At 39.1% G+C, this 143,035-nt stretch overlaps 10 protein-coding genes across 12 annotated transcripts; 7 read left to right on the forward strand and 3 right to left on the reverse strand.

The window, feature by feature from the left end:
* Positions 1–234: 234 nt before the first annotated feature.
* Positions 235–11,489, reverse strand: LOC101484021 (plexin-C1). Of its 2 annotated transcripts, none has more exons than XM_014412525.3 (15): positions 10,372–11,489; positions 9,710–9,832; positions 8,681–8,815; positions 8,506–8,606; positions 8,326–8,431; positions 8,082–8,247; positions 7,744–7,846; positions 6,788–6,893; positions 6,400–6,441; positions 6,162–6,295; positions 5,465–5,644; positions 4,467–4,575; positions 1,290–1,469; positions 1,033–1,200; positions 235–637 (listed from the first exon to the last, which is right to left on the reverse strand). In XM_014412525.3, exons 1-15 carry the CDS (start codon positions 11,365–11,367, stop codon positions 527–529), a joined length of 2,760 nt encoding a protein of 919 aa, XP_014268011.3. In that variant the 5' UTR covers positions 11,368–11,489; the 3' UTR covers positions 235–526. The 2 variants fall into 2 exon arrangements, with proteins under 2 accessions (XP_014268011.3, XP_014268010.3); XM_014412524.3 differs by having other exon boundaries at positions 6,818–6,893; positions 10,372–11,486.
* A 4,866-nt stretch (positions 11,490–16,355) lies between these two features.
* LOC143413251 (C-C motif chemokine 20-like) lies at positions 16,356–18,415 on the forward strand. The gene is made up of 4 exons (XM_076876018.1): positions 16,356–16,490; positions 17,555–17,666; positions 17,801–17,889; positions 17,977–18,415. Exons 1-4 carry the CDS (start codon positions 16,427–16,429, stop codon positions 17,982–17,984), a joined length of 273 nt encoding a protein of 90 aa, XP_076732133.1. The 5' UTR covers positions 16,356–16,426; the 3' UTR covers positions 17,985–18,415.
* A 4,816-nt stretch (positions 18,416–23,231) lies between these two features.
* LOC143413158 (uncharacterized) lies at positions 23,232–29,338 on the forward strand. The gene is made up of 3 exons (XM_076875757.1): positions 23,232–23,715; positions 25,910–28,286; positions 29,157–29,338. Exons 2-3 carry the CDS (start codon positions 26,030–26,032, stop codon positions 29,336–29,338), a joined length of 2,439 nt encoding a protein of 812 aa, XP_076731872.1. The 5' UTR covers positions 23,232–23,715; positions 25,910–26,029.
* A 103-nt stretch (positions 29,339–29,441) lies between these two features.
* Positions 29,442–40,823, reverse strand: LOC143413250 (plexin-C1-like). Of its 2 annotated transcripts, none has more exons than XM_076876015.1 (13): positions 39,629–40,823; positions 38,967–39,089; positions 37,937–38,071; positions 37,762–37,862; positions 37,582–37,687; positions 37,338–37,503; positions 37,000–37,102; positions 36,044–36,149; positions 35,656–35,697; positions 35,418–35,551; positions 34,721–34,900; positions 33,716–33,824; positions 29,442–31,059 (listed from the first exon to the last, which is right to left on the reverse strand). In XM_076876015.1, exons 1-13 carry the CDS (start codon positions 40,631–40,633, stop codon positions 30,778–30,780), a joined length of 2,592 nt encoding a protein of 863 aa, XP_076732130.1. In that variant the 5' UTR covers positions 40,634–40,823; the 3' UTR covers positions 29,442–30,777. The 2 variants fall into 2 exon arrangements, with proteins under 2 accessions (XP_076732130.1, XP_076732132.1); XM_076876017.1 differs by having other exon boundaries at positions 36,074–36,149; positions 39,629–40,822.
* A 7,432-nt stretch (positions 40,824–48,255) lies between these two features.
* On the forward strand, positions 48,256–50,337 carry LOC106676255 (C-C motif chemokine 25). Its single transcript, XM_014412526.3, has 4 exons — positions 48,256–48,390; positions 49,477–49,588; positions 49,723–49,811; positions 49,899–50,337. Exons 1-4 carry the CDS (start codon positions 48,327–48,329, stop codon positions 49,904–49,906), a joined length of 273 nt encoding a protein of 90 aa, XP_014268012.3. The 5' UTR covers positions 48,256–48,326; the 3' UTR covers positions 49,907–50,337.
* A 10,043-nt stretch (positions 50,338–60,380) lies between these two features.
* LOC112436289 (C-type mannose receptor 2-like) lies at positions 60,381–63,329 on the forward strand. Its single transcript, XM_076875858.1, has 3 exons — positions 60,381–60,711; positions 61,182–61,541; positions 62,460–63,329. Exons 1-3 carry the CDS (start codon positions 60,447–60,449, stop codon positions 62,804–62,806), a joined length of 972 nt encoding a protein of 323 aa, XP_076731973.1. The 5' UTR covers positions 60,381–60,446; the 3' UTR covers positions 62,807–63,329.
* A 961-nt stretch (positions 63,330–64,290) lies between these two features.
* LOC143413324 (macrophage mannose receptor 1-like) lies at positions 64,291–67,971 on the forward strand. The gene is made up of 5 exons (XM_076876146.1): positions 64,291–64,336; positions 64,641–64,755; positions 64,990–65,376; positions 65,847–65,966; positions 66,792–67,971. Exons 2-5 carry the CDS (start codon positions 64,722–64,724, stop codon positions 67,136–67,138), a joined length of 888 nt encoding a protein of 295 aa, XP_076732261.1. The 5' UTR covers positions 64,291–64,336; positions 64,641–64,721; the 3' UTR covers positions 67,139–67,971.
* A 4,506-nt stretch (positions 67,972–72,477) lies between these two features.
* Positions 72,478–84,496, forward strand: LOC112436288 (macrophage mannose receptor 1-like). Its single transcript, XM_076876147.1, has 3 exons — positions 72,478–72,736; positions 82,223–82,609; positions 84,025–84,496. Exons 1-3 carry the CDS (start codon positions 72,478–72,480, stop codon positions 84,369–84,371), a joined length of 993 nt encoding a protein of 330 aa, XP_076732262.1. The 3' UTR covers positions 84,372–84,496.
* An 18,950-nt stretch (positions 84,497–103,446) lies between these two features.
* On the reverse strand, positions 103,447–109,443 carry ttc22 (tetratricopeptide repeat domain 22). The gene is made up of 8 exons (XM_012924003.3): positions 109,060–109,443; positions 107,304–107,604; positions 106,921–106,976; positions 106,733–106,848; positions 105,880–105,998; positions 104,993–105,154; positions 104,710–104,862; positions 103,447–104,627 (listed from the first exon to the last, which is right to left on the reverse strand). Exons 1-8 carry the CDS (start codon positions 109,329–109,331, stop codon positions 104,088–104,090), a joined length of 1,719 nt encoding a protein of 572 aa, XP_012779457.3. The 5' UTR covers positions 109,332–109,443; the 3' UTR covers positions 103,447–104,087.
* A 4,801-nt stretch (positions 109,444–114,244) lies between these two features.
* Positions 114,245–132,851, forward strand: lurap1 (leucine rich adaptor protein 1). The gene is made up of 2 exons (XM_004568897.5): positions 114,245–114,974; positions 125,666–132,851. The coding sequence occupies exons 1-2, from the start codon at positions 114,756–114,758 to the stop codon at positions 126,536–126,538; spliced, it is 1,092 nt and encodes a 363-aa protein (XP_004568954.1). The 5' UTR covers positions 114,245–114,755; the 3' UTR covers positions 126,539–132,851.
* The last annotated feature ends 10,184 nt before the right edge of the window (positions 132,852–143,035 follow it).

A 143,035-nucleotide genomic window follows, 5' to 3' on the forward strand; every position in this document is an offset into this window, starting at 1 on the left:
TATATATACCAATACCAATCATATGTATATATGATTGGTATTTAATTATGTCTTCCCAGAAAATTCTCTTGAAATTTGAGTTATTTGTGGGATGTTGTGCACAAGCATACTCCAAAGCTATAATGAGATTCTGGTGTATATTATTATATTTGGTGTTTTGTTTTTGTTTTTTTATAATTTTTATTAATAAAAGACATCAAGAGGTCATAAACAGAGGGAGAACACACCATGGCACATTTTTAAACAAGGAAGATTTATTCATCAAAGTGATTTATTAATCAAACAGACATAACATGAAAACACTTGAACAGAGAGAGGGGCATCATTGGTCAAAATCCATTCATCTCCCTGGGCGTCTCCTCCACCATAGACAGATAGCCACCAATACAAAAAGCCAAACAGTAACCAATTTAACCTGAGCAGAAAAACTAGAACGCTGTCAAGATGGAGTAGAAAAGGTCTCCAGAAATTGTACTACATAATTGAAATTGAAATTTGTTCAGGGTTTATAGAAAAAGCCAATATGTCAACACAACTTACTGGCAATATGTCCAATTATCAGCAGGGAAAGCAGTATTGAAGAGACATGGTGTGATGAAGAATCACTGAGGCTTATTGTCTTGTCACCATACTTTATCTAGAAAATACAAAAAGCATTTCACAGGGTGAAGTCTCACCAGAGCAGCAGAACTATTCTTAAGGAAATATCACAATTTGAACATAACTGTTTAAAAAATGATGTTTTAATAGATGTTTTTGGACTTGATACAAGTTTAAAGATTCTACTCAAAACTTTTGCTATTCTCACCACAGACTCATTTGATCAGTTTTGTTTTGTTTTATGTTGATTGTGTATTGAAGTTCAATATCACGTATTTATAGAATTATTTTAGAAAACAGTCATTTAAAATGATATCAGAAATATATTTTGTGTACTTTGTATGGTAACACGATTGCTATAATGTTGGACCTACTGTCACAACAAATGTATCTCTATGAAAGTGTTGCCTATAGCTTAAAAGAAAGATTTACCTTTAACTTTTGGAATCGTGTGTTGGGTAGCCCTTTAATCTCACAGCTGAAGGAGTCAGTCTCTTTACTGGTTTCTTTGGCCACCAGGATACAGCCGTATTCCTGTGTGTCTTGAACGCCCCACACTGATAACTCGTCTTTTGACATCTCCAGTTTGTCTGACTTTTTCTAAAATAACAGAAACAAAGTTTGACCTTTAATGAACTCCTGTTTGTACATGCGATAAATAAAAAAAAAAGCAAAAGTAACAATGTTACCTTTAAGGTGATGCGGACATTGTTTCCTGTCCTTATGGCTGTGAAGCTGGTAAACTCAGGCTCTGGATGGTAGGTGATGTTTAAAGAGCAGGCTAAAGTTTCATTGGCTGCTTTTAGAAACACAGTGCTGCTAGAAATCATCAAAGTGCTTTCAGCTTCAGGTGTGTCATAGCTGAGACTCTGCAAGGAGTTTAAATACATTCTGTGTTATAAAGTCAATGTCTGGATGAGATGCTTAAGTGATGTTATTTTTTAAATATAGTTGAGCACTAATTCTTTAGCACAGGAGCTACCATGACCTGAAAAGCACACACACACACACACACACACACACACACACACACACACACACACACAGAGACCTAAATTCAACAGAACGTTCAAAACTTCCTTTTAACAGGGAGAAAATTCTAGCAGAACCAAGCTCAGGGAGGGGCAGCCATCTGACATGTTGGTCTGGTTGGGGGTGAGAGAAGGAAGACAGGACACAGACACACTGTGGAAGAGGGCATGAGACTAATAATAACTAATGATTAAATGCAGAGTGGTTTATAAACATATATAGAGTGAAAATGCAAACACTCACAGTGAATCATGGGAATCCCCCAGCAGCCTGCGCCTATTACAGCATAACTAAAGAAGGATTTGGGGTCACCTCATCCAGCCCTAACTATACAGGGAGTGCAGAATTATTAGGCAAATGAGTATTTTGTCCACATCATCCTCTTCATGCATGTTGTCTTACTCCAAGCTGTATAGGCTCGAAAGCCTACTACCAATTAAGCATATTAGGTGATGTGCATCTCTGTAATGAGAAGGGGTGTGGTCTAATGACATCAACCCCCTATATCAGGTGTGCATAATTATTAGGCAACGTCCTTTCCTTTGGCAAAATGGGTCAAAAGAAGGACTTGACAGGCTCAGAATAGTCAAAAATGGTGAGATATCTTACAGAGGGATGCAGCAGTCTCAAAATTGCAAAGCTTCTGAAGCGTGATCATCGAACAATCAAGCGTTTCATTCAAAATAGTCAACAGGGTCGCAAGAAGCGTGTGGAAAAACCAAGGCGCAAAATAACTGCCCATGAACTGAGAAAAGTCAAGCGTGCAGCTGCCAAGATGCCACTTGCCACCAGTTTGGCCATATTTCAGAGCTGCAACATCACTGGAGTGCCCAAAAGCACAAGGTGTGCAATACTCAGAGACATGGCCAAGGTAAGAAAGGCTGAAAGACGACCACCACTGAACAAGACACACAAGCTGAAACGTCAAGACTGGGCCAAGAAATATCTCAAGACTGGTTTTTCTAAGGTTTTATGGACTGATGAAATGAGAGTGAGTCTTGATGGGCCAGATGGATGGGCCTGTGGCTGGATTGGTAAAGGGCAGAGAGCTCCAGTCCGACTCAGACGCCAGCAAGGTGGAGGTGGAGTACTGGTTTGGGCTGGTATCATCAAAGATGAGCTTGTGGGGCCTTTTCGGGTTGAGGATGGAGTCAAGCTCAACTCCCAGTCCTACTGCCAGTTTCTGGAAGACACCTTCTTCAAGCAGTGGTACAGGAAGAAGTCTGCATCCTTCAAGAAAAACATGATTTTCATGCAGGACAAGAAAGGGTATAAAAGAAGAAAAACTAATGACATGGCCACCTTGTTCACCTGATCTGAACCCCATTGAGAACCTGTGGTCCATCATCAAATGTGAGATTTACAAGGAGGGGAAACAGTACACCTCTCTGAACAGTGTCTGGGAGGCTGTGGTTGCTGCTGCATGCAATGTTGATGGTGAACAGATCAAAACACTGACAGAATCCATGGATGGCAGGCTTTTGAGTGTCCTTGCAAAGAAAGGTGGCTATATTGGTCGCTGATTTGTTTTTGTTTTGTTTTTGAATGTCAGAAATGTATATTTGTGAATGTGGAGATGTTATATTGGTTTCACTGGTAAAAATAAATAATTGAAATGGGTATATATTTGTTTTTTGAGTTGCCTAATAATTATGCACAGTAATAGTCACCTGCACACACAGATATCCCCCTAAAATAGCTAAAACTAAAAACAAACTAAAAACTACTTCCAAAAACATTCAGCTTTGATATTAATGAGTTTTTTGGGTTCATTGAGAACATGGTTGTTGTTCAATAATAAAATTATTCCTCAAAAATACAACTTGCCTAATAATTCTGCACTCCCTGTAAGCTTCATCAAAAAGGAAAGATTTAAGCCTAATCATAAAAATAGAGAGGGTGTCTGTCTCCTGAATACAAACTTCGAGCTGGTTCTACAGAGAAGGAGCTGAAAGCTGAAGGCTCTGCTTCCCATTCTACTTTTAAATACCCAATGAATCAATAGTCTGAGCGCAAAGTGCTCTATTGGGGTGATATGATACGATGCTGTCTTTAAGATAAGATGGGGTCTAATTATTTCCATTAAAAAATCTGTGGGATGAGCAGAAGATGCCTGTGCACATGCTCTCACATTTTACACATTTGGTGCAAGTAAGAATAGGCAGGTCAGATATGCCATGCTGAGAGACCCAATCCTCTGATTAATCAAAAGGCACTTCCACAAAGTATTGGGCTAACTAAGTTTGTGCACACGTATGCAACCAACTAATTGGATGTTTTATTATTATTTTTAAATATATTTAAAAAAATATAATTTTTAAAAACATAGTTGGTTAGTTGGTTTTGAAATTATATTGTACAGGTTAGAGTTAAAGATGAGAACAGTTTTGAAATTATTTGATCTCATTTTTTAAGTTGACTAAAACCCGGGTGTGCACACGTTTCATACACATGCACAATGAATAGAAAACCTGGTAGTGGAGCAGATTAATTTGTCTTCTCAAACACTGAAGCTTGCTTTAATGTTAGTTCATTGTTTATTTGTTTGTTCATTTAACATGAGTGCTTTTGTAATCATCGTTCACTAGTGTTCATCCTATTATCTTTTAAAATGATGAACAAACGTTTGTTTGAACGGCATTTAAGAACACATCTAGTCTGAATGTGTTCTGCTTTCATGTTGAAATCAGCCAACATTTTGAACATTTTAAAACTTGAAAGTTTGAACCATGACATCTTTACCTCTGTAAATCAACCAGAGAAAGACATATTATGTAAAATGATATATTTGATGTGTAACAACAATCCCATTTACACTGTGTGTGTCTGCAGACCTGATAGCTGCTGTCGATGGGAAGCTTGACGTCGTGCTTGGCGTGGCTGTGTACGACCCCTTCAACAAGGTCCAGGTGAGACCCCATGAGTGTGAGCTTCCTCTTCCCACTACCAAACACAGAGCAGCATTTATGCAGAGCAGAGAGTATGAAAGACTCTTGATCACAGAGAATAATTCTTATAATGACACCTCAATGTAATGGTAAAACTGTACTGCAGTGGCTCCCATTGCAGGTTTAAGAGATTTCTATACACTAGAGTATAATGAGTCATCATCTGAGGATGACCTATGTTCTGATGCAGACCAAAGTGTCTGATGGACTAAAACAACAAATTTAGCTTTGTAGCTATAAAGGCCAAAGCATGAAAGGATCACCGTGGGGTTCTTTAAGAGTTTACTTGAGAATAAAAATGATGCTGCATCACTTCTTAATGGAAGAAAGATCTACAGCATTATAGCAGAAAACCAGCAGAGCTCAATAAAGGTGTAACAATAAGCTTATTGCTTGATGGAGCAGAAAAATATCCATGTCTCTATTCTTTCCCACTAACATGTTATATTTGTAATAAATAAATAAGACTAAAGTAGTTTTAGATTTGGATCATTAACACCACCTTTACTATCGGCCTTTATTGCCTCAGGAAGACTCCCTGTTAAAATGAACTGCAGATGATTATTATTTTGATTTATCAGGTTTTTTTATTGCACTTCTCAGAAGATAATTTCTTAGAGACAGTGCTCTCCATATGTCACATTAAATGTGTTGCAGATATTGTATGGTTGTTAATTTGGTTCTATTTGATTTGATTTGTCTAAAAACTAAACTGAATTTAGTCAGAGGTGACCACCTCCTCAAAATCAGTTATCAGCACTAGTTCCTTTTAGTCATCCAGTTTAAAAGCTTCAGTTTAAACTCTTTCTGTGACATTAGCTGCTGGAAGTTCTGGATCCACCATCAGCAGCTGTCGCTAACGCTTTGTGCAAAACTAATCTTACCTCATCCAGCTGCTGCTTGGAGTAACGTTGCCACAGGATGGCGATGAGCGGTAAGTGATGTTAGCCTCACCATGGCAACTACCATCTGGGAGGAGAACGCAGACGCTGGCCACACCTTTAAGTTCTGTGGTGGGAATGTGGAACGTCAGACTGATACCAGTGTTGCCCCAAACAGGAGACCTGGGCAAAGACACACACTCAATGACATCACCACGATATGCAGAAAACCTGAAAACAGACAAAACTTGTTGTTTTATTTTTACTAATTTCTTCTTTTGCACCTTAATTTTGAATCCTTGTATTGTTTCTTTATTTAATATTTTATTGTTGTTTTGTGTGAAGGGTGACTCTTATTGTACATATTCTGGATTTGTTAGTATTTTATGAAACACACTGTTAACTATTTTAGAATTGACCTGTCAAAGTTAACCCTCTCAGGCTCAAATTAAACTTTTTGTTGCTAATGCACAACCAAGTCCTGCAGTGGTACTTCTGAGTAAAAAAAACTCATAAAATATGTATGTGGGGTAATCAGGTTGTTAGTTTTTAACTGTTGCAAATCGGCAACACCTGCTTTGAGAGGGTTAAATTATAGAATATGTAGGTTTGTAATATGGGTGGTGTTCCCCTGTATTAAAATCTGCTCTTTAATTTGTCATTTCCCAGCATCGTCTTAGTTATGTGTACAGTGGCTCACTCTTTTGGAGTACAGTCAGCGTGTGTCTGGATCCTCACTCGTTTCACATCACCAAGGTTACGACCTAATAACACTGCATGGTTTGTCCCATAGAAAGACACCACACTGGGAGTGATGGAGGAGATCTCTGGGATCTGACAGTGAAACAAACAAAAAAAACAGATAATTTAATTTCTTTCTGCTGACATTATACTGGATGTGGATTAGGTGTCAGAGGAACAATGAGGATCAGACTCACGGAGAAGTTCTTCCCAGACTCCAACTCTTGGCAAACTCTGTCCTGCAGGAGGGGATTCAGCACTTAGCATGTGCGTAGCACTGTAATCTATCAGAACTGATCTAGGACCTGTTGTGGCTAACATTATCTTAGTTCAAAAAGAGGAAAACTGCTAATAAAAGCATTTTTATTTTTTATAAACTAAACATGGAAATCATTGTATTGATGAAGCAATAAATACTTGAAAATGTCATCCTCAAAATAAGTTAATCAGTAGGAAATTTGCTCAGTAATTGTGTTTTTCTTAGCATGTCTGGCCTTTACTAAAAATGTTGTTTTCTACCATTAAGCCCACGTTTCTTGCTGAATGTTAAAAAGTGATGAATTTAAAATAATGTAGCACACAGACTGATAAATCCATAAAATCAGTCACTAGTACACCAGTCTCTCCTTGGTTAGCCCAGGAACAGCTGTTTTTGTTCCATCCACAACCAGCTTTGATACACTGCCGACACCTGAGCAGAAAACAGAGGAGTGAGATGAGCACAAAAAAGCACCATAGGGAAAAAAGGAGTGCATGAATGAGAGAAGGACAAAGCTGTTTTGTTTTTCCTACTCATAACCACCTGGACCTCCGAACACACAAGCTGACCCCACCTGCCTGCTCTCCACCCACTTCCTGAGGAAAACTGCGTGTCGCCTCAGTCAATCCAATCTGCACTGAAGCAGTTCTTATTCCTCAGCCACAGTCGCTAAAGTTCTTTATGGTTCATTTATGTCTTAACTGACAGAATGTCTTATTTTGTTAAATATCTCTCTTCCTCATTTCCTCTGCTGCCACAGCTGGTAGGAGGGACCAAGATGCCGAGGAAAGGATTCAAGAAGAGGAATCAACTACGTGTACTTTTGGGAATGAAAAGAGACTGCCATACTTTTCATGCAGAAACAGAAACACCCAGTCCGCGTCATCCTGAATGAATAACAGGAAGAGAGCAGATGTTCAGCCAAGAAGTTCTACTGAACAAAGCTCAGCTGAACTGAGGACGCTGTATGAGTTTACTGCCGAGAACATTTAATAATGAAAATATGTTTTCAAGTACGCTCCGGGCCATGAGCAAGCTCATGGCTTTGCTGAAATAAACCAGTATAAAGACTTCCCACAACAAGACCACTCGTCTCTGGTCCATCCTGTCCGTACAGTTTCATTCAATTGTTCAACTTTTCCAGCTTTCATCAGTAAGGTTTCGTTCTCTTTGATTTCTAACTGCGACTTGATTGTCTGATCTTTCTGTTAATCACATCAGGACCACTTTAGTCTGTCCACAGTCTGAGTCGTTGAATCATTTCTAGTATTAATGGACTTACAACATGAAACTTGGTGGTCCACTCATGTTAGAGCAGTCGTTTAACCTCAGTTGTTCTGACAGCTGTGATGTCCCAAGTCTGAATTTTATTGTGACATGCAGACCTGTACATTAAAAAAAACAAAAAAACTTAAGTGTCAAAGTCTCTACTATTAGTAGTATATATGTTTGAGCTGTACCACTATAATAATAAACAGTTAGAATATTTCATCTGTCAGAGTAGCTCTGTCATTAATATTTCTGATTTAATTTTCTTATTTTGGCAAATACTACAAATCAATAAATAACTTTTGTTGTGAAGCATTTTATTCCTGGAATTATTTCTGAAAAGTCACTGACCATCAGCAGGAAGCGTACGATCAGACAGGATGCAGGTGCATTGTGGGAAATGTGGAGGAGGGTTATTCGAAGCACAAATCGAGCCGGACCTTCCAACGAACTGACAGGCAAAGTTAGACGGCCCTTCCTGGCCCACAGTCAGGTGTGTGTGGATTTTTAGTAAAATCTGAAAATGAAGAACATAAGTGAGAAACACCTGAAAGCCAGAAATGATCACAGTCCCAAGTGTGTTTGTAAGCTGTACCTGTCCGTTTGTGTCCTTTTCAACTTTGTGGGAAATCATTTTGTGTTGGGACTCATCAGGAATGGACAGCCAGTCTGAATCTGTGCAGTCATCTTCAAATGTGCAGCTGGGAGAAGAAGGAGAAATGATCACCAAGTTCAGAATAGTTTGGAGACATCAGCTGCATGTTCTTTCTCTCACCTGCTTTTAGAGCCACACCAACCACAGTATGGATCCTGTGCAGACCAACACTCCTGCACATTTGTGTACGTGCTGCACTTTGACACAGGAACTCGCTTCACCTAGAACAACAAACACTTTAAAATGCAGCACAGGTACATGTGACGTTAAGATAATCAGTAAATAATATAAGTACCTGGTTTGTAAATGGCACATACAGATGTTTACGACCCACTGGATCCAGATGTAATTTGGGAAACACTTTGCGGTCATCACTGGTCCTGTAGAGCACCGTGGGACAGGCAGCGTGATAGTTCTTGTCCACAGACAGCTGACAACAAGAAGGAGAGACTGTACTATTGTTTCTGTACTCAGTGGGGGGGTTTGTATTGTTTGGTTGTTTATGTCAAATCAGAAGCAGTGTGAGTGATCAATCTAGTTACAACCTTGCTTTGAATAAATGGGACTCTAGGAAGAATGTAAAAAATAAATAAAGCTGATAATCATATAATTAAGATCACAAGTGTTAATGTTAGAATTTACACTAAAAACAAAACTATACAGCTTTTACACTTTTCTTCCCCCCGTTAACCATCATCCAGTAAATCTTTGTTTCTGTCCAAATATTTATTTTTAGGCATCTTTGAGATGTTTTCAGCCAGGTCTAATCTGGTCTTCCTGTGCCCGAGTGTAAACAATGGTTTCCGTATATACATTCCTGAAGGTGTCTCTTTAACTCAAAGTTTGATAAAGGACGACAAAACTACTTCTCCAAGGGTTTTCTTGGGATTCCATGATGCTCTGTAGCTGTAAACTAATGAAACACTGCTGCAAACATCCACATCGGTTGTCTTCTGTACTTGTTCAGACTCGTTGGATGTCCTTGATCTGGAATGTTGATTTGGCTTCTCCTACAGGCTCTGCCGTCTGTCTGCTTTCTTTTGCTTGTTCAGCCTTGTTTACTTGCACTGACACTTCTTTGGGCCTAATACGTTGACTTCCAGCGAAATGTTGTGACATAACGAAATTAGGCCTCAACTGACTGTGAAAATGGCAGCCTGTGTATAAAAATGGCTGTAATTCCTAAACAGTTAATGCATTAAATTTGTTTAGTTAACAGTTTCTCAATAGACACCCTACTGCTACTAGATGGCCTCTGAAATACTGAACATTAGCTTTATTTCTTTCTGTTAATAATAACTGATATATGATAATTTATACAAACCTTAATGAGCTGTCCATCTCCTGTCCCAATATAGAAAACCATCCAGCCTCTCTGCCTCACTGCCAGCACTGAGGTCATGTAGCTCTGCCTGAAAATCACTGCCTTCGGTTTGAGGATCTTTGGCTGAGAAACAGAAAAACATCAGAAATAACTGACCTGAAGAACTGAACATCAGAAGTACTGAAAGTCCTGAAGCCTCACTGAAGCATGTCTGTTGCTGCATTGTCACCAAAGTCAGTTGAATTTCTTGATTTTGTCATTTTAGTTTGAAATATGAGGTTCAGACATGAAGTGTGGCCATTAGGACATCCCACAGTTGGCTTAATAGTTAAACTGGTTCATAGATAACATTTTTTTTTGTTATAGTATGTGTGGAGAAACAAATATATGGATTATTTTATCACCAATTGTACAAAAGTCTTAAACTGCTCTCTCATCTTTCTTCAGTCTATGATGCTCAAACATGACAAGATTTTTCCAGCAGCTGAAATGATATTACAAAAATAACTCTATTAAGACGCACAAAAGAACAAAACTTTCTTTTTGTTGTAGTTAAAATGTATATTTTAGTTATTTTATTCTTTTTTAAAGGGACATTTATCCAGAGGATACTGGAGCCATTAAATTAAGAACCATTAAATCAGAGTTTGAAAAGCTCTCACCGTCACTTCTGATGGCACAGAGGTGTAGAAGTCTGGATCTCTGTCGGCATCACTGCTGTAATCAGGGCTGATGTCAAACACCATTAGCTGAGTGTTGGTGTCTCCTCCATCCACACTGAACACGCCGCTCCAAAGCTCCCCCGGGATGACCGAGGAGACCACGAGTCTGCTGCTTTGACTGTCAGAGACACTGAGAGTCGCGCCCCGCAGAGACTTGAGTGTATCAGTTTTGCTCTTTTCGCCTTCAAGCCAAATGAGACGGACTCTGTTTGTTTGAGCTGAGAGCGCGTTGGAGAACAGATAGATGGTTGAATTGATCTGAAACCCGTCAACAAACTCCACATCACCTTTACTTTTGATCCCAGGTGTGCCTGAAGCTCCATCAGTTAGAGAAAATATACCTCCACCTTGTTTGTTATCTGTATTATGAAGTATGATAGTCTTCTGATTAATACCACACTTATTGTTTTCGGGCTTTTCTGTGTTTTGTTGGATCGCGGTCAGAATGTAAGTGTCAGCCTGAGTTTTCTTCTTCACATCCACCAGAAAGCTGACTGACCTGCTGCTGCGCTTCAGAGGTCCCACCTGGATGTGTTCTCTGTGCAGAAGCTTGGAGATGTTCTTCAGGTCCAGAATCTCGCAGTGGCCGCAGTCATCGTCAGTCACACCGCAGCTGATCAGCGAGTCATTCTTTGTGAAAGGCAACAACACGTTGATGCTGAAAGTTGCGTTCCACTCAGCTGTGTCAGAAACCCGGTGAAACTGCACATCATCCTGCTGGTTTCCGGTCTTTATTATTCCCCTCTGGGTCAGACTGTTGATCAAAGTCAAGTCGTGGCTCAGCTGGTACAGCCTCTCCTCTGTGGCGATGTAAAGCATGTTGGGGGTCACGGCGAATTGGCGGATGTCTCCATCAAAGTTGAAGCCTTCATCCTCCTTCCGGCACAGACCCAGTTCTCCAGAGAGAACAGAAAGCAGAGCGAGCAGCAGGATCATCTTATAATAACGATAATTCTACCTGGGACATGCTCACACAGCGATGCTCTGCGTGGCTCTCTGCTCTCTGTGTCTCTAAAGTTTTGTGTGAAGCGCAGCGCGAGCAGCGCGCGCAGCTGAAAAGAGAACCGCTGGAAGGAGGAGGGCTGGAGCGTGCCAAGCGAAAGTGAAAATATTTGAACATTTTCACTCAGCAGCTTCCGTCTCATTTCCACCCCGTACCTCTGTACAGGTCAATGTTACAAAAAAAAAAAAAAGCCTGATATAGTGCGTCCCTAAGCAAAATCACCGCAATTACAGCCCTCAGCTGTATTCTTTAAACCTTCCATAAATGTTAGTGTAAAGTCAGATTTGGCTTAAATCAATGGAAAGATATGACCTCAGAAATGATTCTGAAACAAAAGCCATTCACACCAGGTTCCCCCAATCTTATAAACAGTACATTTGCATAAGATTGGGGAAACCTGCAGTCAGCTGAGACTGAAGATGTCACTTGGATGAGTGACGAAACGTTTCTCCCACAAAACGCTACGTCCAAATGAACAGAATCAACTTTTGGAGATTTACTTTCCTGGATGATTGAGAAAGCATCATGACATCTTAAAAGGTGCTGTATAAATAAAATTTTACCTTTACTTTACTACTGTATGGAAGAAGGACAAAGAAAAGTCACTGTGCTTGACCCTGAAACCAGAACCACAGGTTATTCATTCTAAACAAAGACCTAAAGACAAATTAATGAAGTGCTATCATGTTTTTTTTTTTAAAACAATACCCCAAAATAAATATGCATAGTTAAGTTCAGCTTTGACTTAGAATTATCAGAATGACATTGCTCATGTTATCCAAAATGACTTCACTTCTTGTTGGGCCAGCAGGATCTAATGACTGACCATCCTTCAAGAAATATCTCTAACTGATGCAGAGTCACTTTAATAAATGCATTTCATACTTCCATCCATCTCACCAATGCCAGATCCCTCGGTAAACAAACCAGATGAGCTGCAATCAGAGATTTACTACAACTGCTTTTTCTGTGAGTGTTGTTTGTAGCTGAATCCTTCGTCCAAACATCCCCAATGCATCAGTCGAGGTACCGGGCCAGACATTACACTGCCATGACGGCAACAAAGACTCTAAGGGAAGGGGCCTAGAGCTCTGTGCTCATGTGCTTCAGGGTTGGTGCCATAACAGTAGAATTATAGACAGTCACTGCTCACCAGTCTTAGAGGCCAATGTGGAGGGCGTCCATATTGTTCCTGAGGACTTTAATCAGGTATGTTTGAAATCTGTACTCCCCAAATTCTACCAACATTGTAGTGTCCTACCAGAGGAAACAGGTCACTGGACCATTTGTACAGTAACATCAAGTATAGGCAAATTTGACGTTATCTGTTGCCCAGTTGGGCATCTCTCACCTCTCTCTGCTCCCCATTCTTCCTCCTCAGGAACCACACACTGTAAAATGTAATTCTAGATGTTTGTTATTGTAACATATTATTCTATATCAGTTTGATGATAGATGACTGAAGTTGTTGTTATAACATAGAATTACAAGTTAAAAATGTCCCAATTACATAAAAAAAAAGCTAACTTGAAAACTCATGTCCAGCTAAATCAGCAACTTATGTGAACTTGACAATGTGGGGAAGTTGAGCACAGCAGGATTCAAAACTGTCCCACGTGATTGCTATCAACAATATAATGGTGGACTCTGCAGATGCTTATCTCATGCAAGTCAGTAGTTTTTCCTTTGTTTTGCAATTGAGCAGAGTCAAACCAATGTTTCTGAAATATTCATATTATGAAATGTTTCAGAAGCAGGCAGCATTTCAGAGAAATTGGTTCTGTGGAATTTGTTGCAATTGTAATTGAAGACAAATACAAGAGTTTGATGTCTTAGTTGTTGTAAACTGATCTTTACTGTCACTTATCAAAGGTTTTGTACTATTTTAATATTTCAAGTTTTATGCGAACAGGTGTGACTGAGCACAATGAAGTTTAAAAATATTGCAAATGTAAAGAATAACTTTTCTAAAATGGCAAGTGTCCCGTTGATACATTACATTAATGCAGACTTTATGTTGTTACTTTTAACACAGCAGTTTTTTATCTCATCCTGTTGAAAGTCTGATAAGCTCATGCCATGGTGAGGGTTCGGTTGACCAGCTGTCCGCAATTCACAAGAATCACTACTGCTCCTAAAGTATTGGTCAGAATTTAATCAAACTTGTGCAAAATAATCACCCAATCTGTCTTCACCCAAACTGGGCTCAAGACCCAGTTCAAATTTATTGCTTCACAGGGAGCAACCTATGAGTTTTGATGGATTGTGAGCCTGATGAGCTACGTCACAGATTTTTCTGTTTCTCAGATGACTAAGATGGCACAATAAATGGTGAATGTTGGGTGCTCATGAGTAATTGTCTTGTCATGTTCTTGAAACAAACTTTCTGCCTGCAATGATCAGATACACTTTAATGGAATCTGTGGGGTTTCATTTTTTTCTGTAAACAACAGAAAATTTATTTAAAGGAATGTAGATATTTAAACCTGAGATAAACCTAACAGGTAGTTTTGCTGAAATGGACGAAATTGGAAAGCTAAAAAAAAAAAATACTTAAGATGTTCAATACACATTTTCTTTACATCCAGTCAATCAACCCTGATAATTAAAATGAAACTGATTTATGAGTTCACACAGCTACCTTAAAGAGCTCAGTTAATTAATAAACTTAAATCAACTTAGCTAACAAATAATTTTAGTTAAGCTAAAATAGATTCCTAAGTTAAAAGAACTACTAAAGTATTTGAATTAACTAAAAAACCCAAGTCAACTGAACTATGACAAGAGTTTAAACAATAGATTATTTTAATTTAGCTGAAAGGGTTTTCCCAATTTTTCCCAACTTTAATGACAATTAAAGGAGTTGAACTGACTAACAAATCGCAGTCAACTAAACTAAGACAAAAGTTTAGACAACATGTGATTTTTCATCAACATAACATTTAGTTGTGTTACAAGAACAAACTCTATTTCTTGAATTAACTTAAAATTTTAAGGCAGCCCTTTACATCATATTTTTAAGTTGAAACAACAAGTTATATTTTACAGTGCACCCTTTTCTTGTACTTTTTAGTTTTTCTTCTTTATTTTGTATAATTTTAAAAACCTTTTTATGTTTGGAATTACATACATCTATTGGCATGCATTTAAATTACGACATTATTATGTTCTTGTTTTTGCCTTGTTACTCTTCTATTACCGCTTTATTACCGAGCTGTAGTAGAAAGTGCTACCTCCAGTCAACAGTCAAAATTATTAAGTAGCTTATAAGATAAAACTACATCTATGTTAAACAATTCAGAAATTGCTCGCAGATGCAACAAAAGCCAAATTTTGAAAGAAATCCTAATATACCAGGGTTGTCCAACTCCAGGCCTCAAGGGCCTGTGTCATGCAGGTTTTAGATGTGTCCTTGATCCAACACAAAAAATTTAGATGGAGCTCAAAATGGAGCTCAGTTTATGTGGGACAAGCCACAGATTTCCACAGCCACAGTTACTGTATGTTCTGTCTTTTTATGTAGTATAATCTGTGACTCTAAATGTTTGTCCAAGTATTAAAGTTAATAGTGTTAACGGTTGTTCTGGTGCTACTGGCTCTTCTCTGAATCCCCAAAGATTGCAGCTCAAAGGCTTCCCCAAATTTACACTGATGTCTTTTGATTAATGGCTGGATGTCATGTTGGCTTCCTCCCACACTCCAAATGCATGTTGGGTTAATTGGCAGCCGTGTAAATGTGAACAAGAATGTTTGTGTCTCTACGTTAGCCCGACCTTTCCAGGGTCCACCTAAGCTTCGGTCCCTTTGTGTGCCTGAAATAGATACGCTATTACAAAAATGGATGGAAAAATAAATAAATAAATAAAATACAATATTTTACATTTAAAAAATGCCCCTCAATTTAGTTCATCATCCTTGCACGACTCCAGTATCATGTTTATGACCTTTGATGAACTGGGTCATATTTCTTCTTTCAAAACAATTGAGCTAGCCTTTCACATGAAAGCTAGATTATCCTCAGTTTTTAAAGGGGACACTTGCTGATATAAATATTTTTTATTATTTATTTTTTTTAGCTAATAACTCTTTCTTTATGTATGTCAAACTGTGTTATCTTTGGGGTTTTTTGTGTTGATTCAGCTAAAGAAACAAAAAGTAATTGAAGGAAAAAAATGTCCATCCCGGTTTTCCCTCCAAGGCACGAGCGATAAGCAGAGTTCTGTCCTTTCCTTCTAAGATTCCTAATTATTTAAAGTAACACTCAGGTATGCCATTCAGCGTGTTAGTACGAGCTCGGGAGCAGCTTGGGAGAACAAGAAAACAGAGACTGCTTTAGGTTGCCTTCCCAATCGACTCAAAGGTTTATTTAGTACATAACAGCTTATATAGAGGAAAAAAAGGTTCGTGTGTCAGCTTTCCCAGTTCAAACCGGTACAGACCAAATAAGGAAACGTCTTCCTGCCTTGTGAGCAAAGAAGTATCCTGTGTGTAGTTTATCAGTTCAGCTACAATTTATGATCATCCCAGCAAAATACACTCCTAGACATAGAATACAGAGTTCTTTCATTAATGAATTCTGAAACGAACCACCTGGCCTTTAACGAGCCTTTTTCTAAGAGATAAAGAAAAAGGGAGGATGGGAGTAAGGAAGTGGTCTCGTCTCTGTGGTATTTTCGACCTTGGGGTACCAGCCTGTGAGTCTTACACATCAATTCTTGGGTCAGAGAGAAAGAGAAAAACAACTAGTAAATGGGCCTTATTGAGTAACTCTTTTCTGTATAATATCACAATAAAACAATATCCTGTAAATGCTACCATGGTATCAAAATATCACAACAGTAATCCCTCCCTCTGTGCTCTTTCATAATAGCTCTGAGGGAGGGATTTGAGAAAAAACTATATATTTGCCCAACATTTTCAAGACAGTGGGGGTGATAGATTCTGCCTCTAACTTTCTGTGCAGTCTGCAACACAAGAACAGCAGCAGCAACCATGAAGTTTCATGCTTTTGTTTTCATGCTGCTCTTCCTCTGCACGTACCTGAGTCTGGCACAAGGTAAGTGAAACAGAATTGTCTGGTTTCAAATCACTACTTTAACATTTCCACTTAAAAATGTATTTTTAAGAGAATTCACAAAAGTTTAACCATGCAGCTCTTCATGGTATCTCAAAAGCATTTTCTGGACAAAGCAAATTACTGAAAATATGCACCTGAGTGTCTCTTTTTATGACCTGTTCTGGTTTAACCACAGCTCCTGAAGCCACATCTCTTTGAAACTGTGAGGACAATTTTTCAGTGAATGAGATTCTGTTCAAAGCCATTTATCACAACTCTTTAAATGCACATGATCACTTGAATGTGGCAATCTGCAGAATTTTAAAAAGGACATAAGGACAGCTGTCACATGTACAGAGGACTTAAATAATAAATGAAGTTCTAAAAAAATTCTTAAACAATTGAATAATAAAAGAAAAGTAAAGTTGGACTAAAACAAAATCATTTTTATTAAGTACTGTATGTTTATGTCTAAAATAATTGTTTCTTTGATGCAGCTGCAACATTCAAGGGAGGGACACAGACATTAATCATGAACCAGTAATGTGGGTATGATTTTGAAATGAGTACTACTTATCTGATTAAATACTATTGATACCTTTATACTGTAGTATTGCTACTTTGATTAAAGTAAAGATTCCTAAAGGATCCAAATACTTTTCATGTAAAACCAGCCCTTTCATGTTCAAGTGCTTTCACTTTTTTTCTGTGCATACTGTGAAATTATTTGCAGCTGCTGCCAAGTGCAACAGGTCTACAGACATCGTATTTTCTCAGCATTTGTGCAAGCTGGCTTTGTTCAGAGGAATTCTCAATCAGCAGCATCAGTTCAGGCAGAGATGTTGAGGTTAAGGTAAAGTCAGCTAAAAACAACAATAAAACTAAGGAGAGGGGTGAGCGGTGAATTTGCTGAAATAGATCCTGAAAAAGATCCCCAAGTAAGGGGATGTGGGAATCTTCCTGGGCTGCTCTGGCAGACGTTCAGATCTGTTCAAATCATCAAAACGGTCAAATTCCAGTGGGCTGGTTTATTTGATCATAATTCTCTTTAACTTTCTCTCCAGGCTCGTATGCCAACTGCTGCCTCGGCTACGTTCGTGAGATAAAAAAGAAGAGAAACCTTGTCAGTTACACTATGCAGGAAACAGATGTGGACTGCAACATCAGAGCTGTTTTGTGAGTATCAACTGTGAAGTCCTTCACTTTTGGCACATTTTGTCAAATTCCATCATAATGACTTGGGACAGACCGAGGAAGTGACTGATCCCCATTTATCCACAGATTTTTAATAACGATACTCATATGTGTAGGTTTAAGAAGAAGAAGAGGAAACAACCCGTGTGTGCCAATCCAAATGATCACTGGGTGCAGAGGGAGATGAGGAGGCTGGATTTAATGCGTAAGAAGTTACACAACATGCTCTTAAAATGGCATACACTTTCACAGGTTATGCACATGAATCATCATAACTCCTGCCTCTTTACAGATGGCTAAGCGAGAAAAGGAAGACCAGAGAGGACAGCGGACGCTTCAACGAACTGTCAGACATCGTATATCATCCTTTGGTCATGTGCACAGTTCACCAATACAGAAAAATACTGTATCCTAATCCTTTTAAAGGCTGAACCATAAATAACTGTCAGAAAATTCTAATTATTTTTTGACACCCATGTATATATCAGATAAGATACATTTGGCATTAAGACGTTAATGTTAGAATGGTTGTGGGGAAAATGAATGTATATAAAACATATATGATATTGTACTATTCAGCTTTGAATCGTGAGTGAATACAAAGTGCATCTCTGAGAGAAACATACACTTTATTTTTTCATTATATACAACAGGTTTGCTAATTTTTGTATCAGCACTATAATTGTACTTTGTGTTTTTCTATTGCCAATAAAAAGCAAAACCATACAAAACCTCTGTTGTCCTACAAAAGTTTGTAATTAATCAGAAAAGCCTGGATCTGTTTTAAATATCTAATCCCTGTTCTGGTGTTTTCTAGAAGGCCCAGATGAGGTAAAGCAACCAGCCTTTGATTCAGTAATCTCTGATATATTCTTTTGGCAGCGATTTGAGCTGTTAATTGTCTATGTGCTACAACTGTAAAATACATTAAACAAGGTATTTGTTCTACTGTACACTTAATCCAACACTCAGAGTTGAGATAAAAGTGAATGCGTTGCCTTAACCAATCAATCCAGTCGGGATTAAAGGACAGATTCAACATATTTCACATCTGTCTTAAAGCAACAGTCACATGCACACATTAAAACTGGTTCTGTTAGCTGTCAGTGCTCCATTGTAAGTGTGTTTCCAACATTAGTCATGTCTCCATATTACTCACAGTACTCCCACGAAAATGTATTTATTACATTTTATATTACATTCCTACATACTTGGTACATTTTCCACATAATGCGGCATATGTATTTCAGAAACTTTTGACCTGTTGGGATTTTCCACACTATACAGAAAGTGAAAAACAGAAAATATCTGTTGATGTCAGAGGTCAGAGGAGAATGGCCAGACTTCTCCAAGCTCATGAAAGCAACTGTAGCTCATATAAACACTCACTACAACCAACTTGTGCAGAAAAGGCTTTCTACATGCACCAAATATGGAACTTTAAAGCAGATGAGCAACAGCAGCAAAAAACCACACTGTGTGCAGCTGGGTGTCCTGTCAGCTAAGAACAGAAAACTGAGGCTACAGTTCACACAGTCTCACCAAAATTGGAGAGTAGTAGACTGGGTAAACATTGTCTGGTCAATTTCTGCTGCAAAATTCAAAAGTAGGGTCAGAATTTGGGATAAAAAAAAATGACAGCATGGATCCATGCTTCCTGATGGTGGTGGGGATGCAATGGTATATCAGAATCAGAATCAGAATACTTTATTGATCCCTGGGGGAAATTATTTTTTGTTACAGTGCTCCATTTTAAACCAACATTAAGACAAGACAGACAATACGCTAACTAAGAATAGTACAATAGGGCAGCGGTCTCCAACCCCCGGAGTCGTTTGGCACTGGGCTGCAAGAGTTGATGTTCTGGTGTGAAATTTATGGTTTTCTGGGTTTTTATTGGTTTTTACCGTTATTTTATTTTTTATTATTTTTATCGTTAACTCGTTTTCCCTGAGTCTTTTCCTGTCTGTTATGAATAAATCTTCTTTTTTTGGTACCAGTACTGGTTTTATTTTGTTGTATTTATCCACAACACCTTTAAAACATTGTTATAATATATTGGCATAAACCGTTCCGTGGCGCAAAAAAGGTTGGGGACTGCTGGTGTAGGGGATATCTCAGATTATACCAAATTGGTTTCCAGAACAATGGTCTCCACAGTCATCAGATTCCAGTCCAACAGAGCACCTTGAGGATTTACTGAAACAAAAGATTCACATCATGGATGTGCAACCCACAACTCTCCACCAACTGTGCAATAACAGAATGTCTGAGGATTGTTTCCAGCACCTTGTTGAGTCTGTGCCATGGCCAAATGTGTGCCAAATGAGCACTGCACCTGGCCAGGTGAATCTGGAAGTTCGGATGTTCATCCCTCACACATCACAATGCCACTCATTTATTAGAACATGACTAATGTACCGTGAAAAGCCCTCAGACGTCAGCAACAACTACAGGGTATACTGGTAGTCTAAGGGCAAAGACATGGCCAATCAAAACAGCATGTCCCTGATTGATAATGCAGCCAAGAACCTTTTCATCAGCTTCTTAATCCTCCCAAGCCCGCACCCTTAACTGGCTGGTTTTTTAATGTGCAAAAGAATTTGTGGTGCAGTGTGTGTGCAGCCATGTTTTAGGTAGATTTACAACAAAACAGGACAAAAAGAAAAGCTCTGATTAAACTATTACAGTAAGCAGCAGCATTTTTCTCCAAAACCATCATACTGATTTCCCCTCTGCCTGGTCTCTGTGTATTTCTTGAGGGCTGATGCGTACAAGTAACAGTTTAGATAGTTTAATTTCTTCCAGCTGGGTGAAACTCCCCCACCTCCTCGTTTCAGTCCAGTGCAGGATACAAAGGAGCCAGTGTGTGCACACGGACACTGCCAGGTTGTGTCACACACAACACTGACTCCTGGTTCAGAAAGACTTTTGTATCCTAAATGCAAGTGACGGGAAACTAAAGGCCCATCACTTGCACGTTTTGGTGTGAAATGACATGTTACAGTCACAAATACACAAACACAATTAAAGTTTTCATCATTTTCATGAAAGTGTTTGATTTGATTCCAAAATCAGTTCCCCAGAACTGACTCAAGATTCACTAATTTATCAAATTTCAAGGATTACAAATAATTCATCATAAATAAAATTTTACACCCCAGCAGAATCCTTGTTGGAAACTGTAAAAATCTGGAGTCTTGCACATGCTGCAGAAAAAGACAGTCGTATCATCCTTGGGGGAAGATGCCGAAACTGCTGAAAGAAAAGAACCAGAATTGTCCAGACGTAGAGATTGGAGGGGAAATAGTTCAAAACCGGTGTGAAAAAATATCTATTCTGTTCAGTAAATCTGGCTTTACTCTTTGTAATACAGTGGCTTGCAAAAGTATTTGGCCCCCTTGAACTTAAAATCATACATGATTCCAAACATTTTTTTACAAATAAATAACTGCAAAGTGGGGTGTGCGTAATTATTCAGCCCCCTTTGGTCTGAGTGCAGTCAGTTGCACATAGACATTGCCTGATGAGTGCTAATGACTAAATAGCATGCACCTGTGTGTAATCTAATGTCAGTACAAATACAGCTGCTCTGTGACGGCCTCAGAGGTTGTCTAAGAGAATATTGGGAGCAACAACACCATGAAGTCCAAAGAACACACCAGACAGGTCAAGGATAAAGTTATTGAGAAATTTAAAGCAGGCTTAGGCTACAAAAAGATTTCCCAAGCCTTGAACATCCCACGGAGCACTGTTCAAGCCATCATTCAGAAATGGAAGGAGTATGGTAGTGATGGGCAGATGAAGCCCCATGAAGCACTGAAGCTTTTCATCCAATTGGTTCACCCCAACGCGAAGCTTCATGAAGCTTCATTTGCTCTAGCAGGACACCTACTGGACGTAAAAATAATAGCTGGCATGAATTTGAAGAGTGTGGCATTTTGCACACAGCCTGTAAATGTCAACAACAAAAGGAGTGTGTAAAACATGTATATTGTAGTGATGGCAGTATACTGTGTATATTTATAGTGGCAGTATGGGAAATGATTATTTGGAAATGCTTGAAATGGAAATGATCATTTACTGTGAGGTGAGGTGTGGTTGGGGTGTGGACAGTAGTTGTGCTTTTGTAACGTTGAGGTATGGACAGCTACACACTGAGGCTTTGAGCCTCAGTCCTGCCCGTTCACATTTTATTCTGTAAAAACTAAATTTTCACTGCTTTTATGGCCTTTTTAGTGGGGAGAACATAGCTAGGATTTAATGATTTAACAAATCTTTTGAATCCTTTGTCCTCCACAATGCTAAATGGCTGGGAGTCCTCAATCACCATGCTGACCAGGTCTTCATCTATTTGAGATTGTTCTCCTGAGGAAAGACAGCAAAGATAAAGCACAAATATAAATATCACACACGTAACTTATAACAGTTGTATAATATTGTTATATCATTTAGTAACATTACTGCATGCTATATTATCATTGCATTTGATGGCTCACCTGGTCTTGCTCCACAATCGGTGTCCCCCTTATTCTCATGCAAAGCTCTGTAGTGCCTAAGCATGGATGAGGTGTTGTTGTTGTTAGGTATTTTAGTACCATGGGAGCATTTACTGGATATTGTTTTATAGTGACATTATACAGGAAAACTCTGTCATTCAATAAGGCCCCTTTGTTTTAGTTATTTTTCTCTTTGACCCAAGAATTGATGTGTGAGAATCACAGGCTGGTACAAGGTTGAAATACCACAGAGATCACTCCCTCAGCTACATTAGTTTCTTAATCTTTTAGACGCCTGTTGAAGGCCAAATGGTTTGTTTCAGATTTCACTAATGTAAGAACTCTTCGTTTTGTGCCTTGAAAATATGTCGCTGAGATAATCACAATTGTAGCTGAACTAATAAACTACACAAAGGATGCTTCTTCACCCAAGGGCAGGAAGACGCTCCCTTATCTTGGTCTGTACTGGTTTAAACTGATAAATCTGCTGTCTCATGAATTTTACCCTCTATATAAACTGTTGTACTTGTGAATAAAGTTGAGTCACTTTGGGAAGACAATCTAAAGCAGTCTCTGTTTTCTTGTTCTCCCAAGCTGCTCCCGAGCTGCTCGTACTAACACGCTGAATGGCATGCTTGAATATTACTTGAGAATATATTTGACTGTGTTACAGACTAAGGGACATTCTCTGCTGATAGGTGAAGGTACATTCTCTGCTGATAGACGTCCACGCCTCGGAGGAAGCCGATCCACGGAGTAGGCCCTGGAAACAGTTTCCTTCAATTTTGGTGTCGAGAAGTGGGATCCTGACGAAGGTAGGCACTCGTCTTTTATTTTATAAGACTGTGTTATGCCTTTCTCAGTGATCCACATAGAAACGGGATACGCTGACGAGGCCTTCTTCAGTGGCCCACATAGTAACAAGTGGGATACGCTGAGGAGCCTTCTTTAGTGGCCCACATAGAAACACAGGAAGTTGCCTGTTGTTTTGTAAATAAAAGCAGAAAGGACACAGGAAGTTGCCTGCTGTCATAAACTAAGACGTTGCTCACCAGCAGAAAGGACACAGGAAGTTGCCTGGGGTCATAAAACGAGAAGTTGCTCGTTAAAAAGTGAGAAGTTGCTCACTAAAAAGATAAAATTGCTAGCAAAAAAATCAAGTAACCTCAGGTGTGCCACAGCAAAAATAAAAACTAACTTAAATCCTTCAAAGCGTCTAAACCCCTCTGGAAATCACTGACCATGGGTCAGAATAATTCAAAGACCTTAGACGGGTCCGATAAAAAATCAAAATTAACTGTAAAACCGAAAAAAATAAAATATAAAATCACAAATAGCGGCTCAGTACGACTCCCACTTCCGGTTACGTTTAACCCACGCTCGCGAATCAATGAAGACTTCCATGATTACGTATCCAGAACATGCGGAAGTGCTTACGTGACTGATTTCGTCTCGAACTTAAGAACTATAACTTTAATGCATCCTAATGTATTTCCGGAGCCCTATCCCGAACGATTATCGCCAGAAAACAGGTCAGTAGAAATGTTAAATACTATTTGTGATAAGGAAAGTAGGCTGATTAAAAAGTCCTGTAAAAAATATATGATAGAATGTCGTGATGTGACCAATCGCATGCTACCACTATGGAAAAAAGGACCCGAGCCAGACGTAAATGCTTTAAATCAAGCCAGTGTAGGCTCTAGTAAATCCACTGCAGAAAAAACTAGCCTTATATGCCCATCCGTTCAACCTACGGCTCCGCCGCCTTATGATGAAAAAACAGAATTAATAGCTGCTGCGGCGGCTGCACGTCATCAGCGCGTATATCCTGATATAACAGCAAAATCCCAAAGGAGTGAGGAAGGCACTGAAATGACACCTAAATCAGAAGAAGATGACTGGTTTAACCTAGATCAAAGACAGGAACGAGAATACACTGAACGAGAAAGAGAGTTACAGGAACATAAAAAGCAAACAAAACAGTTAATGGCAGAGTGTGAGGAAATCATGAAAGATCCTTTAACTGAACGTACGGAAGCTGAACTGCAGCAAGCCGTTTCCGTCATAGATAATCATGTTCAGCGCCACACTAGAGTAGCGAATGGTTTAACTGTGCCAAAAGCAATAACTAACACCAGAAATTTAATAAGGAACTACTTAAAGCAGAAAAAAGAGGAAAAAACTCAAGAGGGCCCCCACAAAAACACCCGTTATAAAGAAAAGCAGGGATCACAATTTAATGACGTCAGCACCTCCCTCCCGTTCATGATAATAGGGGACATGTGTTGCATTCAACCCCCTAAAATTTCAGAGTTAGCAGCAACCATTAAAGAACTTCCCGATCCTCTACAAAATCCTACAGCCTTTGTTTCTGCATTACAGAGAAGTACCAGATACCACCACTTGGGTGGGCCTGACTATAGATATATATTATGTCAACGAATCCCAGGTGTGACTGAATCTCAGCTTATTGAAGAAGTAGAGGAACTAGACCCTAAAAATGACCAAGCAGCCAACACCACCTCGTTTTTGTGGATAAATGATGACAAAATCACAGCCTTTTTTCAAAATCTAAAGAAATTTCTGCTCACAATGTCTAGAGATAAAATTGATTTAAATGCAGTAACCATGTGTAAGCAAAAGCCAGATGAATCCATTCTAGTGTTTATGAAACGTTTCACACACTGCTGGACTAATGAGGCATGCATGCCTGAAGGAGGAAATGATCAGATTTTCATAACAACATTCTTAAACAATATTCATCCAGAATGTTCACAACTATTGAAGCTGACTGCCACTGATAATCTCTATGACATGAAAATAAAGAACTTTATCACACTTGTCAAAACAAAAGCTGGTGCAGATCTTTTCCCCAACAGCACGAAGGCTAAAACTGTTAAGATGTTGTTGAACTTTGATGTTGAAGGCTCAGAGGAAAGTGAAAAAATGATGTATGCAGGGGCCCCGTCCCCTCAACAAGCGCAGCAGGGAGATTTCAGAAGGAGAGATAGGAGTGGAGACGTATGTTTTTATTGCGGAAAAATAGGACACTGGAGGAGGGAATGCAAATCAGCAGCACATAGGTCTCAACCACAAAACACAGGACCAGCTCCTGCCACTAGGCGTCAGCAGAGCTCTTACAGACAAGGTAACTGGCAACGCAGACAGGAATCACATCAAAATAATGGCCCCTTTGCACTTAGGCAGCAACCTTATAATCCACATTTTAATCCCCATCCATATGATAACGAAAGACTGGACCGACAATAGGGAGGCCCAGGTGATGATGAGGGACAGTGTGAAGCACTACACACGATGCTGCATTTGCAATTGTCCCGTAACACAGAAAGCTTGCCCATGTTAGATATAGAGATAGGTGAAAAGACTTATTCCTTTTTAGTTGACAGTGGAGCCACTAAAAGTTCACTGTCTGGAAAATTCTATAGTGGGCCTGTTTCCTCTGTGTGCATCAACACCATGGGAATAAACGGAACTCTAGTGCAATGCCCCAAAACTCATTCTCTAAAAACACGCTGGGGCCCAAAACCAGATGAAATTACATATCATCCATTCATAATTATTCCAAACTCGCCTGTGAATCTATTAGGCAGAGATTTAATGGCAAAAATGAACTTGTGTATTTCATTTAACACAAAGGGTGAAATGTTTGCAGATACTGATAACAGCTATGTTTTCTCTGCCCTATGCACCGACACCATGGAGAAGGAACAGCCTCTGTGTCAGCTGGACGCCTCAGCGGAGAATGAACTCAATATCCATCTGACTGGTATCCCACGTCACACTCTGTGTCAAAAACATGTGCAAACACCGTTACCAGGTAGCCCCATGCCTGGAAGCCACATATTTGTTTCTCTCACACTGTTCAACAACATGATAACTGCTCACACCAGTGAAGGCCAAACAGTGGTTTTGTCACATAACTCAGACATAGGCTATGACATCACTGCACCATGTCGACACACAGATCTAACCTACCCCATACACTGTACTATCTCTGCTGTCACATTGCCAGCTGAATATCAAAACATGACATTATGGTCAAGAGGTGAGAATGATGTAGGATTTATTGACTGTACACCTTATCATGCTCAGCTGAAAAACAACAAGCCGGTATATGTCAAGCAATATCCCATTTCCGCTGAAAAAGCCGCAGCCTTAGACATCATCATAGGAGATTTATTGACAGCTGGAGTAATAAAGCCCACAGTATCTCCATATAACACTCCTGTCAATCCTGTGCCAAAGCCTAACAAACCTGGCGTATGGCGTTTCACACAAGACTTAAGGCAAGTTAATGCAGTCATCATGCCTCTGCCACCTCTGGTTCCAGATGTCCCCAGCATACTGACATCTATTCCAGCAACAGCCACACATTTTACTGTGGTGGATTTGTGCTCCGCCTTTTTCTCAGTACCTGTGCATGAAGACACACAGCCGATATTTGCTTTTACACATAGAGATAAGCAGTACACATGGACTCGCTTACCCCAAGGCATGGTAGACAGCCCTGCGGCTTTCTCAATGGTGGTACGTGCTACCCTAGACGGCTTCACTCCTCCAGAGGGCTGTACTCTGATCCAGTATGTAGATGATCTCCTCCTCTGTGCTGAAAGTGAAAAACTATGTCAAACTGCCACACACATGCTACTCCAGCACCTCCAACAGACTGGCCACAAAGCATCAGCAAAGAAAATGCAGTACTGTCAGACTTCTGTTCAATATTTGGGATTTACACTGTCTCACGGACAACGTTCTATGACTACAGACAGGGTCAAAGCTGTGACCTCTGTCCCTAAGCCCACTACACAGAAAGAAATGCTGTCTTTCCTAGGCATGGTGAACTATTGCAGACAGTGGATACCAGACTGTTCTTTTCATGACCACATTCTGCGTGAATGCTGCAAAAAAGACAAGCCTCCTCGAATACTGTGGTCCACAGAAATGACTGCCTCTTTCAATGCATTACAGGGAGCGCTGACCTCCGCCCCTTGTTTGGGTCTGCCTGACTACCACTTACCGTTCCACCTGTACGTCACAGAGAACGGCACAACCTGTGCAGGTGTATTGGCCCAAGAGCATGGCTGTGGCTACCGTCCAGTAGCCTTCTACTCAAAGGTGCTGCCAGCAGTAGTTCAGGGGATGCCGGCCTGCCTGAGAGCAGTAGCAGCTTGCTCTATCATGATAAGGGACTGCGAGAAGCTCACACTCTCACATGACACTATTCTACACACCAATCACCAGGTCACGACCATTCTAGCAAACATAACTACACAACACATGACCGCACAACGTCGCTCAGGTTATGAAGCTACACTGACTTCAACAGCAAATCTCACTATAAAAGCAAGCAGCACACCCAATTCGCCAGCACACTTACTTATTCGTATGCTGTGTTCCTCTGACCGACAGGATGGTTCAGACGACCCTGACGATCATGATTGTATGACACGTATACAGGAATCCACAGCACCACGCCCAGACTTAGAGCAGACACCAATCCCAGACTCAGTCATTGTTTATGTGGACGGGTCCTGTTCAAAACCAAATGACAACTTATTTCTTTGTGGCTATTCGGTGGTGACATTGCCTGACATCATACTAGAGGCTCACTCATTACCATTTCACTCAGCACAAAAAGCAGAGCTCATGGCTTTAATACGCGCCTGTGAGTTACATGTGGATAAGCGGGTAACAATTTACACTGATAGCCGTTATGCATTCGGTGTCGTGCATGACTTTGGCACATTGTGGAGACAAAGAGGATTTAGATCTGCTGATGGAAAATCGATCGCTAATTCTGACCTTGTTCAAAGACTTTTGCAGGCTATACAGCTGCCATCGGCAATTGCAGTTGTTAAAACGAAGGGGCACAGCACGGCTGACACAGACGAAGCAGTGGGAAATGCTCTTGCAGACGTAACCGCGAAAGCAGCTGCTGCCTCACAGCAACCACCCAGAAGGGAAGTATTATCTTTGCCTTTACAGCTGCCACTTGTCACACTCCCAGACTATTTAGAAACAAATGTTGATCTAAAATTCATACAAGAGCAAGCCTCTGCCTTAGATTACACTTACTGGGAAAGTAATGATTGTACCTTAGATAACAGAGACGGCTTATACAAAAACCTTGAGGGTTTGATTGCCCTCCCATCTTCACTACTGCCAATCCTTGTCCGCCATTTTCACGGTGTGAGTCATGTCGGACAAAGAGGGGTAATAGGAGCAATAAAATCAAGATTTGTAATCGAGAAAACATCACACGCAGTAAAACGCATATTAGCAACCTGTCTAACATGTGCACGAACTAATGTAGGAAAACCAAAAGCAAAACATCAGCATTTACCACAACCAGATTTCCCATTTCATACATTACAAATTGATTTTACACACATGCCAGCACAAGGAAGCATCAAGTACTTACTGGTAATAGTGGACCAATTTAGTAAATGGGTAGAAGCTTACCCAACATCAAAAGAAACTGCAGAAGTAGTCTGTCAAAAGTTGTGCAATGAAATAATACCCAGATTTGGAATACCTCACCAAATTAACAGTGATAGAGGACCTTCATTTACATCAGAAGTAATTCAAAAGTGTGCTAAAACTCTAGCAATAGACTGGAAATATCATGTGCCATACCATCCTCAGAGTTCAGGAGTTGTAGAAAGAATGAATAGGACCATAAAAAAATCGCCTGACTAAAGCAATGATAGAAACAGGAATGACCTGGATCAAACTACTTCCTCAAATCCTCTGCGAGATTAGAATGACTCCATCCGCAGCAACCAAATTATCTCCATTTGAAATAATCATGGGAAGACCGTTTCCAACACCATGGTCAGCCTCCAGAGGGGCACTGCTATTGGAAGGGGACATAGACACTGCATTGTCTGACTATGTTCATAACCTGGTAGAAACACTGAATAATAACTATCAGAAAGTTTGTCTCTCTCAGCCTCTCCCTTCCATAGATCCAACCCATCCGTGGAAACCAGGAGATGCGGTATTGGTAAAGTTGCTAAAACCAAGGGCACTCGGGGAGGCCGCGTGTTCCAGCCCCCAGACTGTACTTGCAGTGACGAGAACCAGCATCCTAACAGACGGACAACCTCAGTGGATTCATGCCAGCAGGGTTAAGACCAGCCCCACCAAACCACCTAAGGCGTCGGATCAAGTAGATGACGTCTCTGGCGAGCCAGCGCCCGGATTCAATACACCTACAGATGACGACTCAGGCGAGCCAACGCCCGGATCCAATACACCTACACACACACAATCACTGATTAACACACAACGCCTGAAAGAGCCAAGACTCAGAAAGCCCTTTGATCCCCCGCCTGAACAACAACAAGGTACTCGAACATCCAGCAGGAACAGAAAGCCTAGAGTACCACACAATGTCTAACCTGATAAAGATAGACTCGTTTCATCCTGATAATGGAGAAAATGAAATGCCCATTGTCATCACACGACGCTTATACGGGGTCTCTCGAACCTGGGACCAGGCCAGGAGACGACTAAAGAACTGTCTTTTTTATATATTTAGGTTATTAATCATATCTACTGCATTAACCTTAGGATTTTTATTTACTATTTCGTATTGTAAAGTGCAACCCTGTTCACATTTCTGCAAGCCACATTTTGCTGACAATACCTCATGCTCCACTTGGCAAGACACCCACCTAGTACACTCATCACGTTCTCTAAAATCAGTAGAAAGCAACACAGACACCACCAATAAACCATGATACCCTGTGTACGCTCAATGATAACCCGTATAGCTACTAGTACAGCTACTTCAATGTATTTGCAATTAGCACAAATTGATCCTGAGGATGTGCCAGATGTTACCAATGATGTTCCTGATGTGTATATTGAACATTAGGTTGTGAACTATTACATTTTATGATTTGCTTTTTATATTATGTTATTACATTTGTGATTTTTCCTTTCTATTTGAGTTATTATTTTAAAAAATAATAAAAGAGGGGAACTGTTAGGTATTTTAGTACCATGGTAGCATTTACTGGATATTGTTTTATAGTGACATTATGCAGGAAAACTCTGTCATTCAATAAGGCCCCTTTGTTTTAGTTATTTTTCTCTTTGACCCAAGAATTGATGTGTGAGAATCACAGGCTGGTACAAGGTTGAAATACCACAGAGATCACTCCCTCAGCTACATTAGTTTCTTAATCTTTTAGACGCCTGTTGAAGGCCAAATGGTTTGTTTCAGATTTCACTAATGTAAGAACTCTTCGTTTTGTGCCTTGAAAATATGTCGCTGAGATAATCACAATTGTAGCTGAACTAATAAACTACACAAAGGATGCTTCTTCACCCAAGGGCAGGAAGACGCTGCCTTATCTTGGTCTGTACTGGTTTAAACTGATAATCTGCTGTCTCATGAATTTTACCCTCTATATAAACTGTTGTACTTGTGAATAAAGTTGAGTCAATTTGGGAAGACAACCTGAAGCAGTCTCTGTTTTCTTGTTCTCCCAAGCTGCTCCCGAGCTCGTACTAACACGCTGAATGGCATGCTTGAATATTACTTGAGAATATATTTGACTGTGTTACAGACTAAGGGACATTCTCTGCTGATAGGTGAAGGTACATTCTCTGCTGATAGACGTCCACGCCTCGGAGGAAGCCGATCCACGGATTAGGCCTTGGAAACCGTTTCCTTCACGGACATTGTTTCCTGTCCTTATGGCTGTGAAGCTGGTAAACTCAGGCTCTGGATGGTAGGTGATGTTTAAAGAGCAGGCTAAAGTTTCATTGGCTGCTTTTAGAAACACAGTGCTGCTAGAAATCATCAAAGTGCTTTCAGCTTCAGGTGTGTCATAGCTGAGACTCTGCAAGGAGTTTAAATACATTCTGTGTTATAAAGTCAATGTCTGGATGAGATGCTTAAGTGATGTTATTTTTTAAATATAGTTGAGCACTAATTCTTTAGCACAGGAGCTACCATGACCTGAAAAGCACACACACACACACGCACACACACACACACACACACACACACACACACACACACACACACACACACACACACACACACACACACACACACAGACCTAAATTCAACAGAACGTTCAAAACTTCCTTTTAACAGGGAGAAAATTCTAGCAGAACCAAGCTCAGGGAGGGGCAGCCATCTGACATGTTGGTCTGGTTGGGGGTGAGAGAAGGAAGACAGGACACAGACACACTGTGGAAGAGGGCATGAGACTAATAATAACTAATGATTAAATGCAGAGTGGTTTATAAACATATATAGAGTGAAAATGCAAACACTCACAGTGAATCATGGGAATCCCCCAGCATAACTAAAGAAGGATTTGGGGTCACCTCATCCAGCCCTAACTATACAGGGAGTGCAGAATTATTAGGCAAATGAGTATTTTGTCCACATCATCCTCTTCATGCATGTTGTCTTACTCCAAGCTGTATAGGCTCGAAAGCCTACTACCAATTAAGCATATTAGGTGATGTGCATCTCTGTAATGAGAAGGGGTGTGGTCTAATGACATCAACCCCCTATACACAAGCTGAAACGTCAAGACTGGGCCAAGAAATATCTCAAGACTGGTTTTTCTAAGGTTTTATGGACTGATGAAATGAGAGTGAGTCTTGATGGGCCAGATGGATGGGCCTGTGGCTGGATTGGTAAAGGGCAGAGAGCTCCAGTCCGACTCAGACGCCAGCAAGGTGGAGGTGGAGTACTGGTTTGGGCTGGTATCATCAAAGATGAGCTTGTGGGGCCTTTTCGGGTTGAGGATGAAGTCAAGCTCAACTCCCAGTCCTACTGCCAGTTTCTGGAAGACACCTTCTTCAAGCAGTGGTACAGGAAGAAGTCTGCATCCTTCAAGAAAAACATGATTTTCATGCAGGACAATGCTCCATCACACGCGTCCAAGTACTCCACAGCGTGGCTGGCAAGAAAGGGTATAAAAGAAGAAAAACTAATGACATGGCCACCTTGTTCACCTGATCTGAACCCCATTGAGAACCTGTGGTCCATCATCAAATGTGAGATTTACAAGGAGGGGAAACAGTACACCTCTCTGAACAGTGTCTGGGAGGCTGTGGTTGCTGCTGCACGCAATGTTGATGGTGAACAGATCAAAACACTGACAGAATCCATGGATGGCAGGCTTTTGAGTGTCCTTGCAAAGAAAGGTGGCTATATTGGTCGCTGATTTGTTTTTGTTTTGTTTTTGAATGTCAGAAATGTATATTTGTGAATGTGGAGATGTTATATTGGTTTCACTGGTAAAAATAAATAATTGAAATGGGTATATATGTTTTTTGAGTTGCCTAATAATTATGCACAGTAATAGTCACCTGCACACACAGATATCCCCCTAAAATAGCTAAAACTAAAAACAAACTAAAAACTACTTCCAAAAACATTCAGCTTTGATATTAATGACTCTTTTGGGTTCATTGAGAACATGGTTGTTGTTCAATAATAAAATTATTCCTCAAAAATACAACTTGCCTAATAATTCTGCACTCCCTGTAAGCTTCATCAAAAAGGAAAGATTTAAGCCTAATCTTAAAAGTAGAGAGGGTGTCTGTCTCCTGAATCCAAACTTCGAGCTGGTTCTACAGAGAAGGAGCTGAAAGCTGAAGGCTCTGCTTCCCATTCTACTTTTAAATACCCAATGAATCAATAGTCTGAGCGCAAAGTGCTCTATTGGGGTGATATGATACGATGCTGTCTTTAAGATAAGATGGGGTCTAATTATTTCCATTAAAAAATCTGTGGGATGAGCAGAAGATGCCTGTGCACATGCTCTCACATTTTACACATTTGGTGCAAGTAAGAATAGGCAGGTCAGATATGCCATGCTGAGAGACCCAATCCTCTGATTAATCAAAAGGCACTTCCACAAAGTATTGGGCTAACTAAGTTTGTGCACACGTATGCAACCAACTAATTGGATGTTTTATTATTATTTTTAAATATATTTAAAAAAATATAATTTTTAAAAACATAGTTGGTTAGTTGGTTTTGAAATTATATTGTACAGGTTAGAGTTAAAGATGAGAACAGTTTTGAAATTATTTGATCTCATTTTTTAAGTTGACTAAAACCCGGGTGTGCACACGTTTCATACACATGCACAATGAATAGAAAACCTGGTAGTGGAGCAGATTAATTTGTCTTCTCAAACACTGAAGCTTGCTTTAATGTTAGTTCATTGTTTATTTGTTTGTTCATTTAACATGCGTGCTTTTGTAATCATCGTTCACTAGTGTTCATCCTATTATCTTTTAAAATGATGAACAAACGTTTGTTTGAACGGCATTTAAGAACACATCTAGTCTGAATGTGTTCTGCTTTCATGTTGAAATCAGCCAACATTTTGAACATTTTAAAATTTGAAAGTTTGAACCATGACATCTTTACCTCTGTAAATCAACCAGAGAAAGACATATTATGTAAAATGATATATTTGATGTGTAACAACAATCCCATTTACACTGTGTGTGTCTGCAGACCTGATAGCTGCTGTCGATGGGAAGCTTGACGTCGTGCTTGGCGTGGCTGTGTACGACCCCTTCAACAAGGTCCAGGTGAGACCCCATGAGTGTGAGCTTCCTCTTCCCACTACCAAACACAGAGCAGCATTTATGCAGAGCAGAGAGTATGAAAGACTCTTGATCACAGAGAATAATTCTTATAATGACACCTCAATGTAATGGTAAAACTGTACTGCAGTGGCTCCCATTGCAGGTTTAAGAGATTTCTATACACTAGAGTATAATGAGTCATCATCTGAGGATGACCTAGTTGTTATGTTCTGATGCAGACCAAAGTGTCTGATGGACTAAAACAACAAATTTAGCTTTGTAGCTATAAAGGCCAAAGCATGAAAGGATCACCGTGGGGTTCTTTAAGAGTTTACTTGAGAATAAAAATGATGCTGCATCACTTCTTAATGGAAGAAAGATCTACAGCATTATAGCAGAAAACCAGCAGAGCTCAATAAAGGTGTAACAATAAGCTTATTGCTTGATGGAGCAGAAAAATATCCATGTCTCTATTCTTTCCCACTAACATGTTATATTTGTAATAAATAAATAAGACTAAAGTAGTTTTAGATTTGGATCATTAACACCACCTTTACTATCGGCCTTTATTGCCTCAGGAAGACTCCCTGTTAAAATGAACTGCAGATGATTATTATTTTGATTTATCAGGTTTTTTTATTGCACTTCTCAGAAGATAATTTCTTAGAGACAGTGCTCTCCATATGTCACATTAAATGTGTTGCAGATATTGTATGGTTGTTAATTTGGTTCTATTTGATTTGATTTGTCTAAAAACTAAACTGAATTTAGTCAGAGGTGACCACCTCCTCAAAATCAGTTATCAGCACTAGTTCCTTTTAGTCATCCAGTTTAAAAGCTTCAGTTTAAACTCTTTCTGTGACATTAGCTGCTGGAAGTTCTGGATCCACCATCAGCAGCTGTCGCTAACGCTTTGTGCAAAACTAATCTTACCTCATCCAGCTGCTGCTTGGAGTAATGTTGCCACAGGATGGCGATGAGCGGTAAGTGATGTTAGCCTCACCATGGCAACTACCATCTGGGAGGAGAACGCAGACGCTGGCCACACCTTTAAGTTCTGTGGTGGGAATGTGGAACGTCAGACTGATACCAGTGTTGCCCCAAACAGGAGACCTGGGCAAAGACACACACTCAATGACATCACCACGATATGCAGAAAACCTGAAAACAGACAAAACTTGTTGTTTTATTTTTACTAATTTCTTCTTTTGCACCTTAATTTTGAATCCTTGTATTGTTTCTTTATTTAATATTTTATTGTTGTTTTGTGTGAAGGGTGACTCTTATTGTACATATTCTGGATTTGTTAGTATTTTATGAAACACACTGTTAACTATTTTAGAATTGACCTGTCAAAGTTAACCCTCTCAGGCTCAAATTAAACTTTTTGTTGCTAATGCACAACCAAGTCCTGCAGTGGTACTTCTGAGTAAAAAAAACTCATAAAATATGTATGTGGGGTAATCAGGTTGTTAGTTTTTAACTGTTGCAAATCGGCAACACCTGCTTTGAGAGGGTTAAATTATAGAATATGTAGGTTTGTAATATGGGTGGTGTTCCCCTGTATTAAAATCTGCTCTTTAATTTGTCATTTCCCAGCATCGTCTTAGTTATGTGTACAGTGGCTCACTCTTTTGGAGTACAGTCAGCGTGTGTCTGGATCCTCACTCGTTTCACATCACCAAGGTTACGACCTAATAACACTGCATGGTTTGTCCCATAGAAAGACACCACACTGGGAGTGATGGAGGAGATCTCTGGGATCTGACAGTGAAACAAACAAAAAAAACAGATAATTTAATTTCTTTCTGCTGACATTATACTGGATGTGGATTAGGTGTCAGAGGAACAATGAGGATCAGACTCACGGAGAAGTTCTTCCCAGACTCCAACTCTTGGCAAACTCTGTCCTGCAGGAGGGGATTCAGCACTTAGCATGTGCGTAGCACTGTAATCTATCAGAACTGATCTAGGACCTGTTGTGGCTAACATTATCTTAGTTCAAAAAGAGGAAAACTGCTAATAAAAGCATTTTTATTTTTTATAAACTAAACATGGAAATCATTGTATTGATGAAGCAATAAATACTTGAAAATGTCATCCTCAAAATAAGTTAATCAGTAGGAAATTTGCTCAGTAATTGTGTTTTTCTTAGCATGTCTGGCCTTTACTAAAAATGTTGTTTTCTACCATTAAGCCCACGTTTCTTGCTGAATGTTAAAAAGTGATGAATTTAAAATAATGTAGCACACAGACTGATAAATCCATAAAATCAGTCACTAGTACACCAGTCTCTCCTTGGTTAGCCCAGGAACAGCTGTTTTTGTTCCATCCACAACCAGCTTTGATACACTGCCGACACCTGAGCAGAAAACAGAGGAGTGAGATGAGCACAAAAAAGCACCATAGGGAAAAAAGGAGTGCATGAATGAGAGAAGGACAAAGCTGTTTTGTTTTTCCTACTCATAACCACCTGGACCTCCGAACACACAAGCTGACCCCACCTGCCTGCTCTCCACCCACTTCCTGAGGAAAACTGCGTGTCGCCTCAGTCAATCCAATCTGCACTGAAGCAGTTCTTATTCCTCAGCCACAGTCGCTAAAGTTCTTTATGGTTCATTTATGTCTTAACTGACAGAATGTCTTATTTTGTTAAATATCTCTCTTCCTCATTTCCTCTGCTGCCACAGCTGGTAGGAGGGACCAAGATGCCGAGGAAAGGATTCAAGAAGAGGAATCAACTACGTGTACTTTTGGGAATGAAAAGAGACTGCCATACTTTTCATGCAGAAACAGAAACACCCAGTCCGCGTCATCCTGAATGAATAACAGGAAGAGAGCAGATGTTCAGCCAAGAAGTTCTACTGAACAAAGCTCAGCTGAACTGAGGACGCTGTATGAGTTTACTGCCGAGAACATTTAATAATGAAAATATGTTTTCAAGTACGCTCCGGGCCATGAGCAAGCTCATGGCTTTGCTGAAATAAACCAGTATAAAGACTTCCCACAACAAGACCACTCGTCTCTGGTCCATCCTGTCCGTACAGTTTCATTCAATTGTTCAACTTTTCCAGCTTTCATCAGTAAGGTTTCGTTCTCTTTGATTTCTAACTGCGACTTGATTGTCTGATCTTTCTGTTAATCACATCAGGACCACTTTAGTCTGTCCACAGTCTGAGTCATTGAATCATTTCTAGTATTAATGGACTTACAACATGAAACTTGGTGGTCCACTCATGTTAGAGCAGTCGTTTAACCTCAGTTGTTCTGACAGCTGTGATGTCCCAAGTCTGAATTTTATTGTGACATGCAGACCTGTACATTAAAAAAAACAAAAAAACTTAAGTGTCAAAGTCTCTACTATTAGTAGTATATATGTTTGAGCTGTACCACTATAATAATAAACAGTTAGAATATTTCATCTGTCAGAGTAGCTCTGTCATTAATATTTCTGATTTAATTTTCTTATTTTGGCAAATACTACAAATCAATAAATAACTTTTGTTGTGAAGCATTTTATTCCTGGAATTATTTCTGAAAAGTCACTGACCATCAGTAGGAAGCGTACGATCAGACAGGATGCAGGTGCATTGTGGGAAATGTGGAGGAGGGTTATTCGAAGCACAAATCGAGCCGGACCTTCCAACGAACTGACAGGCAAAGTTAGACGGCCCTTCCTGGCCCACAGTCAGGTGTGTGTGGATTTTTAGTAAAATCTGAAAATGAAGAACATAAGTGAGAAACACCTGAAAGCCAGAAATGATCACAGTCCCAAGTGTGTTTGTAAGCTGTACCTGTCCGTTTGTGTCCTTTTCAACTTTGTGGGAAATCATTTTGTGCTGGGACTCATCAGGAATGGACAGCCAGTCTGAATCTGTGCAGTCATCTTCAAATGTGCAGCTGGGAGAAGAAGGAGAAATGATCACCAAGTTCAGAATAGTTTGGAGACATCAGCTGCATGTTCTTTCTCTCACCTGCTTTTAGAGCCACACCAACCACAGTATGGATCCTGTGCAGACCAACACTCCTGCACATTTGTGTACGTGCTGCACTTTGACACAGGAACTCGCTTCACCTAGAACAACAAACACTTTAAAATGCAGCACAGGTACATGTGACGTTAAGATAATCAGTAAATAATATAAGTACCTGGTTTGTAAATGGCACATACAGATGTTTACGACCCACTGGATCCAGATGTAATTTGGGAAACACTTTGCGGTCATCACTGGTCCTGTAGAGCACCGTGGGACAGGCAGCGTGATAGTTCTTGTCCACAGACAGCTGACAACAAGAAGGAGAGACTGTACTATTGTTTCTGTACTCAGTGGGGGGGGTTGTATTGTTTGGTTGTTTATGTCAAATCAGAAGCAGTGTGAGTGATTAATCTAGTTACAACCTTGCTTTGAAAAAAATGGGACTCTAGGAAGAATGTAAAAAATAAATAAAGCTGATAATCATATAATTAAGATCACAAGTGTTAATGTTAGAATTTACACTAAAAACAAAACTATACAGCTTTTACACTTTTCTTCCCCCCGTTAACCATCATCCAGTAAATCTTTGTTTCTGTCCAAATATTTATTTTTAGGCATCTTTGAGATGTTTTCAGCCAGGTCTAATCTGGTCTTCCTGTGCCCGAGTGTAAACAATGGTTTCCGTATATACATTCCTGAAGGTGTCTCTTTAACTCAAAGTTTGATAAAGGACGACAAAACTACTTCTCCAAGGGTTTTCTTGGGATTCCATGATGCTCTGTAGCTGTAAACTAATGAAACACTGCTGCAAACATCCACATCGGTTGTCTTCTGTACTTGTTCAGACTCGTTGGATGTTCTTGATCTGGAATGTTGATTTGGCTTCTCCTACAGGCTCTGCCGTCTGTCTGCTTTCTTTTGCTTGTTCAGCCTTGTTTACTTGCACTGACACTTCCTTGGGCCTAATACGTTGACTTCCAGCGAAATGTTGTGACATAACGAAATTAGGCCTCAACTGACTGTGAAAATGGCAGCCTGTGTATAAAAATGGCTGTAATTCCTAAACAGTTAATGCATTAAATTTGTTTAGTTAACAGTTTCTCAATAGACACCCTACTGCTACTAGATGGCCTCTGAAATACTGAACATTAGCTTTATTTCTTTCTGTTAATAATAACTGATATATGATAATTTATACAAACCTTAATGAGCTGTCCGTCTCCTGTCCCAATATAGAAAACCATCCAGCCTCTCTGCCTCACTGCCAGCACTGAGGTCATGTAGCTCTGCCTGAAAATCACTGCCTTCGGTTTGAGGATCTTTGGCTGAGAAACAGAAAAACATCAGAAATAACTGACCTGAAGAACTGAACATCAGAAGTACTGAAAGTCCTGAAGCCTCACTGAAGCATGTCTGTTGCTGCATTGTCACCAAAGTCAGTTGAATTTCTTGATTTTGTCATTTTAGTTTGAAATATGAGGTTCAGACATGAAGTGTGGCCATTAGGACATCCCACAGTTGGCTTAATAGTTAAACTGGTTCATAGATAACATTTTTTTTTGTTATAGTATGTGTGGAGAAACAAATATATGGATTATTTTATCACCAATTGTACAAAAGTCTTAAACTGCTCTCTCATCTTTCTTCAGTCTATGATGCTCAAACATGACAAGATTTTTCCAGCAGCTGAAATGATATTACAAAAATAACTCTATTAAGACGCACAAAAGAACAAAACTTTCTTTTTGTTGTAGTTAAAATGTATATTTTAGTTATTTTATTCTTTTTTAAAGGGACATTTATCCAGAGGATACTGGAGCCATTAAATTAAGAACCATTAAATCAGAGTTTGAAAAGCTCTCACCGTCACTTCTGATGGCACAGAGGTGTAGAAGTCTGGATCTCTGTCGGCATCACTGCTGTAATCAGGGCTGATGTCAAACACCATTAGCTGGGTGTCGGTATCTCCTCCATCCACACTGAAAACGCCGCTCCAAAGCACCGGCTGCTCCCCCGGGATGACCGAGGAGACCACGAGTCTGCTGCTTTGACTGTCAGAGACACTGAGAGTCGCGCCCCGCAGAGACTTGAGTGTATCAGTTTTGCTCTTTTCGCCTTCGAGCCAAATGAGACGGACTCTGTTTGTTTGAGCTGAGAGCGCGTTGGAGAACAAATAGATGGTTGAATTGATCTGAAACCCGTCAACAAACTCCACATCACCTTTACTTTTGATCCCAGGTGTGCCTGAAGCTCCATCAGTTAGAGAAAATATACCTCCACCCTGTTTGTCATCTGCATCCTGAAGATTGACAGTCTGCCGATTAATACCACACTTGTTGTTTTCGGGCTTTTCTGTGTTTTGTTGGATCGCGGTCAGAATGTAAGTGTCAGCCTGAGTTTTCTTCTTCACATCCACCAGAAAGCTGACTGACCTGCTGCTGCGCTTCAGAGGACCCACCTGGATGTGTTCTCTGTGCAGAAGCTTGGAGATGTTCTTCAGGTCCAGAATCTCGCAGTGGCCGCAGTCATCGTCAGTCACACCGCAGCTGATCAGCGAGTCATTCTTTGTGAAAGGCAACAACACGTTGATGCTGAAAGTTGCGTTCCACTCAGCTGTGTCAGAAACCCGGTGAAACTGCACATCATCCTGCTGGTTTCCGGTCTTTATTATTCCCCTCTGGGTCAGACTGTTGATCAAAGTCAAGTCGTGGCTCAGCTGGTACAGCCTCTCCTCTGTGGCGATGTAAAGCATGTTGGGGGTCACGTGGAATTGGCGGATGTCTCCATCAAAGTTGAAGCCTTCATCCTCCTTCCGGCACAGACCCAGTTCTCCAGAGAGAACAGAAAGCAGAGCGAGCAGCAGGATCATCTTATAATAACGATAATTCTACCTGGGACATGCTCACACAGCGATGCTCTGCGTGGCTCTCTGCTCTCTGTGTCTCTAAAGTTGTGTGTGAAGCGCAGCGCGAGCAGCGCGCGCAGCTGAAAAGAGAACCGCTGGAAGGAGGAGGGCTGGAGCGTGCCAAGCGAAAGTGAAAATATTTGAACATTTTCACTCAGCAGCTTCCGTCTCATTTCCACCCCGTACCTCTGTACAGGTCAATGTTACAAAAAAAAAAAAAAAAGCCGGATATAGTGCGTCCCTAAGCAAAATCACCGCAATTACAGCCCTCAGCTGTATTCTTTAAACCTTCCATAAATGTTAGTGTAAAGTCAGATTTGGCTTAAATCAATGGAAAGATATGACCTCAGAAATGATTCTGAAACAAAAGCCATTCACACCAGGTTCCCCCAATCTTATAAACAGTACATTTGCATAAGATTGGGGAAACCTGCAGTCAGCTGAGACTGAAGATGTCACTTGGATGAGTGACGAAACGTTTCTCCCACAAAACGCTACGTCCAAATGAACAGAATCAACTTTTGGAGATTTACTTTCCTGGATGATTGAGAAAGCATCATGACATCTTAAAAGGTGCTGTATAAATAAAATTTCACCTTTACTTTACTACTGTATGGAAGAAGGACAAAGAAAAGTCACTGTGCTTGACCCTGAAACCAGAACCACAGGTTATTCATTCTAAACAAAGACCTAAAGACAAATTAATGAAGTGCTATCATGTTTTTTTTTTTAAACAATACCCCAAAATAAATATGCATAGTTAAGTTCAGCTTTGACTTAGAATTATCAGAATGACATTGCTCATGTTATCCAAAATGACTTCACTTCTTGTTGGGCCAGCAGGATCTAATGACTGACCATCCTTCAAGAAATATCTCTAACTGATGCAGAGTCACTTTAATAAATGCATTTCATACTTCCATCCATCTTACCAATGCCAGATCCCTCGGTAAACAAACCAGATGAGCTGCAATCAGAGATTTACTACAACTGCTTTTTCTGTGAGTGTTGTTTGTAGCTGAATCCTTCGTCCAAACATCCCCAATGCATCAGTCGAGGTACCGGGCCAGACATTACACTGCCATGACGGCAACAAAGACTCTAAGGGAAGGGGCCTAGAGCTCTGTGCTCATGTGCTTCAGGGTTGGTGCCATAACAGTAGAATTATAGACAGTCACTGCTCACCAGTCTTAGAGGCCAATGTGGAGGGCGTCCATATTGTTCCTGAGGACTTTAATCAGGTATGTTTGAAATCTGTACTCCCCAAATTCTACCAACATTGTAGTGTCCTACCAGAGGAAACAGGTCACTGGACCATTTGTACAGTAACATCAAGTATAGGCAAATTTGACGTTATCTGTTGCCCAGTTGGGCATCTCTCACCTCTCTCTGCTCCCCATTCTTCCTCCTCAGGAACCACACACTGTAAAATGTAATTCTAGATGTTTGTTATTGTAACATATTATTCTATATCAGTTTGATGATAGATGACTGAAGTTGTTGTTATAACATAGAATTACAAGTTAAAAATGTCCCAATTACATAAAAAAAAAAGCTAACTTGAAAACTCATGTCCAGCTAAATCAGCAACTTATGTGAACTTGACAATGTGGGGAAGTTGAGCACAGCAGGATTCAAAACTGTCCCACGTGATTGCTATCAACAATATAATGGTGGACTCTGCAGATGCTTATCTCATGCAAGTCAGTAGTTTTTCCTTTGTTTTGCAATTGAGCAGAGTCAAACCAATGTTTCTGAAATATTCATATTATGAAATGTTTCAGAAGCAGGCAGCATTTCAGAGAAATTGGTTCTGTGGAATTTGTTGCAATTGTAATTGAAGACAAATACAAGAGTTTGATGTCTTAGTTGTTGTAAACTGATCTTTACTGTCACTTATCAAAGGTTTTGTACTATTTTAATATTTCAAGTTTTATGCGAACAGGTGTGACTGAGCACAATGAAGTTTAAAAATATTGCAAATGTAAAGAATAACTTTTCTAAAATGGCAAGTGTCCCGTTGATACATTACATTAATGCAGACTTTATGTTGTTACTTTTAACACAGCAGTTTTTTATCTCATCCTGTTGAAAGTCTGATAAGCTCATGCCATGGTGAGGGTTCGGTTGACCAGCTGTCCGCAATTCACAAGAATCACTACTGCTCCTAAAGTATTGGTCAGAATTTAATCAAACTTGTGCAAAATAATCACCCAATCTGTCTTCACCCAAACTGGGCTCAAGACCCAGTTCAAATTTATTGCTTCACAGGGAGCAACCTATGAGTTTTGATGGATTGTGAGCCTGATGAGCTACGTCACAGATTTTTCTGTTTCTCAGATGACTAAGATGGCACAATAAATGGTGAATGTTGGGTGCTCATGAGTAATTGTCTTGTCATGTTCTTGAAACAAACTTTCTGCCTGCAATGATCAGATACACTTTAATGGAATCTGTGGGGTTTTATTTTTTTCTGTAAACAACAGAAAATTTATTTAAAGGAATGTAGATATTTAAACCTGAGATAAACCTAACAGGTAGTTTTGCTGAAATGGACGAAATTGGAAAGCTAAAAAAAAAATACTTAAGATGTTCAATACACATTTTCTTTACATCCAGTCAATCAACCCTGATAATTAAAATGAAACTGATTTATGAGTTCACACAGCTACCTTAAAGAGCTCAGTTAATTAATAAACTTAAATCAACTTAGCTAACAAATAATTTTAGTTAAGCTAAAATAGATTCCTAAGTTAAAAGAACTACTAAAGTATTTGAATTAACTAAAAAACCCAAGTCAACTGAACTATGACAAGAGTTTAAACAATAGATTATTTTAATTTAGCTGAAAGGGTTTTCCCAATTTTTCCCAACTTTAATGACAATTAAAGGAGTTGAACTGACTAACAAATCGCAGTCAACTAAACTAAGACAAAAGTTTAGACAACATGTGATTTTTCATCAACATAACATTTAGTTGTGTTACAAGAACAAACTCTATTTCTTGAATTAACTTAAAATTTTAAGGCAGCCCTTTACATCATATTTTTAAGTTGAAACAACAAGTTATATTTTACAGTGCACCCTTTTCTTGTACTTTTTAGTTTTTCTTCTTTATTTTGTATAATTTTAAAAACCTTTTTATGTTTGGAATTACATACATCTATTGGCATGCATTTAAATTACGACATTATTATGTTCTTGTTTTTGCCTTGTTACTCTTCTATTACCGCTTTATTACCGAGCTGTAGTAGAAAGTGCTACCTCCAGTCAACAGTCAAAACTATTAAGTAGCTTATAAGATAAAACTACATCTATGTTAAACAATTCAGAAATTGCTCGCAGATGCAACAAAAGCCAAATTTTGAAAGAAATCCTAATATACCAGGGTTGTCCAACTCCAGGCCTCAAGGGCCTGTGTCATGCAGGTTTTAGATGTGTCCTTGATCCAACACAGCTGATTTAAATGGCTAAATTACCTCCTCAACATGTCTTGAAGTTCTCCAGAGGCCTGGTAATGAACTAATCATTTGATTCAGGTGTGTTGACCCAGGGTGACATATAAAACCTGCAGGACACTGGCCCTTGCGGCCTGGATCTCCCCACCCCTGTAATACATATTTTGAGACAAAGAGGGAACTTTTTCTTAGTCACCACCAGTCATACAGAAAATTCCCTGCTGACTTGGCCTCAGGATGTCTAGAGGAAAGAATCAAGCGCACCCAAAGGCAATGAGCTCATCAGTGGTCATGTGCGCAAGCTGAGGGAGAGAGACTGAAGGAGCAGCAGCAGCGCATCACAGTTGTAACACGGTTTTGTGTGATGACGTGTGTGTTAATGAACCTACATCCAAGCTCATATTCGCATATACTGTATCTTCTACAACTATAAGTTCATGTATGGCTGCACCACATTTGGATTACACATGGGAAGCTCTGATGTAACCAATTCTTCTGTGGAGCTTAATTAAAGACAGTGAACTCAACTCCTGGTAGTCTTTCTGCCCGAAGACTTAGGCCAGACTTGTATATCCAGCACTTCTAGTATTATAGGTTATAGTATTGAATATGCTATACATAATCTACTAGCCTGGTTATAGAATATAACCAGTCAGCAGCCAGAGCTTATTCATTTCACTTGTGAATGTCTTCTGCCAAACTAAGATAACCACCAACACTGAAAGACAAAGAACAGCTAAACACAGCAGAAAACTAAAACATCATCAGTAAAGTTGAGTAGAAAACATGAACTACACATCTGCTGCATTTAATTTTCTGAAAATAGCTGTTTGAAATGTAAGATTAATTTAAAACAACATTTTATTTGTTTCAGGTTTAGGGCACAAAATAAAAAGCAGACAGAATCAAATCACTTACCAACAATAACACAAGGCATCAGCAGGAAACGCTGTATTTGAAGGACCTTGTGTAAAGAAGACTGCGGCCCAAGTCTTATTGTCCTGCCACCATACTTTATCTAGAAAGAGGTTAAATGAATGTCATAGAGGCAGGTCTCACATTTACACCAGGACTTTGACTAAGTCACTCCAAAGTCTTCATTTTGGGGTGTCTGTAGCTCAGGTGGTAGAGCAGGTCACCTACCTACTCACCGGAAGGTTGGTTGTTCGATACCTTACTCCACGCTGCATGCCAAATATCCTTGGTCAAGATACAAACCCCATATTGGTCTCTGATGCAGCCATCGGACTGTGAATGTTAGATAGAAGGTGCTTAGAGCCTAGAAAAAGTGCTTGGGTGAATGAGGCAAGTTGTGTAAAGCGCTCAGAGTAGAAAGGCACTAATATAAAAACCAGTCCATTTACCATTTTGTTTTTCTTAAGTCATTCAGAGGTGGACTTGCTGTTGTGTTTTGGATCATTGGCATGCTACAGAACCGTGCTTCAGCTTGAGGTCATGAACAGATAGCCGGACATTCTCCTTCAGGAGATTTTGGTAGAAAGCAGAATTTATGGTTCCATTTACCACAGCAAGTCTTCCAGGTCCTGAGGAAAACAGACCCCGACCATCACACTACCACCACCCCATTATACAGTTTGTATGATGCTCCTTTTCTGTAATGCTGTGTTACTTTTACGCCAGATGAAACGGGACTCAAACCTTTCTAAGAGGTAAACCTTTGTCAGTCAACAGAGCATTTTCTCAAAAGTCTTGGTGATCAGGAAGATGTTTTCTGGCAAAACTGGCATGAGCCATCATGTTCCTTTTGCTCAGCAGTGGTTTTTGCCATGCACACCATTTTTGCCCAGTTTCTTTCTTTTCGTGGAGTTATGAACTCTGACCTTAACTGAGACATGGGAAGTCTGCATGCAGGTTTGGGTATATTTAGAAACTGCATTTTGTGTTTGCTTGTATTATCTAATATTTAAAATTTTGTTTATGTTTATGTTAAGCCTTAATTATAAAAGAGTCCCTTCTCCAACCTGTTCTGTTTTTAAGTTGTTAAATTTAAACATTATTTTGTGCTGATATTGCACGTCTTTTTTCAGAACCAAAGAGTTTTTGAAATCTGCATAAAATTGCATTTTAAATTACTTTTGGAATATTACTTGAAATACTTTATTTGTTTTTTTTTTAAAGTTCATCTAAAAGTTTAAACTAAAAGATCAGAATTGCTGAACTGCAAATTATTTTGGGTGCAGTGCGTTTTTTGCATACAGGTGTAACAGAATAGCTTTAGTGTTTTGTTTCTATTTACATTTTCAAACAATAAAAGGATATCTTATGCCAGTTAAGGAAAACTGGACTTGAGAGTACAAGTAGATCTGAATTAGATTCAGATCTACTTGTACTTTCTTATCCTCTAATTCTTCTTCTTCAAGCAGTAAGAAACTTGTACAGATGATCAAGATCATTTTCTGCAAGAAGTAATTCACACCAACACTAGATGGCGCACTCGAGCCATTAAAGATTCAAGATTCTTTATTTGTCAAATGCAAAACGCAGTGAAATGTATCCTGACTCGCTCTTCGACTGTGCAAAAGGGGAGAGAAGAGCATTATATACATTAACGAATATATACAAGGGGGACATTATGTGCAGCAAGTAGGTGAATTATGTACATTAAATGAATTAAATAAACAAATTAAATAAAATCCACTAAATGCATCATGTTGCCACGTGTCTTTTACGTATAAAATCAGTAATTACGATCATTATAGCTGTGAACGTATGTTGGACATTTTTTAAGGAATAAAATAATATATAAATAAATAATTATATTATTTACAAACATTTGCATTCATAGACCAGGGTAAAACCTTTATTATATCACAATTCACTGTGTGAGCTGTTGAGTAAGTAAAGCATCAATAGGAGTGGAGACAAGGCTTAAATCCTCCAAGTATTAAAAACTTTCATACTTGGATGGAAACATAATATTTAAAATGATGTTTATCCAGTTACCTTTGAGTTCCATGAGTCAAAAGGGAAAAGAGAGAAGTCTGACAACAAAGCCACATATATTGACAAGTACGTATGTGTGGCTGGAAAGCTCTAATGAGTGACTGGATCTCAGTTAATCTAATGAACATTCATTGTTTAGCGTTTGGTTTTGGAGAAATCCCTACCTGCCATCAAACCCAGACTACAGGTACTGCCAGACAAGTTCTTTATGTGTAATGTGTGAACTGGATTTTCTCTCTGCTGAAAGACTTTTTGATCACTATGACTTAAAAATTAATTTTATTGAATAATTATTTAAATGAGGATTTAAATGGAAACAGTTTGTACATACAAATGAGATAAAAAGGTGAAAAAATTTAGATGGAGCTCAAAATGTAACTTTCTCAGTTTATGTGGGACAAGCCACAGATTTCCACAGCCACAGTTACTGTATGTTCTGTCTTTTTATGTAGTATAATCTGTGACTCTAAATGTTTGTCCAAGTATTAAAGTTAATAGTGTTAACGGTTGTTCTGGTGCTACTGGCTCTTCTCTGAATCCCCAAAGATTGCAGCTCAAAGGCTTCCCCAAATTTACACTGATGTCTTTTGATTAATGGCTGGATGTCATGTTGGCTTCCTCCCACACTCCAAATGCATGTTGGGTTAATTGGCAGCCGTGTAAATGTGAACAAGAATGTTTGTGTCTCTACGTTAGCCCCGACCTTTCCAGGGTCTACCTAAGCTTCGGTCCCTTTGTGTGCCTGAAATAGATACGCTACTACAAAAATGGATGGAAAAATAAATAAATAAAATACAATATTTTACATTTAAAAAATGCCCCTCAATTTAGTTCATCATCCTTGCACGACTCCAGTATCATGTTTAGGACCTTTGATGAACTGGGTCATATTTCTTCTTTCAAAACAATTGAGCTAGCCTTTCACATGACAGCTAGATTATCCTCAGTTTTTAAAGGGGACACTTGCTGATATAAATATTTTTTATTATTTATTTTTTTTAGCTAATAACTCTTTCTTTATGTATGTCAAACTGTGTTATCTTTGGGTTTTTTTGTGTTGATTCAGCTAAAGAAACAAAAAGTAATCCCTCCCTCTGTGCTCTTTCATAATAGCTCTGAGGGAGGGATTTGAGAAAAAACTATATATTTGCCCAACATTTTCAAGACAGTGGGGGTGATAGATTCTGCCTCTAACTTTCTGTGCAGTCTGCAACACAAGAACAGCAGCAGCGACCATGAAGTTTCATGCTTTTGTTTTCATGCTGCTCTTCCTCTGCACGTACCTGAGTCTGGCACAAGGTAAGTGAAACAGAATTGTCTGGTTTCAAATCACTACTTTAACATTTCCACTTAAAAAATGTATTTTTAAGAGAATTCACAAAAGTTTAACCATGCAGCTCTTCATGGTATCTCAAAAGCATTTTCTGGACAAAGCAAATTACTGAAAATATGCACCTGAGTGCTTTTTTTTATGCCCTGTCTTCGTTTAACCACAGCTCCTGAAGCCACATCTCTTTGAAGCTGTGAGGACAATTTTTCAGTGAATGAGATTCTGTTCAAAGCCATTTATCACAACTTTAAATGTACATGTATTCACTCATCTTACTTTTACAGATCACTTAAATGTGGCAATCTGCAGAATTTTAAAAAGGACATAAGGACAGCTGTCACATGTACAGAGGACTTAAATAATAAATGAAGTTCTAAAAAAATTCTTAAACAATTGAATAATAAAAGAAAAGTAAAGTTGGACTAAAACAAAATCATTTTATTAAGTACTGTATGTTTATGTCTAAAATAATTGTTTCTTTGATGCAGCTGCAACATTCAAGGGAGGGACACAGACATTAATCATGAACCAGTAATGTGGGTATGATTTTGAAATGAGTACTACTTATCTGATTAAATACTATTGATACCTTTATACTGTAGTATTGCTACTTTGATTAAAGTAAAGATTCCTAAAGGATCCAAATACTTTTCATGTAAAACCAGCCCTTTCATGTTCAAGTGCTTTCACTTTTTTTCAGTGCATGCTGTGAAATTATTTGCAGCTGCTGCCAAGTGCAACAGGTCTACAGACATCGTATTTTCTCAGCATTTGTGCAAGCTGGCTTTGTTCAGAGGAATTCTCAATCAGCAGCGTCAGTTCAGGCAGAGATGTTGAGGTTAAGGTAAAGTCAGCTAAAAACAACAATAAAACTAAGGAGAGGGGTGAGCGGTGAATTTGCTGAAATAGACCCTGAAAAAGATCCCCAAGTAAGGGGATGTGGGAATCTTCCTGGGCTGCTCTGGCAGACGTTCAGATCTGTTCAAATCATCAAAACGGTCAAATTCCAGTGGGCTGGTTTATTTGATCATAATTCTCTTTAACTTTCTCTCCAGGCTCGTATGCCAACTGCTGCCTCGGCTACGTTCGTGAGATAAAAAAGAAGAGAAACCTTGTCAGTTACACTATGCAGGAAACAGATGGGGACTGCAACATCAGAGCTGTTTTGTGAGTATCAACTGTGAAGTCCTTCACTTTTGGCACATTTTGTCAAATTCCATCATAATGACTTGGCACAGACCGAGGAAGTGACTGATCCCCATTTATCCACAGATTTTTAATAACGATACTCATATGTGTAGGTTTAAGTGGAAGAAGAGGGAACAACCTGTGTGTGCCAATCCAAATGATCACTGGGTGCAGAGGGAGATGAGGAGGCTGGATTTAATGCGTAAGAAGTTACACAACATGCTCTTAAAATGGCATACACTTTCACAGGTTATGCACATGAATCATCATAACTCCTGCCTCTTTACAGATGGCTAAGCGAGAAAAGGAAGATCAGAGAGGACAGCGGATGCTTCAACGAACTGTCAGACATCGTATATCATCCTTTGGTCATGTGGACAGTTCACCAATACAGAAAAATACTGTATCCTAATCCTTTTAAAGGCTGAACCATAAATAACTGTCAGAAAATTCAAATTATTTTTTGACACCCATGTATATATCAGATAAGATACATTTGGCATTAAGACGTTAATGTTAGAACGGTTGTGGGGAAAATGAATGTATATAAAACATATATGATATTGTACTATTCAGCTTTGAATCGTGAGTGAATACAAAGTGCATCTCTGAGAGAAACATACACTTTATTTTTTCATTATATACAACAGGTTTGCTAATTTTTGTATCAGCACTATAATTGTACTTTGTCTTTTTCTATTGCCAATAAAAAGCAAAACCATACAAAACTTCTGTTGTCCTACAAAAGTTTGTAATTAATCAGAAAAGCCTGGATCTGTTTTAAATATCTGATCCCTGTTCTGGTGTTTTCTAGAAGGCCCAGATGAGGTAAAGCAACCAGCCTTTGATTCAGTAATCTCTGATATATTCTTTTGGCAGCGATTTGAGCTGTTAATTGTCTATGTGCTACAACTGTAAAATACATTAAACAAGGTATTTGTTCTACTGTACACTTAATCCAACACTCAGAGTTGAGATAAAAGTGAATGCGTTGCCTTAACCAATCAATCCAGTCGGGATTAAAGGACAGATTCAACATATTTCACATCTGTCTTAAAGCAACAGTCACATGCACACATTAAAACTGGTTCTGTTAGCTGTCAGTGCTCCATTGTAAGTGTGTTTCCAACATTAGTCATGTCTCCATATTACTCACAGTACTCCCACGAAAATGTATTTATTACATTTTATATTACATTCCTACATACTTGGTACATTTTCCACATAATGCGGCATATGTATTTCAGAAACTTTTGACCTGTTGGGATTTTCCACACGATACAGAAAGTGAAAAACAGAAAATATCTGTTGATGTCAGAGGTCAGAGGAGAATGGCCAGACTTCTCCAAGCTCATGAAAGCAACTGTAGCTCATATAAACACTCACTACAACCAACTTGTGCAGAAAAGGCTTTCTACATGCACCAAATATGGAACTTTAAAGCAGATGAGCAACAGCAGCAAAAAACCACACTGTGTGCAGCTGGGTGTCCTGTCAGCTAAGAACAGAAAACTGAGGCTACAGTTCACACAGTCTCACCAAAATTGGAGAGTAGTAGACTGGGTAAACATTGTCTGGTCAATTTCTGCTGCAAAATTCAAAAGTAGGGTCAGAATTTGGGATAAAAAAAAATGACAGCATGGATCCATGCTTCCTGATGGTGGTGGGGATGCAATGGTATAGGGCAGCGGTCTCCAACCCCCGGAGTCGTTTGGCACTGGGGTGCGAGAGTTGATGTTCTGGTGTGAAATTTATGGTTTTCTGGGTTTTTATTGGTTTTTACCGTTATTTTATTTTTTATTATTTTTATCGTTAACTCGTTTTCCCTGAGTCTTTTCCTGTCTGTTATGAATAAATCTTCTTTTTTTGGTACCAGTACTGGTTTTATTTTGTTGTATTTATCCACAACACCTTTAAAACATTGTTATAATATATTGGCATAAACCGTTCCGTGGGGCAAAAAAGGTTGGGGACTGCTGGTGTAGGGGATATCTCAGATTATACCAAATTGGTTTCCAGAACAATGGTCTCCACAGCCATCAGATTCCAGTCCAACAGAGCACCTTGAGGATTTACTGAAACAAAAGATTCACATCATGGATGTGCAACCCACAACTCTCCACCAACTGTGCAATAACAGAATGTCTGAGGATTGTTTCCAGCACCTTGTTGAGTCTGTGCCATGGCCAAATGTGTGCCAAATGAGCACTGCACCTGGCCAGGTGAATCTGGAAGTTCGGATGTTCATCCCTCACACATCACAATGCCACTCATTTATTAGAACATGACTAATGTACCGTGAAAAGCCCTCAGACGTCAGCAACAACTACAGGGTATACTGGTAGTCTAAGGGCAAAGACATGGCCCATCAAAACAGCATGTCCCTGATTGATAATGCAGCCAAGAACCTTTTCATCAGCTTCTTAATCCTCCCAAGCCCGCACCCTTAACTGGCTGGTTTTTTAATGTGCAAAAGAATTTGTGGTGCAGTGTGTGTGCAGCCATGTTTTACGTAGATTTACAACAAAACAGGACAAAAAGAAAAGCTCTGATTAAACTATTACAGTAAGCAGCAGCATTTTTCTCCAAAACCATCATACTGATTTCCCCTCTGCCTGGTCTCTGTGTATTTCTTGAGGGCTGATGCATACAAGTAACAGTTTAGATAGTTTAATTTCTTCCAGCTGGGTGAAACTCCCCCACCTCCTCGTTTCAGTCCAGTGCAGGATACAAAGGATTGAAAACTGTTTTTGGTGTAAATCTGTCCCTGCGTGTCAGTCTTGCTGTTTTTGTCATCCTGCCTACAGCTTAGTGTCAGAGTGCACATTGTTGCCCTCTAAGGTTAGCTTGCTCACTAGCTTCACTAACTAAACTGGGTGTGTGAGCGGCAAGCCACTAGTTGCTGGTCCTTTTGTTTGTGGTCTTCTTACAGCTTTCCTGCATATCTCAGGGATTACAGTTCAGCTGGTTTAGGTATACCGATGCAGCTGGGGAGGTTTTTGGCTCAGAGGAAGCTGCTGGTTTCTCAGTGTTTATTGCAAAGAGAACATTATTCATTGCATCCTTGAACAGTTTAATGAATAATTGCGCAGAAAGTTGTGGAGATTACAACTTTCTCAAGTGGAAACGATAACAGAGACTCTTCAAGTAGTGATATTGAGCAAGAACAGGATTCCTAAACAATCAGCAAGTTAAGACGTATTCTTGGCACCTATTCCGATGTTAATAACCCCTCTCTATGTTTGCTCTTGCCCACACAATGTGTGCACATTCTTGTGCAAACAGGCTGTGGGCTTAAAACCCTTATTGCAAAATATTAAGTTATAGTGCCAAACTCTCATAAGAAACAGAGCCAGTGTGTGCACACGGACACTGCCAGGTTGTGTCACACACAACACTGACTCCTGGTTCAGAAAGACTTTTGTATCCTAAATGCAAGTGACGGGAAACTAAAGGCCCATCACTTGCACGTTTTGGTGTGAAATGACATGTTACAGTCACAAATACACAAACACAATTAAAGTTTTCATCATTTTCATGAAAGTGTTTGATTTGATTCCAAAATCAGTTCCCCAGAACTGACTCAAGATTCACTAATTTATCAAATTTCAAGGATTACAAATAATTCATCATAAATAAAATTTTACACCCCAGCAGAATCCTTGTTGGAAACTGTAAAAATCTGGAGTCTTGCACATGCTGCAGAAAAAGACAGTCGTATCATCCTTGGGGGAAGATGCCGAAACTGCTGAAAGAAAAGAACCAGAATTGTCCAGACGTAGAGATTGGAGGGGAAATAGTTCAAAACCGGTGTGAAAAAATATCTATTCTGTTCAGTAAATCTGGCTTTACTCTTTGTAATACAGTGGCTTGCAAAAGTATTTGGCCCCCTTGAACTTAAAATCATACATGATTCCAAACATTTTTTTACAAATAAATAACTGCAAAGTGGGGTGTGCGTAATTATTCAGCCCCCTTTGGTCTGAGTGCAGTCAGTTGCACATAGACATTGCCTGATGAGTGCTAATGACTAAATAGCATGCACCTGTGTGTAATCTAATGTCAGTACAAATACAGCTGCTCTGTGACGGCCTCAGAGGTTGTCTAAGAGAATATTGGGAGCAACAACACCATGAAGTCCAAAGAACACACCAGACAGGTCAAGGATAAAGTTATTGAGAAATTTAAAGCAGGCTTAGGCTACAAAAAGATTTCCCAAGCCTTGAACATCCCACGGAGCACTGTTCAAGCCATCATTCAGAAATGGAAGGAGTATGGCACAACTGTAACCCTACCAAGACAAGGCCGTCCACCTAAACTCACAGGCTGAACAAGGAGAGCGCTGATCAGAAATGCAGCCAAGAGGCCCATGGTGACTGTGGACGAGCTGCAGAGATCTACAGCTCAGGTGGGGAAATCTGTCCATAGGACAGCCATAAGTTTGCCTTTTTGGAGTTGCAAGAAGAAAGCCATTGTTAACAGAAAACCATGAGAAGTCCAGTTTGCAGTTTGCCACAAGCCATGTGGGGGACACAGCAAACGTGGAAGAAGGTGCTCTGGTCAGATGAGACCAAAATGGAAGTTTTTGGCCAAAATGCGAAATGCTATGTGTGGCGGAAAACTAACACTGCACATCACTCTGAACACACCATCCCCACTTTCAAATATGGTGGTGGCAGCATCCTGCTCTGGGGGTGCTTCTCTTCAGCAGGGACAGGGAAGCTGGTCAGAGTTGATGGGAAGATGGATGGAGCCAAATACAGGGCAATCTTGGAAGAAAACCTCTTGGAGTCTGCAAAAGACTTGAGACTGGGGCGGAGGTTCACCTTCCAGCAGGACAACGACCCTAAACATAAAGCCAGGGCAACAATGGAATGGTTTAAAACAAAACATATCCATGTGTTAGAATGGCCCAGTCAAAGTCCAGATCTAAATCCAATTGAGAATCTGTGGCAAAATCTGAAAACTGCTGTTCACAAACGCTGCCCATCTAATCTGACTGAGCTGGAGCTGTTTTGCAAAGAAGAATGGGCAGGGATTTCAGTCTCTAGATGTGCAAAGCTGGTAGAGACAGACCCTAAAAGACTGGCAGCTGGAATTGCAGCAAAAGGTGGTTCTACAAAGTATTGACTCAGCGGGCTGAATAATTACGCACACCCCACTTTGCAGTTATTTGTAAAAAATGTTTGGAATCATGTATGATTTTCATTCCACTTCTCACGTGTACACCACTGTGTTGGTCTTTCACGTGGAATTCCAATAAAACTGATTCATGTTTGTGGCTGTAATGTGACAAAATGTGGAAAAGTTCAAGCCACTGTAATTACTGAGGCAGAGTGGCTTTAAGCTCGGGCTGGCATCCCTGAAGGATTTATGAAAATATTCATACAATCATTTACACAGATATAAACAAAATTTAAATAAAACCATGGAAAACTTTCAACATTATTTGTGCTCTTAACGTTCCTCCCCAGTGAATAAACTTCATTATGAGAGCTTTTAATCACACAAATGTCTGTGATCACCTTGTTAAGAGCCACTACTTAATTGAGCAGCTGAGCTTCAGTCAGTGCTGGGTTGCTGCATTACTGCAGTGAGTAAAATCACGGCTTCGTTTATTACCTGCCACAACACTTACCTGCTCTTTCTTGTTGTGCAGGAATCTGTGGATCAGCGGTCTGGATACTGTGGTGAGCAATCAGAAATACTGAGTGAGTGTAAATATATTGTCTGGTTTGATGTCTCAAATCAACAAATTTGCTAAAAAATTTCAAAGTTCGGATTTAATGCTGACAGACAAAGAACTCCTCAGTTTAACTGCGCATTTATTGGATGTAGCAATACTGCTTCGCGTCCTCTCGTCATAAGTTACTGATACACTGGTTTTAGAGAGATTTTTTTTATTTAAATTGGACCTCTTCTGTTCATTTCCTGTTTCATATGTTCTTATTCTTGGACTCTCTAAAGTAGCTTTGCATGATTCACAGCTTAAAACAATTCTTGTTTATCACACTTGGATTTAAAACAGAGCGAAAGTAGTGAGATCAAGATTTAATGAAAGAAAGTACCATCCCTCCATAACTGGGAGAGCCTACAAGCTTTAATATTGTCCAGATCTGAACTCCAACTGGAAAAACAGAAAGACTAACCTTCATCTCTGAGTTCAACCACTGTTATCAGCAGCTTAACAATACGCATTGCAGACACTGGCACACTCTAGAGACTGAAGCATTGCTGAGTGCTGATACTGGAGCAACTTCCCGTCTTATTATTTTAAGGAGCTCAGACAGTTAGGGATCATCTTGTCAATATTGTTCAAATAAACTGAACGATGTTTCAGATGTATTTTACTCATCCACACAGTGGAAAGACGTCGCCTGTTAAACAGTTCACAAACTTCAACACAACATGAGTTATTTGTGTGCTTAAATACACCGGTGGTCAACCTTTACTGGACACACAAAGAGAGCACTTAAACAAACAAGAAGAATTAGATAGCCAAACACTATTATGAGGCTAAACACAGCTCTCCTCCCACCCTACATTTTACTGGTATTGAGCATTAGACTTCCCACTCTTAGGGGAAGTCTATCTAAGGCGTTTTCTCAGAGAGAGACGTGTGCGACTTCAGTGCTGAGCACAATGACACCTTCTGGTGTGAATGAGGATTTTGCCTGAAAACAGTTTTTGTGAACAAGCTTGTATGATATACATGAAAATACAGAATGTTTATGATAAAACTGACACCCTCAGCACACTACTCTGTTGTAAGATTCATAATTTTTCTCATCATTAAGATGATGGATATGAGATTAGTGAGAGACTTTTACCATGTGATTCCTTTAAACCAATCATAGATTGGTTCATGGCGTGACGAAGGCCACACGGCTGAAATGAGAATATTTTTGTGTTTCAGAGGATCTAATGCTGTAGCATAGCAGACTAGTTGTAGTAGCTGAAGAGGACTTTTGCCACCATGTAATACTCCTTTAGCTTATTAGACACCAGGCATGCCTCGCTGAAGCAGGAGGTCCATGAAGGAGGTGAGACCGATGGTAGAGTGTGGATCAGCAGCATCTGAAACAGACACTGGATGAGATCTAAATCAAAGTAATGTGCAGGATATTTCTGCTGCTGTAGAAAACCCCACACTCAGTAGTACAATCACACACCTGTAATGGAATATCAGACTCCAGCTCAAGTAGCTTCTCACTCCAGGGAGTAAACCTCATTAACCATATATACCTATCTGTCTGTCTGTCTGTCTGTCTGTCTGTCTGTCTGTCTGTCTGTCTGTCTGTCTGTCTGTCTGTCTATCATGTACATTTCACATACATGTGGAACAGTTTCAGTTTATCACTGAAACAGAAAATACATGAACACAAAAGTGCGATTATACAGGGTCTGCTCAGTTTAATGATATGAAACAGGATTTTGTGTATTTACGATTTGGTTGCATTGAACATGTTCAATGACCCCCAAGGTGTTAAAACCACAACTTATTATTGAAGAGAAGAGAGGCCTTCTGGATATTTGCTAATTCTGGATATTTGTCACCTTAAAGACTGAATGATGAACTTTTACTCAATAAAATGTTGTAGTTTGTTAATGACAAAAATTTGTTTTGGATGTTTTGAGTTTGATATGTGACTTGTATATACTGTAATGTTCAAATTTTAAAACATTATATATCACTGATTTAACTTAAACATGAATATATTTTCATTTTCAGTCAAACCCTCAGACTCAAACTGAGGCAAACATCATGCAAATACAGAGGATATCAATTTAAGGAAAGTTTCTTCCTCCTCTGCTGAGCAACCTCTGAATCATGGTGTGTCTGCTCAGACTTACAAAGGTAGTGGTTAATGTGAAATCGAATGACTGCTTAGAATTTGTCGACAATAGGTCGAGTGGGTCCAGCTACATTTGTGAGTAAATTCGATTTTTATTGAAAGGGTATTCGGAGGTTCTGCTCTCTTTGTGTGCATGTGGAATCTCTGTATTTGTTGTTCCATGAGGGCTGAATAATTACACAATCAATTCTGGACTTAGGAATATGATGCATATGGTCATTTCCCATTCATGTTTTACTGTGTTACACTCTTACACTCTTTTAATAAGATAAGATAAGATAAGATAACCTTTATTAGTCCCACACGTGGGAAATTTGTTTTGTCACAGCAGGAAGTGGACAGTGCAAAAGTTATGACGCAAAAATTAGAATACAATAAGAATAAATACAGTACACAACTGTACAGAATAGAATAAAATAATATACTATATACAGTAGAATAAAATAGAATAAAAATATACAATAAGATAAAAATAGAATATGAATGCTATATACAACTGAGTAAAAATACAACGATGCCAGAAAAGATTATTGCACTTAGTGTTATTGCACATGTGTGGATGTGTGTGTTTGTTCAGTTAAAGTCTTTGTTGTGGAGTCTGACAGCAGTGGGGAGGAAAGACCTGCGAAATCTCTCCGTCCCACACCGTGGGTGCCGCAGTCTCCCACTGAAGGAGCTGCTCAGTGCTGTCACAGTCTGCTGCATGGGGTGGGAGATGTTGTCCATCAGGGATGACAGCTTAGCCGCCGTTCTCCTGTCACTCACCACCTCCACTGGGTCCAGAGGGCATCCTAGAACAGAGCTGGCCCTTCGGATCACCCTGTTCAGTCTCTTCCTGTCCCCAGCAGAGATGCTGCCGCCCCAGCAGACCACACCATAAAAGATAGCAGAAGCCACAACAGAGTCATAGAATTTCTTCAGGAGTGGGCCCTCCACTCCAAATGACCTGAGTCTCCGCAGCAGGTACAGCCTGCTCTGCCCTTTCCTGTAGAGGGCGTCTGAGTTATGAGTCCAGTCCAGTCTGTTGTTCAGATGAACACCAAGGTACCTGTAGCTGTCCACAGCCTCAATGTCCATACCCTGGATGTTCAGTGGTTGCAGTGGAGAATGCTTGTGCCTGCGGAAGTCTACCACCAGCTCCTTGGTTTTACTGGCGTTGATCTGGAGGTAGTTCAGCTGGCACCAGTCCACAAAGTCTTGGGTCAGACCTCTGTACTCCTTGTCGTCCCCATCAGTGATGAGGCCGACTATTGCAGAGTCATCAGAGAACTTCTGCAGGAAGCACTGGGTGGAATTGTGGGAGAAGTCTGCAGTGTAGATGGTGAAGAGGAACGGAGCCAGAACCATTCCCTGTGGGGCCCCCGTACTGCAGACGACCCTGTCCGACACACAGCCCTGAGTCCTCACATACTGTGGTCGGTCGGTGAGGTAGTCCAAAATCCAGGTAGTGAGGTGATGGTCCACTCCAGAGTTCTCCAGCTTGTCCTTCAGAACCGAGGGAAGAATGGTGTTGAAGGCACTGGAGAAATCAAAGAACATGATTCTCACAGTGCTTCCAGCGGTCTCCAGGTGAGCGAGGGAACGATGTAGGAGGTGAATGACGGCATCATCCGCTCCAATGCCAGGCTGGTAGGCAAACTGAAGTGGGTCTTTGCCTCCAATAATTTGCCTCCAGGATCCAGCTGCTGAGGTATGGGAGTGATGAGACAGTGTGAGTGTTAATGGAGATTCCCTGATTTTGGATATGAAAAACTGCTGAGTTGGATTTTGTGGGGGTTCCTGTGGGACCTTTCTTTTTTGGGAGAGCTGTGATGAACCCTGCTCATTGTTTTAAACCTTCTCTAAAGTGTTTCAGATCTGGTGGGTGCAGCAGGGTTCATCAGTGCCAACTGGGCCTTTGGTTCCCAGACTATAAATCTTCCTGCACTGCTTTTTCTTTACTCTTTGTTGTTTGTTGCATTTACAACACTTGCATCTCAGCATACGTGCATACCTTACATCATAGCTCCTATTGATTTGTGTAGCTCATTAAGTTCTGTTTCAGTAGTCTAATTTTGTTTATGAACCTTCCAAAGAACCTTCAAAATGCAAACAGTAAAGACATGCAGTTAGTTTAGTTTTATTATAAGTTTTATTATATATAAATACCTCTGAGAGAAGGAAGCATGTTGTTAAAGTAAATTATTTTAAATAACACCCTCTCTTTGTTTGACATTATGTAAATATTAGTATTATATTACCTCTGTTATGACCATCTTGTTGGAATATTTAAATGAGTCCATAGAATGATCTTTGTTGAAGCAGAGACATTTTATTGAGTGCAGGTTTCTTTAACACAACATGCAGAGGCATCGGACTGAAGCAAGGAAAGAAGAATAATCAGATGTAAGTTCAAACTTCAGTCTCAATTTACATTGTTAGCTCAGCACTGGCTTTACATTAAACTTACAGTACTTATTCTGTATTTCTGCTGATTTTCAAAAGACTCAAAAACATTTTTAAAGTAGCTATTCCCCTCATGTGTAATGTATTTTTTTACAGTGCAAAATAAACTATGTTTTCTTACTCATATATTACCTTACCTATATTACCCTATTATCTGTGAAAGTGGTGCAGTTATATTAACTTTGATGGTTGTTTATCTGTCTTTTAAATCTTAGTTTCATCAAACAGAGGAAATATGCACCGGAGGCTTTTTCTGCTCATGCTGATGGGTAAGTCGATCAGTTTAACAGTAAAAACTGCACATTTGCATCACTTCAGATTAGTGCAGGGTTTCTGTGAACTGCTCACAAAACTTGCCATCAGTAGATTTCTGAATGACCTGTGGTTTTTTTTTTGTTGTTGTTGTGTTTTTAGGTCAGTGTTCCTTGATTTTATGCCAAGGCTATAAATACTATTTTATTAAAGAGCCTAAAACTTGGGACGAAGCTCAGCGCTACTGTAGAGAAGGATATAAAGACCTGGCCACAGTGCCTAACATGACATATATGAAGACACTGTACACAGATTCTACAGAGAATCAAGGAAACGCCTGGATTGGGCTGTACAGCATCTCAGGAAAAGAAAACAGGAGGTGGCACTGGTCTCTGCCAGGAGTGGAGTTCAATGATAAAGACGTGAAATGGAGTGCAGGTGAACCTAATGATGGAGGCAGATATCTTGAGAACTGTGTAGTGATTGACAGCTCTGGTGGGTTGTTGGATTTTGGTTGTTCTCATGTTCACCGCTTTATCTGCTATAATGGTGAGAATATTTGACAATAATTGTATTAATTAAACAAAGTGTTTATATTTAAACATATCTACAGCTCATCTCTAATGAAAATGAGAAGATGCGATAATTGGCTGCTGGTGTTTTAGCCCCTGTGTGCTATCCTGCTCATTTGAATACCTGTCCTCCCACGGTGCTTTCTCTGCCTCTCATGTTACACCAGGACACTGTTTATTTGCTTTGCTGAACCATCTCGTGGTGCCAAATGTCATTACACAAAATTTCATACCAGACCTTTGATTAGAAAACTGTTTCTCTGCCACACAGAGCAAAGTCATCCTGAGCATAATGTCACAGCTGTGGTTATTCCCATAATGTTGGTAGTTTAGTTTTGAAGGTTTTGAGCTATTTTAAGTTGTGTCTTTAGAAAATCAATTTAAAGATACATTTAAAGATAGAAATGTACATTTCTTATGAGTCTTGTCTTTCTCTTTATTCCACAGAACAAAACAAATCACTACATTTCATTGACAATAAAAAAATGTGGCGTGAGGCTCAGAGCTACTGCAGAGAGAACCACACAGACCTGGCCAGTGGAGCAGAACAGTTAAAGGAAGCAGTCAGTACATTTAAGAGTTCTCATAAACCACGATCATGGATCGGCCTGTTCAGAGACACCTGGAGGTGGTCAGATGGGAGTAATGACTCTTACAGACACTGGAGAGATGTTGGTGAGTTACCTGAAGAGCTGTCTAAAACTGACAGCGGCACCAGGAAATGTGCGATGACTGAATTTAACAAAGAAGGAAAATGGAAAGCTGATGATTGTAACACCAGAAAATCTTTCTTCTGCTACGGTGATGGTGAGATTTATAAAGATTCATTTTTCACATCTGGTTTCTGTCAGTTTTCTTACTGAGGAATAAATGTTAAAGCTAAACTAATATTTCTTCTCTCACTGAAAAAGTGTACATGAAGGGCTGGTATATGTTTCATCATAAAGCTTAATAATGCAAGCTGTTATAGAGATAGAGCTATACCCCAGACACATAATGCAGCCTCCCTATAGGAACCTTATAAGAACCAGGGGTCATATTAGTTTATAATAATACTTGTTTATGAATTCTCCAGTTTTTTTCCCTTTTTTTTAAAGGCTCACTCATACATGAAAGATTTTAGTTAATAGGACTTTAATAAAGCAAATTAGGAAAAGTTAAAATTCTAAATTGGAAAAACTTACATCAGGAAAGTAAAAAATATTTCCAACTCTTATTATTACTTATAACACCAGTAAACCTTTCTTCTGCTATGATGACGGTGAGATTTGCAAAAATGCATCTTTCACATCTGGTATCTGTCATGTTTCTTACTCGAGGAATACATATTCAAACTAAACTAATCTTTCTTATTCTTATTGAAAAGAAGTCATCATCAAAGCGAAATAATGCAAGCTTTTATGGAGATAAAGGTATACCCCAGACGCTTAATGCAGACTTCTTTTGTAAGGAACTTAAGACACATTAGTCACATTAGTTTCTGTCAGTGAGGGCCTGTAATGCAACTTACATGTAAATAATTCTTAAGAAAGAAAGAAATCTTCTCGATAACTTGGGGTGGTCGAGGTATACTCTGGGTAACAAGTCATATGACATTAATGATTTTACCACGGGTAAATCAAGAGGAGTAAAGATTTGAAACAGAAAATGCTTAAATTCTTTTTCTTTTGTTTTTGTCCTGATTTGTTTCCTTTTAACCGACCATCCTGTGTTTGTTCATGCCAGAAAACTTCATTCTGATCAAAGAAAACAAAAAATGGGATGAGGCCTTAACTTACTGCCAGCGGCACCATCATGATCTGGTCTCTATCACAAATTCCGAAGAGGAAGAATTAGTGAAGGAGAAAGTGAAGAACGCCACCACACCGTATGTGTGGCTGGGACTGCGCTTCAGCTGTGTTTTTCAACTGTGGCTGTGGGTCAGTGACCGGGTTGTCTGTTATGAGAACTGGGCCAATGAGGATCACGCTGGACGGTGTGGCATGTCTGTAGCCATGGAGACAGGAGGAGAGCATAAATGGTTCAAGAAAAATGATTCAGAGATGTTTAACTTCATCTGTTCGCTGCGATAGGCTTTTAAACCAGTCTAAATGACTGCTTATAGAGTTGATATTTCTCGTAATTATGAAGTCAAAAAATCAAAATCAAAACTAGAAGCAGATGACATCTAACAGTGATAATTTCTCTTTGTGTTTATTCTTAAGGTTGTTTTTTTTGTTTTGTTTTTTGCATATTGTTTACTACTACCTACTACAGAATAAGAATCCCTTTTTTGTTTTGTTATTTCAAACTTAAAAATGTTTTATTTGTTGAAAAACGGTCAGGTTACAGCTTTCTGGGTGTTTACAGCAAAGTACACCACAGCATTTATATGCTTATAATAGCTAATGTGTCTCAAAACCACATATATGTAATTATTAGTTTGGTGTCTAACATAAAATGTTTATTATTCTGTTTCCGTCTACTTTTATTTCTCTTTTTTCTATTTTTTTCTTGAACACTAGATGGTGCATTCGAGTCAGCCAAGCCACTGAAAAATGTCTGAAAAGTCGTGTGCTTGTACTTTAAATGATTCATGTTACCCAGTTTGGTCTTTTTGTGTAAATCAACATTAAACAGTAGCTCTGAAATTATGTTGGACTATGCTTTTGTTTTAACAAAGTAAAAGAATATGAAAAACTAATAAATATATTTCTCATAAAGTTTTGTATTCTTAGACAGTTTAAACTTCATTTTTATGCTTTTCAGAAAGAAATAGACCAATATTTACAATCATATAGTAAAACACCAGGAGGGCTTTGTGACTGAGCTCCCATCTTATTGTTTCCTTTTAGTTATTTTCAATTAATGTCCATGTTAAACACTAGAAGGTCTTTTTCTTTCTTTTCAATGTTGATGGTGGTTAAATTTGTGATAAAAATCTAAGAACATGAAATATAAAATAGTAAAATGCAAGACTGTTGTAAATAGAAGATTAATGCTGCAGTCACTTGCAAATGTAGCGACAGCTTAGAGAATGGTAAAATTTAAAAAAAGCTGAGCTGATTTTAAACTGAAAACCTGAACACACAACCTGCTCTCAACCAGGTTGTGTGTTCACCATAAGTTGCCATGGTGATTTAACCAGGTAATAAGAGCAAGTTTCATGACACAGAACATTTTGTTTTTCCCTAAGTCTGATTTTTAAATATAAAAATTCGGTATGAACAACTATTTTAGTTTATCTCCCACAGAAGTGTCTTTCTGTGAAGTGACACTTTCTGTATTTATTTGCTGGACAGCCAACAGTGCATATTTCACTTCTTCCTCTTTTCTATCATTTAGTTTCTTAAGACGTGACGCGAGCTGTCACAGTTCACTGTCAATGGGGAGGACTGCACACGCAGGAGGAAGAGACAGCAACAAAAAACAAGTTTAAAAAGAACAAACCGGATATGCTTCCAGTAAACACAAAGTCCCACTGTTAAACCAAAAGTAGGAATATTTAAATGCGCACCACAGAATTCTCTTTGTTGAAGCAGAGTGGAATATTTTATTAAGTGCAGTCTTCTTTACAGCAACACGCAGACGCATCGGAGCGAAGCACAGAAGAATAACCAGATGTAAGTTAAAACTTTGTAGTTGAAATTAACATTTTTACCTACAATATTTATTTCTTCCTCATTTTCTGCTTAATATTAAAATGATTTGCACTTTTAAAATGAAAAGCATTTTTAGTTTTAGAATGAACATTTTAAGAATTTTTAAAGTAGGAATTCTCTTGGTTTGTAATAATAATCTTTTTTATGTAAAAGAAACTGGATCCAACCTTTAATTTCTTATTCATATTATTTGAAATTGTCCTGCTTGTTGTGGTTCCTGTTTACAGCTTGATTTTTTCATCCATCTTTCACTGGTCTTCCTTAGAACTCATCTAACTCAAACATCTAACTATATTAACTCAAAATCGACACAATTAAAATCTTAGTTTCATCAAACAGAGGAAATATGCACGGGAGGCTTTTTCTGCTCATCCTGATCGGTAAGTCGATCAATTTAGCATTAAAAACCACAGATTTACTGCATCACTTGAGATTAATGAAGGTTTCTGTGAACTGCTTACAAAACCTGTCAGATAACAACATCCAAAACACAATTTCTGTCAACAACCATGTGTGAGACGTCTCTATGGGACCTCTGCCCTCCGGATATAATTTTGTTAACAACATTTTTGCCATCAGTAGATTTCTGAATAACTTGTTGTTGTTGTTTTTAGGTCAGTGTTCCTTGATTTTATGCCAAGGCTATAAATACTATTTTATTAAAGAGCCTAAAACTTGGGACGAAGCTCAGCGCTACTGTAGAGAAGGATATAAAGACCTGGCCACAGTGCCTAACATGACATATATGAAGACACTGTACACAGATTCTACAGAGAATCAAGGAAACGCCTGGATTGGGCTGTACAGCATCTCAGGAAAAGAAAACAGGAGGTGGCACTGGTCTCTGCCAGGAGTGGAGTTCAATGATAAAGACGTGAAATGGAGTGCAGGTGAACCTAATGATGGAGGCAGATATCTTGAGAACTGTGTAGTGATTGACAGCTCTGGTGGGTTGTTGGATTTTGGTTGTTCTCATGTTCACCGCTTTATCTGCTATAATGGTGAGAATATTTGACAATAATTGTATTAATTAAACAAAGTGTTTATATTTAAACATATCTACAGCTCATCTCTAATGAATATGAGAAGATGCGATAATTGGCTGCTGGTGTTTTAGCCCCTGTGTGCTATCCTGCTCATTTGAATACCCGTCCTCCCACGGTGCTTTCTCTGCCTCTCATGTTACACCAGGACACTGTTTATTTGCTTTGCTGAACCATCTCGTGGTGCCAAATGTCATTACACAAAATTTCATACCAGACCTTTGATCAGAAAACTGTTTCTCTGCCACACAGAGCAAAGTCATCCTGAGCATAATGTCACAGCTGTGGTTATTCCCATAATGTTGGTAGTTTAGTTTTGAAGGTTTCGAGCTATTTTAAGTTGTGTCTTTAGAAAATCAATTTAAAGATACATTTAAAGATAGAAATGCACATTTCTTATGAGTCTTGTCTTTCTCTTTATTCCACAGAACAAAACAAATCACTACATTTCATTGACAATGAAAAAAAGTGGCGTGAGGCTCAGAGCTACTGCAGAGAGAACCACACAGACCTGGCCAGTGGAGCAGAACAGTTAAAGGAAGCAGTCAGTACATTTAAGAGTTCTCATAAACCACGATCATGGATAGGCCTGTTCAGAGACACCTGGAGGTGGTCAGATGGGAGTAATTATTCTTACAGACACTGGAGAGATGTTGGTGAGTTACCTGAAGAGCTGTCTGAAACTGACCGCGGCACCAGGAAATGTGCGATGACTGAATTAAACAAAGAAGGAAAATGGAAAGCTGATGATTGTAACACCAGAAAACCTTTCTTCTGCTACGATGGTGAGATTTACAGAGATTCATTTTTCACATCTGGTTTCTGTCAGTTTTCTTACTGAGGAATAAATGTTAAAGCTAAACTAATATTTCTTCGTCTCATGGAAAATCTGTACACGAAGAGGTTGTTATATGTTTCATCATAAAGCTAAATAATGCAAGCTGTTATGGAGATAGAGCTATACCCCAGACACATAATGCAGCCTCCTTTCATCAGGAACCTGAGTCACAGGGGTCATATTAGTTTCTGAGTGTGGGTATCGCTACCGTTTCTAATAGGTTCTAGATTTACAGCTATAATGAGACATAATTCTTGTTTCTAAGTCCTCCTGATTAAAAGAAAATTAAATATAAAAAGGCTCACTTAAATTTAAATAATAAGACTTTAATAAAGTAAATTGAAAATTCTAAGCTGGAAAAACTTACAGCAGGAAAGTAAAAAATATGACAAACTGTCCAACACTTATTTTTATGAAATTTGTTTAGTTTTTTGTATTCTTTTGTTTGTTCCTCATGTATTTTTGTATTTGAGGTAGAAAATCTAGAAACCTGATTTCATTTAATTTGAACTGAACATCTGTTTGTTCATGGCAGAAAAGTTGATCCTGATCAATGAAAGGAAAAACTGGGATGAGGCTGTAAATTACTGCAGAAAGCACCATCGTGACCTCGTCTCCATCACAAACCTTGAACAGCAGGAACTGGTGCAAGAGAAAGCCAAGAATGCCAGCACACCCCACATCTGGCTGGGACTGCGCTACAGCTGTGCTCTTGATCTGTGGTTCTGGGTCAATGACCAGCTTGTCTGCTATGAGAACTGGGCCGATGACACAGACACTGGGGACTGTAACCTGGCTGTAGCCATGGAGACAAGAGGAGAACATAAATGGTTCAAGAAAAATGATGCACAGATGTTTAGCTTCATCTGTTCTTTATCATAGGCTTTGGAACCATGCTAAATTAATTGTTTTAAATCGTATATTTCTAGTAAGTGTTGTAATCACACTTACTATATTTTTCCTTTATCCAGGCTAGAGATTGATGGGATATAACAACAAGAAGCACTCTGAGTGCAAACCTCCACTCTGGACAGGATTTTTGTTTAATACAATAACACTGGATTTTGCATGTAATCATTTTCGTTTTTTTCTCTTTTTAAATGTACTAAGATGTTTGTAGTGCAGTAAAAAAAAATAAAAAAAAAAATAAATCCACACCATTGTGGATTTCAAATGTATCTATTTTGTGATACTTTTGAACTCTGATTGAGAGTGCTCCACATAAACTACAACAATACACTGGACTGTAAACTCTCAATATTGGCTGAATTATGCTACTTTATTGAAAGTGTGAAATGTGAGAAAAAAATGTGAAATAATAATAAGCAAGAACAATGAGTTAATGCATTGGATACATTCACTGTTGCCAAATTCCTCACTCGGATTTTAAAGCCAGCATAAAATAAATGTGCAGAAAAGTGACTAATGTGTTTGCACCACTTTAATATTAACACAGCAGAGAGTCAAAAAAAATGAAGATTTTTACTAGTAATGAAAGCTGTCGGATGAACGTTAGGTATCATTTGAAAATAAATTAGCAAAGATCATTGTTTATTCTGAAGGAATAAGAAATTGTTAATGTTTCTTAGAAATCTGAAGTTTTATTTATTTTTTTCCAAAATACATCTCAAAAAGTAAAAAAAAAAAAACTCATTCGCCTATTTTTCATTATATGTAGTCTCAGGAGAAATGACTGGTTTTGGGGGGGTGGTTGATCCAAAGTTCAACATCGTGTTTGCTCTCCATTTAATGATATGATGCAAATATTGTTATTGTAGCACTGTTTGTATGATGATATCCAAATGCACACAATAAAACCCTCTTTACTGGAGCAGAATGGAATATTTTACTGAGTGCAGACTTCATTAGCAAAGCACACAGAGACACACTGTGTGCTATGCTGGCAGTGGCAGACTGTATGTGTAGCAAAAAAGGACTCAAATGCAGACCAAAACAGAAAGTGAAACGTGACGTGGAGTAACAGAAAACGAGCAGTTTACTAAGGCTGGTAAAATAAATACAAATGAAGGGCATGGGTGAAACGAAACAATAACCTAAACTGGGTGATCTAAAACTAAAACATGAAAAACCCTTAAACACGGTGAACTGACAGGAATACCTGAAGACGTGCACACAGAGACACATCATGAGTGTCTCTGTGTGCTCATCAGAGTTAAACCACACTGACATGTTTTTCTATGGACTGACTGAACATTTGTGTAAATGGTGCCTCTTCTGAGTAGAAAAAAGTGACCACTATGATATTATTGGGTTAAAAATATTTACCTCTTAAAAATTTCCAGCAGCAGCTGTCAGCCATAATTTAACCGTCCACACATTTTTATTTTTCTGTATATTCTCAATAAAATTCCTGGAAAGAAATGTTTTACAATAATTTTAAATTATTATTGACGACACAAATAAACTCTGTCCAGCGTGTTGGATTGTAAACTTTCCATACGTCTTTAGTTACATGCTACTTTCTGCTACTACTAGTATTCAAACTATGTCAGTATTATTAAGAAGTTGTAGTTAAAATAGATATGAACACATCTAGAACACAGAAAAGTGTTCTAGATTTAAGATTATAAACTTGATTATCAGCATGAATTTAGTTTATCTTCTACACAAATACTTTCTTGTTGTTTAACTTGTTGGTCAGTTTTCAGAATGACCACAACCACAACTACAAAGAAAAACAAATCTCAATTATTAAAAACATTCATTTAATTTAGTCTTTTACCATTGCTCTAACAGAAAGGATGTTTTTAGTTGTGTCTTTCAGCATGTCAAACAGCAGGTTTGGCTTCTTGTCTGTCCTTTTTTCCATTACATTATGTAAATATTGTTATTATATTGCCTGGTGTTTGGCCAGCTTAGAGTTCTTGTTTGCATATTCAAATCCATTCAACAGAGTCTTCTCTGTTGGAGCAGGATGAGGAACTTTATTGAATGCAGTCTTCATTAACACATCAAATAGAGACATCAGAGAGAAGCAAGGAAACACAAATAATCAAATATACATTAAAACTTTGTGGTGCTTTTCAAAGTTTATAATATATAGGTTGAAGTTTAAAGTAGTTTTTCTTTCTTTCATTGTTCAAAATTTGATTTTTCTTTCCATATAGTTTCCACAAAGTAAGAGCATTGCAATAAGTCAGTGGTTGTTGAAGCATGTATTTGTCTAATCTTCTTTGTTTATTCTTAGCTGCATTATTTTCATCTATATGTTTGTTCTTTTTCGTTTACAGTTTCCATATTTCTGTCATGGTCCTGCATCGGACCTGGTACTTTTTTATAATCATAGCCTTAGCAGTATTTTAAATTCCCTGGCTCCACAAAAAACCAGAACTGTACTTTTTTCTCGCTCTGCACCCTGGTACACCCCTGAACTCCGACTACTGAAAGCTAAAGGCCGACAGCTTGAACGTCTCTATAAAAAAACTGGCCTTACTATTCATAAGGATATGTTTAATAACCACGTTCTGTTTTACCAGGAATGTATTAGTCAAACCAAATCTGCTTATTACTCTGCCATTGTCTGCTCAAGTGAGAACTCTACCAAGACCCTTTTCTCACTATTCAACTCTTTTAACAGGCCACCTGATTCTCTGCCTGCTCATCTCTATTCATCTAACTTCTGTGATGCTCTAATGCTATTCTTTATTGATAAAATTCATAAAATACACTTAGACCTGGACCCTAATGCTCAATGTAGCTTCTCTGTCCTAACTTCTCCCCCTTCTCACTTCCTCTCTGTTTTTCAACTTCCATCCTTAGCTGATATTGCTGATCTCATCCATAAATCAAAGCCTTCTACCTGCCAGCTTGATCCTATCCCCACTGTCCTCGTCAAAGCCTGCTTACTCCCTCTCCTTCCCCTCATATCTGCTATTATTCACTCTTCACTCACCACTGGAACTGTTCCTGCTTCCTTCAAAGTTGCTGCTATTACCCCAATTCTGAAAAAAACTGGTCTAGATCCCAACAACTTTAATAATTTTCGTCCTATCTCCAATCTACCATTTCTCTCAAAAATCCTTGAAAAAATAGTTGCTTCACAAGTCCATCTTCACCTAACTGATAATAACCTTTACGAACAGTTCCAGTCTGGCTTTCGTCCTCTACATAGCACTGAAACTGCTCTTATAAAAATAACAAACGACCTTCTTATGGCAGCTGATTCTGGTCTCCTCTCCATCCTTATTCTCCTTGATCTGAGTGCAGCTTTTGACACCATCTCTCATCCCATTCTCCTTAGCAGATTAGCTTCTATTGGTCTCTCTCACACTCCACTAGCCTGGTTTAAATCATACCTATCTGACCGCACTCAGTTCATTCAATTAAAATCCTTCACTTCTCAGCTTTCCCCTCTATCCACTGGGGTGCCCCAGGGATCTGTCCTCGGGCCCCTTCTTTTCATCATCTACCTTCTTCCACTCGGACATATTTTTCGTAAATATAATATTCAGTTCCACTGCTACGCCGATGACACCCAGCTCTATCTCTCTACCAAACCTGACTCTACTCTTCCTCCACCCTCCCTCATCCTCTGTCTAGCTGAACTTAATTCTTGGTTCTCCTCCAATTTCCTTAAACTCAACTTCTTCTGGTTGGCACTAAACGACTGCTATCCAGAATTAACAACTTCTCTCTCACCATCAATAACTCGCTGGTCCCTATCTCTCCCTCTGTGAAAAGCTTGGGTGTCATTCTCGATAGCACATTATCCTTTAACTCACATATCAATAATATTACACGTGCAGCATATTTCCAACTCCGTAACATTAATCGTCTCCGCCCCTTCCTCACACCTCACGCCACTGCCATTCTCATCCATAATCTTGTTATCTCTAGAATTGACTACTGCAACTCATTATTATTTGGCCTTACACAAAAATCTATCAACAAGCTCCAACGTGTCCAGAACTCTGCTGCCCGTATTATTACTAGGACTTCTTTTACCCACCACATCTCCCCAATCCTGAAGCAACTTCACTGGCTCCCGGTTAAACTTCGCATCCATTTTAAAATAATTCTGTATACATTCAAGGCTATTCATTCTCTCTCTCCACCGTACCTCTCTGACTTATTACAGATGAAGCTCCCATCCCGCTGCCTCAGATCTTCATCTTCTCTTTCTCTCTCTGTTCCCTCTGCTCGTCTGATTACAATGGGAGGGAGGGCTTTTAGCTGCTCTGCCCCTCGACTTTGGAATTCCCTACCCCCGGACCTCAGAAATATTAGTTCATTCTCTCTTTTTAAGTCCACCCTCAAAACTCATCTGTTTAAAATTGCCTATCCTTAAATTTCTGTATGCTTTAACTTTTATCTTCTATTTTTATCATTGTGTATATTTCCAGTTTTTATCTGTTGTACAGTGTCCTTGGGTGCTTTGAAAGGCGCTATTTAAATAAAATGTATTATTATTATTATTATTATCGGTGACCCAGCGTTTTGTGTTGTTTATTATTAATAGTCTTTGCTTTTGTCTTATTTAGAATCTCTAGTCTTTGGTTTCAGAGTTGTTTAGAGTCCTTCTGTTTCTGTCTCTGTGTTCCAGGTTTGCTGTGCCCCTTGTCATGTCTGCGTCTCTGAAAATCTTTCTTCTGCTACGTTGATGGTGAGATTTACAAAGATTCATTTTTCACATCTGGTTTCTGTCAGTTTTCTTACTGAAGGAATAAATGTTCAAGCTAAACTAATATTTCTTAGTCTCATGGAAAATCTGTACACGAAGAGGTTGGTATATGTTTCATCATAAAGCTAAATAATGCAAGCTGTTATGGAGATAGAGCTACACCCCAGACACATAATGCAGCCTCCTTTCATCAGGAACCTGAGTCACAGGGGTCATATTAGTTTCTGAGTGTGGGTATCGCTACTGTTTCTAATAGGTTCTAGATTTACAGCTATAATAATTCTAGTGTCTAAATCCTCCTGATAAAAGAAAATTACATTTTTTTAAAAAAAGGTTCATTTAAATTTAAATAATAAGACTTTAATAAAGTAAATCAGGAAAAGTAAACATTCTAAATTGGAAAAACTTAAAGCAGGAAATTAAAAAATATGTCAAACTGTCCAGCTCTTATTTTTATGAAATTTGTGACTTGTTTTGTTGTTTGTTTTTTCTTTTATTTGCTCCACATATTTTTTTGTATTTGAGGTAGAAAATCTAGAAACCTGATTTCATTTAATTTGAACTGAACATCTGTTTGTTCATGGCAGAAAAGTTGATCCTGATCAATGAAAGGAAAAACTGGGATGAGGCTGTAAATTACTGCAGAAAGCACTATCATGACCTGGTCTCCATCACAAACCTTGAACAGCAGGAACTGGTGCAAGAGAAAGCCAAGAATGCCAGCACATTCCACATCTGGCTGGGACTGCGCTACAGCTGTGCTCTTGATCTGTGGTTCTGGGTCAATGACCAGCTTGTCTGCTATGAGAACTGGGCCGATGACACAGACACTGGGGACTGTAACCTGGCTGTAGCCATGGAGACAAGAGGAGAACATAAATGGTTCAAGAAAAATGATGCACAGATGTTTAGCTTCATCTGTTCTTTATCATAGGCTTTGGAACCATGCTAAATTAATTGTTTTAAATCTTATATTTCTAGTAAGTGTTGTAATCACACTTACTATATTTTTCCTTTATCCAGGCTAGAGATTGATGGGATATAACAACAAGAAGCACTCTGAGTGCAAACCTCCACTCTGGACAGGATTTTTGTTTAATACAATAACACTGGATTTTGCATGTAATCATTTTCGTTTTTTTCTCTTTTTAAATGTACTAAGAAGTTTGTAGTGCAGTAAAAATAAATAAATAAATAAATCCACGCCATTGTGTCCTATTTTAAATGTATCTATTTTGTGATACTTTTGAACTCTGATTGAGAGTGCTCCACATAAACTACAACAATACACTGGACTGTAAACTCTCAATGTTTGCTGAATTATGCTACTTTATTGAAATTGTCAACTGTGTGAAATGTGAGACAAAAATTTAAAATAAAATAAGCAAGAGCAATGAGTTAATGCATTGGATACATTCACTGTTGCCAAATTCCTCACTCGGATTTTAAAGCCAGCATAAAATAAATGTGCAAAAACGTGACTAATGTGTTTGCACCACTTTAATATTAACACAGCAGAGAGTCAAAAAATGAAGATTTTTACTAGTAATGAAAGCTGTCGGATGAACGTTAGGAATCATTTGAAAATAAATTAGCAAAGATCATTGTTTATTCTGAAGGAATAAGAAATTATTAATCTTTCTTAGAAATCTGAAGTTTTATTTATTTTTTTTCAAAATACATCTCAAAAAGTAAAAAAAAAGCTCATTCGCCTATTTTAGTTTCATTATATGTAGTCTCAGGAGAAATGACTGGTTTTGGGGGGGTGGTTGATCCAAAGTTCACCATTGTGTTTGCTCTCCATTTAATGATATGATGCAAATATTATAATAGTATATGTATTGTATTGTATGAGGATATCCAAATGCACACAATAAAATCCTCTTTACTGGAGCAGAATGGAATATTTTACTGAGTGCAGACTTCATTAGCAAAGCACACAGAGACACACTGTGTGCTATGCTGGCAGTGGCAGACTGTATGTGTAGCAAAAAAGGACTCAAATGCAGACCAAAACAGAAAGTGAAACGTGCGTGGAGTAACAGAAAACGAGCAGTTTACTAAGGCTGGTAAAATAAATACAAATGAAGGGCATGGGTGAAACGAAACAATAACCTAAACTGGGTGATCTAAAACTAAAACATGAAAAACCCTTAAACACGGTGAACTGACAGGAATACCTGAAGACGTGCACACAGAGACACATCATGAGTGTCTCTGTGCGCTCATCAGAGTTTCTGAGTTAAACCACACTGACATGTTTTTCTATGGACTGACTGAACATTTGTGTAAATGGTGCCTCTTCTGAGTAGAAAAAAGTGACCACTATGATATTATTGGGTTAAAAATATTTACCTCTTAAAAATTTCCAGCAGCAGCTGTCAGCCATAATTTAACCGTCCACACATTTTTATTTTTCTGTATATTCTCAATAAAATTCCTGGAAAGAAATGTTTTACAATAATTTTAAATTATTATTGACGGCACAAATAAACTCTGTCCAGCGTGTTGGATTGTAAACTTTCCATACGTCTTTACATGCTACTTTCTGCTACTACTAGTATTCAAACTATGTCAGCAGCATCATTAAGAAGTTGTAGTTAAAATAGATATGAACACATCTAGAACACAGAAAAGTGTTCTAGATTTAAGATTATAAACTTGATTATCAGCATGAATTTAGTTTATCTTCTACACAAATACTTTCTTGTTGTTTAACTTGTTGGTCAGTTTTCAGAATGACCACAACTACAAAGAAAAACAAATCTCAATTATTAAAAACATTCATTTAATTTAGTCTTTTACCATTGCTCTAACAGAAAGGATGTTTTTAGTTGTGTCTTTCAGCATGTCAAACAGCAGGTTTGGCTTCTTGTCTGTCCTGTTTTCCATTACATTATGTAAATATTGTTATTATATTGCCTGGTGTTTGGCCAGCTTAGAGTTCTTGTTTGCATATTCAAATCCATTCAACAGAGTCTTCTCTGTTGGAGCAGGATGAGGAACTTTATTGAATGCAGCCTTCATTAACACATCAAATAGAGACATCAGAGAGAAGCAAGGAAACACAAATAATCAAATATACATTAAAACTTTGTGTTGCTTTTCAAAATTTATAATATGTAGGTTGAAGTTTAAGTAGTTTTTCTTTCTTTGTTTAAAATTAGATTTTTTTTCATATAGTTTCCACAGAGTAAGAGCATTGCAATAAGTCAGTGGTTGTTGAAGCATGTATTTGTCTAATCTTCTTTGTTTATACTTAGCTGCATTATTTTCATCTATATGTTTGTTCTTTTTTGTTTACAGTTTCCATATTTCTGTCATGGTCCTGCATCGGTGACCCAGCGTTTTGTGTTGTTTATTATTAATAGTCTTTGCTTTTGTCTTATTTAGAATCTCTAGTCTTTGGTTTCAGTGTTATTTAGAGTCCTTCTGTTTCTGTCTCTGTGTTCCAGGTTTGCTGTGCCCCTTGTCATGTCTGCGTCTCTGTGTTAGTTTCCTGTTTTACTTTGACAGTCTGTGTCCTGTGTCAGTGTATTCTGTTTTTCTTCCTGTCTTGTAATGTTCAATTAGTCACAACTTTGTCCAGTTTTTATTGATCCATGACAAAAATGACAGCAACATTTACAGTTAACATATTAGTTTCAAAAAACATGCAGTGCTGGTTTGCCTGCTCATTCTGGTGGGTAAGTAGATCATTTTACCAATAAAAATTACATATTTGAATCACCTTAGATTGATTGAGTGCATTGTTAAGTGATTATAAGGACCACAAATGCTGATATGGCAGGCAGAGATTCCTACAAAACTCAGGTTATGCTCAGTTTCTAGAACATTTAGTAGTCCATAGTTTCAGCCCAAATGATAAACCAAAAACACAGAGAGATAAAAACAGATGATGCAACAAAGGAAAGACGGCTTTTCAAAAATAGGACAGCTGTGTGATCTGAGTCAGACAGGCTCTCTTTCTCTCTCTCTCTCTCTCTCTCTCTCGCTCTCTCTCTCTCTCTCTCTCTCTCTCTCTCACACACACACACACACACACACACACACACACACACACACACACACGCCATGAAAGATAATCGGGGAAGTGGATACAGCTGGCAGAACAGGACAGGTGTAGACAATTAAGACAATGAAAAGGTGGAACCAGAACACAACAGAAAACCAGCTAATAAAATAGGAAATTACCCAAAATATAAGAGATAAATACTGAACATAATATGATGGGAACACTGGTGTAACTAAACACCAGTCACAAACACCACAGAAAGTTCAAATAACACACAACACAGGCTTCTTCTCACCATCAGTGAGAGTGATGCTATTCTAACATTGAGCTTGCCAATAATTGGAGCTTAATATTTACTTTGCTTTAAAGTTCTTCATCATTAGAGACAAAAAAAAAAGATGTTACTTTGATTTATTTGTTTATTGTGTCTGATTGAGAGATACTTACATGCACACATTAGTAGCCTTTAGATTTATAGCCAGGTAGATGAATAACAGTTATAATATTAACTTTGTACCCAAACATAATTCAGCAGTGCAGTACAATTTTCAAATAGTTGAATCATAATTACATTACATCGCATTGTTATTGTTTTCAATAAAAATGTTTGTTTGGACAACAGAAATTCGCTAAAACTCTTTATTGTAGCAGAAAGTAAGAGAAAGGGAAATACGTAAGTACATGAGGTGCATGTATTTTAATTTTGTACTTTTTGGTTACAATTACTTTCCAGTGGCTCCAGGTTGTGCAGTCACAGGATTTTGAGATAGCACAGTAGAGCTATTCTTACGACGTTTTAGCTCACGATCAATCTGACACCAGACACATAGGTTGCAGAAACAAGTGTGTACGATGTCTCTCTGGAGAGTCCCCTATGGAGGAAATAGCTGTTTGTTATTTCTATCCTTTAATTATAACATAATATTTGCATTATAGATAACTGCACTTAGGTTTGCAATGTTACATTAAATGTGTTTTTTCACATTCTTGGTTGTTTATTAAAATTATTTTGTGTAAAGATTTTTATAAATCTGCATTTCTAGATGAAGAAATGCATCTTATAAATGGTATCTGTTAAAAAAAATTGAAAATTGTTTTATTGGTGTCATACCTCAATTCCATATTTCTTTCTCATGGTAATCCTGAATGACAAGGCTACGGGAGCAACAAATAATGGTATCCCGAGGATCGATAGTGCCCCAGGGGAGCACATGTCCAAAATCGGGAGGAAAGGGTTCTCTCCAAGTGATTTTGAAATGGTGATCGCATAGCATGGCCAGCACCAAAAAGCATAGCAACCTGAAAATCATGACACAAATAGTAAAATATTGGCATTTTTTACACATATCAAAAATACAAGTTAAAGTCCAGTATTGATTCTTACAAGACAACTTGTCTTCCATGCAGTGAAAGAGGCCAGAGCCCCACTCTGCTGACGATGGCTCTGTCATTGGGCTGCAGATGATGACCTGATTGGATCTGAATATGTGCTGTATATGTTTAAAAAAAAATTGGAATAAAGAACAAACACACAAATATAAAACACCCTCTATGCTCCATGTTTCTAAATATCATAAATATGGTTTCATGTAAATCAGGATTGCCACTGTGGATCCTTCAAGAAGATATAACATTGTACAAAATGAAATCAGTTTACTGTGAATGCATCCATACGGAAATTCTTTGTTGGTAAGTAAAATTCATTTATTAAGCGCTGTGCACAGAAAGAGTCAACTTGATAAGAACATGATGTTCCACAATGGCCAGTAAAAATTTAGTCAGCTACATTCCAAGTCCTTCATTTTAAAGGTACAAATATATAAGTTTTTAAAAAGGCAGGGACAAAATTTGTTGTAGTGCATTCTGATTCATATGTGTGCATTTATTAATATTTTAATAGGGATAAATCCCTTCAGTATACTTCTTTATCCTCCAATCCAAACTATAGCAATTTCAATAACTTTGAAACTGAAAAATAATAAATTAAAAAAGAACTTTTTTTCCTTATTAAATCACACTTTTTGGATAAATATCTATCATTACTTATAATATTTAAACTTATATACTTAAACAACATATAAGTTGCCATGTTAAATTTTAATTTGTCTTACCTGATGTAGATGGAAGTGCTGTTGTCACCTTTTAGGCTGTGAGAGAATTAAACAGTGTACTCTGAGGAGCGGCACTTAAAGCAAATTTCCTCAGTTATAAACTATCATCAACATTTTTTTGTAGGCCCACAAAAATGTTGACATAAGTCAATATAGAGTGAAACAAAAAGCTGTCAAAAATATTTCTACGGAACTGAAACAAATGAAGTTGGATCATTAATTTTGTTCTCACCTTACACACCTGTAAAAATGTGTTACTGTTGTGTTGCCAAAGTCTGTCCGTGAGCACACAAGACAGTGAGAGACCGCTGCTGCAGTGCTCAGAACCATGATGGTCCCAATGCTGGGGGCAGTGTGCATGTGCTTTTGCAAAAACTGTACCAGGGGGAATTGTTGTATACTTTAAATTTATGCATAACTTGCAAAAAAATCCAAAATACTGGCTTGACACTACGTAGATGTTACATGAATATACACACATACTTCTTGTGGTTACCTGATAGATGTGTTTCTCTTTCAGCTGATATGAATACTTCCATTCTCTAAAATGTCATCAAACACCATTAAGCTGGAAGCCTTGTGTTTATTTCCACAGCTGTGAAAACACTTAAATGTTATCAGTTACACAGATTATTCTTTGCATCCTTGAACAGTTTAATGAATAATTGCACAGAAAGTTGTGGAGATTACAACTTTCTCAAGTGGAAATGATAACAGAGACTCTTCAAGTAGTAATACTGAGCAAGAACAGGATTCCTAAACAATCAGCAAGTTAAGACGTATTCTTGACAGTTATTCCGATGTTAACAACCCCTCTCTATGTTTGCTCTTGCCCACACAATGTGTGCACATTCTTGTGCAAACAGGCTGTCAGCTTAAAACCCTTATTGCAAAATACTAAGTTATAGTGCCAAACTCTCATAAGAAACAGAGCCAGTGTGTGCACACGGACACTGCCAGGTTGTGTCACGCACGACACTGACTCCTGGTTCAGAAAGACTTTTGTATCCTAAATGCAAGTGACGGGAAACTAAAGGCCCATCACTTGCACTTTTTGGTGTGAAATGACATGTTACAGTCACAAATACACAAACACAATTAAAGTTTTCATCATTTTCATGAAAGTGTTTGATTTGATTCCAAAATCAGTTCCCCAGAACTGACTCAAGACTCACAAAGTTGGAGGGCAAACGGTTCAAAACTGTGAAAATATCTATTCTGTTCAGTAAGTCTGGCCTTACTCTTTGTAATAATTACTGAGGCAGAGTGGCTTTAAGCTCGGGCTGGCATCCCTGAAGGATTTATGAAAATATTCATACAATCATTTACACAGATATAAACAAAATTTAAATAAAACCATGGAAAACTTTCAACATTATTTGTGCTCTTAACGTTCCTCCCCAGTGAATAAACTTCATTATGAGAGCTTTTAATCACACAAATGTCTGTGATCACCTTGTTAAGAGCCACTACTTAATTGACCTGCCACAACACTTACCTGCTCTTTCTTGCTGTGCAGGAATCTGTGGATCAACGGTCTGGATACTGTGGTGAGCAATCGGAAATACTGAGTGAGTAAATAGATTTATTCAGTAAAAGGACCAGATGTTACAGTTATGAGGAAAAGCAGCCCAGAAACTTTACCAGCTGCACACATCGTTGTGTGCCTCAACTTTCGTTCTTTGGCCTAAGCTAATCTGCCATTTTTCCTTGGTTAGGTTTAGAGAGCTGATCTATATTATAATTTTACAATTTGGGACACATCGTCGGTAGTGGACCTTTGATTCATCGGGTGTTTCGGCCATTATCACTAGACACCCTCATCCAAGGAGGCCCTGCCAGGGTTGATCAGGGTTGTCACTGGTTTATGTAAAATTTCTATTTCTCTTCTTCTTTCTACTGTTTAGTTTTCTACAGTTTATTCTATCTATTCAATGCAACTGAGAAATATTTACCTCTTTAAAATTTATGGAGCCTCATTTCTTCAAAGGGACAGAAAAGGTGATAGAGAGATGTAAGACAAGTAAGTAAGATAAGATAGGAGAGAGGAGAGCCGGAAGGGGGGCGCCCAGTCTGGCTTCCCACACCTCCCCGCCAGATTGGACTGTACACTCTACCTCCCCACTGCCTCCCAGAAAAGGGGAGAAGAGCAGAACCAACTGGAAAAACAGAAAGACTAACCTTCATCTCTGAATTCAACCACTGTTATCAGCAGCTTAACAATACGCATTGCAGACACTGGCACACTCTAGAGGCTGAAGCATTGCTGAGTGCTGATACCGGAGCAACTTCCCGTCTTATTATTTTAAGGAGCTCAGACAGTTAGGGATCATCTTGTCAATATTGTTCAGCCAAATAAACTGAACGATGCTTCAGATGCATTTTACTCATCCACACAGTGGAAAGACGTCGTCTGTTAAACAGTTCACAAACTGCAACACAACATCAGTTATCTGTGTGCTCAAATACACCGGTGGTCAAGCTTGTACTGGACACACATAGAGAGCACTTAAACAAACAAGGAGTATGCCATAGCTAAACACTATTATGAGGCTAAACACAGCTCTCTTCAGAGGATCTAATGCTGTATCATAGCAGACTCGTTGTAGTAGCTGAAAAGGACTTTTGCCAGTTTGCCAAACTGTGTTCATGCACATTTGCACATATACACACACATTCAGTAAGATTCAGCCAATTAAGAATTTCTGGCTATTAGACATCTCAAACGTGCACACTATCAATCAGGTAATGAGTAAACTTAAAATGTGCTGCTGAATTGGATTTTGTGGGGGTTCCTGTGGGACCTTTCTTTTTTGGGAGAGGTGTGATGAACCCTGCTCATTGTTTTAAACCTTCTCTAAAGTGTTTCAGATCTGGTGGGTGCAGCAGGGTTCATCAGTGCCAACTGGGCCTTTGGATCCCAGATTATAAATCTTCCTGCACTGCTTTTCTTTACTCTTTGTTGTTTGCTGCATTTACAACACTTGCATACATCTCAGCATACGTGCATACCTTACATCAGCGGTCCCCAACCTCGGGCCTCGGACCGGTACCGGTCTGTGAGTCGTTTGGTACCGGGCCGTGAGAGTTGAGGCTCAGGTGTGAAATGTATGATTTTCAGGGTTTTTATCGGTTTTCAGCGTTATTTTGTTATCGTTTTTATCGTTAACTCGGTTTTCCTGGGTCTTTTCATGTGTGTTATCAATAAATCTTCTTTTTTCGGTACCGGTACTAGTTTTATTTTGCTGTATTTATCCGCGACACCTTAAAGGCCGGTCCGTGAAAATATTGTTGGGCATAAACCGGTCCGTGGCGCAAAAAAGGTTGGGGACCGCTGCCTTACATCATAGCTCATATTGATTTGTGTAGCTCATTAAGTTCTGTTTCAGAAGTCTAATTTTGTTTATGAACCTTCCAAAGAACCTTCAAAATGCAAACAGTAAAGACATGCAGTTAGTTTAGTTTTATTATAAGTTTTATTATATATAAATACTCCTGAGAGAAGGAAGCATGTTGTTAAAGTAAATTATTTTAAATAACACCCTCTCTTTGTTTGACATTATGTAAATATTAGTATTATATTACCTCTGTTATGACCATCTTGTTGGAATATTTAAATGAGTCCATAGAATGATCTTTGTTGAAGCAGAGACATTTTATTGAGTGCAGGTTTCTTTAACACAACACGCAGAGGCATCGGACTGAAGCAAGGAAAGAAGAATAATCAGATGTAAGTTCAAACTTCAGTCTCAATTTACATTGTTAGCTCAGCACTGGCTTTACATTAAACTTACAGTATTTATTCTGTATTTCTGCTGATTTTTAAAAGACTCAAAAACATTTTTAAAGTAGCTATTCCCCTCATGTGTAATGTATTTTTTTACAGTGCAAAATAAACTATGTTTTCTTACTCATATATTACCTTACCTATATTACCCTATTATCTGTGAAAGTGGTGCAGTTATATTAACTTTGATGGTTGTTTATCTGTCTTTTAAATCTTAGTTTCATCAAACAGAGGAAATATGCACCGGAGGCTTTTTCTGCTCATGCTGATGGGTAAGTCGATCATTTTAACAGTAAAAACTGCAGATTTGCATCACTTCAGATTAGTGCAGGGTTTCTGTGAACTGCTCACAAAACTTGCCATCAGTAGATTTCTGAATGACCTGTGGTTTTTTTTGTTTTGTTGTTTTTAGGTCAGTGTTCCTTGATTTTATGCCAAGGCTATAAATACTATTTTATTAAAGAGCCTAAAACTTGGGAGGAAGCTCAGCGCTACTGTAGAGAAGGATATAAAGACCTGGCCACAGTGCCTAACATGACACATATGAAGACACTGTACACAGATTCTACAGAGAATCAAGGAAACGCCTGGATTGGGCTGTACAGCATCTCAGGAAAAGAAAACAGGAGGTGGCACTGGTCTCTGCCAGGAGTGGAGTTCAATGATAAAGACGTGAAATGGAGTGGAAATGAACCTAATGATAAAGCCGGATATCTTGAGAACTGTGTAGTGATTGACAGCTCCGGTGGGTTGTTGGATATTGGTTGTTCTAATGGTTACTCCTTTATCTGCTATAATGGTGAGAATATTTGACAATAATTGTATTAATTAAACAAAGTGTTTATATTTAAACATATCTACAGCTCATCTCTAATGAAAATGAGAAGATGCGATAATTGGCTGCTGGTGTTTTAGCCCCTGTGTGCTATCCTGCTCATTTGAATACCCGTCCTCCCACGGTGCTTTCTCTGCCTCTCATGTTACACCAGGACACTGTTTATTTGCTTTGCTGAACCATCTCGTGGTGCCAAATGTCATTACACAAAATTTCATACCAGACCTTTGATCAGAAAACTGTTTCTCTGCCACACAGAGCAAAGTCATCCTGAGCATAATGTCACAGCTGTGGTTATTCCCATAATGTTGGTAGTTTAGTTTTGAAGGTTTCGAGCTATTTTAAGTTGTGTCTTTAGAAAATCAATTTAAAGATACATTTAAAGATAGAAATGCACATTTCTTATGAGTCTTGTCTTTCTCTTTATTCCACAGAACAAAACAAATCACTACATTTCATTGACAATGAAAAAAAGTGGCGTGAGGCTCAGAGCTACTGCAGAGAGAACCACACAGACCTGGCCAGTGGAGCAGAACAGTTAAAGGAAGCAGTCAGTACATTTAAGAGTTCTGATGAACCACGATCATGGATCGGCCTGTTCAGAGACACCTGGAGGTGGTCAGATGGGAGTAATTATTCTTACAGACACTGGAGAGATGTTGGTGAGTTACCTGAAGAGCTGTCTGAAACTGACAGCGGCACCAGGAAATGTGCGATGACTGAATTAAACAAAGAAGGAAAATGGAAAGCTGATGATTGTAACACCGGAAAACCTTTCTTCTGCTACGATGGTGAGATTTACAGAGATTCATTTTTCACATCTGGTTTCTGTCAGTTTTCTTACTGAGGAATAAATGTTAAAGCTAAACTAATATTTCTTAGTCTCATGGAAAATCTGTACACGAAGAGGTTGGTATATGTTTCATCATAAAGCTAAATAATGCAAGCTGTTATGGAGATAGAGCTACACCCCAGACACATAATGCAGCCTCCTTTCATCAGGAACCTGAGTCACAGGGGTCATATTAGTTTCTGAGTGTGGGTATCGCTACTGTTTCTAATAGGTTCTAGATTTACAGCTATAATGAGACATAATTCTTGTTTCTAAATCCTCCTGATTAAAAGAAAATTAAATATAAAAAGGCTCACTTAAATTTAAATAATAAGACTTTAATAAAGTAAATTGAAAATTCTAAGCTGGAAAAACTTACAGCAGGAAAGTAAAAAATATGACAAACTGTCCAACACTTATTTTTATGAAATTTGTTTAGTTTTTTGTATTCTTTTGTTTGTTCCTCATGTATTTTTGTATTTGAGGTAGAAAATCTAGAAACCTGATTTCATTTAATTTGAACTGAACATCTGTTTGTTCATGGCAGAAAAGTTGATCCTGATCAATGAAAGGAAAAACTGGGATGAGGCTGTAAATTACTGCAGAAAGCACCATCGTGACCTCGTCTCCATCACAAACCTTGAACAGCAGGAACTGGTGCAAGAGAAAGCCAAGAATGCCAGCACACCCCACATCTGGCTGGGACTGCGCTACAGCTGTGCTCTTGATCTGTGGTTCTGGGTCAATGACCAGCTTGTCTGCTATGAGAACTGGGCCGATGACACAGACACTGGGGACTGTAACCTGGCTGTAGCCATGGAGACAAGAGGAGAACATAAATGGTTCAAGAAAAATGATGCAGAGATGTTTAGCTTCATCTGTTCTTTATCATAGGCTTTGGAACCATGCTAAATTAATTGTTTTAAATCTTATATTTCTAGTAAGTGTTGTAATCACACTTACTATATTTTTCCTTTATCCAGGCTAGAGATTGATGGGATATAACAACAAGAAGCACTCTGAGTGCAAACCTCCACTCTGGACAGGATTTTTGTTTAATAGAATAACACTGGATTTTGCATATAATCATTTTGGGGGTTTTTTTCTCTTTTTAAATGTACTAAGATGTTTGTAGTGCAGTAAAAAAAATAAAATAAAATAAAAACTTGTCAGATCTTAATATTTAAACCTCAATTCATAAGCTTCAGCTGTAAATTTATCCGTCCATTCTCTTCTGTTTGTCCAGTTCAGGGTGGGAGGGGGCCTGGAGCCTATCCCAGCCCTGCCAGCGGCCCAACAGGTAGGGTACACACTGGTTAGACTGCAAATCTGTCACAGGGCTAAGACAGACTGATGACCATTCACATTCACATTCACAACTATGGGCAACTTAGAATCACCAGTTAACCTAACCATACTGACTATATGTCTCTACCCAAGAATTTGTTGCTGTGAGCCAACAGTGGTAACCACAGAGTGACTGTACTGCAGTAAATTCATTCATGGGATAAATTTATCGCTCCAGAAGTGTCTTCCTTTCTCTTATACGCCGTTGTGTCCTTATTTAAATGTATCTTGTGATACTTTTGAACTCTAATTGAAAGTGCTCCACATAAACTACAACAATACTCTGGAAACTTGATATTTGCTGAATTATGCTACTTTATTGAAACTGCCAACTGTGTGAAATGTGAGAAAAAATAAGCAAGAACAATGAGTTAATTCATTGAATACATTCACTGCTGCCAAATTCTTAACTCAGCCTTTAAAGCCAGCATAAAATAAATGTGCAAAAACGTGACTAATGTGTTTGCACCACTTTAATATTAACACAGCAGAGAGTCAAAAAATGAAGATTTTTACTAGTAATGAAAGCTGTCGGATGAACGTTAGGTATCATTTGAAAATAAATTAGCAAAGATCATTGTTTTTTTTTCTGAAGGAATAAGAAATTGTTTATGTTTCTTAAAAATCTGAAGTTTTAATGTTGTTGTTTTTTTCAAAATACATCTCAAAAAGTAAAAAATAACCCCCATTCGCCTATTTTAGTTTCATTATATGTAGTCCCATCAGAAATGACTGGTTTTGGGGGGGCTGGTTGATCCAAAGTTCACCATTGTGTTTGCTCTCCATTTAATGATATGATGCAAATATTATAATAGTATATGTATTGTATTGTATGAGGATATCCAAATGCACACAATAAAATCCTCTTTACTGGAGCAGAATGGAATATTTTACTGAGTGCAGACTTCATTAGCAAAGCACACAGAGACACACTGTGTGCTATGCTGGCAGTGGCAGACTGTATGTGTAGCAAAAAAGGACTCAAATGCAGACCAAAACAGAAAGTGAAACGTGACGTGGAGTAACAGAAAACGAGCAGTTTACTAAGGCTGGTAAAATAAATACAAATGAAGGGCATGGGTGAAACGAAACAATAACCTAAACTGGGTGATCTAAAACTAAAACATGAAAAACCCTTAAACACGGTGAACTGACAGGAATACCTGAAGACGTGCACACAGAGACACATCATGAGTGTCTCTGTGCGCTCATCAGAGTTTCTGAGTTAAACCACACTGACATGTTTTTCTATGGACTGACTGAACATTTGTGTAAATGGTGCCTCTTCTGAGTAGAAAAAAGTGACCACTATGATATTATTGGGTTAAAAATATTTACCTCTTAAAAATTTCCAGCAGCAGCTATCAGCCATAATTTAACCGTCCACACATTTTTATTTTTCTGTATATTCTCAAAAGAATTCCTGGAAAGAAATGTTTTACAATAATTTTAAATTATTATTGATGATGGAAATATGTAAATATTGTTATTATATTGCCTGGTGTTTGGCCAGCTTAGAGTTCTTGTTTGCATATTCAAATCCATTCAACAGAGTCTTCTCTGTTGGAGCAGGATGAGGAACTTTATTGAATGCAGTCTTCATTAACACATCAAATAGAGACATCAGAGAGAAGCAAGGAAACACAAATAATCAAATATACATTAAAACTTTGTGTTGCTTTTCAAAATTTATAATATGTAGGTTGAAGTTTAAAGTAGTTTTTCTTTCTTTGTTTAAAATTAGATTTTTTTTCATATAGTTTCCACAAAGTAAGAGCATTGCAATAAGTCAGTGGTTGTTGAAGCATGTATTTGTCTAATCTTCTTTGTTTATTCTTAGCTGCATTATTTTCATCTATATGTTTGTTCTTTTTCGTTTACAGTTTCCATATTTCTGTCATGGTCCTCCATCGGTGACCCAGCGTTTTGTGTTGTTTATTATTAATAGTCTTTGCTTTTGTCTTATTTAGAATCTCTAGTCTTTGGTTTCAGTGTTATTTAGAGTCCTTCTGTTTCTGTCTCTGTGTTCCAGGTTTGCTGTGCCCCTTGTCATGTCTGCGTCTGTGTGTTAGTTTCCTGTTTTACTTTGACAGTCTGTGTTCAGCACAGCTGGACTGGCCATCGGGCATACCCGGTGGGCCGCTTGTGAGTTTTCGTTTTTATGGAACGATGGGGTTTTATTTATTTATTTATTTTTAACGGTATAAATGAATTGTGGTGGATGTGCCAGTTGGTCATGATCGACTCTGGGCTGGACCAATTGCAGCCGAGGAGGTCAAACTTTAAAGTTGAGGTGAAAAGGAATACAATTTGTCCCGTTTCTCTTCAGCTATAAAGTTGCTAATTCAATCATGAAACTGATCAATGATCAGCTGATGCTTTTCTCTCTGCGCCAGAAAGAGGAAACCAGCGGATGTCGCGCTAAACAACAGCAGCACGTTTAAGCTTGATCAGCTGTTGTTAGAATTGATTTAATATTACTTTCTAGTATCAGCTGATGTTTGCTGGAGCCACAGCTGTAAAAGCTGCTGGTCATGATATCGATTTGTATATCTGGTGAGAGGGAAACATGAAGATGAAAGCAGGAGATGTCCTTACTGAATCATCAGAGCTGAACTGGTGATGGAGAAACAGGTTTACCTTTTAGGTGACATGAATGAGTTGAAGGGAAGTTATGAACTGTTTCTGACAGACAAATAACACCAGGATCCTTTTCTAAGTAGCTGACAGCTGATAGCTGTGCAGGGGCGGATCTAGCAAAGTGTTGCCAGGGGGCCAGGTAGGGCATTAACAGGGAGAGGGGGGCACAAAGAAATACTTTTTTTTCTTATTCTCATTTCAAATGTCTAGCTTTTAATAAGTAATTATCTGAATCTTACAACGAAAGTTTTCATCTGATGTAAAATGTATAGAAATCTATTATTGTATGTAGTAAATATTAAGTCTAGTATGTACCCTAGTAAGTTATAGAACTTTTTCCTCTGGGAAGGTACCATCTGTGCAGTCTGCAATTCTGTTTTAGAAAGATGTTGAATCTATTTAATTACTGGAGAAAAATAATAGATTTCTGTGAATTTGTTTTATACATGAATTAAATTAAAGTCGGCTATGTCAATTAACCATCTTGAGGCGGAGGGTGGGGGAGTGGTTTACTATTTTTTTTTTTTTTTTTTTTTTTAGTTATATGTAATTATTGATTAGGTTGTTTTATATTTTTGCTAAGTACTGATAGGAATACCAGAATACGCAGGATGGTGTAGTTTAAGTTTATTATAAAGGCTTTATGGCTTTTCCTATAATACCTGGTGGGCCGGTCTCTAGTCAAAATGCCCGGACCGATTTTATGTCTCAGTCCAGCCCTGGTGTTCAGTGTCAGTGTATTCTGTTTTGCTTCCTGTCTTGTAATGTCCGATTAGTCACAACTGTGTCCAGCTTTTATTGATCCATGACAAAAATTACAACAACATTTCCAGTTAACAGTTTCAAAAACATGCAGTGCTGGATTGCCTGCTCATTCTGATGGATAAGTAGATCATTTTATCAATAAAAATTACATATTTGAATCACCTTAGATTATGTAGTCAACAGGTCACAAAACTTGTCAGATCTTAACATTTAAACCTCAATTCATAAGCTTCAGCTGTAAATTTATCCGTCCATTCTCTTCTGTTTGTCCAGTTCAGGGTGGGAGGGGGCCTGGAGCCTATCCCAGCCCTGCCAGCGGCCCAACAGGTAGGGTACACACTGGTTAGACTGCAAATCTGTCACAGGGCTAAGACAGACTGATGACCATTCACACTCACATTCACAACTATGGGCAACTTAGAATCACCAGTTAACCTAACCATACTGACTATATGTCTCTACCCAAGAACTTGTTGCTGTGAGCCAACAGTGGTAACCACAGAGTGACTGTACTGCAGTAAATTCATTCATGGGATAAATTTATCGCTCCAGAAGTGTCTTCCTTTCTCAGATTTACTCATTCATAATTAGGTATAAAATTGTATTTTAGTTTTTAAAGTAAAACTTTTTCAAGTGAAATTTTCTGTATTTACTTCCTGGATAGCTAACATATCATATTTTCCTTTTATCAAGCATAGTACAGCTGTGTGATCTGAGTCAGACAGGCTCTCTCTCACACACACACACACACACACATCGAACAGACTGAACACACACACACACACACACACACACACACGCCATGAAAGATAATCGGGGAAGTGGATACAGCTGGCAGAACAGGACACAGGTGTAGACAGTTAAGACAATGACAAGGTGGAACCCGAACTCAACAGAAAACGAGCTAAGAAAACAGGACATAACCCAAAAGATAAGAGATAAATACTGAACGTAATATGATGGGAACACTGGTGTAACTAAACACAAGTAACAAACACCACAGAAACCTCAAATAACACACACCACAGGCTTCTTCTCACCATCGGTGACAGTGATGCTATTCTAACATCGAGCTTGCCGGGACAGGCGTGGGGGCTTGGGGGTCTGGGGGTGCTCCGGCCCCTGGCTGGGGCTCTGGCTGGGCCTTGGGGGCTTGGATCCTGGTTATTGAGTCGCCAGGTTTGTGGGCGGGTGGGTGCATGGGGGCTCAGCCGTGGTGCAGTGGACCTCTAGTGCATCGGCCCACCTGGAGGGCTCTCCAACTGGTGGGCAGGATGTTACATCTTTGCAGGAGGTCACCTCTCTCCAGGAGCTCACTCTGCTGGTGGGGGCAAGATATAGGAGAGGTGGAGAATGAATTCAACCTGGGTGTTTATTGTCTTGTGTAGTCTGGAAGATGAGCGGATGATGGGGTGGGTGCAGTTTTCTCTGCGGTGGGGTCGGGGGGGGGCTGCCATGGGCACATCACTGCAACCCCCTCTGGCCTCTGCTCCGTGGCTGCTGGGTGACCCCTCATCTGGGGTTCTCCTCAGCTCTTCCCAGGAGGGTGGCACGGTTGCCCCTTTGGTGGTCCTCCTTGGGTCCTCGTACTCTGGGCCCTCTGGATGTCTGGGGCCTGGATCTCCTCCATACCTGCTTCATGCCCTGGGAGACGGGGCTATGGCTCCCCACACTCCCTAGAAGATCGTTACATGGAGAAACCTTTTGAATACAAGCGTGTGGATCCACACAGGTGTACACACGGTTGTTCACACACACAAACTACACCTTTGTGGCTGCTACCTCAGAGCACATTGTGCGCTGTCGATCTTGCGTACTGCACAATAACATTTAATATTTAGTATCTACTGTTAGCTAGTTTATTGTGATGGTGTTGTATTTATTATGTTGCTCTTTTTTGTTTTCTCTTCTTTTCTTTTTTCTTCATACAGGTGTTCAAGGTGTTTTTTTTGTCTTTTTTGTTTGTTTGTTTGTTTGCTTTGCTTTTTTTTCTCTCTCCCCTCTATTTTGTCTTTCTCTGCCTCTGTTTCTTTCATTCTTTCTTTTTCCCTGTTCTATCCCCCAGTCATGTCTGTCCCGTCTGTAACAACTGAAAATAAAATAAAATAAATACACAAAAAAAACCCAAACAAACAAAAAAAAACATCGAGCTTGCCAATAATTGGAGCTTAATATTTACTTTCCTTTAAAGTTCTTCATCATTAGAGACAAAAAAAAAGATGTTACTTTGATTTATTTGTTTATTGTGTCTGATTGAGAGATACTTACATGCACACATTAGTAGCCTTTAGATTTATAGCCAGGTAGATGAATAACAGTTATAATATTAACTTTGTACCCAAACATAATTCAGCAGTGCAGTACAATTTTCAAATAGTTGAATCATAATTACATTACATCGCATTGTTATTGTTTTCAATAAAAATGTTTGTTTGGACAACAGAAATTCGCTAAAACTCTTTATTGTAGCAGAAAGTAAGAGAAAGGGAAATACGTAAGTACATGAGGTGCATGTATTTTAATTTTGTACTTTTTGGTTACAATTACTTTCCAGTGGCTCCAGGTTGTGCAGTCACAGGATTTTGAGATAGCACAGTAGAGCTATTCTTACGACGTTTTAGCTCACGATCAATCTGACACCAGACACATAGGTTGCAGAAACAAGTGTGTACGATGTCTCTCTGGAGAGTCCCCTATGGAGGAAATAGCTGTTTGTTATTTCTATCCTTTAATTATAACATAATATTTGCATTATAGATAACTGCACTTAGGTTTGCAATGTTACATTAAATGTGTTTTTTCACATTCTTGGTTGTTTATTAAAATTATTTTGTGTAAAGATTTTTATAAATCTGCATTTCTAGATGAAGAAATGCATCTTATAAATGGTATCTGTTAAAAAAAAATTGTTTTATTGGTGTCATACCTCAATTCCATATTTCTTTCTCATGGTAATCCTGAATGACAAGGCTACGGGAGCAACAAACAATGGTATCCCGAGGATCGATAGTGCCCCAGGGGAGCACATGTCCAAAATCGGGAGGAAAGGGTTCTCTCCAAGTGATTTTGAAATGGTGATCGCATAGCATGGCCAGCACCAAAAAGCATAGCAACCTGAAAATCATGACACAAATAGTAAAATATTGGCATTTTTTACACATATCAAAAATACAAGTTAAAGTCCAGTATTGATTCTTACAAGACAACTTGTCTTCCATGCAGTCAAAGAGGCCAGAGCCCCACTCTGCTGACGATGGCTCTGTCATTGGGCTGCAGATGATGACCTGATTGGATCTGAATATGTGCTGTATATGTTTAAAAAAAAATTGGAATAAAGAACAAACACACAAATATAAAACACCCTCTATGCTCCATGTTTCTAAATATCATAAATATGGTTTCATGTAAATCAGGTTTGCCACTGTGGATCCTTCAAGAAGATATAACATTGTACAAAATGAAATCAGTTTACTGTGAATGCATCCATATGGAAATTCTTTGTTGGTAAGTAAAATTCATTTATTAAGCGCTGTGCACAGAAAGAGTCAACTTGATAAGAACATGATGTTCCACAATGGCCAGTAAAAATTTAGTCAGCTACATTCCAAGTCCTTCATTTTAAAGGTACAAATATATAAGTTTTTAAAAAGGCAGGGACAAAATTTGTTGTAGTGCATTCTGATTCATATGTGTGCATTTATTAATATTTTAATAGGGATAAATCCCTTCAGTATACTTCTTTATCCTCCAATCCAAACTATAGCAATTTCAATAACTTTGAAACTGAAAAATAATAAATTAAAAAAGAACTTTTTTTCCTTATTAAATCACACTTTTTGGATAAATATCTATCATTACTTATAATATTTAAACGTATATACTTAAACAAGATATAAGTTGCCATGTTAAATTTTAATTTGTCTTACCTGATGTAGATGGAAGTGCTGTTGTCACCTTTTAGGCTGTGAGAGAATTAAACAGTGTACTCTGAGGAGCGGCACTTAAAGCAAATTTCCTCAGTTATCAACTATCATCAACATTTTTTTGTAGGCCCACAAAAATGTTGACATAAGTCAATATAGAGTGAAACAAAAAGCTGTCAAAAATATTTCTACGGAACTGAAACAAATGAAGTTGGATCATTAATTTTGTTCTCACCTTACACACCTGTAAAAATGTGTTACTGTTGTGTTGCCAAAGTCTGTCCGTGAGCACACAAGACAGTGAGAGACCGCTGCTGCAGTGCTCAGAACCATGATGGTCCCAATGCTGGGGGCAGTGTGCATGTGCTTTTGCAAAAACTGTACCAGGGGGAATTGTTGTATACTTTAAAGTTATGCATAACTTGCAAAAAAATCCAAAATACTGGCTTGACACAACGTAGATGTTACATGAATATACACACATACTTCTTGTGGTTACCTGACAGATGCGTTTCTCTTTCAGTTGATATGAACACATCCATTCTCTAAAATGTCATCAAACACCATTAAGCTGGAAGCCTTGTGTTTATTTCCACAGCTGTGAAAACACTAAAGTGTTATCAGTTACACAGACATGCTGCAAAACCCGAATCCAAAGACAAAATGAAATAATGAGTAGCTGTTAGATGACTTGTTATGCTCTACTACAGTTACAGTAGTAGAGCAGGTCTTTTAAAAAGAGAAAAAAAGATAAGAAATATGTTCCTAATTATACTTCAAAATAATGAACATTCATGTATATACCACACTTATTAAAAATCTTTTACGCATCCATAACTCTGCACAGTTTGAAATCTCCCTACATTTTCAACATGCAATTACTTTATGCTTAAATAACTTTTGATTGAATGATTAACTTTAAGGGTGCATTATTTTTCTTCAATTTTATTAGAGTACTTAGTGTAAAGCTTAAATATGCAGTCTTGGTTTTATATTACTTACTCAGCTTTCCTAACCTACAGTGCAATGGTTTGAAAGCATAAAGACCAAAAAGATGAAAATAATAAAGGTTAAGAAATCTGAAAAAATAAGACATTATGCTGATTTACATGATTATGGAGTTTAATCCCCAGTAAAGGTAAGTGGACTGCTTATTATATAGTGTTTTTCTACTCTACCTGAGCCTTCAAAGCACTTTATACAACATTTGCACTCCGATGAATGTATCAGAGTACAAATGTTGGGAATCTTGCCCAATGATACCCAGGCATGCAGACTGGAGATCAGGGCAGCCGATCGATAGATTTCCATCCTCATACTTTTCATGTTTGATAAGATCTGTAAAGTCCAGTTCTTGCTAAATGGCTTTATGTGGAAAATGTGCCACATTAATGTCACATTAAGTTCATCTGTATATCTAGCACTGTATATCTAGCACTGATCACCACCTGCACTCATGTATATATCATGTATATATCTATCTACTTAGCACTTTTAATTCTTATTCTTATTTTTTATGACAGTATGTTTGCCCTGAAGCACGGCAGCAATTTCCTAATGTTGTAAACCTGCTCAACATTTGGCAATAAAACCCTTTCTGATTCTGATTCTGATTCTGATTCTAGCAGCCTCAGCCTCACATTTTCTCACTTTATTGACTCAGGCTGTGTGCAAACTGCTGCACTGGTTTAAATGTGGATGCAGTGGTCCTGAGAGGTCAAATGCACTGCAACTGTGCTGGTGTTTTCTTTTTTTTCTTTTTTTTCTTTTTTTTGCGCCCGTCCCGTTTGGCTCTTTTGCCATCAGAATTGTTGTCTAAAGGCAAAGAAAGATGCCCAATGGATTTACTTTACCAAACTGACCATCCCAGCCTTGCCATAATGGTCCATTTGATTCACCTTTTATTGTTTATTTTATTTTCACTTGCTGAATACGGGACAGACTTGACTGGAGGAAAGAAGGGGAGAAAGAAAGAGGGAAAGAGAAACAGTTGAGAAGAGGGACGGGGGAGAAGGGCAAAAAACAAAAACCAACAGAATGGGCAGGAAAAAAAAAGAAAAAGAAAATGCATATATCGATCACCTGGATCACCTGTTGAGAAAGAAAAAGGAAAACAAGCAGAAGAGAACAAGAGTAATAGAATAAACAACATCACAATGATATATGGGAATATGACAGTAAATACTAAATATTAAACATTATTGTGCAGCACATAAGATCAACAGAACACAGTGTGCTTTGAGGTAGGAGCCAAAAGGGGTGTAGTTTGTGGGTGTGATCACCCGTGTGTACACCTGTGAGCATGGACGCGCTTGTTTTTTTAAAAGGTTCCTTCATGTAATGATCTGCTAGAGGGTGTGGGGGGGCCACAGCCCCGTCCTCCAGGGCATGAAGCAGGTATGGAGGGGATCAAAACTCCAGACATCCAGAGGCCCCCAGAACACAAGAGACCAAGGAAGACCAACAGAGGGGCAGCTGCGCCACTGTCCCAGAAAGAGCTGAGGAGAGTCCCAGATGAGGGCTCACTCAGCAGCCGCGGAGCAGAAGCCAGGGGGGGTTGCAGTGACGCGCCCGTGAGCTCCGCCGGCAGCCAGCTGTGCCTGAGTGACCGAGCCCCAGGCCGAGAGGCCGGGGGCACCCCACCTCCGAAGTGGCCCGAGCGAGCCCCAGGCCCCAGGCCCCGATAAGCAGCCGCCAAGGAGTGAGCCGGCGTGTACCTGGACGCCCATCCCCAGACACAAAGAACCACCAACGCACCGATGTCTGAGGGAGTCCGCCACTGGCAGGGGAAGTGGTGGTGGGGGGAGATAGCCGTCCAAACCTTGGAGGGCCTGAGATGTCCCCCTGGTGTTTTCTTAAGTTGCAGTACATTTGAACTCTTGGGACCACCGTATACGGAGGACAATTTTGTTGTGTAACTATTTTGTCTGGGATGGTGTGGTTGTGCAGATCCTATGCACAGCTTTACAGACTGTCCATCAACACACAACATTTGTAACACAGAATAAGCTGACATGAAGCCAAAAACAATGAAAATTCACACTGTAGCCGCTTGCTTGCTCAGTTTCTGTGCTTTTTTCACACTTCTTCCCTTTGTTGTGAACTCTTGTTTGTCCCTTTTGTGTTGAGGCCTATTTTTCAACCACTCAGAATAAGACCTGCTTCTGTGTTGTTGCATGCACAACAAAGGACTGTGCAAATTTTCCATGACAAAAAAAGAGATACAAAGTCTTTACATCTGTCTCACGCTCCAAAGACAGGATTTAAGCAGTTGTGAGAATGATATATAAACATGAAGTGGGTGTATCACATCACCCCCTCGTTCCACACCCTGGTGTTTAAACTGCAGTTATAAACTCTGCTAACCTCTCACTGCTTCTGTCAAGTTCATCGATTTACACTGATTGCAGAATTATGGTAGCTCATAACCAGTGTTAGGTCAAGTTACTTGAAAAAAGTAATCAGTAACTAATTACTGATTACTTCCCCCCAAAAAAGTAATCCTGTTACTTTACTGATTACTTATTTTCAAAGGTAATTAATTACTTAGTTATTTAGTTACTTCGTTACTTTTTAAAAACACGATTTACAACCTGATTAGGTGATAAAGCAATTTTCAGCCCAGTTCTACTGTTTCTGTATAATCCATCATACAAAATGTAATCAAATGGAAAAGTCTCTTTTTAAAACTTGTTTAATCTTTTAACTTTATGCATCAAGCAAAAATTAAATTATATGCAACATTCTCTGACTGGAAGAAATTTGTTTAACATTTAAACCTATTTTCTGCACATTCCAGCACATAAAATAAAATATTTTTTTGTGTTTACACTCAGTCTTTCAAATAGATGCAAGTAAAACACAGCAGAAAATAAATAAAATCAAAGACTAGCGGTCCTGTTGCTCTATTTTCACCTGTAAAGCAGGAGCGGGGGTAGGCGGAGGTTTGCCCTGGTGCAGGTGAGCCGCAGCGGTCAGTTGAAGAATCCGCGAGTTTCTCTGTGAATTTGCTTATGTCACTGTCATGAGACATTCTCGCAAAAAAAATCACGGTTTTAGTAACGCAGTAATGCAGCGTTCCTACGGAAAAGTAACAGTAATCTAATTACCGTTTTTGCGATAGTAATCCCTTACTTTACTCGTTACTTGAAAAAAGTAATCGGATTACAGTAACGCGTTACTGCCCATCTCTGCTCATAACTGCTTCCATATAAGGAAACTAAAACTATATGATATTGCATCTTGCGCGTGATGCAATGGAACTCATGCTATGGGTTCCATTGCAATGGAACTGATGCTGTTGCATAAAACATATCGTGGCCTCCTGCAGCTGCTTTAAATGCATTCTTTTTTGTGGTGAAGAAATATTTTCAATGCAATCAAACAACATTACACTGGAAGTTAATCTGTGTTTATTTTTGATGTTGTCTCTCCTTGTCTGTGACACAGATATGCTGCAAAACCTGAGTTCAAGGACAATAAAATGAAAAATAATTTTCAGGAGTGTTATGTTTCAAAAATGTCTTTCAGGTGTATGACTGCTGAAGTAAAACAAATACTGCCTTTAAAAATAAACAGGTATAACTGTGCCTTTGTAACAGTGTAAGTTAGTTTTTCTCAGCAACAGAAGATTGTCATTGATTATAGTGTTGAATGGTTACTACTGAAAATGTTTTTCAGTAACCAAAAACATGGTGCTTCTATTTCCAAGCATTATCCTGAGTTTAGTTTTATAAGGAAAATATTTTAGCACAGTTTAGCAAATATGTGTAGTTTTAGCTTGCTTGGCTAGTATTTTTTTACATTACCAAAGTAAACACTTGGACAGATTTTTCATTATTTATCTTTTTATTTATTGCTATTCCAAAATCTGTTATACATCGCCATGGGGTGATAGTGGCTCAAGAGCTGACAGTTCATCTTGTAATCGGAAGGTTGCCAGTTCGAGCCCTGGCTCCTACAGTCTAGGTCGTTGTGTCCTCGGGCAAGACGCTTCACCTGTTGCCTACTGGTGGTGGTCAGAGGGCCTGGTGGTGCCAGTGTCCGATAGCTTCGCCTCTGTCAGTGGGCACCTGTGGCTACAATGTAGCTTGCTATCACCAGTGTGTGAATTGGTGGATGACTGAATGTAGTGTATAGCGCTTTGGGGTCCATAGGGATTAAGTAAAGCGCTATACAAATACAGGCCATTTACCATTTTACCATTTACATTATGGCTTATAAAAGAAGTTGGAAATTGGATGCTCCAGTTCACCTTTCTCCTGAGAAGAGCTTCAGACATCTGTGCTTGTGGAGTTTGACAGAGGATGGAACAAGGTAAGTATGTTCAACCAGCTGAGCCATACTTGGGTGCATAAATAAATGACAGACATTTACTTTCATCATTGCAGTGTGACTCTGTTGGGTTGCTGTCACATAATATTTTGTTGATTTTAAACAGATTCTTCACAGGAGCATCAGTCTGGTCTGGTTCTGCTTTAGCAGGCCTGCACAGCAAATTTTTTAGTTTTGTTTTGCTAGCATCTTTGTTATACAAAACAAATTTCTTTCACAAAATAGTAAAAAAAAGAAAAAAGGTTCCTAAAAAGTTTTTGCTATATAGTTTGCTTTATTTTCTCTGTAACCTCAAAATTTTCCTTTCTTCTTCTACTGTACCCACCCATGAGTTTTTTTGTTACAGAAAATTACATGCTAAATTTATGGGACAAACACCATAAGTTGGGGGCTGTTTTATGAAGTGTTACCAAGGCCTCTTACAACCCTAACAGCGCAGTGCTTTCTTGGCATACACCAATACAAATATTGTATTGGTGTATGCCAAGACTTATTTTCAAGCCTGGGCCTGGGATCCAGTTTCCGCAGGCCCAGGCTTAAAGCCAAAACCCAAAGCAAGGAGCTGGTCACTGCCATTAGTCTGTTATCTCAGGTGGCCTCAGCAGAGACGTACTGGTTGTAATCCATTTGAAATCAGCTGTGTTTCTGCTCCTAGGCTCTTTGGAGACATGTCAAACACAAAGATGTATTTGGTTTGTGAATGAATGGACATCTGTGTACCACAAATCTTTCTCAATACAATTGTATAACTGTGTTAAACCATTTAAACATTCTTAATGACAGCTGAGAAATGTATTGTTTATAGAATACGCCTCCAAAATACAAAAATTCAATCATTGACTTTTGGTCTGTTATTTTGCTGTTTGCTGTTGCTTTTCTGGGTGATTGTAACGTGTACTTGGGCCAGTCCCTAGGATGCCTCTGTCCCTGCAGCAGGCCTCAGTCTCCCCCAGCGGTCAGGTAGACCTCCAGAACTGTTTTTGGACCTTCTGTGCTTCATGGCTTGACTTGCTCTGTCTCGTCACTGTTCCCACGTTCTTCTCTGTGTTTCATCCTTTGTGTCTCCCCAGTCTGTCGTGTGTTTCCATGTTTGTTTATCCCCATCTTAGCTTCAAGCTCGCATGTCCTTACCTGAGTCTCAGTGTTCGTGCTACTTCTTCTTTTATTTTGTTAGTCCTAGTCTCATGTGCATTTTGTTCAGTTTTGCTTCCCGTGCCTTGTTAATCTCCAATTGTGTTCCCTCTGTGTTCCCTCAGAGTATATATTATCTCTTGCTATTTGTCAGAGCGTGTGTTTGTCTTCCTCTGTGTCTCTCAGGTTGTGTGTGTCCAATGTTTCTCAGGTTCTCCCATTTTCCCCAGTTTAGCTTTTCTGTGTAGTTCCTCATTTCAGTTCGGTTTTCTTATTTTGTACTGTTTTGAATAAACAGCTCACCTTTTGTTAACGTTCTGTTCCTGCCTACATTGTCATTTGGGTTGAATATCTTCTTGTCCATGTCCAGTATAGCTCTACTTTAATCATTTCGCTTTAATGATATTAGTTCCTAACGTATTTAAGAACAGCTGTGATTGACTAAAAATATCAAAAACGTCTGTTCCATGTTATGGACTTTTTCATGACAGGAGATCCATATGCTGAAACAGTTATCATTATCATGAGGATCACGTGTTTCTGCTAAACTGTAAAAACATATTAAAACATATTGCTGACTATGGCTTGGAAAATAATATGATAAATCTAATTTCTTCACTTGTGAAAGATTATTTCCTTTGTAACCATCCAAACCATGAATAATGTCACAATTAATGACAGTTAAATAAATAACACAACACAAATTACCAACAAATTTACCCTACAATTCATAACCAGCAATGGTCTGTTTCCTAGCTAGGTAGTTTAAACTAAAATGGCACACATTAACATTCTGTTTCTGCTCCACACCAAGAAACAAACAATGGAAAAGCAGGTTGTTAAAGGGTTAAGAGCAGTTGTTTTTTTTTTAACCTAAGCTGTCATACATCTGATGGTATGCTTTCTTGGAACATAGCACAGTTATTTTTATTTCACTTTGTCTTTGGCTCAACGTCTTGAAGATGCAAAGATAAACACAAGGCTTCCATGTAAATGTTTGATGGTATTCTGAGATGGATAACTTACACTCACAAAGAACACAAAGTGAGTTTTCAAAAACGGGCAAAACATTGTTCAAATAAATGAAGTTTCTGAACATCTTTTAAATCAAATTATATGTTACAGTAATAGATTAATAAATTTCTTAATTCATCCAATAATTCCTCACTTTATACTACTTAATGTGCCGATCTGTGGGAGCCCAACAAGCAAGTAGCAAGCTATTCTAATACCAGGAGCTCCCTTTTCAGGTGTGTTTACACACAATGTGCAAACATTGTGTGTAAAAAATATAAAATGTAACACAAAATGTAACACATTGTGTGCGGGAGTGAATGTGAGTGCGAATGGTTGTCTGTCTCTGTGTGTTAGCCCTGCGACAGACTGGCGACCTGTCCAGGGTGTACCCTGCCTCTCGCCCTATGACAGCTGGGATAGGCTCCAGCGCCCCCCGCAACCCTGAAAAGGATAAGCGGAAGCGAATGGATGGATGGAGGTTATCAGAATGAGTGCATAACTGGCTGTTTGGATGGCTCAGTGAGTTGTGAGCTTAGTGCCACATATTTGTCCACGTGAACATATTTGTGTCTTCAATTCAATTTGTTTAATTCAATTCACTTTTATTTACATGGCACCAAATCAGTCGCCTCAAGGAGCTTTATATTGTATGGTTGACCCTTGGCTGGTTCCACAGAAGAGGGGCCTGAAAACTGAAGGCTCTCCCTCTCATTCTACTTATAAATACTCCAGGAAGAACAAGTTGGCCTGCAGTGTGAGAGCGAAGTGCTCTAATAGGGTGATATGGTACTACAAGGTCATTAATAAGATAAGATGGGGCCTGATTATTTAAGACCTTGTATGTGAAGAGCAGGATTTTGAATTCAATTCTGGATTTAACAGGAAGCCAATGAAGGGAAGCCAAAACAGGAGAAATATGCTCTCTCTTTCTAGTCCCTATCAGGACTCTTGCTGCAGCATTTTGGATTAGCTGAAGGCTTTTCAGGGAGCTTTTAGGACATCCTGATAATAATGAATTACAGTAGTCCAGCCTGGAAGTAATAAATGCATGAACTAGTTTTTCAGCGTCACTCTGAGACAGGATATTTCTAATTTTAGAGATGTTGCGCAAATGGAAGAACGCAGTCTTACATATTTGTTTAATGTGGAGTCAACAACACATTTGGCACACCTACAGAAATATAAACCCATGGACACATGATTCCTAATGTACATTATTGTTTTAACCCTTTTTCTGGCAATAATTCTGGTTCTACAACATTGTTTTTGCCAAGTGATTGTATAATACAAAAGGCACAGAAGGCATGTTCTTTCATATTTACCTGACTTCACAACAACATACCCAGCTTTGACAGGTACAGTTTTTTTTGTTGTTGGTTGTTTTTTGTTTTTTTTCGTGTTTCTTCATAGGAAATGTTATGTATTGTGATTGTTATTGAAAGACATAAAGCAGTATATAGTACTAGCATAAAGCATGAAGTAGTTTTTAAAACATGCTTAGGGCCTGTAACTGATGTCTATTGGCATTGTGTGTAGATTTAGTGTTTTTGTCTTTAAAACTTAACATTGACATTTATGTATTTCAACTGTAGAAGATAGCAGGTTGGGTTTTTTCTGTTTTAATGTTGTTGCTATGCATTTCAGCATCCAAATCAATGTTCCGCATTTGAATCAACAACAAATATTTGCTGCTGAAAGTGACAATTTTGCTATTTAGGTGCTGTTGCTTGGTACTGATTCCTATGTATCAACAGGTAATTTGAATTTATTCTGTGACTAACATTCAACAACAATGGAAACACAATCATCGACAAACTAGAGTACCACCCTTGTAAGCATCAACAACTCTCTATGCAATTGTTCAGCTACAGTATGTGTTGTCTCATGTATTACGACGTAAAACTGCAGTTGTTTTCAGGCTGCTATGGTTTCTGGTGCTGCCCTTGCCTTACCTGCACAGTTGTAGGACAGATGGGAGACCACCGCTTTGTCCCATTATGCGACATGTTCAGCACAACTGATCTCAGCCATTGGGATACCAAATGTTATACCTCCTGCTGCCTTGACCATTAAGGTTGGGATTCGATATAAATACGGCATCAAGTTAAATTTGTCAAAGAAATTCTTGTTAAAAATTTCTGCTGTTTTTTACATTCCCACAGTCAGAAATAAAGAGAATCAAGTATTAGTAATAGTTCAGTTCAGTAATAGTTAATTCAATCCAATCTTTTTAAAGGCACTTTATTTTTTAAGGTAAAGACCCTATAATAATAGAGAGAAAATGCCAACAATCAAATGACCCACTTTGAGCAAGCATTTGGCAACAGTGGAAAGGAAAAACTCATTTTGAACAGAAAGAAATCCATGCTCAGGCAGGGGCAGCTATCTGCCACAACCGATTGGGGTGATGGGAGGAAGAAGAAGCTGTAACTAATGACTGGATAAAGTGGTAAAAGTGTATAATTACCAAATATTTCTCTACAGGGGTCTATCTGTAAGGACATCATGAGTTCCTGTTTCTGTGTGTGGTGCTCTTGGTGTGAGATGCACCGTGAGTTAAAAATTCGCAAGAAAAGCACAAGTGTCATCAACATGCAGCCTGCACCAGTTAAGTCCACAGGCAAAGATGAGAGTCTGTTATGGCTTCATGCCAGGGTTGCTTTTCATTGGTGTGCTCTGTCTTTAAAAAGGCATTTGATTGAGTTTAACTATGTTTGGTGTGACTAAGTGAACTGGTATTTGGTTTTGACTTTTTTTTTAAAGAGCTGGTAAGAGGTTTGCTTTGATGATCTAAAGACAAGAACAATATGTTTTATTCATGCATATTTTTAATTTAATCCCTGTTTTAAAGATCTCTGACTCATCAAACACATTTGCAATAAATAAAACAAGAAACGGTCAAAGGCCTTACGATGGGGGATCAGACAAATTGTAACTCAAATCATTATCATAAATCTAACTTTTAAAGAAAGCAGAGTTAAAGTTTGTCTTTGCCTTAGCTCATTCAGCATTCAGTCTAGGTTTACTTTGTGACTTTCAGTTTTCTTGTTTATGATTTGATAGAACAAAAAGATTAATAACATTTTTGAAATCTTTGTGTAGTTCTGTAACTTTTTTTCACATGGTTTTTGTCCTTCATGTAAGTTTCTATCTTTCTGCACCGGCGCTCAACAAAAGAAGTTGTCAAATGTAAAAATTTACAATGTAATTTTCCACTGTTTTATACTTTTGAATGAAATCCGTCCTGACTATCCTGTTATATGTTATTTTCTGAATATTCAGAATATGTTATATCCTGTAAACAAGATCTCATGAGTCCCCAGTGTAGTGGCAGTGAAGTCAGCAGAGGCGTCTGAAATGTGTCACGACAAACTCAAGGCTACGTGAACATATTTGAGTAACAATGGAATGGAAATCCATTTTGGCTTCCACAGAAAGGTGGAAACTGCTTCAGCTGCTTTTGCAATCACTCACCTTCACACTCGACTCATTTTGATATCCTTGGCAAGACAAAAAAGAAAAAAAAACCATATATAAAGGTTTTACTAATTTGTATCTTTTTTAAAAAAAAAAAAAAACTTTGGCAAAAATAATCTTTCCAATAATCTTCTTTCCAGACTCTTACTTTCATTTTATTTTCACTTTCTACTGTACTTTCCGGTAAGTATTTTTAAGTACAGAAGATTACACCCCTAATTTAGAAATGTACCTTTCAAATATTGGGGAAAGAAAACCCTTAAACCAGCTGTACTTTCCTTAACGGTAACTAAGGCTTGCGTATATGTTAGTATAAAAAATACAGAGTCCCAACATACATTTCTGTGTGATTTTATCCTTCAAATTGCAGCAGGATGAAGCAACAGGTTTGCTTTGTATATGTCATCATAACTTATTCATTTAACTACAAATTAATAGACATGTATTTAAATTAAGGAAAATATCAACAATCACTGTGTCAACTAAATGCTTGTACCCCCTCAAACCTGTGAGATTCCACATCTGCAAGAGTTGGTGTATTAAGTGTTCCAAAAGTAATTATTTTATTAAATGCAATTTTAAATGTCCTATAAACACTTACATCACACTTCTCAAAGGCTCACAATACATTGTTGCCAACTCTGTTTTTGGTTCAACAATCTTATGGTATATACCCCCATCTGCAGGTCATTAGTGGTAAAACATCTACTAAGTGAGAGGTAGTGGGACAGTGTGTGGGTTTTGCAATAGCAGTAAGACTGCTTAAGATGTAAAACTACTCAGTTTGCGAAGCACTCCAAAAAATATGATACCTTACAGCTATTATCTTACAAAAAACAGAACGATAGATTAATCACAGTTTGGAGAAAACATCCTGTAAATGCTGTATAGGCAGCACTTAGTAAGAGCTGTTTATTTAAATACATGAAATGATGTTAAGTCATTCTTTAATAACTGTTCAAGCCATATCTTTGCATCATTTTAATGAGACCGACCTAAGGACCAGTGATCTCTTTTTAGCCAGCTGTTCAGGCACCACTGTATCCAGCAGCCTCCTCACTAGGTCCAGGCGTCCTGTCTTGATCAGAACCCTCGATAACTCTGTAACCTCTGCCGTGTGTGTCGTATAAAGGTACCTCAGCTCAGCCTTCACTATGTCCTGAGAGTACAGCTCCTCTGCCTTGAGCACCCACATTTCCAGCTGAGTGATGACAATGCCAGGGTCAGGGTGTCCCTGCATGAACAGAGTCAGGAGAGCCTGTAAGAGGCAGCGCAGGGCTGTGGTGTCTCTGCCCCCTTGTTTCTCTAACTCCAGAGCTTTTTTGAAGCAGTCTACGGCGTTCTGCTCCTCGCCTTTCACGAGGAGGCAGCGTCCTCTGAGCACATGAAGTTCCGGTAAGCAGTCTCCCAGCTCAAACTTCAGAGCGTGAGACAAACTCACCAGGGCACTATTTATTGCACTCTCATCCACCAAAAGGCTCTCCTGGAGTGCATCTACACCCATGTAGTAGTATACCTGAAATGAAAAAGATCAACTTGAAAGCCTTGTTGGGACATGAAACACAGAATTTGACCAGCTTTGCACGTTATGCTTTTACCTGTGCCATCTCCAAATGTGTTCGAAGACAGGGGCGTACACCGAGTACTTTGTCTAAGTCTTTTCTAGCTTCAATTAGCTTCTGTCGGTCTGGGATTCCACCATCACCAAACTTTGCCTTCTCGAGGTCCCCCATGTACAGGATTATATTGATCTACACAGAGAACATGTTGTCCAAATATGTAAACTTTTTACATGTACTAGCCACTTTAAACTAATACAGCTATTCTGGCCTTAAAAGGAGCTGTCATAGCAACTGACTTGATTAGTCGTAGCTACAGTACCTTGGCACGGGTGCAGTGAGCCTGCCAGTTGAGTTCTGGATCTGGCAGCACATTTAGGGCCATATTGCAGATCCCTGTAGCCATTTCATGTTTACCCAGCAGAGAGAAGACTCTGGCCAGAAGGTTCAGGATAAATGCATCGTCACTGGCCATATTTATGGCCTGGAAACACAGACAGAGCTGTTATTATCTCATCTTAAAAGGGAACAGTGCAGCAGTATTTCTTAAACCCATCCATCCATTCGCTTCTGCTTATCCTTTTCAGGGTCTGGAGCCTATCCCAGCTGTCATAGGGTGAGAGGCGGGGTACACCCTGGACAGGTCGCCAGTCTGTCGCTCATTGTTAAACCAAATGAGCAATTAGTAAGTGAGTGAGTTAATGACTTGTTCAGCAGTTTTTAGCTGAAAAAAACCTTCTGTTGTCCTAGTTAGATACATATTTTTCAATCTTTTGAACTGAAAAGTCTCAAATAAAAAGCATTTCACTCACTGGCCCTCATTTTAGGTTTGACAGCATTTTAGCAGATAAAGGTGAATGGCTTAAACATGAATTGAGCTGAAGTTTGGGGAAGGCCTCGGAGAGGACTGGCAGCGGCTCCCGGGCCTGGAAGATCACCGTGTACTAAATAGAAGTGAAGAAGTGAAAGAATTGAAAAGGGGAGCGAGGGAGGGGCACAAAAACGAACAGCTTGTAGAACTGGGGGAACATATATAGGTAAGAACCTGAAGGAGCGTGTTCGGAGGCGAGGCCCCACTCCTGAAATTCAGATACTTTATCGCTAACAAAAGTCAGATGACAGGCTGATTGCAGAGGTTTAGTCCTAACAGTTTGAGGGAAAGTAATTGTTTTTTTCCCAGCTTGGTGAGAGGTGCATGAGTTAACTCACAGTTCCATAACAGGACAGAGGATCCGAAGCCGAGAAACCGCAGTCGTGTATGGACATGGGCACAGGGGAAAACTCCTTCTTCCTTTCTAACATGATGCCGACATAACACCAAGCTAGAGCTGATGGGAGAGACGAGAAGATTTGGTTTTTCAGCTTTTATTTTTTGTAAATAGCATGTACTTGAGGAAATAGACAAACGAACTGGCCTGTAGTTTTAACAAAATGATTTCAGCAACAAAAACTAGTAGCTCATTGATATGGATAATACACCTTCACCGACTTGCAATCAATAATAATAATGATAATATGATAATGATAATAATCATAATAATCATAATGAGACTGTTGGGACTATGTTGAATGTTTTTCTCTTGATAATAATCTTTCCCTTGTGCAATGATTGACTTTGACTTTCCAAATTGTTTGGGAATGACCTCTTCAGACTGACGCGTAGACAGAATTGGTTGTGTAAGATCATTGTAGACGTTCTTTTAGAAATATATAATGTCATGATCTAATATGTTGTGTGTTGTAGTTTTAATCTGAGACCTTTAAGGACCACATGCGGAACAGATTTGTATTTCTTTTTTCTCTCTGACTCCATGACTGAAAGCATTTATCATGACTGTATTGATCTGTCTTTAGTTAGTTTGTATAATCAGATTTTAAATACAAACACCTTTTTGCAAAATTTTGCACAAACTAATACATTTATAATCAATCTCTGATTATTAGAGTCTGGTGTGGCCAGTCTTCATGAACACCTTTAATTTTGATTTTTTTTGCTGTACTGAAACTTGAACATCTGTAAGAACTGTGGATTAATTTCAATACAATACTGTCACATGTTTACCTTTGTGCTGTGTTTTCTCAGATTCCAGTGTTTCTTTCAGAAACTGGAGTCCTTTATTGTAGTGCGAAAGTCTGGAGTACTCAGAATCCTCTTTGGTCTTTACTATGTTGTCCAGCCTGCAGACAGAAAATAACTTGAATATTTTCACACTGTGTGGTGATAGTAATCTAAATCATATCACCCTGTACCTTATGTAGATTGTTGCCATTTTAAAATACCAGCTTCGTTTTTCCTCTATCGGTATCTGAAAAACAGCACCACAAGTTAAGTAATACCCCACTTAAATGCTCCCTACAACATGAAACAGTGATTTGAAAGCTCTTATCTGCTACTAAATTTGTGATTTTAGACTACAACAAAGTAAAATGGCCTCATTGTCTTCCTGTGTGTAATCTTTTGAGCATTGTCATATTCCTTCAGTTAATTCCAGTAGAAAAGCTAGAATGATGTGAATGCTCACCATCTAACCAGTCATTATATCAGTGCTCCGCTTTGTCTTTACACTCTGCAATGTGATTCTTGGCAGTTAACCATGTGTTGTCTCTTTATTTAAAGTATTCATATCTCTCACCAGGTCACCCCCATAATGCAGGGCTCTGTTGTAAAAAGACAGTGCAGTGTTCAGTCGCTCTCTCAAGTCGTCGTCGCTGTCCAGCTCTATATCGTACGGAAAGACGTAGGCCTGCTCGACCAGGCAGCGTGCAGCCATAATCCTGATCTCATCCTGAGACGCCTCACCGCCGTCTAAGCCCATGAGGTTGGACACTTTGTCCACACACTCCCCTGCATCCAGTTCTCGTCCCAGCTTGTCATACACGTAGCCCAGGTTTGCCCAGGCATTCAGATTCCCAGGGTCCTCTTTGCAATTGCCCCTGAAAGGCCAGAACACACAGACAGTGGGGCTTAGAATCAGGTCCAGATTAACATAAAGAGCTATCAGATCCAGGAGGCACTTAAAGACATTTCACACAGCATCTAACTAAAAAAATAAGAAATGGCAGCTGTGAGTGAAGTTGGAATTTTAACTATAGAATTACCAGCTACTGCAGTTATGACTATGTTGCAATGGGATAATTATCTTTTCTTCATTTTCTTGTTTCTTGTACTGTGCAGTAAGAACTGATAATTGTATATAGTGACATATTAAAAAAGGAATACTTGTGGATAGTTATAGTTGAAAAATTAAAGTTCAATGTATAAAGATGTATGTATTCATATATTTATTTATATGTGTTCACACTGTATAATCAAAACAGACATGTATGATGAACTAGCTAGGGGTAGGAATTAATAAGCATTTGCTTCCTCCCACTCTGTTTTGAACTGGGAGTGGTCAGCATTTTTTTTCTCCATGTGAATAGGATGGCTTTCAATGATTTCACCTTTATTAGTTGTTTTTTTTGTCCATTATTGTTACTTATATGTTCAAAATATAGATCTGATTGATTCATTACGATAGGGGTGGACACAGACACCTGGCCAGGTAAAACTACCTGGCCAATTGCTGTGCCAGTTGAATGACACCTCCTGTTTAGTCTTTAAGTGAAATTTTACATAGCTTACATGAACAAAGTTCTCATACTTGCAAAGATATTTAATCTAAACTAATTTTTAGATTACTACTCAAACTAAGTACTCAAAGGACTAAGTGGTCTGTCCTTCACCCAACTGATGATGGATGGATGGATGGATGGATGGATGGATGGATGGATGGATGGATGGATGGATGGAAGGATGGATGGATGGATGGATGGATGGATGTATTGACAGAAACTGACATTTCTGTCACCTGCAGCTGTGAATAGTGCTGTCAGCCAAATGCTAACGTGTTAATATGACAAATGAGTATTTCTGATTTTCATTATTTACCAATTCTTCTTAAAGATACTTTTGACTTGTCTCTTGTCACAAAGGGTTATAGCAGCTAATACCACATAGTTTTGTATTTCTGGCTGGCATTAAACCAGTCTTCTGTTGCTTGCAGAAAAATGGGTTCAACTTGCAGCACCATAAATGTGTCGCTGAATCATACGATAATAAAAGTGTCAATAAATAGTAAAAATTGGACAATCGAGCGCCATTTTAATGTCTAAAGTCTGCAGAGAGCTAAGTTACTTGAATTAAAATAAAAATGTGTATGATGTTTTTTACACATATAAACCTTCTTCACAACCTTCACAAGGCAGCAAAAACAAAAGAAAGAAAAGAAAATGCCGTCAAGATCTCTGAAGAAATCATGTATTCACTGTGTATTTAATATCCTTCCTCTGACTCAGTGAATTTTCTGCATATTCTTCCTTAAAAAAAAGATGGCAGTGAATATTCACCTGAATATTTCCTCAGCAGTGTCCAGCTGTTCCAGGTTAAAAGCCAGCAGGCCCAACAGATTTCGCACAGCATATTGCAAATATCCAACTTCTGCTTCTAGCTCAGCTCGCAGGCTTTCCTGTCTTAAATAAGTGTCCCGATGTCTCAGCTTCACTGGCCCAGTAGGATCACAGTTAAGATTTAGATCCAGGTGGAAGTGACCAGGGATGTAGTCCATGTCCTCCATGAGAGTCTCAATGTCCTCTGTGTTTTCCCTTTCTGTGGCCTCCATCTTCTCTTCTTTAAGAAACGCTAAAAATGCTAAAAAATAATCTTAACCAGGGTAATGGTTAAGGTAGCAGAAGATCGTACCTAAGAACACACCTTGTCCTCTTTAGTCGACTTTCACATAAGTCACTCTTGTGCTCCAGGTTTGGACAGGTTGAACAGGTTGGGCTTGGGAGTGACTGGGAGTGGAAAAGAATGATAACTGAAGATAGTGTGAAGCTGTTGAAAAAATATGTTTGCCCACCTTTTTATTCTTATTGCACAATCAGAATTCTTGAATACATGAAATCATCTATATTCATGTTTATTGTCTGGAAATAAAACTGCCACACTTCTGTTCAGCCATGTTTCTTTGCCTAATTTGTATGTGCGAGCGTGCGTCTCTCTCTGTGTGTGTGTGTGTGTGTGTGTGTGTGTGTGTGTGTGTGTGTGTGTGTGTGTGTGTGTGTGTGTGTGTGTGTGTGTAGGTGGGTGGGTGGGTGGTAGGGTGTATTAAAAGTCCCTCGTGACAGGATGATTTAATTTCTGACTGAGTTTTGTAAAATTATCTTTGTGTCTTTGTTTTGAGAGATATTTGAGATTCTTTAGCCTTCCCTCTAAGCCTGTTTTATCACACACAAGAATGCAAACCATCACACTCAGAGTGACTGAGGAAACAGTCAAACCCAATCTGTGTTCTTAATCATTATTTGGGTAGTAAGTATGATTTGAAAATGGTATTTTTTTCAAGGCATAACAAAAAATGGTCAGTTATAAAAACAAAAAAGAAAGCGTGTGTATTGGAGATATGCAAATACCTTCAACAGTTCAACAAAAGCAGTGAATCCCTGTAAATCCTCACCTTATCATTCTGTCTTTGAAAATCAGATAAAGATGAGGTGAGCACTTTCTGTTACTGCGTGCTCCTGCGAACAAAACCAAACTCTTCCACTAGAGGGTAAACTTGCATTGTGATAAACCAGCCTGATGGTGCAACAAAGGGAGCACGCTCGTTCAGTGTTACAAGACTTTACTGACACTGAGTGCAACATCACTTTTATCAGAGGAAAAAATCTATCAGATAACGTAGCTAAAGGCAAAGCTCCAAGCTTGAAACAGCATAGGAATGGGTGTCATAGTCTCAGGATTATGTGCTGTGTCTAAAACTTGAATCTTTAGTTAACAAATGTGAGTTTTGGATTTGTGTTTAGGTTTTTCTGTATTTGAATTTAATTTTTTTTTTCATATTTTATAATACTGAGGCTCATTTTTATTACACGAGTTCTAGCTACAGTTTTTTTTCATACCTTGTGTCAATTTTACTTCCTTCTTTGCGTTTGTCTTGATTATTTTCACCATGTTTCCTAGTTACCCTGTTTCCCATTTCCAGTCAACCCTCAGTGTGTAACTAGTGCATGCTTTTTGTTGTGTTACGTTCCTGTTGTGCCTCCCTGTAGTCTTTGTGAGCTCTACTGTTTGTTTAACCCTTTATACTCTGTTTTGTTGCATCTCTGGTTTTTGTGAAAGTAAATTCCAGTAGTAACAAATCAATATTTAACATGAACAATAAAAATTTAAGACACCCAGGAGGAGCTAAAGTTAAATAAACTTTATGAGTTTATGAGTATTTTTTACCATAAACTAAGTTAAGTTTGATAGGATAGCTTTCCAAATTAAGTTTTGAAGGTTTCCCTGCAGATCAGGGGTCACATTTGTGGAAAATGTACTGTACATGTCTGGTGTTGTAATGGTATTTCACCACTCCTCGTAGTGGCCAGTGTTACTGCAAAATAAGCAAACTAACATTAAAATCCTTTGCTGTGGTTCTGAATTGCAGCACTTTTGAAAAACAAAGAGGGAGCGTTTACACAAAGGTCAGCGAGCAAACTATCCGCAGTCCTAAACATGCAGATTTTAGTTTGACTGGAAACTTGAGCGCTTGAGGCGAACCCACGCAAATAAAGAGAGAACATTCAAACCCACATGCAAAGGCCTCAGTCAGGTTTGCACAGTGCTGATGCCTCTGAACGACCGATCAGAAAGTGTTGTATAACATGCATTTGGTACTGTAGATCTCCCTCAGTGGGCAGCCCTTTTTTCCATTTGTACCACGTGGGTGTGCAGAAATCAGAATTTTCTGCTCTCAACAACCGTTGCCATGGTGGTCATCATGGATACCAGGCTGATAGCATGGCAACATAATGATTAGAGATGCCTGTTTGTATGACTGTACGCCCCAAAGAAGCAAATTTAAAGGCATTTCTGTCGTAAGTGACCACATGCTTAGTGATACATTTTGAATTCTCATCTAACAAACACAAAGAGGTTTATAATAGTGACCTGACCCCCCAGAACACCCATCTGGCTTTTGTTGTTTACTCCCACCTAAATTGAGATTATAATAGATGTTTCAAATGCAACATGTTTTGCTTGTAGACTAACACCCTGTTAACCTCCTTAATTGTTTTGATGTCAGTCTTAACCTCATGCACAGACAGTGTATTATGACTGACATATGCAAAACCAACACTCAGCCTGACAAACAGCATCACATTTTTGCACAAATATAGCATTTTTTGTGAAAGCTGCACCTGTGTACATTTCATTAAGGGTCTTTAAATTCATTTCTGCAGTCGAGTTAGGATGCTTGGAGCCTCCAATGAGATGTGAGACTGAATACACAGGAAAGTGTCATTAAACCAGAGATCTCTCCAAGCTGCTCTCTCCTCAGCTTTTGTTAAACCATTACAATCAGTGCAAAATACTGGTTCTAGAATCAACGTAGCTTAAATAATGAAAAGTAGACATAGTCTTATATCCAAGCTTAATCTTCATGCCATTTCAGAAAGAATGAGACAGCCTTAATCCAGCTATTAACCCATTTTTATTTGCTACAAATTTAGCCCCCCCTACCTTTCCTAAGTAGAGTCTTCCATTTTGTCCGTCTGAGACAGACATGCACAATCACTAGCTGCTAATATTTGGAAACCCCTGCCTTTGCATCTCACTTCATTGCTGTCCACTACAACTGTATTTCCACTCACAGTCAGCTTCATCCTGGCAGCCCGAGCAAGTGTTCACAGTGAAAAGCATCTCTTCAGCTCTCCAGAGGCCCTTCCTGACTGCAGATTATGCCACTGAATGTGTTTTTGTGGTGTCTCTGGTTGTGACAGACATTTGTAATAAGAATGCAGCATTTTCAGTAAGTTATAGCAGAAAAAGATTACTGAAAAGGATGACTATAATCGTTCCTTTCTTTCTTACATTTTTTGATATGTATCTTTATTAGTTAGCGCCTGGAAAACAAAAATCCAGTTATACATCCAAAGCCATAAGGAAAACAAAAACTTGGTGGAAAACCTGTGCCTGCTGTGGATCTTATTGAATTGTCCTTGACAGCAGCATTTAATCTCCTTTGTTCCAAAACATTGACCCACTGGTCTTTTAACCACAAGCTTTAACCTGAGCTCCAGTTCCACATGAGGGGGTCCAGGCCCGTTAAGGAAAAGTCTGCCTGGGCTGAGTTTGTGTGGGCCGGGAGAAAGTTTCCATATAGAGACACAGGGTATGAGTAAGTGTGTGTTTAGTGTATTAAGAGTAAAGTAATCCGGCCTTTGCCACAGAGATCTGTTGTATTTCATTACACTGATTAGACTCTTCATTCCTTCTCTTGGGCGGTGACCCATGTTAAAAGCTTCTAAGTTACAGCGGACCACGAATTCTAAAATAAATTCTAAAATAAATTCTAAAATACATTATTAAACATTTGACCAAATATTTTTGATTTAATTAATTTAAATGAAAACATTAAAAAATATTTAATTAGCTCCCATTTTAATTAATTAATGCATCATTAATTATATTTTCTATTCATTTTGGCACTTGGGGCCTTCCATACATGGTCACACCATCACCTGCTGTGTTCAAAGAAGAGCCTTGCTTTTCTTTTTAGTGCACAATGGACAAAACTATGAGTCCACATCTTTTAATCTTTGAATTCAGGTGTTTTTAGCTTTATGAAAGCCGTGCAATCTGTCTTTACAAGCATTTGTGAGAGAATGGGTCGCTCTAAAGAGCTCACTGAATTCCAGTGTGGTGCTGTAACGGGATGCTGCCATTACAACAAGTTCATTTGTGAAATTTCTTCCCTCCTAGATATCCATGATCAACTCTGAGTGGTATTATTACAATGTGGAGACATCTAGAAACCACAGCAACTTAACCATAAAGTGGCAGACCACGTAGAGCAAGGGAGCAGAGTCGACGACGCTCACAGTTGTAAAAGTTGCTAAACCTTTGCTGACTCACTACTGCTGAGTTCCAAACAAAATTAAGCACTGGGAGCATCATGCCATGCGTTTCCATTACTGAGCAGCTCCCTGAGTGTAATGTGTCGGTGGCCCACTGCTTTTGTCTTTTTAGGGCATTTCAGATGTTTAGATTAGTCCTTTTTAATAGTTTATTAATGCCCACTTAATTTTTGCGTGGAGGAAAAGCTATCAAGTTTTTCACAAAAAGGCAAAAGCAAAAATAAGAGCTTCATCTTGTGCTTTTGTCCTTTTGCCTGCATAAATGTGGACAACAGGCAGATGGATACAGACATCACATCTTCACCCAAAGGTCGCCTTTCATGACTATGTTTAGATTATGTTTCTGTTCCATGATGCTCACACATATAACTGGTTGATGTTCACATATATAACTTGATTGGAGTATCAATATTAACAAGCTTATCTTCTTCTTATAAAACGCACAGACGTCTTTGTGCAGAAAGGAGGATAAAAGGACTTTTTTGTTGTTTTTGTTTTACTTTGTGCTTGTCGTTTTATTTTGGTAGTTCACCGTTTTCTCCGGTACAGAGCTTTCACACAGATTGTATTTTGAAAGTTTTCCCGGAAGCTACCGAGGGTTATCGCTGGTGACTTGACGCTATCGGGTCTCCTCTCCCACTCTGCGGTTCCTGATCGCTGTCATCATGCAGGTGGAATCTGCGCAGTGTGGCTCAGCGTACAGCGTACAGCGTACAGCCTCACCGAGCTGCAGCTCAGGACTCGGGACTCCGGAGATCAGACTGCATTTACAGCTGTAAAGGAACCAATCAAGGAGGGGAAAGCAACAAATTGGATTTCCCCCCTCCGCTATCACTTGATGACCATCAGCAGTTTAGATACAGAGGCTTCATCAATTTAACACAACATGATGACTGAGTTAAAATAACCCACATATCGAGGATTTCTCTCTGTATCATACTGCTGGAATAAGCTCACACTGCTGTGTTGATACTGTCAAACAGTTTTCCTTGCCTGGCGCAGTCCAACTCAGCAGCAGTCGCATAGGATGCCATACAAGCCTATAGGAAGTGACTCTCGCAGCTTGACAGGGAACAATCTCCGAGGAACCCGAAGGACGTAATCTTTGTCCTGCGGATCTTATCGGTGTAAAAACACTCATGGCGATGGACGAAGGTACTGTCAGCGAGAGCATCCCAGACCTCAAAGACATAGAGGCGAAAATCGGCCGGAAGACCCCCGAGGGTTTGCTCAGGTGGATGCGGGAAGAGTCGTCCTCTCTCCGGGCAGACGCCAAGCTGGCCCTCGCGCACGACACCGGTAAAGAGACCGGGATGAAGAGTTTGGATGAAAAGATAAGAAAACTGAAGATGGAGATGGTAAGAATCCACAGTTCTCATATATGTGCCCGCAGGATGCGTGGCAGACTCTTGTTTTCCAGGATGTGTCATTCACGAAAGTCAGCCAGGTACAGAGCTGTCATTATGACGATGAATGCTGAGCCCGGCTCGGCTCCGGCAGACAGCCTTGTTTCGAGTACTTGAACATTTATCAGCAGATCGGGTTGTCATTGCTGGGGTGTATCTGAAATTATGTGCAGGTACAGAAGCCTGCACAACTCCTGAGAGCCCAGAGACAGAGGTACTTAACATGTTATCTGACTATACAGCATGCCATTTTTAAAATTTCCTTACTTCTCTTTATTAAGTTCTTGTTTTCTGTTCAACTCTTTATATTAAAATAACTGAATGTATAAGTAACAATCCATAAAGTAGTATAACAGTATAATTTTGACCAGATGAACCTAAACCACGTCATGTTCACATGATCACTAGCCTAACACAATAAACTGTAGTGTAACGCTCCACTTGACAGCTGAGAAAAAATAAATGACTGTGTTTTATACTCCAAGTCGTCCTTCCTGCTCCCACTGTGCGCTCAGAGCCCACAGTGGGACTCACTGCAAAATGTCAGCATTCTTTAAAATGACCATATAATCTGTATTTCAGAAAGCGCTAAATGCCAAATAATTTTCTTATCCCGTGCCTCTGGTGATGAATGATACTTTAGGACAGTGAGATTTAAGGATGCTTTTAGGGCCCCTGCTAATTGTTAGGCCTCCGGTAAGCTCACTAACCTCAGCTTTTTGGATATTCCTTAATTATTGTGTGGGCTCACACATTTAAAGCTATAATAAGTAAGTGTTTTACCTTAATGTTGGGAATAATACCAGCCTCAGCATGATTTCTGAGTTCGCTGACTCGTAACAGCACCAGTAGCATCTCATTTGTTCCCACTCCTTCCCTCAAAAGTGTCAGTCTGTATGTAACTTGGGAGAATGTATACAGTTTTCCAGGAAAGTACATTTCTAAGGAGACACTGAGGGCAGAGCTCGGCAGATTATGCCTACATGACACAAAATCAAGTGGTTTAGCTGCTGGTTAGACACAAAGCAAGAGCAGGATTACTTTATTCTAATAACTTGCAATAGATGCCAACTTTTCTCTTATGGCTGTTTGTGGCTAAAATGTTCCTAAAGTTAGGTGGATGAAGAGTAAACCAACAAATTCTATTCCATATCAAGATGACGATTTTGTGTTTCACGGCACATGGGTGCCCCTCCGTGAGCCTGGTCTGCTGGATGTTTCTTCCTTTTAAAGGGGAGTTTTTCCTTCCCACTGTCTCCAGTCTCCAACTGCTTTCATATAGTGGTGTCGTCTGATTGTTGGGGTTTTCTGAGAATTATTGTGGGGTCTTTACCTCACAATATAAAGTGCCTTGAAGTTACTTGTATTTTGATTTGGCACTATATAAATGAAACTGAATTGAATTGTTCGTTGCGCGAGCAGCTGCTATGATTTGTTTCACTACAATTCAGTACTGGAGCTTAAAAGACTCCAAAGTCCAGAGGCCTTTTATTACCAGTTGAAGCTACAGGGGCTGCTGTTATCACTGAGTAGCAAACGTTACATACGCCTGCTTTAAGAATTATACTTGCCAATGGATGTTTCAGCTTTTGGAAAGCTAAATGTTAGCATCAATCTCTCTTTAATGTCTTAGATAATGTAATTACTATGTTATCAACATGTCAAAATTAGCCAGTTAGGTCAGTGAAGTATTAATGTATTTTGAATCCAGCATAATTAAATTCTACGTTTACACCCAATGCAACACTGGCTGTGTCTTTCTGTACATTTCTTGTATTCTTTGGTAATGTTTTCACTTAGGATCGCCATAGGAGGTAAAATTAAAGATGTGACATTGACTTTGCTGTCGCTGTACGATTATGACAAAAATAATAATAATAAGATGAATGATTAATGATGAATTTGATTGTGACTAAATGCAACAGATGTAATTTTACTTTGACTGGACTTGAGTAATAAAATGTGAAGGCCCCTTGTATCCACTCATTCAATAATTCAAGCTGCTCTTCGCTCTGCCAGCAGCTGCACTTTGTTTGGAAATAAGTGGAGGTAAAAATGCACACAGGACCGTGGTGAAGGCGCTCTCTTCCTATTGTCTAGCTGCGCTTGCACCATTTATAGAAAGTAATTTTTAACATATTGCATACATTTCTATCTTCAGTCCACTGGGCTTAATTTTGGTGTGATACATACTCATATCATACCTCTGAACAAGACTGTTTTTCAGTTTCTCTTATTAAATGATTCCATCCCTCGTTTATCCACAGCAGGCCGCTCTGTGTTTCTTCAGAACTGATTATTTCTTCTACAGCAGAGCTTCCGTTCAACAAGTACTTCTCTGTTTTCTTGTTTACATCAACCCCACCTCGCGTCAAACAGTGGAGGTCTGTAGCAATAATGCACCACTCTACAGTTGCCCCCCAACCATGTTCATGTATGTCATACATTCCTGCGGCAGATGCAGGCATGCACCCCGTCTCCCCATCTGTGGTTGTGACACAAGAGCGTGTGCGCTGCCACAACCGAACTTCCAAACCAAACAAGCTGTTTTCTGAAAGAGTCGCTCCAAAACACATTGGTTACATTCAAACATCCAAAAACACATTAGCAGTTTGGTCGCATGGTAGAAATAGAAGCTGATTTCACTCCAGGACTCATGATGGTGGCAGCATGTGTCTTAAGTTCGCTTGCTTGGTGTAAACAAAGTTTTCAGAAAGAAAGATGATCGGCTGTCATCGTCACATTTGTTTAGTATTTTCTGCCACATGTCTTTGAGTTTGAATTAGGCTCGTATTCCTTGAGCCTGTGTGTGTGTATATCTTAGGTTAGCTTAAATAGCTGGTGAGTAATAAAACGCTTGCTCTTAGGTTGTTGTATCAGTTCAGGGCTTTTGGTGACGGGTGTGGTCTGAGAACTAACTGATGTAGGCTCGTGTGAATCCATTGGAAGATGGATCACAAAACCTTTTTTTATTTTTTCAGAAGTGGTGTGTGTGAATGACTCAGATTGTTTTTTCCTCTTTTTCCCACAGAAGTCTTAAAAAACCCTTTTTCACATCACATCTGGGCCAAGTGCATATGTAGTCCTACATCTGAGTCATATCTGATCTCTGGACATGTTGACCACAATGTCAACGGAAATACGCATACGCGGGAGGTTTAGTGTGAACATCACATGGGTTCTGTAGTTGCAGCTTGCCTGTCTGTAATTTTGTGACCAGAAAGGCGCATTGTAATGGTAAATGGTAAATGGCCTGCATTTGTATAGCGCTTTACTCAGTCCCTAAGGACTGCCACCTGAGCTACAGCCACCCCGTAGTAATGGATGTGTTAGCTCTAAAAAGCAAAAAGTCTGAGTTTTAAGGTGTTTTTTTTCTTCTCATAATACATATATGTATTGTAAACATGGCAATATTTAGATATAAATCAGAATATAAATGAATAAATGAGTGTTAGTGGGTTAGTGTGTACAGAAGAAAGCTCAGCTGCTGTTGTAGGTTGTATAGTACCTAACCTAATTGCATATTTAGCCCACATTTGTATTCACAAGGCATCCAGACTTGCTGGAAATCTGTTAAGACTATAGAAGCATGCTGGACTGTTAGTAGTTTTAGTCATTTATCAAGTTTTTTTGCAGAAGCGGGAGGACAGAGAGAGAAGTGATAGTGATGAAGAACCGTTTTCTAACTCTAAGGGAGTGAAACTTTCAGTACAGTCCGGGCTGCTCCAGTATGTGAGTGTGTGTGTGTGCCCGCGTGCGTGTGTGCGCATGCAAGTGTGCATGGTTATTTCATCTGTGTGAGTGGTGCTGTGTAATGAGAGTGCAGAAGAAGAGATGGGAGCATCATCTGAAATCTGCTTAGTAAGATGTGCAGTACTAATGTGTGTGCTCAGAGGCTGCAGGGAGATACTAAATGGAAGAGCTCTCTCGTGCACACAGTCGTGCACACAGCCTAGCAAAGTCACCATGTTGTTTTCTTCCCCAACATTTTCTGCCATGCTGATAAGCTCAAACGAACAGGCGGGATGTTAATGAGTCGGCTATAAACTGCTTCTTTTTCCACTCTGAAAGTGTGTGTTTGTGTGGACCCTTCTGTTCCTCATTCATCTGTTACTTTGTATCCATAACCACACTGTGTGGCATTGGTGGGCTGCAGCATCTGCCTGTGTAAGATCAACACTGTGCATATTTGTGTGTGTGTGTGTGTGTGTGTGTGTGTGTGTGTGTGTGTGTGTGTGTGTACGTTACCACTAATATTGAAGTGTTACTCTTGTTAAATAGCAGGAAAAACAAGAAGTCATGTTACATTTCTAATATAGTACGTCTTTGATTTAAACAAACATGTTGCATAACTCTCAAGTCCAGAAAAACACACTGATTCGATTGGCCTAAAGTACAAAATATAAATCAAAACGAAACTACAGATCTTTAAAATTAGCCTTTAAAATTGTTATGGTCATTAACATCCTATTTCCTGTTACTTGGATGATAGACATGGATCATCAGAGACTTTTAAGACAGCCAGCTTAGAGTCACCAAACAGTGACGTAGGATCATTATTCAGGAAAGCGAAAGATACGGACACATTTCTTTGCCCAAATGATACCCAGCTAGTTCAAAACCTAAAAACAATACAGTTTAACAATTAAGAAATCTGAAAATAATGCAAGTCATCACACAAGTGAACCTGAGTTGGCAGTTACTATATTTGTTCAAGAAAACTGTAATACTACAAAAAAACGAACAAAGAATTCATCAGATATTCGATGCAGCTGCTCTAAATGATTTATTATACTGTAGCTGTAGTGTGATTACTGACTCTAGCAGAGTAATGTGTTATGTAACTGCTTCCAGACAAATGTGTTCATGTGTTTGCAGTAACGGGTGACTTCAGAACACGTTTGTCGCCGGCTCGGCTCATGACTTGATTTGGTGGGGAAAGAGCTGAAGGCAGATAAATGTTGCTGTGAATGATTTTAGTGCTGCTGTTCATCTCTGCGGGAGCAGTTTGAAAGCATCTGTCTTTCGCATTCGTCTCCAGCAATCTCCACTCTCCACTTCACTGATCTAAACAGATTTACTGGATAGAGACACTCCTTTAAAGCCAGAGAAGACTGGCACTAAGCCTTACACACACACACACACAGACACACACACTGAAGGGCCTTTTATATATAAGCTGCTTTGTGCATTTTATTAATGATCAGCATCTGTATTTTAAGCTACCAAAGGGCAAATGTTATGCTGTTGCTCGAGGTATGTCCTTACTTTTTGCTAACTCCTCCTTTTTTATTCACTTTAGCTTTCCCATGTCAGCCTCTCTCTGTCTTCCACCTCTGGGCAGATGAATGTCAGTGCAAAGTCAGCTCTCCGTGCAGAGCTGAGCTGTAGGGAATCAAAATCCAGTCTGTTTAATCTCAGGCTTCTTTCTCTAACTGGCTACTGGCTATGCTGTCACTGATGTCACAGTCAGTACAGGGTTTTGTTAAATTCAATTATTCCTGAGTGACCTGCAGCTCTTTTATTCCTCCACCACAATTTTGTTTCCTGTTTTCTCTCCATCTCATTTTGTTGCTTGTAACCATAATATCAGAGAGCCTGGTAGGTCTTCTGTCCAGGCTTCATTTCTTCTTATGTGACAGCAGGTTTAGACAGTAATGTTTGCAGGAAGTAGATGGACAAACAGAGAAGGGGCTACATCAGCTTTGAAGAATGAGCCTCTGCTCCTCTTTGTATCCATTGACTTGCATATTATGCTCCATGAGGGCCAAAATTCAGCATTTCTTTGTAGTTTGCGTTGCTATTTCATAAGACAGTGATCTTCACTTGGCTTTACTTGTGCTTACGGTGAAATCTCGCATGTTGCCATTCAGCATTCTGTCCTGTAGTAAGAAAGAAGAAAAGGAACAGTAAGAATGGCATTCAGACATGAATGCAGACAGATGGAGCAGCTGGCGAGTTATGGAGGGCCAGGGCTGACCTTCTGCTGCCTAATGGAGACTAGAGGGTCTCTGCAAGGACGCAGTATGTCTGAGGGCCCGAGTTAGATTGGGAAGGTGAAACAGCAGACACGGGCACCAGGGGATACGAAAGAGAGAGAGAGAGCAGTGACTGTGTTTATGTTGCTGGTATTCCAGCTGGCAGTAATTCAGCAATCTGTTAGGTTGCTGTGAGATGATAGGAAGCCACATGGGACAGTGTGCGTCATGGATCATACCCTATCACAATCTACAGGATGATGATGATGATAAACTTTAATTTCGGACATGTAAAGCAAAAAAACAAATAAATACACATATACATTCATTTATTCACACACATACATATGTGCACAAACAAAATCAACATAACATGAAATGCCAACTCAATCATCATGTCTGAAAGAGAACAGGAAGAAGACTAGAGGAGACTAGAGGGTCTCTGCAAGGGTCTCTGCGTATTAATCACTACGCGTGCTCAACACTCTCATCCCCACAGCTTGACAGAAAATGGTGTCCATAAAAGTACTGAAGGAAAAAAAAAGTCAAAAAGGTGAATATCTAGAGTAGTAAATTGTCCAACAATTATAACGTGTTCTCGTTGTAAGGTTCAGAACGCTGAAAGCATTTCGGGGCACATTGCGGTTCTCCATTTGTTCTGTTGACTCTGAAAGGGATCAAAGCAACGTTAGAGAAGGAAACCCTTCAACAATAAAGTGTTGCCATCAGTCGTCTTCTTCTGTTGATATTCTTAGAGCTAAAAGATTTTCCTCACGTCCCACTGTGGGCACCGTGTGCTCCAGCTACAGTATTTGCACATTTTAAGACCACAAGTACTCATTTACACTGTTGGTTTGTCTGTGTTGTGTTTTTTGTTTTTTTTTGTTAATTAACTGATCAGATACCAGAAACACGTCTTCAAGTTATTTATTTCACTGTTAATGTGGAGAGCTAAAGATAAAGATACCTAATGATGTTATTATGACGTATATTTTGACACTTTATGAAGCAGTACTTTTTGTGCTTTCATTACACAGTAATAAATATTTCCTGAGGCGGATAAATATTACAAAGATTTTAGCAGGGATCCAAAACAAATGAAGTCTTTCTTCTGCACCAGAAATCTTTTAATATGAAACAACGAGTTTGACTTGTTTGCAGAGTGCAGGTACTTGTCTTATTTGATAATATAAAAGGCAGGAAAATTAGCTTTCCAGAAACCTGTGGGTCTGCCAGCTGGTGCGTGGCTTCATGCTGAGTAAGGAAGCAGGAGTGTGTTTGGCGATGTACCGATGTTTCAGGAAATGCAAAAAACATGATTAATGATATTAAATCCTTAAGGCTGCTTAGTCCCATTCACATTAAACTTTGTTGGCCCCACTTCGACCTTTTTCATCCTTTCTTTGATGTGCACGCTTGACTTTGTTGTGTAATTAAATGCTTCAAATCAGTCTCAAAGTAATGAATATAGTGGGGATTGAAACAAGTCCCACTTGAAGAGCAGCAGAGCAAACAAAGCAGGAAACAGCTGACACAAACATGATGGATTTCACTTTTAGCAAAAAGCTGGAACACGTGGCTGTCATTGTTAAAATTTCATTACGAAAAAACTTTGCATATTTTAATATGTTGATTTGTAGGCAACTAATCTATTTTGTGACCTCAGTAAAGAAGGCATGCAGAGTTGAGATGACAAAGATGATTTCTTTTACATTTTTATTGAAGATTTTCCACTAACACTTTCTGAGATATTGTGTTAAGAGCAAATGCCATATATCTAGTTGTATTTCAGAGGCAGTAGCCTTACAGAAGAATTATTATCCCCCCAAAAAGCTAAGGTGTGGCAGCAAGGCCACTCACAGATGGTCCCTCTGCTTGTGTAAAATTACATACTCAAATGCATCTCTGGTGTATAACTTGTTTTAATTTCATGCATTGGTGAATTTGGTTAATACACAGTATAAAAATATCATCTCTAACCAACCACCCAAGTTACCCAAATTAATATCGCAGAAAAAAAAATGACCTGTTGCGACAGCAACAGTTAAAGTCAGTGTAGTTCTGCAGCAAAGTGTTCATAGACTGGTGGAGCTCATAGCTTTGTTAGCATTGTGCCACCTCAGCGCTGACAGGCACGGAGCTACTTTTATTGCCACCCTCATTAAGCACTCGGTCTCTGCCAGCCAAAAACCTCAAGCCTTGAGCCCCACCCCAAAACTTGTGTGTGCCAGGATGCCGGTGGGTTCATACCCACATATTCATGAACAAAAAGCTGTATATACATATATATATGTGTGTGTGTGTGTGTGTGTGTGTGTGTGTGTGTGTGTGTGTGTGTGTGTGTGTGTGTGTGTGTGCGTGTGTGTGCGTGTGTGTGTGTGTGTGTGTGTGTGTATTAGAGCTGTGTCTGCCTGTGTAATTTAGCATAACCACTGACTTTGGCTTCAGCATTTACCAGAACATTGACCACACAGCTCAATTCTCCTCCAGTAAAGAAAGTAAAATGAAACCCTTCTATTTCATCTCATATCCACATTTTTTTTCTTCTGAAGTGTGTTGCCTGTGTTTACTTGTGATAATCAACAAAAAAGCTGGTTCCCATAAGTTCAATCTTGTGTGTTTTCTCCACAGTTAAAATTACACTCTGGATAAGGTCTGGTTATGGTTTAGTCATGCTGTGGTTATGTTCTACAAGTCACGTGAGCCATTTCAATCTTTCACGGCACAGACTAAGTAAAAGGTTTTTGAGCAAATGTGGTAAGCTCAAAGAGAAAGTTAGTATTCTTTAGGTGATGGGCACCAACCAACTTTGAGCATGCAGTGATTAAAACTGCTGCTTCCCATTGATGAGTTTGACAATTGTTGGTTACGTTTTTTTAATCATGATGCACAGAGCTGGACTCTGTGGTTGGCCTGTGGTGCAGCCCAAGGTTCGAGCATGTTACGGCATAAGAAGGAGAGACTGATGAGCCAGTATGTGACAGCTGTGCCAATCAACCCACCCTGACTCTGCTCCCTGAACCATCCTGCCCTACCTCTCCCTCCTGCAGCTGAGTCAAACCACACTTTTAGAAAGATTCAAGAGGTCAAAGTATTCAGCAGTCTTAGAGGAAAAAACGGGGCAGAAATGATCTTTTCTTAATACCCAGTTTAGAAACCACTGATGTCGATCAGCTTCCTGCTGGTTTGATACTGAGGAAGATGGAGGAAAACCACTCAACATCAGTGGATTGAATTTGCCATAGCTTTTTCTTTCTTTCCTTTTTTTATACCAAGCAGCCTGTGGTGTGGTCTTAAACAGTGAATGGCTTATCCAAAGGTCAGCCACTACCTATGCATAGAAACGAAGTATGAGACATATTAATTCATGCTCACGTGCACCATTTTCCATCTGGATGGAAGAACGTCAGGCTTTTAAACACCCCATAGAGCAGCTTTCTTAATTCTTCTGCCAGTGTTTTCATCAGAACTGATAAACATGAGTAACTTAGTAGGTTGGATCAATCAATTCATTCCATCAGACTGATTTATTGATTTATAAGGATCAATTAAACTGTTACACTTAAACTCCAAAAGGTCAGAAAGATCTTAGTGGCCTGAGGCCTCTGCTCGGAGTTTATTATCCCAATGCTGTGTTAGCGCTGGAATATACATAATGTTACACTTGCAGGACTTTCACTTTTCACAGTGCGATGTAGTAAAATAAAATATAAAAAGACTGTAAAACTATAATTGTATATTTTGTCTGTCTGACCCAAAATTATCTGAGATGAAATACACAAATATGTATAAATTACCACAAATTTTAATGATTCCCAAAAAGGGATACAGCCAGCCTCCCGGGGCACAGTAATAGACCAGCAGAAAGTGATACATAAGGAGGAAACTGAAGAATACTTTGAAATCAAAGGCTCAAAGCCGAGGTGATCTCAGTGGTCAGAGCTTTGAATGTTGTTGCCATATATCACCTCTGGGCTCTGCACTTTGCTTTGAGAACTTCTGCAAATGTATTCTAGGGAAGAATTTTCCATGACTGCAGCCATCTTTCTCCTTCTAAGTCACCATTTAGCTTTCTTATCCTCCCACACACATATTGTATTTGAAGATACCCATGGCTGCTAGAGGCCCGCTGAAGCAATTATTGCTTTATTTATTTATGACAGAAGTTGTAGATTAACTTTTGAATCCTTTGCACCATTTACAGCATTTAAAAGTCAGCTGAAAAGGAAAAAAAGTCTTTTTCTCGACTTTCTTTACTAATGCGTCTTACTTTCCACTGTATCAAATTTCCATCTCTCACTAGCTTCTCCTACAAACTCAGCTTCAGTCACATTCCCTTGTAATATCCATCTGTAACCTTGTTTCCCCTCCACCTTTACTTTGTTTGTTTCCCATTTTTAGTATTGTGGACTCCAGGCAGTTTCTGTTATTAGTTTCTTCCAATTAGGGTAATCTGGAATAGTTTAATAGCATTATAACGGTGTTTGCACTTGTCCCTAGAGCCAAAGCTGACAGCTTTACATAAATATGTGCGGTCTCCTAGGTTCAACATCTGTTTAGATTTCTCTTTTGTTGCACATTGCACACTATCAAAACATGACCACTGTGAAAGTAAGCATGCATCATTATTGTAAATTTAGAATATCTCCTTTTTTGTGTCCGCAGGCTCACTTGCGCTCGGTGGACGTTAAGATCCTGCAACAGCTGCTGGCGGTGCACGAGGGCATCGAAGCAGTGAAATGGCTGTTTGAGGAGCGCAGCACACTGACCAGCCGCTGCAGCAGCCTCACCAGCAGCCAGTACAGCCTGGGGGAGGGACCCGACACCTCTTGGAGAGGCTCCTGGAGCAGCTTGCAGGACCCCAATGACAAGCTAGACAACATCTCCATTGGCAGCTACCTGGACACGCTGGCAGACGACATGGATGAGTACTGCCCTTCCAGCTCCGAATCCGTCATCTGCTCCACCACACCTCTAGTTTCAGAGGCTACTGCTGGGGGCCGCATGGTGGGAGGCTCCGTGGCCACAGCCACTGCAGCGGTGTCAGGGCCCGTGTTAGGCCTGAAGTCCGGGTCTAGTGCTGTGGGAAGTGAGAATGGTACTGGGGTTGGAATTATTCCAGAAGTGAAAGGTGGACCTGGGAATGTTGCCATTGGGAAGGGAACTGGAGGAACTGAAAGTGGGAAGCCAGCAGCTCCTGGCAGCTGTCCACAAGCCAAGTCTGAGGGCCTCAAGCAAGGTGCTCCTATCTGGACCAAGACTGCAGAGACAGATAAGGGAAGCCCCATGTTTAAGGTCAGTACTCCAACACAAGGCCTTAAAGCTAATGGTGTCCTGGAGAAATCAACCACACAAAGAGGCAGCCCGACCCGCACCTGTCTCAGTGAGAAACTGGCAACCAGCCAGAGCCCCAAAGTTAAACCTTACAAAAATGGAAAGATTGACTTGGACACGTGCAAAATGAATGGCAAAATGCATCTGGAGTACGACGCCCACTGGCGCTGGGTGCAGTCGCAAGAAGATGTGACGTTTTTGTAAGAAGAATAATCACAGAGAGGGACTAAAGCCACTATTGAACACTCCTTCTGCAACATCAAAACCCAGATCACTGAAGATTAAAAGAAGAGTGCACTGATGTTGTGAAAGGCACATAATGGGGCTTTCCCCGGTGAAAGACACTGGGTATGAGAGACAATTACCTGTTTCTTCTTTTGTTCCTTCCTGTAACTGCACTAACTTCCTATAAAACATTGATGTCAGTATTAAGGGATTTTGGACCATATATAGCCAAACAGGGGTGCCTCACAAAATCAACTTTAAAATCCTGTGTCACAGATTTTCCTCAGGGTCTTTTTAACAATCCCTGATATTATTTCAGTTTCTTTTCTTTTACGTTATTTTGTTTTCCTGAAAAATAAAGCACAGTGAGACGATCTGCCAGAGAGCTGAAACATGACTTCAGATGGTTTGACACATACTTTATCGGCAAGTCAAAATTGAAACTTTGCCTTGACTTTGACTTTTTAAAAAATAATCTAGGAACAATATTGCCACCAATATATTAATTCTGAACCTTTACAAAAACTAGTTATTATTAGTTACTTTGTATAATCAATTTAACATTTTGTGGATTCTGTATGAAAGTAATTCCCAACTTTTTATCTTTTATCCTCTTCAAATGAAAAATTATTCAGTTATGGTGATAGTTTCTGGGTAATAAGGTAAATGTAGCTGTGCCAGACGATAAAAAATGTACTCCTGGACTAGTTTGTAGAGGTATTAGAGCAGAAGATTTAATGCAATATATATAGACAAACGTATCGGGCCACAGAGTCCCTTAATCCTTCAGGTGTTTTTAGTTTCATTGTTCTAACTCTATAACATCAAGCACCTAACCATGCAGTCTTCCTTTACAAACATTTGTGAAAGAGTGAGTTGTTCTAAGGAATTCAAGCATGGTACTGTAACAGGATACCGCTGTACCACTGTTGCAATACGTCAGGTTGTAACACGAAAGTGTTTGGGAACCACAGCAACACAGCCTCAAAGTGGTAGACCACATAAAGTTACCAACTGCTAAAAGTGCACCTGGTATAAAAGTCACCAATGCTCATCTGACTCAGCAGTTGCAGACTTTCAAACCTCCTGTGATATTAACATCAGCACAACATCTGTGTGCCAGGAGCTTCATGGCATCATTTCAATGGCTGAGCAGCTCCTGTTGGTGTAATGTGTGGGTGGGCCGGTACTTTTGCCCATATTGTGTGTATTTCACAAATCAAAAGCAAATGTGTGATGAGAAATAACCAAATGTTTTGTGTATTTAACTCTTTTGTTTCTTCTGAGCTCTTCAAATTTACCTCAGGGCCCATTTGAAGGGGCCTGACCCTGAGGTTGGGAATGACTACCGCACTCCACAAACAACAGCTTTTATGAACCCCAGTGTACTGCATATAAGATAGTAGTAGAGTCACTCCCGACGCATAATATACTAACGATTTGTCACGTCCCGAGGCGTTCCATGGAAACGCGAAAGGTGACCTTCCGCGTTTCTAAGCTACGCGCCAGATTGTGCGATTTAAACAAATTAAACATACATATGTAGAGTCATTCCAGACAGTTCTCATGTTTTCCAAACTCATAATATAGGGACGTGTTGGGCAGCCGAAAGCATAATATACTGACGATTTGTCACCTAGTGTTATGCTTTGGGAGTGAGAACGTGTTGAGCAGTAATAGTGTAAAATCAACCTCTCATTGAAATCCTAAATAAAGATTGCTATATTGATCCTTGTTTATTGATAATATATCACTACTCTTCCAGTGGTTAATGACCGCCTTATTGTTTCAACAAAAAAATAGAGAAACAATGTGATTTTCTCCCCAACTGTTTATCCCCAAACACTTTCCTGATCAGCACTAGAAAATATGTCAAACTTGCAATAGAAGACGAAGCACTGAGATAAAAGTTTAACACATTAAAAAACAAAAAAAGTGCCAGTGATAGCATTTGTGTCTTTGTGAAGCTAATCCCTTCAGTGCGTTACCAGACATGTGCACGATTGTATAGTCACTGAGTTGTAGTACAGCTACCAGTGCACTGGTTACTAGTTGTGACTGGTTATAGGCAAATCTTGACTTTGGATGAAAATCTTTCTTCTGTTTTGACAATTACGCTAACCTGTATTAGTTTTCTTTAAAGCAAATGTTGTGCCTGATTGGTGTAAACCTTAACTACATATGCCTGTTTGTTCCCTGAGATGACTGCACTGTTGTGATGATAATCTTTTATTAGTTTTGCCTCTCCGTGGGCTTTGCTTGCGTGTACAAATAGCTAGACCAAAAGTCTGTGTGCTATTCAGTATCGACTGGTAAATGTGTTATGCTGGCTGGGTGGATATTGCTTGCCCTGTGCTGACATCTTTATTGGTTGATTTGTGAGCAGTACGCGGAAGACTGAACACAATCAGTGAAGAAAAGCAATATTTCCTGAAGGCTGTCTGCTGGCTTACATAAGCAGCCTCTTCTCAGCAACTGAAATTTAATAATACTGTCTGATCTTCAATAGATGACAGTGCTACTAATGAAGGAATTGTTGTTCTGTTTTTTTTATGTGCATGTGCGAGAGAAAGACACAGCCGGCCTCCCAGGTATGAATAAGAATAGATGAATCCCAAAGGATCGCAGATTTTTTCAGCTTACTCATCACAATGTAACTACATCACTCACCAGTCTGCAGTTATTCATGTTAATGGTGCAGGGATGGTGCAACACATGTGGTAAATGGAGGGGAACATATTACATAATCTGTCCAGTTTCTTTCAGTGCCTGGAAGTGTTTGAAACTATTAAATATGAGTGTTGATAAAATATGAGCTTTGATACTGGTTCCAACACAAATGGGCATTTTTCATACTTTCTGCACATTTCAGTCATCTTGGTTCCATAACAACATAACATTTCATTTTTCTTTGAAACAACCAGATGACTATTCATGCAGCCATTTTGTATCTGAATGGTCACAGATTCTATTTTCACATGCCACATATGCAGTTTGGGGCTCAGATACACGAGAGTTAGCTTCTCATTTCACTATTGCTAGCTATAAAATTTTTCTGCACTGACCATAACACTATGACTTATTTATTTTGGAAAAAATATCAAGTAAGGAGGAGTTTAAAAATGCACACAGGAAGCTACATAAAGGCTCAGTTGCACAGGCCTCAAGCCTCCAGCTCCTTGCAATTCCTCTGGTAGTTAGCAGGCTCCTGCAGTTGTCCATGGTTTGTATGGAAGACACAGACTGGTTTTACTTTGGAGGTGAACAGTATTTTGTGTGTCGCACTGTTCAGTACTGCTCAGCAAGCAGCAAGTGTTTGCAGACAAGTTGGCATTTCACATGCAAATTAGAGGTAACCATGGCGGTCTGCATGTGACCAAAGTAATCGCAAGGTTTTAAATGCAGCAGCATGTGTCTCTTTGCAATCAATTTAAAAGCAACATCAAGCAACCATTTGTCAAACAGTCAGGCTATAGACATTATATTCCGATGACCCGAGGAGCTAGCCGGGCTCTAGACCTGCGTAAGTGCAATTTAGCAATAAATGTTACTATGAAACACCCATTTTTCTTGGTTGTCAGCAAGTGGTCTGTAGGCCTGTGTTACTGAGGCCTTGGATAATATTGGCTGTAGATGCTGGAGGCAAAATTTCATGACTAACTGTCATAGGATAATAATAAAGAGTAAACGTGCAAGTTGTGACCTGAGCTTTTGTACGTAACCTGCTGCCAGTCAGTGTCACTTTAGCTAGATAGGACAAGTTCGCTTTCTGGTAAAAGCTCTATTTTCGTTGACATAATTTAGAAAAGACATTCTAGATTAATGAAATGATATGTGATAAAATAGCCTATCTGGCTCAAATTTTGGATACAAAATTCTCCCAAGTGTACTATTAGAAAAGAGAATGTGATGACTTGGCGTCAATTCCCTCCATCCTAATTTAATCATGTTCTTAAACTCAACAGCTCCATTTGTTTTAGCCACTGAAGTGTTTCCTCTCTCCTCCTGCTTTTCTTTTCGTCCTACTTTCCACCACCACACTGGTTTCATGGAAATGTTCAGTCAGTGCCAACACACATCATGCGCACACAATGCCTTCTCACCGAAGACAGCACCATACAGCCGGCACCACAGACGCAGTGACTGTAGGCTAGTCCTCGAGACTAGGGAGGAAAAGTGAGATGAAGCTCAACCTTGAACTGACTGTGAAGATGTTAAAAATCCCATCTTTTTTATCCCTAAAGCCAAGCAGAGCATCTCTCCATCCCAGGATAGTTACTTCAGCCATGGTATATCCTCCGACCACAGTATAGACATGAAGTCATTTGAAACCATTTCCCTTTTTAACATATGCTGGCTGTAAAGCTATGCAACATGCCAAAAAAATGTCTGCTCCGCCAGTTTGTGGTTTTTTTTCCAAATTAGCGGAGGCATATGGGGAAAAAAAACTACGTTTAGTTCAGGGAATGAGCCTGTAAAACACATTATATGAAGCTATAGTGTGTCTTTCTGAAGTTATACTCTGTCCTCTAATGGTTTAATGTGTTTTCACTGGGCACAGTTGGAACATTTGGAAAATGGACGATGTTTTAAACCTCTCCTTGGCAGAGAGTGTTGACAGTTTAGGTGCCAGGGGGAACTGCTTGTGATCTGACTGTTTTTTAAAGTGAGATGATAACGGCTGTGTGCATTAGCAACAATGGAAGTGTTACTAAGTTCTGAAAATCTTGTGAAAAATACTTTTAATCTAGAATGAGAGAAATGTCCTCTTTCTTTCTAGAATTTTTCATAGGGTATGAAGGTGAACATCACTGGGCAGATCGTAAATCCTTCTCTTCTGCTCTCTCTGTGTCCAAGATTTATCAGATGGCCGGTGCGCAACGTGTTTGCATTGGCTTCAGGTGCTTTTGGCTTCAGAATACCTCCTCTGGCTATTCTGGGTGCAAGACAAACAGTGTGATTACATAGACGAGCGGATACCCACACGAACATGGTTGCCATGACAATGAGGCCAAGCAGGCTTGAGCTCTAGTGGCTACATAAAACAATGTTTACTGCAGTGCCAGTAACAGCATAGCAGTACAGTCTAAATGAAAGCAGGTGAGATAAAATCTGTGATAAATGCAGACAGCAGACATCCAAATTATTTGACCATTATACGTAAGGTCAGTTCATAAAAAAAGTATCAAATGTAGTTAGTAACAATGTAAAAGACTTTTAAAAATATGATACTTTTTAAGTGATTCTGTTTTAGAACTCATTTTTAATCCAGTCTGTCGAGTACCAGTGACAGATTACATGTGACACATGTAATCGTTGTAGACAGCCCCCTATGTATGTTAAACACATGAAATGCAAAACACAGATCTTTCTCACTGTATCTAAAAATTGTGATCTGTACTTCCCAGTGATAACCACATCAAAGCCCCAAAGTCCATTTTTTAAAGCAGAGAACAGAACTTTTAGTGTCCTCAAGAGGCAAAAATAAAATTCAGTATCACCCATTCATTGCTCTTCTATTACTTTAAAAATGATACGAATTCTGCATTTTGGGGGGAATGCTGCAGAGGAAATTGCTCATTTCTGTTTTTTTGACATTTCCTGCTTCACCCTTGGTATAAAGCTCAGCTATCCTCTCTTTCAGCCACCTAAAATTCGCCCAAGAGGCCTTTTTCTGCCATTTTTTACCCATTTTTGAAAAGTGAGAAGGCAAACTGGTGTGTCTCTCTGGAGGCAGAGTCAGCGGATAAACAGTGAGCCGAGTGCACAGCGTGCAGCTAAAAGGAAGCTTCCACTCCCAGAGTCTTGCTGTTTTCTTCCTTCCTCTTATGCATACACAACACCCAAGCACAATTTATCCTGGGACTGATATGGGTCTCTAGATAGCTGACAGCATTTCCTTCTTTTAAGGTTCTTTTATATTTTAGTCTCATGTTTCTGTGTATTTGTTCATATCTCAGAATGTTCAAAGTAAATGCAAGAGAACTGAATCAAACCCTACTGGGTGCATGCTGGGTGCTGACCCAGGTCCAAAACCTGACTTAAGCTAAACAAAATCTAGAGGATAAAAAGACAAAGGCCAGAGAGACTGACTGCAGTTCAGCTGAATCAATAAAGTTAAGCTTTATTTTGTTATGCAATATGCCTTCTAGAAAAAATGTTTGTCTTTTTTTCCTTGTAAAGTCAAAATGTTCAAAAATTAACAGATTATGTTCATTGATGTGGGCGATATATATCATGAAGTATGTAAATTATACGAGTGTGTCTAATAATTAAAGCTATTTTAAATGTTTGGTTCGTGCTATCATTGCATTTTATTTAGAGCATTTTGAAGATCACAGTCATATAACGCTGTTTTCCCTGAACACTCATTTGGGATCAATTTGAGAAAACTTTTCAGTTTATCAGATTCCACCAATGAGAGCAAACTAACTGGAAATTCAACACCAGAATCTCCCTGATTAGCTGCTATTTCAGCTTAATGTAAACTACTGAGTGCTTTCAATAGTGGATTCCTGATCAATATTTAGCCCGACCAATGAGTGCAGCGAAGATCCATTAGCACTCAAAGCATTCATGGACTCCATTCTCAAGAATGTCATCGACCACAATACTGGTATCCATGAAACCACCAATACTTAATATATGCACAGCTCTGTAGATGCACTGATATGTAACGCACAAGAATCTTAGACATTTCAGCTTCACCTAAATACCAACAGAAGATACCTGCATTTGAAGAGCGAAGTTCATTACTACATTAGACTGTGATGTCACAGGCCTAAACATATTGTTCAAGGGTAGAAAGCATAAAGAGTGCATACGTGCAAACATCAGCCCATACCAGAATTCAGTTTGTGTTTGTGGCAAACCCATTTATTTTCATACATCCATTCATTCATTTTTCTAACTGCTTATCTGAATCATGATCATGAGTAATGACGGCTCTCACAGCTGTGGGAGAGTAAACTTTGTAGATCCCATCAAAACTCCTCTAACTATATTTTTTCCCATGGACCATGTTTACTAAGAAAGTCTTTCCGAGCTAGATCATGGATAAGGGAAGGCTGGGAAACAATATAAGCTAGTATCGACAATAAGATGGTTTGCACAGACACAGCAGTGCTAACAATGTCCGTGCAGACATGCAACAACAACTGCTGGTGAACAGCATAAAATCAAGAACTTTTAGTATTTGAAGAAATAAATTAAAAGTATTGGTTGAAAGAATGCTGGCCTCTTGATGGCACCAGATAAAAAGGAAGCTTTTACAAAAGGTGTGAAAAACGATCCTGAAAAAAAGGGAGGGGGGGAATCACAGCTGCTCAAGGGTCAAGGCACAAAAGCCATTACTATGATTTTAGGGGGTGTCAAACGAGTATGTAGTTTTTAACAGCTTCATAAATCAGCCAGTTCAACATATATGAATCCACAGGGATGTATGTATGTAGTTGTTTATTTAGAAATCAAGTATTCTTCTAGTTTAGATCCACCAGAGAGGACAGGGATGTAGTCTAACAGCAACCTCTGAGCTCCTGTTTGCTGAACATGTTTAGCTGGGTGGATTAAAATGATGGTAGTTGTGTGTTCTCAACTGATGTAAATGTAAATGTTAGGCTAACAGACTGAGGTGATGTTAGCGAGGTGTGACGATGCACACTGGGTTGGTGAGCACTGAGACACCCAGCTGCCAAACCGCAGAAGTAGATAGTTAGCTTGTCTAGACCAACAAAAAATCCTTTTAAAACCTTTAAGAACTTTAAAGCTTATTAAAATATTTTAAGCTTCTTTTATCTACGATTTTTAAGTGTGTAATTTCCCGATCAAGTTTGTCCACTTGTTTTGCACAATATCGGTTATACAAATATCTTATTAGTTTCAGCTATCACTTAAGTGCTCAATGGGTGCAATCCACGTACTATAATGTACTAATAATGTACTAATAATGTAATATTTACATGGTGATGACATTCTAATATCTTTGCCGATGTGTTTACTTTTTTCAAAACTGTATACTTAAAAATAAAATAATTAAATTCAGATATACTCATATCAGCCTTCCACTCACACAGTAATTCTCACACCAACTCTCGCACGTCTGTGGTGCTTAAAGTTAATATCTACAAGGATAGCGCGTTTAATCTGTTGGGCTGTGTGGTAAAATTCCATCATGAAAAAGAAAAATGCACAAACGGGACAAAAACATCCACAGAACCACCTATTAAAACCTCTAATTCTGACAAACATGTACATAATTAGAAGTGAATGTACGGCATGCCTGAGAGTTTGCACATTAAAATTTCCCTGGTAAGTAATAAAATCATTGCTCTCTCGTCCAGAGAAACCAAAGCTGTGTTGATGACGTGGAGCTCTTACGGGCTGCTGCCAGTGTCAGTGTCAGCCATTGATTTTCCCTGTACAGGAGACAGTGGTTTCGTTTGGAAATGCACATGTCTGCTAATTGAAGCAGGCAGTGTTTGCGGCTGGTGTTTATGTCTGTGTCAGCAAGGACTTTAATTTTACAACCTACAACCACAAGAAGCCCCACAGATGCTTAGAAGGCTGTAGAGAGGCAACTTTTAGCTTGCAGTCAATCGACTGATCGTGTTAACCTGTATTCAGAGCACTGACACGGTCTCTGTTTTTTTCCACTTGAGCATGTTTTCTTCCACAGTGGGTGACTAGTGTATAGACTGCACATAGATGATGTGAGATGCCAGAAATAAGGAGGACTTCCTGCTTACATTGTCGTGCTTAAAAAAGAATCTTCTTAGTATATTGTCTTTGTTATCCTGCTGGACATGAGAAAGTTGTTACCACAGTCATTTTAGAGTAAAGCTAGAGCCACAAGGCTGTTAGCTTAAACACTGAAACAGAGGGACATAACAGAATCTTCCCTCAGCAAGGAAATAACTCAACAGTGCATAACTCCTCCTGAAATTAAGACTACTGCTACTTCAAGTTTTACTTTTTCAAGTTCCATATTTTTATTCCTGGACTCTGCTAGAGCATTTGGATTTGCTTACATGGACTACTTGTACATACAATGATGTCATCACCTGGACATTAGACATGTTTAAAGTGTGTATCTACCTTTTGTAACATAAAATAAGGAAAAGCATAAAACATGCTCTACAAACTTTGTAAAATTGTTTTATTTTTCAGCTCATGTCGTCTCTAAACTAACTTTCTTTCTCATCAGAAATATATGACGGTAGTAACGGGTAAAGAGAATCCATGATCCACATTTCCCCAAATCTTTTAATGCTATATGGAAAAATGTTTGCAATCAGAACACATGAATAACAGATTGACAACTGCACACTGTTAGTATATGTCTCTCATTCCAGTAATAATACTATTTTTTTTAAATAATATCAGTAAATAAATTAATGAAGTTATGATGCTTTCTGACGGATAGTGCATGATTTTTTTATTATTTCTGTCAGCAGACAGTGATTTCCCATTTCTATCCAGTGAAAACTGTTCAGTCCTGTTATGTGAGGAGTATAATCTGAATTAAAGATAATAGTTATAATGAGCCACAGATCCCAGCCACACAGCATCACCAGTGTCCTCAAGCACCACTCGATTTCATGACAGCAACCATTCAAAATACTTTCAATCTTCCAAAACCAGGAAGAAAAAGCCCACAAGGTTTCCCTTTTTTCCCACTCAGCCACAGTGTGGTGCGCGAGGAAACCACAGATCAGGACTGCTTCATCTTTTCAAACCCAAAAAGTAAAATATATTTATAAGTTAGAGTAAATAAAATACTGATTTCTAAGTAATTTATCTACTCTTACATGAAGACAGAAATAAATTTGCCCATTTTATTGTTATTATTCTTTTTTGACTCCTACACTCACTTCAGGTTAACACATTATACCTTTCATTTAAAAAAAAAAAAAAAAGTAATTCGCTTGTTATTCCCATTCTGTATGTGTGATCTTTTAGTTTTATATCCACTCATGTCTTCCTGTTAACTACTACTTGGACCCTGTGACAGTTTGTTAGGATGTTTCCAGATGCTGGAATGTGCAAGGACGTCCCACGAGCTGTTTGCTACTGTTGAGTGTTTTTCCTGCAGAAATCTGTGGGCTCTATGAGACACCAAGGGAAGAAAACAAAGAGGCAGAATTAGGCTGTGGTGTTCCCACAAAGTGACGTAAACCAGAATGGGTCAAGGTCACCAGAGGCCAACTATTCAGGAACTATGGTTCATGCTTCTGATGGCTACACAAAGATTTTGCAGTGGAGTAACTCGTTACATGGGATGAGGCCATCTGTTTTGTGTTAACGTCCCTGTGTGTGTGTGTGTGTGTGTGTGTGTGTGTGTGTGTGTGTGTGTGTGTGTGTGTGTGTGTGTGTGTGTGTGTGTGTGTGTGTGTGTGTGTGGGTGCATACTCTGTAGGTTGCTGCTGTTGTTGTTTTGTCATTCCATCAAAAGATACAAGAACAGTGACAAAGGATGTAAATATGATATTACTTTGTGGTCATCTGATTGTAGGAAACACGGACAGGCAGAGAGCTGTAATATTGGACATTTCTTTCATTAGACAGGCTTAAAATGTGTTTTACATAAAAAATATTCCCTTCATGGATGTGCATACAGGCTAACATGATTTGAAGTTATGGATAGATAAATAAATAAGCAGTGGACTGTTCTGGAGGGGGGGGGGGGGGGGGGGGGGGGGGGTCAGTTTATACTCTGTAATGAAAAAATGTCAAACAAAAATAAATAAAAGAAAATGAATGGTTCATATTTCACATTTTGCTTTAATTTTCAGAGATGTTAACTGATAATTACCATCCATTTCTTATCCGATATGATCATCTCAAATATGTCTTATTGTGTTCAGGTCCTTTGACGCAGAGTTTTGAGTAGACCTTAAGTATATCTGTTAAACTTTAAGCCTTTATTTTCAAAGTAGGTGAAGTAAGGTCGAGTAAAGGTTCCCAGGACAATATGAGCTAAGGACATTTGCCGAAACGGAAAAATTGCATATTTTTTTAGGAATACAAACAGTATATTTTTAAACAGCATGTTTTTTGGTTTACATAGTTTAGTCCCCCCCTGTCCACGTAGCTCCATCAAACCCTAACCCTAAGCCTTTTTAATGGAAATACTAAATTAACACTATCAACATATTGGAAATAAAACTGCCTATCCCTAGCCTGGTAGAGGAGTTTAAATGTGCAAAAGTGAGGCTTGAGATGTCATTCACGGACTTCCGGGACCCCATAGTGAGAGTCACTGCTCCCACCCTAGCAATGGGGAGGAAGTGGACCTCAGCCACATCTGTGCTACAGGCCAAATCTGCTCTTCGGCATTGTGACGTGATGGGTCATGTCCAACAGGGCAGAGGAGGATTTGGTCTTGGAGCAGTAACGCCTCTGTGGCAACAGGCATCTGTAACCGAACGTGGAGGAGGTGGGAAGACAGGAGGAAGCAGCCAGACATGCTAGAGCCGTAGCACTGGCCAAGCAGGGTCGCTGGATGAATTGAGAGAGTGTTGAAAAGAGGAAACTCTCATCGAGTGAAATCTGGGGAATGGAGTCTAATAGACTAAGTTTCATCATCCGAGCGATATCTGATGTGCTACCTTCCCCAATAAATCTGCAGATGTGGTTCGAAAGGACCCAGCCTGCCCCATGTGTATAGTCCCAGCCACACTCAAGCATGTCTTGGTTGGTAGTAGGACTAGCCTTAGTCAGGGCAGATACACACAGAGACACAACCAGGTCCTCAGGTGTCTAGCCGAGAAAGTTCAGCGCAAAAGAAAATCCATTAACGCTCAACCTTTGACGAACCAAGAGGAACGTCAGTTTTCATCAACATTTGTCCGGGAAGAAGACAAACCTGGGCCCACTGAAGGTTGCCAGGGATTGGCAGATGCAAGTGGACTTGGATCAGAGGCTAATTTTTCCCACAGAGATCATAACAACTACTCTGCGACCTTTGGTCTAACTCCCAAAAACTTGTGTATGTCATTGAGCTGACAGTACCGTGGGAGGAAGCAATTGAGGAAGCATTTGAGCGTAAGAAGCTGCGGTATGCCAACTTGGCATGTAAAGAAAGTGTTTACTTTCTTTACTAGTAAAAAAGAAAATGGAAACACGATTATTAATCATTGTCTTTCCACAGTTTAACGTGTCAGATCTGCATTTTGTTAGCAGAAAACTTTGTAGATACTTTGAGTTTCAAGAAATCCTGAAGTATAACACGTCAGTATTAGTTTTATAATACTCTGTCTCAGGATGATGCTAAAAAACTAGTTTGGACATATGCTATTTTAACACTGAGCTAGTCTAGTACTAATTTTTCCTAAAGAGACAGATGTTATTTATCCCAACATTAGCTTCTCTTTGATGTCTCCCTGTTGAACTGAGTCTTAAATCTTTTGTCTCACATCCAAAGTCCTGAAAGATCAGGACCCATTATGTCTTAAAAATCTCATAGTACTATAATACTATAATATCTAAACAAAGCACTTTGCTCTGAAACCACAGGTTTAACACCACAGGCTTACATGCAGTTCTTAGAGTTTCTGAAAGTAGACTGGGACGGAAGTGCAGTTGGGCCCCTTTCCATAGAACCAGCTCATAGTTTGGATTCAGGAGAAAGTTTTTTTTAAGATTAGTCTTGAAATTTTCCTTGTTGATCAAGTTCATGGTTAGGGATGGATTGGGTGACTCTGAATCATCTATTAGTTAAGCTGCAATGGGTTCAGGCTGCTGGGTGTCTACATGTGAGACAATGAGAAACTATCCCTATTCTAATGTGTTTTGTCCACAAACTTTCTTCCCCTTAACCAGTCATGGCAGGTGCCTCAAATATTTTATAGTCTTTACCTTACATACTTTAAGCACCTTGAACTGTTAAATGGTGAAATATAATTAGAAGTGAAATTAACTACTTCACTTTTCCTGTGAGACTTAAAAACCAAAGTATAATGTAGGAGTTGCATGACTACACTAGTAAAAACAAGTCATAACCACACTGATATTTCTTCTATATCATGAATGTGTGGGCCTATGAGGAGCAGTGATCTTAGGAGACCTTCCAATAATCCATGATAGTAAAACACACACACACACACACACACACACACACACACACACACACACACACACACACACACACACACACACACACACACACACACACACACACACATAAAATATAAAGACAAATTAACTGTGCTTATACTGTGGATCCATATTAGCACTTGACTACATATCGTCACGTGTATACCAGTGATCCTAGGGTATTACTCTCAGTGCCCATTTAATTTGGGATTCAAATGAAATGTAAAAACACTCAAATTTGTCTCAGACTGCTGCCTATCTTCATGGAGAAATAAGCTGTCAGCTCCTTGGCCTACAACCTACTCTGTTTGCTCACAGATCAAAGGGATATTTCTGGAGGGGGGAGTCAGAAAATAGGGAACAAGTGCACGGAAGCCTGGGGTGTTGCCTTGCTACATGCCTGCATGGACCCCAAACCAATTAGGCTTTAATTGAGTGTCAGAGTGAAAAAAGGGGGCCATTCAGCCGAGCCTCTTTCACCCTGTTAGCTAGAGACAAGCATGCTTTGTGACACACATTCTGACTGATGTGGAGGCATTTCGTTTATTCGACCCACTTATAACAGACAAAGCTGGGTGAAAAGGCTGCCCCAGGTCACTTTCAAAATCTCATGTGCATCTCACGTTTTCACCTACAAACAAGTGGACAAGAAGGTTTTGCAAAAGATTGGGGAAAATTTGGTTGAATGTCTGTGCGTGCCCTGTGAATATGTAGGGTAACGGTTGTTTTCCACTTTTTCAAAGAAGCAGAATAATGGATCACAATGACAATGAGGATGAGCTGCTGGATGATATCCATCACTTTGACATTTTGGAAGGTTATGATCACGAAAGTCCTGGAATCTAGATGTGCGGTCTGAAACCAGCAGAGCTTTAATTACTAGGAATATGGGCTATTTAACCGAATTTAAATTACTCTCGGGAGGGGTTGTTTTGGAAGGGGGGCATGGGGAGCATGTTTGTGAGAAGGGGAAAGGCTAGACAGCCATGTGGCCTCAGTGGACTTGCAATGTGGCTGAACTTTGGCCATTTATAGTTTGGTCAGTGTATAGCAGTCTCAAGTGGGATTACATGCATATTTGACCATGTTATTTTCTGGGACTTTTAAAATGTTCATCCCCACCCACAGGAGATATTACAACAGTTTTTTAGTAAACGTAGTACTGCTTTTCAGTAATGTGGTGTAAAATGAGGGAAAATACAAGAAGTTTCTCTTTGAACTAGAATGTGCAAAATAAATATTTATGTACGCAATGCATTGGCGATCCGGCACCTCTGGAAACTCTAAAGCGAAGATAAAATTCTTGAGGAATAAATAATATTGGTCTCTAGTTCATCTGTAACACCTGCCCTATTGTATCAAGGCTCTTGAAGTTGTATACAGTACCTAGGATAGATCACTGGTAAAATTCTTGCTCTGAAATATCGCAGGTGTTTGACGAGATAGCAAAGGGCAGCAAACAGCTTGGAGGGCAGCACGGCTTCTGTCCACATGCTTTCTTCCTTACTCTGCTTTCCCTTGTTTGCTCTGCTCTGCTCACCTGTTGTTACACATATTGTTACCACATTTGTTTGATATTTCCTTGTCGATCCTCACGAATGTTGATAACGCTGACTTTATACCATTGAGCTCTCTCTGGAGATTACAGCAAGGGAAAGAAAGACATTCCTAAAACTCCAAATCTTTTCAGCATGCAGTGCAGCGGTCTCTCGCAACCAAACCAACTTTTCTTTATTTATAGAGATAATATCCAATGCAAAGCACACACACAGCTCTAAACCAGCAGATTTGCCTCATTTCAGTTGTTATCTTCTTATTTTTTTGGTGAACTTGTCACATTTTGACCTTTAACCCAGATGTTAAGACCTTCAAAGCCAACTTGGGCAAACATCAGTGGATAAAGCCTGTCACGATCAGTGCACAAATGAATGCCAGGCAATCAATGAGGGATTTACAATGAGGAGCTGCTAAATCGTTCTCCCGATTCACATTAACGGGGTTGATGACAACAGCTGGAGCATGAAGAGTGATGTCAGAACATGCAGACGTATTTGCAGTTTAGAGCAATCTGTCAGTTCACTGACGGTCAGGGCGACAAGGCCATGGTGTGCAAAACCTTTTCACAAATCTAATAAAGTCATTCTGTTATATCAACCTAACACATCACAAGTAATAGTATCAGTACTTGGTCTAAACAACAGTAAACATTTCATGGATTGCCAGCTTAGTTTTTATTTTCTTAATTTTCTTTTTTCTCTCTCTTTTTGGGCACACTCACCGGCCATCTGGTATTACACAAAATGACTAATTGTAACCGCTCTGTCTGGGAAAATCCAGAGGATTTTTGTAAACGCTTGTAATTAAACAAAAGTGGGTGTTTCCTAACCACAGTTAATCACCGTGCATTGCATCTGCATTTTAGAACCTAGCTCCTCCTGGGCTAAACATACTGCTGACACCATTTGAATTTCTCTTAAACCTCTAATGTAAAAGTTTCAGCTCATTATTATGCATTGTTGCTGGTTTTCACTGTTATGTAACTGTACTGTTTATAAGGTTTGGGAAACCTGCTGCCAGTTGAGACTAAAAAAGGCTGATGAAAATTTTCATCCAGATGAACTGAATCAACTTTATTGGGTGCTAAATGGTATCTTCTCCAACTTGAAGAATTATTTTGGTGGCTTGGTGACTTTTAGTTTGCAACCAAAAACCTTAAACTGGACAAATTCTGGTCAGAAGTTTTATTTATGTTGCGAAAAATCACAACACAACAAAACAATCGACTTAAGGAGCTTGATATTGTAAGGTAAAAACCCTACAATAAGAGAGAGAAGACTCCAAACTCAGACAACCCCCTGTGAGCAAGTGCTTTGGCGAGAGTGGGGAAAAAAAACTCCAGAGGAGGAAGACAGGACAAAAGACATGCAGTGGAAGAGAGGCAGAGATTAATAATAACTAATAATTAAATGTAGACTTGTGTTTAAGCGCAAATTGAGTAAAAAGGAAGGACTCACTGTCCATCAAGGGGAAGTTCCTGATCAGGTTTAACCATAAGGAAAGTTTCAAACCAAAGCCTAAAAGTAGAGAGAGTGTCAGTCCCCATGATCCAAACAGGGAGCTGGTTTCACAGGGGATACTCTGCAAATGCAAAGAAGTCTGGTCTGCCAATGCTAAGATAAGATAAGATAAGATAGGACTTTATTAATCCCTCGGGTGGGTTCCTCTGGGAAATTCGACTTCCAAAAAAAGCACAGCAACGACCGAAGTTACAGTTACAGAATTGTTATATATATATATATATATACACACACACACACACACACACACACACACACACACATATATATATAAATACAGAGACAAATATAAATAAAATATACAAAG

The sequence above is a fragment of the Maylandia zebra genome, linkage group LG17 (assembly GCF_041146795.1).
Source record: "Maylandia zebra isolate NMK-2024a linkage group LG17, Mzebra_GT3a, whole genome shotgun sequence".
NCBI classification, from domain to species: Eukaryota; Metazoa; Chordata; class Actinopteri; order Cichliformes; family Cichlidae; genus Maylandia; species Maylandia zebra.

Excerpts from the sequence above, each read along its gene's own strand:
- LOC101484021 (XM_014412525.3), bottom strand. The coding sequence starts at position 11,367 with ATGATCCTGCTGCTCGCTCTGCTTTCTGTTCTCTCTGGAGAACTGGGT. Across the intron at positions 8,607-8,680 it reads ATGTGCCATTTACAAACCAG|GTGAAGCGAGTTCCTGTGTC; the intron begins GTACTTATATTA and ends TTGTTGTTCTAG. Across the intron at positions 6,296-6,399 it reads AGTCTGGGAAGAACTTCTCC|ATCCCAGAGATCTCCTCCAT; the intron begins GTGAGTCTGATC and ends TTTCACTGTCAG.
- LOC143413251 (XM_076876018.1), top strand. The coding sequence starts at position 16,427 with ATGAAGTTTCATGCTTTTGTTTTCATGCTGCTCTTCCTCTGCACGTAC. Across the intron at positions 16,491-17,554 it reads GTACCTGAGTCTGGCACAAG|GCTCGTATGCCAACTGCTGC; the intron begins GTAAGTGAAACA and ends CTTTCTCTCCAG. Across the intron at positions 17,667-17,800 it reads TGCAACATCAGAGCTGTTTT|GTTTAAGAAGAAGAAGAGGA; the intron begins GTGAGTATCAAC and ends TCATATGTGTAG.
- LOC143413158 (XM_076875757.1), top strand. The coding sequence starts at position 26,030 with ATGCCTGGAAGCCACATATTTGTTTCTCTCACACTGTTCAACAACATG. Across the intron at positions 28,287-29,156 it reads AGATTACACTTACTGGGAAA|CCTCTCCCTTCCATAGATCC; the intron begins GTAATGATTGTA and ends TGTCTCTCTCAG.
- LOC143413250 (XM_076876015.1), bottom strand. The coding sequence starts at position 40,633 with ATGATCCTGCTGCTCGCTCTGCTTTCTGTTCTCTCTGGAGAACTGGGT. Across the intron at positions 37,504-37,581 it reads AAAAGGACACAAACGGACAG|ATTTTACTAAAAATCCACAC; the intron begins GTACAGCTTACA and ends CTTCATTTTCAG. Across the intron at positions 31,060-33,715 it reads CCATCGACAGCAGCTATCAG|AGTCTCAGCTATGACACACC; the intron begins GTCTGCAGACAC and ends AACTCCTTGCAG.
- LOC106676255 (XM_014412526.3), top strand. The coding sequence starts at position 48,327 with ATGAAGTTTCATGCTTTTGTTTTCATGCTGCTCTTCCTCTGCACGTAC. Across the intron at positions 48,391-49,476 it reads GTACCTGAGTCTGGCACAAG|GCTCGTATGCCAACTGCTGC; the intron begins GTAAGTGAAACA and ends CTTTCTCTCCAG. Across the intron at positions 49,589-49,722 it reads TGCAACATCAGAGCTGTTTT|GTTTAAGTGGAAGAAGAGGG; the intron begins GTGAGTATCAAC and ends TCATATGTGTAG.
- LOC112436289 (XM_076875858.1), top strand. The coding sequence starts at position 60,447 with ATGACATATATGAAGACACTGTACACAGATTCTACAGAGAATCAAGGA. Across the intron at positions 60,712-61,181 it reads CCGCTTTATCTGCTATAATG|AACAAAACAAATCACTACAT; the intron begins GTGAGAATATTT and ends TTTATTCCACAG. Across the intron at positions 61,542-62,459 it reads TTTCTTCTGCTACGGTGATG|AAAACTTCATTCTGATCAAA; the intron begins GTGAGATTTATA and ends TGTTCATGCCAG.
- LOC143413324 (XM_076876146.1), top strand. The coding sequence starts at position 64,722 with ATGCACGGGAGGCTTTTTCTGCTCATCCTGATCG. Across the intron at positions 64,756-64,989 it reads TTTTCTGCTCATCCTGATCG|GTCAGTGTTCCTTGATTTTA; the intron begins GTAAGTCGATCA and ends TGTTGTTTTTAG. Across the intron at positions 65,967-66,791 it reads ACAGTTAAAGGAAGCAGTCA|AAAAGTTGATCCTGATCAAT; the intron begins GTACATTTAAGA and ends TGTTCATGGCAG.
- LOC112436288 (XM_076876147.1), top strand. The coding sequence starts at position 72,478 with ATGGCAGAAAAGTTGATCCTGATCAATGAAAGGAAAAACTGGGATGAG. Across the intron at positions 72,737-82,222 it reads TGACACAGACACTGGGGACT|GTCAGTGTTCCTTGATTTTA; the intron begins GTAACCTGGCTG and ends TGTTGTTTTTAG. Across the intron at positions 82,610-84,024 it reads CTCCTTTATCTGCTATAATG|AAAAGTTGATCCTGATCAAT; the intron begins GTGAGAATATTT and ends TGTTCATGGCAG.
- ttc22 (XM_012924003.3), bottom strand. The coding sequence starts at position 109,331 with ATGGAGGCCACAGAAAGGGAAAACACAGAGGACATTGAGACTCTCATG. Across the intron at positions 105,155-105,879 it reads CTCTGTCCTGTTATGGAACT|GCCATAAATATGGCCAGTGA; the intron begins GTGAGTTAACTC and ends CTGTGTTTCCAG. Across the intron at positions 104,628-104,709 it reads CACATTTGGAGATGGCACAG|GTATACTACTACATGGGTGT; the intron begins GTAAAAGCATAA and ends TTTTCATTTCAG.
- lurap1 (XM_004568897.5), top strand. The coding sequence starts at position 114,756 with ATGGCGATGGACGAAGGTACTGTCAGCGAGAGCATCCCAGACCTCAAA. Across the intron at positions 114,975-125,665 it reads GAAAACTGAAGATGGAGATG|GCTCACTTGCGCTCGGTGGA; the intron begins GTAAGAATCCAC and ends TTGTGTCCGCAG.